Below are 141,566 nucleotides of genomic sequence, written 5' to 3' on the forward strand. Positions count from 1 at the left end.
ATTATACAAATATGAAATGTGATTACAGTTCTCATAAAAGTATGAGCATTGTTTATATTAAAAGCCCTCTTTCCAGCGGTCCTTGGCACTCAATGGGAGACGGAGTCATCGAATGTGAGTTTACAAAAGCTATAAATACGCGCCAACAGCCAGCTCCGTTTCAAGCGAGTGGCTGGGCCGGCCGCGGCGGCGCTTTTCCCCTGCCGGAGTGCTGCACTCCTATATAAGGTCACCTGCTTTCCACCCATTCCCCGCACAGGACTTGGGTGACCCCCCCCCCCCGCAAGGGGGCCCGTTCTCGGTCCCGGGTCTGTCGTGGCAGAACAAAACCGGAGCCCCGAGCGACCCTGGCCCGGGGCTCTACGGCAGAACCCGCCTCCAGCAGCTCCTCCGGGCGCCTGGACGGGCCGGAGCCCCGCAAACGGCCTCCCGCTGAGTCGCTCGCGGGCTCGTGCGTGGCGGGCGGCGCGGGCTCGCCTCACGGGGCCGGGCCGAGGGTGCTGGTCCGGGCGGCCCGCTCCCCTCCCCTCCCCTCCGGCTGGGCCGGGCCTGCCCTCCGCTCGGCCTCCCCGCCCCTCCCCTCTCGCTCCGCTCCGCCGCCTTCCTCGGGCGCTGCTTGTTGACGGCTCGGGCGGCGCGGCGCGAGGGGCTCGGCGGGGCTGCCGGAGCGGCGGCGGGAGGAGCGCCTGGCGACGAGGAGCGGCGGCGAGGCGGCCGGCGGGTGCCCGGCGCCATGGGGCCTGGGCGGTGGTCGGGGCCGGCGCTGACTCTGGCCCTGGCCTGGGCGCTGGCCGGCTGGGGCGCCTGGAGCCGGGCCGAGGGTGAGCGGGGCGAGGCGGGCGGGCGTTCGGCTGCCTGAGCGGCGTTGGGGTGACCTTGGCTCGGCCTTCGCTCCGCCTGGCCCACCTCGCAGGGAGGGCGGAGGGGCGCCGCGGGTGCCCGGTAGGCCTCGTGCGGGCTGGGGCTTCGAGGCCGCGGCCCCCGCCCCGTGTACAACTGCGGGGCTCCTGCGCGGCCAGGCCTGGCGCTTCCCCGGCCGGAGCGGTGCAGGCGGGCTGCGCTGGGGCCCCGCGGGGACTGTGCGGGCCTCGCCCGGCAGCCTTCCCGGTGTCCGTGGCGGGCGAGGGGGCGGGGCGCCTTCCGCGGGGCTCGCGTGTCCCCGGAGCGGGAGGGCCGCGGCTCGGGCTCGGCACGGAGCTGGGAAGGCCTCGCCACTGCCGGCCCGTCGGTCTTCCCGGTCAGCTAGGCTGCGGGGGGGCTGGCGCTGGCTGGCGCGGCCCTCGGAGGCTCGCGAGGGTCCGCTGGGGCCTTTGGGCGAGCGGCGCTTGTCTCCCGCGGCTTTCCCCGGGGGCTGAGCTGCCCGCGCCCCTTCTGGCGCTCCTCAGCGCTCGCGTCGCGTTTCCAGGTCAGAAGAAACGTGGGAAGGTGCGGCGGGACGGAGCTCCGTTCCTGGGCAGCAGCTCCGGTTGGCGGTCTTGGAGGGGGACAGGAGGGGAAGGGTTCGGAGGAAGGCGGCGGGGGGCCTGGAGAACGAGGCCTGGGCCGGAGGGAGGGGAGAGGAGGCGAGGCGAGGCGGGTGTGGGGAGATGCGCCTGGGCTCTTCCGATCGCCGCCAGGCTGTGGTGCAGAAGAGGGCTGAGGATGTTCTCTGCTGCTGCTTGCGAGGGCCGGGCCAGATCCCGCCGCTTCTCAAAGGAGAGAAGGTTTCAGGAGAATGCGGGGAGAAACTTCCCTCGCGGGTGATGGGGGAGCTGTCCCTCGCTGAAGGTCTTCGGAGACAGGAGCGAGCGGGTGGCCTCTGGCCCCTTGTAACAACAGGACTTTGTTTGGGATGGATCTCCCCCCTGTATTTATCGAAGACCTGTTGCCATTCATGGGGAAGGTGTGATTCTGGGGTGCCTGCAAATGGCAAACCCATGGATACAACCACATTTCCCTCATAATATCACAGTGTCGCGATTACAATGATGGGAATAAAAACAGGCTGGAGGCTGTATCACACGATCATGCCGTGAATAAATGAAATCGCAGTTCGCAAATCCATAGACAGAAAAGGCCTACCTGTCTATGCCCTGCCCTTTGACCCCAACAGGGACCCAGACATCATCTTCCTTGCCTCCATTTTATCATCACGTCCACAACCCAATGAGGAAGGTTAGGCTGAGAGACAGGATCTGGCCCAAGAACACTGTGGCAGAGCAGACGTCCCATATCCTCCTTTGACTGTCTAACCGTTACACCACACTGTCTTTCTGAATGAAAGAGTGGTATTGTGGAGACCTAAGTTCAAATCTCCACTCTGCCACAAAGCTCATTGGGTGCTCGTGGATCAGTCCCACTCTTCCTGCTTAGTCTCACAAGGTCCATAAAGTGGACAAGGGGGAAAAGCATGTGTGCCCTGTCCTGAGCTCCTTGGAGGAAGGGTAGGATAAAAATCTGGTAGGTATTAGGCCTGTATTATTGTGAGTATGAGCAGTAAAGGTCTGTTCTGTGGGCTAAAAGAACCATCTTCCGTCCCCAATCCCAACAGATACTTCAAGGTGGGGGTGGGGTGGGGGTATACACAGACATGCACTACTGAAATATCGCACCCACTGAACTGGAAGCAGACAGCATGAATGCAAAGCAGTGAGTTCCAAAAGCCTCTCCAAGTTGGGTACAGACTTCTCAGGAAAAAACAACTACCTAGGAAACAAAACGTGCGGCAGCTTCTTTCTCCCCTCTGCCTGCCTGCAGACCAGAGACTGGATATTTTTGATTGAGAAATTTCTCTTAAAATGCTAATCCTGCATTTCAAGTTCCAAGCACCAGAAATTTATATCCGTACAAGCAATAATAATTTATTTTAATCAAAAGAACCACAGCTTCAGTTACTGTTCCCTGTTCCCACAACTCATTTCCCATGAAAATTCCGCATGTCCAATTTTATCAGATTGCAAGGGTGATGTGGCACTTTGTCACCCTCTGCCTGGTGACAGTCTTTGAACTTACTTTTCTGTCTTTAGAAAGAAGATAGCTGTTCAGTTCTAAAGATGTGGAAGACAGATTTGCTGACCTCTGTGCAGCAGGAGGCTGTGCCCCATAGGTTGCTAATTCTGGAAAAATGCTTGTACAGTCTAGTAATGGTAGTAAGTTTATTTGATTGGTCATAAGCTGTTCACTCTATGAATTCTTGTTGTGTATTCAGCAAATGAGCTTGTTTCCTCTCTCCTGTGCTCATGTCATTTTGGTGAGCACAGAAGTCATGCCTGATCTTAGATTTTAGAGCAGTGACTTTTTTCCAGGATAATAGAAAACATCTCAAGGGGTATTAGCTTACTTCTCTTCTACTTGACTTCCCTCATCCAGCAGATATTTCTGCTGAGAAATCTTGATATCTTAAGAAGTGTTTAATTCCTAGAATACAGACCTCCTAAGGAGTTTGGAGAATGCCTTTTGGTTGTGGTGCCTGTTCTTCTTCCAATTTCTCTGTTTTAGTTTTTATTTTTAAAAAACTCATTGATATTAATCTGAGAAATTTATTTTACAGCCTCAAGTACTTCAAATCGTGTTCCTTGAGCTTTTGTGAGCTTAACTTATCAGAGCAGTTTTGACCTGCAGTCAGGCAGAAATGTGAGCTCTCACATGGTGGGAATCTTCATCCTCAGAGTGACTAGATTTTTTCAGAGAGAAAAGCTGGTGATCTGTGGATCCTCTCCCCACGTTCATAACTGGAATGAAACCCCTTTTTGGAATATTAATCAGGCTTTTAAACAATGTGTGGCTGCGGTCCTGTTGGTGGTGGGGATCCGCTCTGCACTGTAGACAATTCATAAGCTTGAGTCTGTTTATATCATACCAAGATTTTGTATTGAATGTTGGGAGCTTTTACTTGAGGATAAGCAGAAAAAACTACTAGTATCCGTTGCCAGACTTGGCTCTTGTTCCATAAATATTTCCACACTAAGGCTTTGAAATGGGTTCTGAGAGAGCCACCCCCCACCCCCCACACACATACTTCTGATTTGCTTGCTGTGCTGCCTCAGGTACTAAATGGAGGGTGTCAGCATGAGTGGTCAAGGTGATCAAGGTGGGAAGATCTCCGTGCACCAGCAGGATCTTGTGGTCAAAGAATGGAGCGGCACTCGTAGCATTTGGAGGTAGTCAGCGGCAGCGCCTGATGGCAGCTTTTTCTTAGCCTGTTGTAATTTCTGTGTTCCTCCCCTAGCAAATACTGGCTGTTCAGTGGAGACGTCTGCTTCACACAGGAGCTCTGGTTGTAAATGAGCCAAGTATAAACAAACACACCTCCTACTGTATCGTTAAAGCATTCCTTTTAAAATATCATTAAATATAAAGCCAGACAAATCCAATAAAACATTTCCATAAATTTTAAAGGGCTCATTGGTGAGAGGAGAACCTCTTGATAACAGCATCGTGCAAAGGAGTCTGGTCTGATCCAGAACTGAGCTCAAGCGGTTGTCACCCCAGATAAATTTGGATTGTGTTTTGTTAAGGCCTGGAGTGTGCAAATGACAAAAAATAACCTTTACAAACTATCAGGCAACAGTTTTCCTAAATGGGGAGCTGAAGGGTTTTTTTCTTATACCCCGTATGGTACAATCTTCGTAGAAAGACTTCAAGCAGGTTAGCTGATGGTCTGGAGGGTAAGACTGAGAGAAAACTTGTCCCGGCTTCCCTTGAATGAAATAAGTGGTGTGTGGTTCAGTTGGACAATATAGGTTGGCAAGCCAGCAGTCTGATGTGGCAGCTAAAAAGGCAAATGTGATTTGGAGCTGCGTCAACAAATCATGTGAAGTGCTGGTATCACTTTGCTATGCTGTGGTTGGACCTCATTTGGAGTACTCTGTTCAATTTCGGTCACTGCAGTTTAAGAAGGAAGGATGGTGGCAAACAGGAATGTGTCCAAAAGAGGGCTTCTTTCCTGTGTGCTGCAGGCAGGTTGGATCTGGGCTGCTCTGGAGTAAGACCGCCAGCTTGATTGGCCAACCTTGGGAGCATAGACTGTAGTCTGGAGCTGAAAGCAGAGGCTTGAGCAGGAGGCACCTAGTGGACCAGCTGACCCTGCAGTGCAGCCTTGCCAAGCCTCAGCCTAAATCGGCTGGGAGTTGACCTGGCTCAGCTGCACTGGCTGGCTGGCTGGTGTGGAGGCTCCAGAGACTGAGCTGTGCCCTGGCCAGGATCCGGAGGGACTACAGGCCAGGGCTTGCATCTTTGAAGCGGATGGCAAGGTCTCCCTGGCAGGACGGCCTCTGGTGCTGCTGGAGCGTGGTTGTCAGGTGCTGCTGCACCCTCCCTGGTCCTCCCTGGCCTTGACTCCTCGGGCTCTTCTTGGAGCCCTCTGAGTCAAAGTCACAGGGCTGGTCTGGGGGGGTTATGACAGCTACAAAGATGGTGAGGGGTCTGAAGACCAAGTCCTGTGAGGAAAGGCTGGATAGGAGGTGACTGAGAGGTGATATGATAGCCCTCTTCCAGTATTTGAAGAGCTGCCCCATGGAGGATGGAGCAGAATTGTTTTCTGTTGCCTCAGAGGTCGGACCAGAAACAATGGGTTAAAATTAAAGCAAAAGAGTTTTTAGGTAATCCTTAGGAAGAACTTCCTGACATTTAGAGTGGTTCCTCAGTGGAATGGGCTCCTGGTGGTCTCTCCTTTGGAAGTTTTAAAGCACCGACTAGATGGTCATCTGTCAGCCATGTGGATTCTGTGACTCAGTACGGATTAAGACAGATCATGAGAGGGAGGGCAGGAAAGGATGAGCCAGTACTCAGCTTTCGTGGTCCTTTCTTGTGTGTCCAGGGTAATACCAGTCACCACTTTGGGGTCAGGAAGGAATTTTCTTCCAGGTCAGATTGGCTGGGGACAGAGTAGGGGTCAGTGGCTGTGAATTTCCTGCATTGTTCAGGGGGCTGGATTAGATGGGCCTTGGGGTTCCTTCCAGCTCTCACAATTTTATGAAGTGAAAACTGTAAGAGTATTGGGGGGGGGGGATTCAATTAAAAAAAACAGAGACTGCCACAAAGCTGTGGCTTGCTCTTCTCTGGTTCTTTGGGTCCTGACATGTGAAATGCCAAAGGGCAGAATGAGTCATGAGGGTTTGTCGTCCCTATCGTTCAGTGTAAACACACTCTTGCCTTTGAGCATTGCCTCAGCCAGGTGGTTCTTTGAGTTTGCTCTGTGATCCCTCTCTGGTATTGATACTGAGCTAGCTTATGTAAGCAGCTGTTTCATCGTATTGGGTATTTCTGTAACTTCTTAGGGCCCTGAAGCTTTAACGGATCCTTCTTTTTCTTCTCATGTGACTTAGTACTTCGCGGAGCTGGCACGGTGCTGCTTTTCTCTGACATTGTCTGTGGTACAGAGGAAATGTTTTTTTACTTCTGTGCCACGTGAAGTTGATGGTCCAGATTCACTTTGTGGAACTAGCAGGCAAAAGAAGTGGTAGGGTGGCTGCCCTCTAGCCTTGAAGGGTGGAGGTTGGGGGAATGTGTGGAGCCAATTACATGGAATTCTTTTGCTCTGTACCTGCTCTCTGCCGACGGTTGAGAAATGTGTGAGTTTGACTTGGCCGTGCGTGCATGGTGCCACTCTGCAGTTGGGGCATTCAGGCCATTGCACTTCTGTGGTTTAGTGTTGTCATCTTTAAGAGGATGTGTGAGATGGAGCTTCTTGAATAGAGCCACAGAATTACTTTTGAAGACAGTGTCTATCTTAAGGGGTGAGTTGGACTGGAAGGGGCTGCTCCCAGCAAGCTGACAGCCTCTCCAGTCAAGAGCCACAGCAGAATAGGAGCCTTTCCCCAGGAACTGGGGACAGAGGGGACCGTTTGTTGGGTGCGTCAGCAAAGAGAGATCATCTGATCCTTTACCTTCTCGTGGACAGACTGGACACACACTATATTGATTTACTTTTCTTTGTTCATAGTTCTCTTTGTCACTGAGACTCAAGGGGTACTACTGGATAAACGCTCCCAACAAAGTGGCTTCTGCATGGATATTGAAATCCTCCAGGACTCATAGTCTAGGGCAGTGGTTCCCAAACTTTTTGGTACGGTGACCCACTTAAAAAACCCAGAGCATGCACAAATCAGTAAAACTTGCAAAAGCCTGGGACCTACTTTCACAGGCTTTGCAGTCCACTTTTGGGTGAAGACCCATAGGATGGGAAATGCTGGTCTAGGAGGCCCTGAAATCAGCTGTTTGATGGTGTCTCTTTAAAAAATGCAAAAAAAAAATTTAAGCACAAGGTTAGATTAGATGTAGCCCAACTGTCTTGACGAACTAATCCTTGAGGGAAATATACCACTTGAGATAATGCTTTGTTATCTAACCAGTGACCTGATTCTTCCAGTAATGTGTATACCAGTCAAGGTTTTTCCTTGGTCAGTTGCCTTCCCTGTGGCCAGCAATCTGACTGTTAAGAGCCCACAGTTACCACCTTCCGATTTTCTTAGAAAAGCTTTTTGGCCCCTTGGCCTAGATGTTGGCAGTGTTGGTATTTGTTCTGCTGAGCCTACTTTGCCAGCTGGGTCTTTGCATTGGCTTGTCTCTTTAGGTAAAGCCTGGACTGCTAAATGCATTGTTGTGCTTTCACTGAGCTGTTGGGGCCAGGCACCATAAAGTCCTCCCCATCTTTGTCCAAACCATGGGTCATTTTGTAGAAAAAGAGCTGGAGGAACTCATTAGCATAACTCATTAGCAATGGTTTACTCTTGGGATGTCTTTTAGTATTGCCTTTAAAGATACAAGATCTCTGAAGCATTTCTTTAAAGGTTGGGGGGGGGGATTCCTTGGATGATTTATGAGGCAGCCTGGACGTGGTGCCAGAAAAATCTTGTCGAGCAGCCATGTAGAGCAGCATTGCTAGGTTAATATTTTAATTAATAAGCAACTGGTCTCAATGCGTGATCATTCTAACCACTAAGGAAGGCATCTGTGCTGTGAACTCCCATAATATCCTGTAAGTCATGTGTGAAGAAATGCCCTCCATCCAAGAATTTACCCCAATATCTCAGTCTTTATGACTGCACTACCTTTTTGTGTTGAAAGACAACTGAAAACTGGCGTTAAGAAGTGGGGCCAAAGGACGGGCCTTGTGTTAATGGCGCTGGGCGAAGCAGGAGTATAATTTACCATCTCCCATCTTGCTAGAATGTCCCACCCCAAAGGAACAGAGATTGCTAAGAGCCAAATGGTTATAAAGTAATCTCTTTCTCATGGGACAGAAAGTGCTGAATTACCCTGCGGAGGTGAACTCTCAAAACAGAAGCTATAAATTCCCAGGATTTGAGTAAGAAGCTGTTTTATGCCTATCTTATGGCTTCTGACCAGGAAGGCACCAAGCCATGAAGGACTCAGCATTTACCTAGGGACTCCATCTGGCCTATATGGTGAGGGTCTATATGGAGAAGTCTCAACCATGAGAAGTAAGGTTATGCTGAACTGTAAACTACTGCAACTCCAAGTAAAGCTTGCCAGTCCTGTTGAAAAATCATTTAGGATAAGTACAGAGGAGAGAAAGAGGACTGCATGTTTTCACCTTTTCTTTGTTCCCTTGCTCAGCCTGAAATGCCTGAATTGACTATGTGCAGTCTTTCATTCATTTATTAAAGTGCATTATATTTTGAATGCTCTTAAGTGTGATTTCTGGCAATGCACCGGAAGGGGCAGTGGGTAAGCTGTCCATCCATGGAGTACAATAGCTCAAAAGAGTGAAGTTGCGAATGATTGCTCCCGTGCTAGCTGTAGGAGTGGCAAACAGATGGAGCCTCAAAATGGCAGTGCCAGGTACAGAGTGCTAGACCTGTGACTCCATTTAGCAGGAGATGCTCTCTTGAGTCTCCGGAAGGCGGCGGTTGTTACCCTGTTTGTTTTTGGCAATCTCGGGGAGTGAGGCAAAGTGGCTGAGTGGAAACATGGAACAACCGTGGGACTTTTTGCTTTCGTGGAGACCAACCCAAAGAAACAGGGAGGTCTTGCCAATCCATTCCTTCACAACATGTACTGAGGACGGAGCAGTACTTCCTGTGTTGCTCCTTTCAGGGCATCAAGCAACTCTGACTAGATTTGAAAGTTTAGGATAGTGGTAATACATTTGCTATGCTTTACATTGAGGAAGTGTATGCGCTTGTTTAAATTATTTTATTGCAATACCAAGTCATAGATCTCATTTTCGTTCATATTTTTGCCCCACATTTTGCAAACGGGCAGGCCAGAGGGTGGTATGGAAAGAATACCCCAGGCCCGGTGGGATCACGAGGGTGACTTTTGTCAGGGTGACATTTCACTTCTGCAGTAGTTTCTTTGCCTTTCAGAAAAGTTAAGAACAACAGAATATTTACAGTGCAGTCCTGTGCAGAATTATTCCAGTCAAAGACCATTGGAATGGAAAGTGATGGGAGCGACACACGGCCATTGGTCTGCAGTGGCTCCATTGAAACACATTACTGCATCACAAAGCTGCAAAGAGAACTTGGGGTGGACCCCGAGAGCCATGCTCTGGGGCCGGGATGATGGTCCACAGAGTAGAACGATGACCTCTCGGCCCTGGGAAGCTGTTCCAATGCCCGTCATCCCATCCCCAGCGCAAGAGTCCCAAGTCCATCTCTGCCTCTGCAAACAGAAAAAGGGACAGTAGTCTGGTCGTGCAGGGAGGAGCCCCAGAGATCCCAGGACGTTGCGCCATTCCCATCACCCCCCGGCATCAACCTGGTCCTTGTGCAGCAGTCTTCTGCTTGGCTTACTAGACACCAGCAGTGGTCTGTCGGAGAATGAAAGTCCTCCGTGGTACCCCCGCACACCAGACATATCAGGCAGACACCGGGCAACACTGCAAGTCCCAACCCACCTCTTGCAGTGAAATTGAAGAGGGGAAGTGGGAAGAGAAGCGAGTGGGGCTGGAGGTGCCACTCAAACTGCTCCTTTTGGCAATAGAGCAACACCAGGGCACAGAGGCACCAGGAGCATCTTTGGAGCCACCCCATCCTTCCCAGCCCAGAACCAGAGACCATTTACTGGGATGTGTGAAAGGGCAGCCCTACAGGGAAGTGGACTGGGAGCCCACAGTCATGCATGGACAAGCAAATAGACAGGGATGGAGTTGCTGTTCGACACAGACTTTATTAAACAGCCAAAATTGAACAGGATGTCTGGACATCTGCTGCCGGCGTCCCTTGCCCGGGAAGGAAGCCGAGCCTATTTGTGTGGCAGTTGGAGCCAAGAGATCCATTCCTCATGCTGCCTTCTCAGGAGCAGGTTGGAGATGTGAGCTGCCTGGGGAACTGTTCCTGGGGCTGGGCTCAGATGGCAGTCACGAAGGATCACGGGGGGCTAGAACAGACATGCTCCTTTGCCTCCCTGATGGGTTGTGGCCTGCCTAAGGTTTGAGTGTGGGTAGCTTATGATAACTTTGAAAGGGATGTCCGACCTGAGGGGGCCCTCTGGGCGCTGGCGCAGGGACTTGCGTCGAGTTCTGCTCACTGCTGGGCACTGGTGCAGGGCTGCAATGGAGCTGCACCACAGCTGGGCATGCTTGTAGGGGGGGGGGGTGGTTACACAGGTGTATGTGCAGGATACACTGGTGTAACCCTTAGTCCGCTTCCTGAGCACATTCAGCCCCCTCTCTCAGGATTGAGCTGTAAGTGTAAGGTAGAAGGCACTTGATGTGAGTTCATTAGAAGCTGAACATAGGAAGGAAGCCTTTCTCCCAATTGCATTGATTCTAGGAGCATGCCAAACTTGAGCTAAGCCGCAAGTTGTAGATGTTTCAGGGTTTGCACACTACAAAACTGGGCTGGTTTCACTGTGCCGAATGATTATAACCGCAAGCAACACCACGAAATTATTGTTTTGCACTGTGAATTGTTTACCTCAACTCACCATGAAAGTGATAGCCGTGATTATCTATACTGTTCTGAGTAAGCCCAGATTTGAGCTACTTTTACTTAGGGTTTGTTAACGCCCCGTGTTTGCTGGTGGGGGCTTTGATGTGTACTGGATGCCAAACTGAGTCACAAGCTGGTTCTTGGCATGAATAACGCATACACCCTTTGAGCGCAAAATGTCAGAGCAGAAATCTTGAGGTTTACCTCTGAACACTGAAGAAACTGTTCTGGGTGGTTTTGTTTAGGACAATTGACTGAGGGTTGAGTGTGGGTAGCTTATAATAACTTTGGAAGGGATGCTAATCTTGAACCCCTGATCGAAATGTCGTATCTTCTGCACGTGACCACATTACTGCATTTCACAAGCATGAGGTCAGTGCACTGGGCTCAAAAGGGCCTCACTCCAGTTAGACAAGCTCCATGTGGAAAGGCAAGTGAAAAACAAAGGGCATCCAGACTGTGGTGCCATGAGCCCCAAGAGAAGGGGGTGGTCTGTGTCCCCTCCCTTCCCCAATCGTGCAACAAAACCTATCCAAAAGCAGTGCTGACTCTGGGTCACAAGTCTGGTCTTCCGACGGGCTGATTCCAAGGGGCAAATGGAGAACAGATAGCACCCTCCCCCACCCACCCCTCAGCATCCTGGTCTAGAGGAGGAGAAAAGCTCAAAGGGTGTTGTTTTTGCATTCTGTGGACTTGTCCTTTGGACTCGGCTGCATAAAAAAAAAAGAACAAAGCCTGTGCTTTTGCAAACAGGACTAGCAGACAGCAGGCCACCTCACTGGCCGTGGTCAGTTGTGACACTCTGGTCAGTTGTTTCTGGTTGGAAGGGGAAGGAGTCTGTGCAGGTGGCAGCAGACAGAGCGCATCCCACACTCTGCATCCTTGGTCCCAAAGTGCCCGCAGCTGCACCGTATTCTCCATTGCTACTGTTTACATTTCTTCAGGCATGGTCCTGTCTGTAAGCTGTTTCCTAATTTTGTGGCCCCGTAAGTGTGTGTGTTTCCACCCTTCTTGAGTTAGTTGTCTGTTTTATGAAAGCTGTAAAAAATGCCATACACCCCAGAATTTCCGCTCAAAATTTAACTGTAATGGAGTCTACACTACAGGGTTAGTTGATACACCAGAGAAAAGACTAGCAGGACAAGTCATCCCCCAGCCTCAGAGCAATCAGCCAATGGATATGCAAATAGAGCTGGCCAGGAAAGACAGGGCGCACTAGCTAACACCCCAGGTAGAGTGTCACTCCCTGAGGGCCGGGGAGGGGCACAAAGATCTGGGAAGAGAAGCAGCTAGATGAGATTCCTTTCTTTTAGCCAGGAAGAAATGTGCTGATCTAAAGGGGAAAGTCTAATGTCTAACACAGAAGTTAGACATTCTCAAGGCATGAGAAAGATGGCCTCTTTTCTATTGGACTCTTAGGGGGAGCCTCTTCAAGCCACGAATGGGTTGACTTTTGTATCAAAAGCCATCTTGACCACATGTGGTCCAATTGGGAGAAGCGCAACTATGGAAACAGGTATTGGAACGTCTGTGAGCTCCTGTACCTCTAAGGAGGAAGTAACTCCACATTTGATATCTCTTAGGGACAAGTTTAGAATAGCGTTAGAAGCAGTGTGTTTGTGTTCATTTTTCTTTAAATCTTTGCTCAATTCTGCTGCAGAGAGGAATTTTGTTTGTACTTTATTCTGTTATTAAATGTTTATAATTTGAACATTGGTAGTCTAATTTCTATACCCACGCCACACCTGACTTTATCATGTATATACCAAAGCATATTAGGGGGAGGGAGCAGGTTGATCCCGTCTCCCCAAAGAGTGTGTGAGACAGTGTGATTATTTGTCCCTGCAGCACAGGGGCAGAGCCAGTAAGTGGCACCATATGGGCAGGTTGCCGAAATCCCAATCCTTCAGCCACTGATACTCTTAATTATTGCGTAGTGGCAGTATAAATACCATGGGGAGTAGATCCAGAGGAGTTAGCCGTGTTAGTCTGTAGTAGCAAAATCAAAAAGAGTCCAGTAGCACCTTTAAGACTAACCAATTTTATTTTATTGTAGCATAAGCTTTCGAGAATCAAGTTCTCTTCATCAGATGCCTGATCCGAACTGGATCAGGCATGCCTGATCCGAACTGTCATGGGGAGTAGGGGTCACAAGAGAGTAAGGGAGAGAAGAGAGTGGCCAGGTGGTGGTTTCGGATGACTGTGTAGCTTCCAAACTCCTGATGTGGAAGGGGCATGGGGTCTTGAGAGGGCCATGTTTCCCCACAAAGGCTAATGGATCTGGTGACCTTGGCCGCTTCCACTCCAGTTACTGGATCTGGGTAGGATGCTGTCGGAAAATGCAGTTGTTTCCTGCTTCCCCACAGCATCACGGAGCATTTGTGCATCTCCTGTGAAACCTCCTGGGGTTTGCTTGGCTTTCCCCCCAACCCCTCCTAAACCTGCTTTGCTCTGAAGGTTTGAGAAGGACTGCAGCGAAGCCTGGATGGCTGCCGTGCAGATGAGAAAGCTCAGATTTTCTTGGTCCTGCGCACGAGGCAGCCATTTTCCCCAGAGCGGCCATTTCCTCCACCACCCCTCAAGGGGGGCTTTTCTGTTTCTTTTGTTTTAATCATAAACTGAATATCATTATATTGATGTAAAATTATAACAATATGTGTAACCAGGGCTTTTTTTCCTGGGGAAAGAGGTGGTGGAACTCAGTGGGTTGCCCTCGGAGAAAATGGTCACATGGCTGGTGGCCCCGCCCCCTGATCTCCAAACAGAGGGGAGTTGAGAGCGGCGCGGAGGGCAATCTCAACTCCCCTCTGTCTGGAGATCAGGGGGCGGGGCCACCAGCCATGTGACCATTTTCAAGAGGTTCCGGAACTCCGTTCCCCCGCGTTCCCCCTGAAAAAAAGCCATGTGTGTAACAAGTTCTCAAAATTCTCAGCTGTCACTTAAAAAAAGTTTATAACACTTTCTCTTTGGAGATATAAGAGAAAGGGCATTTCGTTGCCCTAGTGGGTGCAAGGGGTAGGGAGACTGAGGTGGAAGGGCTGGGGCAAGGAAACTGTGGGTCTCCTGCCACACAGAATCCTCATTGCCTTTGTGCAGTGTTGACAACCACAGCAGCAGTGGGAAACTACACACGTGTGTCCCTGTGTAGGAAACACCCTCGTCAATTTACTCAGTGCTGTTGAACAGGTATCCTTTGTAGGATCTTGCCTGGAGTATCTGGGAGGGATTGCACAGGTTTTTCCTAAAATACAGCTCCCCTTCCTAAAGGGAAGCTCCAGTTGTAGGCTTTTTGCCTCCCCCCCCCCTCCAGCACTCAAACTGGGGGAGTGTGGTTGCTCTCCTAGCTAGCTTTCCTGACCTGTTCAGGCAGGCCATTTCATAAGGTGGGGGGCTGGAAGGCAAACCTTTTCTTGCCCACAGAACACCCCTAATCTTAAACACAGTAATGCACTTCCTAACATGGACACAGACTCTGGGACCTAAACAGCACATTCTCTAGGCCTAACAACACCAGCTGTGCCCTCTCGGGTCCATTCACTTGTTCATCTTCCAGCGCTATATCAAGTGTCAGCACTCTCTACATCAGACAAACAGGTCAGTCCTAATGCAAAAGAATAAATGGGCATAAATCAGACATTAAAAATCACAACACTCAAAAACCAGTGGGAAAACATTTGAATCTTCCAGGACACACTATTGCTCACCTCAAAGTGGCTGTCCTCAAACGAAGCTGCAAGGGTGGAATACAATGTGAGATTGCTGAATAATAATAACAACATTCGATTTATGTACCGCCCTTCAGGACAACTTTATGCCCACTCAGAGCGTCTTACAGAGTATGTTGTTGTTATCCCCACAACAATCACCCTGTGAGGTGGGTGCGGCTGAGAGAGCTCCAGAGAGCTGTGACTGACCCAAGGTCACCCAGCTGGCTTCAAGTGGAGGAGTGGGGAATCAAACCCGGCTCTCCAGATTAGAGTCCCGCGCTCTTAACCACTACACCAAACTGGATGAACCAGAGTTCATCCACAAGTTCAGAACAATGGACCCTCCCCCGCCCCAGGGAGGGGCTGAATAGAGGCATAGGATTCTTATCTCACTACAGATGCTAATTTCTGCTCTAATCGAGCTGCACTGGACCTTTGTATCCTGATTCCCTTTGCTTCACCCCTCCCACCTCCTGACTGGGATATAAATGCTCAGGGATCTCCTTATCTGAAGAAGGGAGCTTTTGACTTCTGAAAACATATACCTGAAATCTTGTTGGTCTCTTAAGGTGCTACTGGATTCAAATCCTAGCATTCCAACAGAAACTACCCAGTAGGGTCATACCCAGCAGAAGGTACACAGTAGTATAGTCTATCGACCCTATCCCTTTGCCAATGTATCTCTTTTGAAACCACTTCCTTATAGTACAGTGCTCCTTTCTGAGTAAAAAAGCCCTCTTGAATAATACTACCTTGACGCTGCTGATTGGGCCACCTGGGTCCACACCATGGTGACATCAGGACTATACTACTGTGGTGCACTTCAGATAGGGCTGCCCTCAGAGTCCTCTCAGAGGCTCCAGTTGGTGCAGAAGGCCACAGCTGGTTATTATCGGGATCTAGTTGGCGCATGCATATTACTCCCATCCTTCAGTCACTCCTTTGGCTACTCATCAGTTACCAGGCTCAGTTCAAGCTTTGGCTATCACATACAAAGCCCGTTATGGCATCGGTCCATCATGTGCGCGTGACTGCCTCTCTATGCTCCGCCGCATTAGCTTCACTCGTCTGAACAGGGCCTTCCGTAGATGCCACCTTGCAAATGGGCAAACTCAACGGCTGCCTATAGAGGCACGTTCTCTGTAGGGACCCTCACCTTAGGAAACGGCCTGCCTGAGGAGGTCAGGAAAGCTCCCACTCTCCTAGCTTTCTGCAAACTGCAAAACTGAAAATTGCATCTCTTTTTCTGGTGATAGTGGAATATACATCAATCACAGCCAGTGCTAAGTCCAATTGGACTTGCATGACATCTGCTACTTGGTTTTTCTGCCTCCTGCCTGTAAGTGAGTCTTGGGTGGTGGCAGTAGGTCACTGAATTAAGCCACACTTTTTTTTACAATTTATCCTTGAAAACTTGTGGTGGGGAGGGGTTGGATATCCTTGAAATTGTGGCTTGCTTGGCTGTTCTTTGGCAACCTCAAACCAACTGACCTCTCAATGTTTGAGAAGCTTCTTTCTTTCTGCAAGGTGCCAAACTGCTGCTGTGCCGGTGTGTGTGTGTGTTGCATAGTGTGATGTGAGGCAGGTGTGTCTGTTTACGTCTTCTGAATCCTGCTGCTCTGAATAAGGCCCACATCTCAATGAAGCCATCCGTTCTGAGTCTAAGCTGTATTACTTCATACTTGCTTGCATGACTTGTTAACAATTAAAAATATCCTGCCTGTAGGAACTAGGTGTTAAAGAGAAGGGTTAGCCTGACATGCTAGGTTTCTGTCAGCTTGGAATTCCTTGGTCTTGGAAGAGCATTCCATCATGGGATTTCCTGCCTGCAGTGGTACAGCCTAAATGATGCTTTAGTGCCATGGAGAGAATTAGGACTAAGAAGCAAGAGCTGAATTTCCTGAAAATTTTTTTCAGTGGCTGCAGGCATCCCTGAAGAACTGTTTTTCATGATGAAGGAGAGCAACATCATTTGGGTCATCAGCTCACCCCAGCTCTGTTTGAACACCTGGGGAGGTCTAGAGAGTCGTCACCCTGCCTTTGCATCTTCTTTTGTTCTATGATCATGAATCATGAGCTCTGCCTCCCTGAGTACTCTCTGTCTTGTCCACTGGCAAAACATCAGCGGGAACTGTGTTCATTGCTTTTAGCTGTCATCAGCCTTTTAAAAAAAAATTTACTGGTTCTGTAAGGAAACCTTTTCCTGGAGTAATCTTAGAAATGCCGTCCCCTGGACAGGATTTTCAAAAGCCCTCTCCCTAGATGGGGTTTTCAGATCAGTGGGTTGTTTGGTGGTTGGAGAATATGTATGTTTTTTGGCATTAAAATTAACTTAGATTTTTTTTTTAAAAACTCCTTTGTTTTTGTTTCTTTTCCAGTTTGTGACAGTGTGGACATCCGGAACAACATGACAAAGTTCAGCTTGCTTGAAAACTGTACTGTGATTGAGGGACACTTGCAGATCTTGCTAATGTTCAAAACCAAGGCTGCGGATTTCCGGGATCTCAGCTTCCCCAAGCTGACAATGATCACGGATTACTTGCTGCTCTTCCGGGTCTACGGCCTAGAGAGCTTAAAGAAGCTTTTCCCCAACCTGACTGTGATCCGAGGGACTCACCTCTTCTTCAACTATGCCTTAGTCATCTTTGAGATGGTTCACTTGAAGGAGATTGGCCTTTACAACCTGATGAACATCACCCGTGGTGCCGTAAGGATTGAGAAGAATGACGACCTCTGCTATTTGTCCACCATAGACTGGTCTCGGATTTTAGATTCTGCGGAAGACAACTACATTGTGTCCAACAAGGACGACAAGGAAGAGTGTGGAGATGTGTGCCCTGGAGTGGTGCAAGGGAAGAGCAGCTGCCCACCCACCGTCATCAACGGCATTTTCAATGCGCGCTGTTGGACCCATGAGCATTGCCAGAGAGGTAGGACTGTGCAACAAGATGTGCATCTTGTGAGGGCATGCTATCTGTTTCCTTGCCACATAGAGCCAAGCTACAAGTGACGCCAGACACAGGTTGGACACTTGTCAGCTTCCCTCAAGTTTTGATGGGAAATGTAGGCGTCCTGGTTTTACAGCTTGGCTCTCCATTACAGCTGCAAGACCAGGATGCCTACATTTCCCATCAAAACTTGAGGGAGGCTGACAAGTGTCCAACCTGTGTCAGGCGTCACTTGTGGCTTGGCTCATAGCTTCTCTGATGCTTAGTGCAGTAAAACCAACTCATGTAGTCTCCGTCCTTCTGTCTTTTGCCTAGCGCTACTTTGCATATCAAAGGAAGTGGAACCACCACTGCCCATCTGCTTTACTGGCAAAGTCCTTGCTGTGTGAATCTTCAGTGTAGCCTGTGCCAGCTTGGAGTGGCTTCAGTGGCACCTTTACGTATGACTGCTTTGGCTGCCTGTATTGACGCTGCCTCAGACTATTGGCCCGTCTGAGCCAATGGTTTAACTTCTCTGACTGGCATCAGTTCTCTGGCGGTCAGGGTTTTCTAACCTTGAGATGCCAGAGACTGAACCAGAAATGACCTACATGTGCTCTTCCAGCAGGACCTCAGCACTTCTGACAAGCGACTTCTGGGTCCAAGTCTCACTGAGTCAAATTTACATATTAATTCCAATTCAGCAGTTTCCCATTGGATTTTTGTTTTTGAAAGATTTCTGCTGAACTATGGTGACCTTTAAGTCCTTGATGGAATGTCTTGGTAGATTGAAGTGTTCTTCTACTGGTTTCTGGATGTTGCCATTTTTAATGTCAGATCTGTGTCCATTTATTCTTTTGCGCAGAGGTTGACTGGTTTGTCCAATGTACAGAGCAGATGGACATTGTTGGCACATGAGAGCATATATCATGTTGGAGGATGAGCAGCTGTAAGAGCCAGAGATAGTGTAGTTGATGCCTTTGGGTCCTGTAATCATATTTCCTGGGTAGATATGACGGCAGAGTTGGCATCTGGGCCTGTTGCAGGGCCTGGTACCTGTGCTGGTGATTCTGCTAGCCGATTCATGGTTGTGAGTGAGAAGTTGTTTAAGGTTGGGGGGCTGTCTGTAGGCAAGGAAAGGTCTTCCACCCAGGGCTTGTGAGAGAGAGGCATCGTTTTCCAGGATGGGTTGTAGATCACTGATGATAAGTTGGATGGGTTTGAGCTGGGAACTTATAGGTGACAACCAGTGGTGTTCTGTTGTTAGTTCCTTTAGGTTTGTCCTGGAGCAGGCTGTTTCTGGGTACTAGTCTGGCCCTGTCGATTTGTTTCCTCAGTTCATTTGGTGGGTACTGTAGCCCCAAAAATGCTTGTTGTAAATCTCTTTAAGTGGGAGTCCCGATCAAAAGCATTGGAGCAGATACGATTGTAATGTAAGGCTTCATACCCTCCATGCATCTGACGAAGAGAACTGTGGTTCTCAAAAGCTTATGCTACAGTAAAGTTGGCTAGTCTTAAAGGTGCTACTGGACTCTTTTCTATTTTGTTACTACAGACTAACACAGCTAACTCCTCTAGAAAAAAACAGAATAACTCCATCGTCGTACATCTTCTGAGCTCCTCACATGAAAGGCAGCATGTCAGTGGAGTGGGCATCTGGGTGAATCTGAACTTCTTGATCATGTTATGTGTTGGTCATCACTTTCTAGGAGGAATAAAGGTATCTGATGACTTACTGAACATCAGAGGCCTGGCTTCTGGCATGCCCATATGGCATCTTCCGCCATTTGTTATTTGACTCTGGCTCACCAAACCCAGAAATGCAGGAAGGGAGTAAAGTAGATTTGTCGGGAGATTCTTGCAGAGTTGGCACATGTGGTTGGGTTGTCTAGGGCCTATACCGGGACCCGTTCAAAACTGCTTCCTGGAGGCAGCCACACATAATGTTAAAGACTTCTTGGAAATGAAACTTAGTCAGCAGATCAGCAGCGTGAAGCTATGCGTGTGTGTGTGTGTGTTTAAGTTCAGAAATTGCTTTGTAATAGTGCGAGTTTGTCATGTAAACTTCCTTCACTGTGTCATCCACTTGACATCTCCCATGACAGAGTTTTGGGAATACTGGAAGAGGGCAAACATTCACTTGATTTTGATCTGCTCGGTAAACACCTTCTTGAGCTTCCTTGTAAGTCCTGTTTCTTTCTTTCTTTTTTGTTTTTGTTTTACAAGGTCAAAACTTTTGGAGTGGCACTGCTGAGCTGATATACAACTGGGGAAAGCTTAAGTTAACAAGCAGTTACGACTTTCTGTACCTATTCTGTATCTGCCAGCTTTTCAAAGGCCTCTCTCTGTGCCCCCTGGCTCTTCAGGGGTGCTGCCCCATGACCAGTGTAGGTAGATCAAGCACTACCAGTGGTTTCCTCCTTGGCCAAAAGGATTCTGTAACTTAACATTCTCCCCTTGGACAAAAGGAGCATCCAGCCAAGTATACCCTGCTGGTGGATACCATGTGCTGTGATGAAGCAAATGACTTCTTAAGATAAATCATTTTGTCCCCCCTGCCCATAAAAACCAAAGAGAAGCACTTGGTGAGTCATCTAGTTCTGGTACTACAGCTTGATAAGGGTTTGTAATAGTATTCTTCTACTCTGGTGGCTCCTGCCTTACAGAACAGCCTTCCCAAAGAGGTCTGGAACGCCCCCAAACTTACAGCTTTCTGCAAACTCTGTAAAACTGGATTATTCAGGAGGGCCTTCATACACAGTAGTAGGGCTGCACTCTAAGAAAATGTTCAAAGATATGTAGTATACCACTGTGTACTGCCTGTTGCTGCAAGTATGCTCCTACTAGATACTATCAACAGGGGCGGCGGGCCTATTGAGGCCAGGTAGGCGGTGGCCGCAAGTGCGGGGTGCCGGAGGGAGCGCCGGAGGAGGCGTGGCGCGCGGGAGTGTGCGCCACAAAGCACCAGCCTCCTATCCCTCCCACCCCGCGCCGCTGCCGCCGCCAGCACAAGCCCCCGGCCAGGCGCAGCCACCGCGGGCAGGCATCTGCAGCGGCGCAGGCAACTGAGCGGGAGAGCTCGGAGGCCGCCCGCCGCAGCAATCGGGCCGGCGGCGGCACGTTCGCTCCCATGATGACGTCACACGTGACGTCATCACGCAGGCTGGTGTGTGCGCGCCCGCACATGCGCAGCAGGGGCGCCCGGCCAGCTGGCCGGCCGCGAGCATGGTAAACCCTTGCACCGCCCCTGACTATCAATGTATGTCATATCAGCTTGTTTTTAATATTTCCAGCTTTGTATTGTATTTCTGCATGTTTCCAAATTACTTTTTCCTTTACCCTATTGTTTTTTTTCCTCCTCTTGGATACACACCTTAACATGGTGAGGAGGTTTGAGTGTGTCAGTGAAGCGGAGAGCAACATCATCAGGAGCACAGGCTTGGTCAAGAGCCTAAACTTCTGGAAGAGCCACTCAAGAGTTAAAGCTGAGACACCAGACTAAGATGCCCCCCCCCCCTTTCAGGAGTCAATGGTCACATCAGCAGAAGAGAATTGAATGTTCCAGTGGTGATGGGAGAGGAGGAATCTTTGAAGACTAGCTACTAGGCAGCAGCAGTAGTGGAAGGTGACACTGGCAGAGGATCTTTCACAGACAACGGCAGTGTCACTTCAACTAACCCTGGTTAGTACCGCACTGAAGAAGGCAATAGTAAACCACTTCTGTTAATCTCTGACCTTGAAAGCCCTATGATGAGACAATCCAAAATGAAAAAAGATATAGTGTTGGAAGACAGGACCCCCAGGCTGGACATTTTCAGTCAGAAACCCACAAAGTGTTTTACTGCAGTAATGACAAACTCCAAAGAAATGGTGTTGCTGTAGTAGTGAGGCAAGACATAGCACAAGCAGTCAAGAGCTACAACGCAAAGTCTGACCAAGTAATATCAATCAGACTTCAGGGAAGGCCTGTTAACATAACCATCATTCAAGTTTATGCTTTAACTACAGATGCTGAGGAGGAAGAAATCGAAAACTTTTATGCAAGTGTCCAAGAAGAAACTGATCATGCACCTAACCAAGATATTCTGATAATCATAGGTGACTGGAATGCAAAAATAGGAAACAAAGCAGAATCAAATGTAGTTGGAAAATTTGGACTAGGTTCATGAAATGAAGCAGGAGAGCGACTCATAGAATTTTGTGAAGTCAACAACCTATCTATTGCTAACACATGCTTCAGGCAACCCAAAAGACGATTGTATACGTGGAAATCACCGGGTGACCAATACAGGAACCAAATAGATTACATAATTGGAAGCAGAAGATGGAGAAGCTCTAACCTATCTGCTAAAACAAGACCAGGAGCTAATTGTGGTACAGATCATGAGTTGCTAATATCAAAAATTAAAATAAAGCTGAAGAAAAAAACTAACACAATCATAGTGCCAAAATACAATTTAAACAAAATTCCTGAAGAATTTAAAGACCATGTAAAGAACAGATTTGCAATACTAAGTTTAATTGATCGTGAGCCAGAAGAACTATGGGCAGAAACCAGAGATATTATTAAGGAAGAATGTACATATGGATCTTCAACAGGAAAGAAGAAACCTTAAGAATGAACAGAGCATGGTTTCCAGTTCTGAAAAACACCAGGCTAACAAAACACTCTATACCCGACAATAGCCCTGCAGAGAAGATTACCACATCAAGCACCAATCCATATGCAAAAGAACCTCCTCAGGATACAGTGAAGCCTCCCGCCATTAGCATTCCACACCCTGGGAAACTCTTACAGGATGACTCAGCTCAACCCCACCCCTCCTGAGTAGATATAAATGACCTGCCAACATCTTTTCCACACTGTGACACTGAGAGATCTCTGTCTTTTGGTGCTACACCTCCGAAGATGCCAGCCACAGCTGCTGGCGAAACGTCAGGAACTACAATGCCAAGACCACGGCAATACAGCCCGGAAAACCCACAACAACCATCGTTCTCCGGCCGTGAAAGCCTTCGACAATACAACAAGAGACTTATTCCAAAAGATCTGAGAAATCAAAGGGAAATTCAAGCCAGGGCTTGGGATGCTGTAAGATCAACACAGAGAAGTACAGTATCTAATTAGGACAAAATAAAGCAAGGATGGAAACAGTACACTGAAGAACTATACAAAAGAGATGGAAGGATCATAGATACCTTCAACAAAGAGTCTTTTGATGAAGAACCAGAAAACTTAGAAAGTGAAGTAAATGCTGCTCTCAAAGCAATTGGGAGAAACAAATCACCTGGAATAGATGGGATACCAACAGAGCTATTTCAAGCTACGGAAATGGAGTCCATCAAAATCTTAACAAGAATCTGTCAACAAACATGGAAAACAAAACAATGGCCCACGGACTGGAAATGCTCAGTCTACATACCAATTCCAAAAAGGAGGATGCCAAAGAGTGCAGCAACTATTGGACTATTGCGTTAACTTCCCATGCAAGAGATCACAATGCAAATTTACAATGGCCAATGGAACATACCAAGAAATTTCAGAAGAAAATCAGCCTGTGTTTTATAGATTACAGCAAAGCTTTTGACTGTGTGGATCATGAAAAGCTATGGAGACTGTTAAAAAAATGGCAGTGACGCAACATCTGATTGTTTTAATGTGCAACCTGTACTCTGGACAAGAGGCTACTGTCAAGACAGAATATGGGGAAACAATGGTTTCAAATTGACAAAGATGTCAGACAAGGATACATGTTATCTCCCTTCCTGTTCAACCTCTATGCAGAGTATATCATAAGGAAAGCTGGGTTAAATCTAGAAGAAGGTGGAGTGAAAATTGGTGGAAGGAAAATTAACAATTTGAGATATGCAGATGACACCACATTACTGGGAGAAAATAATAAAGACTTGAAACGACTAATGATGAAGATTAAAGGAGAAAGCGCCCAAGCAGGATTACATCTGAACATCAAGAAGACAAAAGTAATGACACTGAGGAATTACACAATTTTAAAGTTGACAATGAGGAAATTGAAATTGTTCACGATTTTCTATTCCTTACCTCAGTCATCAACCAAATGAGAGACTGCAATGAAGAAATCAGAAGAAGATTGAAAGTTGGAAGAGCAGCTGTGAGGGAGCTAGAAATGATCCTTAAAGATAAAGATGTCTCTCTGGGGACCAAGATCAAGATAATCCAAACGATGGTATTCCCTGTTAATATGTATGGATTTGAAAGCTGGACAATGAAGAAAGCTGACAGGAAGAAAATTGATTCATTTGAAATGTGGTGCTGGAGGAGAGTTTTGCGGATACCATGGACGGCCAAAAAGACAAATAAGTGGGTACTAAATGAAATCAAGACTGAATTCTCCCTAGAAGCTAAAATAACAAAACTGAAGCTATTGTACTTTGGTCACATCATGAGAAGACAAGATTCTCTGGAAAAGTCAATAATGCTAGGGGAAAGTAGAAGGCAGTAGGAAAAGAGGAAGACCTAAAACGAGATGGCTTGACTCAATAAAAGAAGCCACGTCCTCCATTTTGCAAGATCTGAGCTAGTCTGTTAATGACAGGATATTTTGGAAGTCTTTCATTCATAGGGTTGCCATAGGTTGGAGTCGACTTGACGGCACATAATACACACCCACATTGTATTGTTTATTGAATGTCGCAGTTATAGTCATATAGTCATAATTCACCTTGAGCCTCCACGAGAAAGGCAGACTATAAATTATGTCAAAAACTAAATAATTGGGTTAGCCTCCAGACACTTGGCACTCTGCAAAGAAGCCCCAGAACTCCTTTTCCTTTCCCCTGTCCTGAACGTACAATGCTGCCTTATTCTGAGTTAGATCCCTGTGCCCTCTAGCTCATTCTAGACCAGTGTGGCTGTCACTGGGTTTCTGGGGTCTCTGACGCAGAGAATGGTCTTCCTCAGCCTCTAGAATGATTTTAACTAGAGATAACAGCTGCTGAGAATTAAACCCGGGATCTGGCGCACGCAAAGTATGAGCTGCATCATTGAACCACAAACTTCCTAATGGTAAGGGCTGTTTAACAATGGATTGGCCCGACTCAAGAGGTGGTGTTCCCTCCTTCACTGGAGGTCTTCAAGCACAGACTAGATGGCCATCTGTCACAGGCCATCTGTTCTTTTGTATTAATGCAAGGTTGGAATAGATTTATTCATTTGTTTGTTTTATATAATCCACCTTTCTAACTGAGACTCAGGGTGGATTACAGGATATAAAACAGTGCAGCCATATAGCACAAGACACCTGATGAACAATGCAGTAGGACTAGGTTAAGAATTAATGCAAACAACAAACTATCTAAGAAAAAAGTACCCTATAAACAATAAAGAAAATGGATTACAAGATACATAACACTGTAGTAAAATCAAGACAGTACCTACAATCCTGTTGCATTATAAAGGTGCCCTCCCGGACTGTTGCATTCTGCTTCAGATCAGATACTTTAAAGAGTGCTTTCCTGAACATTTGTTTTGCACATTCTGTGGCGTGATGGAAGTGTGTAAGCTGAGGAGGTCACTCCTCAGGCAGGCTGTTCCGCAAGATGGGAGCCACCACTGAGAATCCACATTAATAGGCAGCTGCCAACCTTATCCTTTTGAAGGGTGGCACCTTTGCTCAGAAGAGTGAAGCGGTCACAGTGGAGCATAGCAGGAAAAGCAGTCCTGCAAGGATGTCAACCCAAAGCCATTCAGGGCTTTGCAGGCCCCTTCTTACTCTATGACAAGCTTGGCTTATTTATCAAACTCTCAGGTAAACAGCGATTTGCTGGGTCAGGATTGTATCCAGCTGCGCTATACAGAACATATTTTAATACTCCTCTTTCAGAGTTCACCTCCCTCTAGTGATGCTGATCTTTGTCAATTCCAGTAGACGAATGAGCCAGAGGCGGTGCTGCTTTTTACCTTGCATTTGAACATGAGAGGGTTTCTCTCAGACCTTGAGCAGGAGTCTAGTAGCACCTATAAGACTGACAAAATTTGTGGTAGGGTGACTCACAGCTCACTTCTTCAGATACAAAAGCTCATACCCTACCACAAATTTTGGTAGACTTACAGGTAGGTAAGGAAAAGGTAGTCCCCTGGGCAAGCACCGAGTCATTACTGACCCATGAGGGGATGTCACATCACGACATTTTCTTGGCAGACTTTTTGTTACGGGGTGGTTTGCCATGGCCTTCCCCAGTCATCTACACTTTACCCCCAGGAAACTGGGTACTCATTTTACCAACCTCAGAAGGATGGAAGGCTGAGTCAACCTTGAGACGGCTACCTGAACCCGGCTTCCTCCAGGATCGAACTCAGGTCCTGAGCAGAGCTTGGGCTGCAGTACTGCAGTTTTACCACTCTGCGCCACGGGGTTCTTGACCAGTCTTATAGGTGCTACTGGACTTTTGCTCTTTTCTTCTGCTACAGACAGACTAACACGGCAACCCATCTTGATCTAGCTCAGACCTTGGTCTTTTTTATTTCTTTCGTATAGTCTTTCTTCCTCTGCCCCTTAAAGCTTTCCGTGTTCTCAGACAGCTTGGCACCCTTGGTATCCTTGCTTGGTGTAAATTTTGTCTTGTTGGGTGTGAGAAGTTGGTGGGAAGTTTCAAACACCCTATGCTTGTAAACTTTGTAGTTGCTGGTTTTGCAAATGGGAACAGAGAAGAGAAAGAGGCTGAGAGAGGCAAGAGCAAATTGAGGTGCTGTGGAGTTTGCCCCCAAGGGTCTTCTCCTAGAAGTGTCCGAGCTCTAAGTGGAGCTTCCGTCCCTTGGGCCTTCTGGCAAAGTTTTCTCAACTGCTTCACAACTCTGTAAAAGTTTCTGCTTCTGCCAGGCTTTCGAAGGAGAAGCTAAGTTGGGGAAAAACAGTGACTAGTAAAGTTTACTGAGGTAAAAATATTACTTAGCAACAGTATGCTGTGATATTTTTAAAAAGGTCCTGGGAATTCCTGTAGACGCAAACTGGGTTTTATCTCAGATCAGTTCCCTTTTCCACCCAACTGGGTTTTATCTCAGGTCAGTTCCCTTTTCCACCCAACGGCTTCTCAGTATGGGAAAGGAGTCTTAAAGGTAGCTCTGAATTAGCTCGAGTATTCTCAAGGGTATGATATTTTTTAAAGCTTTTGAAATATGCACAAATATTTTCCATTGTTATTAATGGAGCGGAAAGGGCGTTATAGATGAAGTTGTCTTCCTATTCTCTCCCCCTTCCCCAGATTCTGTTACAATTTGTTCTCTCTCAGCCATTTAACCACAGTGGTCAAGCAGTGCCTCAAGATCTGTACCACATCACCAGGAAATCTGGGCTGAGACATACAGATTTGGGTGTCGTCAGCATATTGATAACGTCCAGTTCCAAAGCTATCAATGGTTTCTCCTGAGTGCTTTACAAGAGGTCAAATGCAAAGGGAGGGTAAGGTTGCATATTGCAGAACTCCACAGAACAAGTCCCATACTGATGACCGCTCATCTCCAATAGCAACTGTTTGAGGCCGGTCTGCAAGGAACGGTTTACACCAGTTCAAAGCCTATCCCTGCCACAAACCTTGACTTTAGGAAGGCTTTTGATAAGGGTCTACATAATATTCTTGTTGACAAGACGTGGTTTGGATGGTGCTACTGTTAGGTGGATTTGTAACTGGTTGACAGATCGTACCAAAGAGTGCTTGTAAATGCACTTCCTCATACTCATACTCTTGGAGAGGAGTGACAAGTCTCCAGGGTTATCAGTACCCCACTGGGGGTGAGGAATTCCTTGCTCCCACCCTCTGCCCCCCTTGCCACCGCTTACCTAGCTGGCAGGGGGGAAAGGCAGGGGAATGCAGCTCCTGGGGCATGCTCCCGGGTGGTGCAGCATGCTCCTGTGCATTGCAGTAGGCTGTTCTGGGCCCCAAAGAGACTGAATCGGGCCCATTTTGGGCTTAAATAGGCCCACTGTGAAGTGCAGGAGCTCTCCGGGCCCCTCTCAGCAGCGCTACGCACCACTCCATCTCAACTCCCCTCTGTCTGGAGATCAGGGGGCGGGGCCACCAGCCATGTGACCACTTTCAAGAGGTTCCGGAACTCCGTTCCACCACGTTCCAGCTGAAAAAAAGCCCTGGATCTCAGCCATTTTGAATGGTGACCCACAAATCCAAATTCACTTCCTATTGGGACCAACCCAGGACTGACTCGAGAGGTTGAGGCTGCATTGGGGTGGGTTTGAGGAGACGCAGGAAGATGGCAGATGTTGGCAAAGAGGTGGGTGGCAAGCAGCTTAGTGGAGTTCATCTCCCACCGTTGGTAGAGGGCAAGGAGGCACTGCAGGGGGCTGGGCAAGCGGTTGGGCTGCTGAAGGAGCAGCACGCATCTCTTTCTCTCCTCCTCTCACTTTTCCATGTGCTGAACAGGTCCCACGTATTCTCCAGCCTTCCCGCCCCCCTCTTCCGCCTACTATCATAAAGTTACTAGTTGCCAGACAGCTTTCCCCCCTCATTATTATCCAAAAAGGAAGCAAGAATGGGAGAAGATTGAGAAGGTAGAAGAAGAGAGAAGGGTTGCAAAGAGCAGGAGCCACCATTTGGAACAGCTGACCTGCAACCTACTTTCAGAGGTTTCGCAACTCAGTTTTGGTTCTCCCCCCGTAGGTTGGGAAACACTGCTCTGTCGTGCCTAGCATATTGATGCATCATAACTGTGAGGGTGCTTCCGAGGTCAGTAAAATGAGTACCCAGTTTCCTGGGGGTAAAGTGCAGATGACTGGGGAAGGCAATGGCAAACCACCTCGTAACAAAGTCTGCCAAGAAACTGTCGTGATGTGACGTCCCCCACCATGGGTCAGTAATGACTCGGTGCTTGCACAGGGGACTACCTTTAGCTTTTACCTAACTAAAGAGGATATGTAGTTTGACCCCATGAATCTGCCAAGGTTCCATCCTGGAACAGATTGACTGAACAGGTGCAAAGACAATTGCCCCAAAGAAAGAATTATTTTGAAAGATTCCCTGGAAAGGCAGGAGTGGCTTTCTCTGAAATGAAGTGATGAGGCTTCCTTGGATGCTACGGGACAGGAGTATTCCTCTTGTTCCAAAAGAAATGGAAGATGTCTCTTCTGTCTGGTTCACTGAAAAAATAGCATTGACCGTACATCAGACATTACACAAAAGAAGCTGGTGGGTGGTGGAAGCGTGTGTGTGTGCTTTTCTTTGCTCTCGGGATTATAAGATTTCCAGGTGCTTGCTGGTGGCAGGCAAACTCTTGGTGGTTTGCCCTTCTGTGATCAGTGGGAGGAGGCAGGCAGCCGGGCAAATGTCCACATTCTTACCCCTTGCGCCCCACGCGATGGCGTCACTTCTGGTTACACTGGAATCATCATGTGAGGGCCACTTCCATAAAATTGGCCCCCAACACTGTGTTCGGGGCTGCTTCTTAAAGAATCGGCCCTGGCATGATGCATGTGCGCCTGCCCTACGTGATGATGTCACTTCTTGAAGTGACATCATTGTAGGGGGTGGGAGCTCCCACCTCCCAGCAGTTGCCTGATAGACCTGGTCACCATAGGCATGAAGCAGTTTCTTGGGTGGTTTAATAACAATGAGAATGGGCCAGTCCTAACTACATCTTGGCTTGCAGTGTGATAAAGTTACACTTCCCAGAAAGTTTATTGTAAAGTGCCTCAATTTTAGAATATGATCGTCAGCTGCTTGGTATCAGGTCAGTTGCGTTCATAGCAACCTACTGTAGTGTAAAGCCAAAGTGGGGTAGTGGCTAGAGAATATGACTAGGTTCTGGGACACCCATGTTCAAATCCCCACGTTGCCACTGAAGCTTGTTGTGGAAGCTTGGGCCCCACAGCGCCTCAGCCTGATCTACCTCACAAGGTTGTTGTGAGGGTAAAATGGAGGAGAAGGGAGTGATGTAAGCTGCTTTGGGTCCGCACTGGGGAGAAAGGCAGAGTATTAATGAAGTAAAATTAAAGGAAGAAAAAAACCTTGATGGGGTGTTGACGTATTCTTGGCTTCTGGGTCTTGTGAGGCCGCACTTTCTTCCTTGCCTGTCTAAATGTTCTTCCCACTTTAGACAGAAAATGCTTGAGATGCTTCTTGACATTTGGTCTCTGAATTACCCTGAAATTCAGGGAATAAATGCTGCTCTTTGCTGATTTTCAGAATTTCTGAATGAGTTGTAGAGTTAGCCCAAACCAAAAAATAACAGGGGTTCCCTCTCTCTCCCCTCGCCTTCTGTACAAACAACGGGAATTTCCTGGGAGCAGTGTAAGGGGACTTGAATCCATTTTCAGAAATACTATAACAGAATCAATAACAAATTGCCAAAATTCCAACGGTTCTGAAACATTTGTGGTTACTTTCATACGCTGTTGCAATTATATTGCGAAAGACTTGTCTCTCTGGACTGTGTTTTCAGAGAACATAGAGTAGCGTTGTAGGTTGCACAGTGGGAGGCCTTGGAGCTCTCTAAGAATGTTGCTTGCTTTGCCTGACGTGTCGTAGATGAAGTGTGTTACTCACATGTAGGAGATCTCTCTTAGCAGATGTCTCGGATCTTCACCTGGCAGTGAAAGTCACCTCCGGATTTCCAGTATTTGAAACAAAAGTTCTTATTAATGACTTGTCATTTTCGCATTTTTGTCTGCTGCCAGTTCAGCCAAATGGATCCTGCCCTCCTCCAACTTAAGGATGACCTGAGGAAGAGCTGTAAAATTTCTAGAAATTTGAAGCCATGGAAATTCTTGGGGGTGTGTGTGAAATATATGCAATACTTTCTAATGATACCTAAACATATTTTACTTCTTTTATTTTACTTTATTTATATCTTGCCTTGCAATGGGGATGCAAAGTGGCCTACATCCTCCTCCTCTCCTTCATTTCCCCCCTCACAACAACCCTGCGAGGTAGGTTAGGCTAAGAGTATGTGACGAGCCCAATGTCATCCAGCAAGCTTTCATGGCAGAGCAGGGAATCATACCTGGGCCTCCCAGGTCCTTGTCTGTCATTCTAGCTACTATATCACGTTGGTTTTAAAAGCATAAAATGTATAACTTATAATTCAGTTGGTATAATAACACTGTACTCTTTGGCGTAATTTTGGAATATAGAAGTATAATCGCTTTCATTTTCTACAAGCAAAACTCTGAAGATGCCCAATACTTGAGACAGCTGCAAACTGCTGCAGCCAAAGTGAGGCAGGAATTACTGTTGAGTGTTACAGATCAGGTTCCCAATGTGGTGCCTGTGCCCACAACACTTTTCTTGGTGCCTACCAAGTGTTTTTAGAAAGGGGTTGGGACCAGTTGGGGTTTTGTCCAGCAGTGCTTCTGATTGGCTATGCAGCTTAAAATAACTTTGTTTCAGGGGCAGCTGCTACCACAGTGTTTCGTTTTTCCCCACTCCTCTTTCCCAGATTATTTTTTAAATTACCCCCTTTCTTCCCTTCACTCTGTGTGTGTTCCACCTCCTGTGGTATGTTTTTTCGTTGTGCCCACCATCCTGGGTCAGAATTCCTAAGGTGCTCATAGGCTCAAAAAGGTTGGGGACCCCTGCTGTGGATTGCCCTGCACAAAAATCTGCATACTGTAGATTTTCAGTGTTATTGACTTATTTACATTATTTATAGTCCATCTTCCTCACTGAGACTCAGGGCAGATCAGACAGTGTGCATTAGTACAGCCAGTTTCAAAGACATTTCAATAAACAATAGAATAGGGCATATCAATGCAAATTTGCAAAGATTTAAAACCAGCAGAAATGCAATACAGAGTTGAAATGCTGAAACACAGCACAAGCAATTCTAAGACTGATTCATTAAACAACATAGCGTTACCTAGTAGGATCACACCCAAGCAACAGATAGCACACAGTAACAGAGCTAAGTCTGTGGTCCCTGTCCCTCTGTTGATGCTTCCCTCTGAAGTCACTTACTTACAGTACAGCCATCCTATCAGAGTAAAAAAAACCCCTCTTGAATAATTCAGTTTAGCATCATTTGCAGAAAGCCTGTAAAGGGGGAGGGGTTTCCTGACCACTTCAGGTATGCTATTCCATAAGGAGGGGCCCACCACGGAGCATGCACATATACGGGCAACTGTTGATTTCATCCATGTGCAGGGTGGTACCCATAGGAGACCCTGTTCAGGTGAGCAAAGCGGCCATGGTGGAACATAGAGAGAGGTGGTCCTATAGATGTACCAGACCAAGGGCATGAAGAGTTTTGTACGTTGAATTGAGCCTGGTAACTGATAGTGAAGTTACTGCAGAATAGGACTAATATTCATTCTTCATCTAGTTCTCGATCATAATTAAGCTGCAGCATTCTGCACCAACTGGAGTCTCTGAGTTTGATTAGGAGACCTATGCACAATGCATTAAAGTAGTCAAGTCTCGATGTTACCATGGCATGATGAATCCAGGTGTCCATGTTGGCTGTGTTGAGGTAAGATCACATAAATGAGCCAGTTTGGTTAAGTGGTTAAGAGTAGCGGGACTCTAATCTGGAGAACCAGATTTGATTTCCCCCTTCCTCCGTTTGAAGCCAGCTGGGTGACCTTGGGCCAGTCACAGCTCTGTCAGAGCTCTCTCAACCCCACCCACCTCGCAGGGGATAATAATGACATACTTTGTAAACCGCTCTGAATGGGTGTTAAGCTGTCCTGAAGGGCGGTATGTAAATTGAATGTTGTTGTTGTTGTTGTTCCAGTTCCAGTTCCAGTTCCAGTTCCAGGTTAAGCTCAGGTTGTAGAAAGCATTTTTTGCAGCTGGCTCAACCTGCTTTTCTAGCAGTAGCCCTGGATCCAGTATAGTCGCAAGACTCTTAACTAAGTCTGCAAGGATCAGACAAACTCCATTGAAAGAGTAGAGTTTAGTGTCTTTCAAGGTGTCTGGCCGTAATGAGCATCACTTCTGTCTTGTCTGGGTTCAGTTTCGTTTGCTTTCAGCCATTTCACCACAGCTGTCAGGCAGCACCCCAAGGTTTCTACTGCATCCTATAGCAATTTGGATAATGAGAGATAGAATAGAGTGTCATCTGCATATTGATGGCATCCAGTTCCATAGCTACAAATGAATTCTCTTAAAGGCTTCAAGTAGAGGTTGACTAACACAGGAGATAAGACTGAGCTCTGTGGAACTCTGCAAGATAATTCCCGCTGTGGAGATAGTTGATCTCTGACAGCAACCCTTTGAGTCCACTCCAGGGCACATCCTTTGACACCCACCTCTGCCTCCAAATGCCTCAACAGGATGGCATGGTCTACTGCGTCAAAGGTTGCAGGTAGATCCAGGAGGACCAATAATGAAGCATGGCCTTTGTCCATATTGACGCTGAGAAAGGAGTATTAAAGCTACTAGAGCTGTCTCCTTCCCAAGGCCTGGCCCAAATCCAGACTGAAGAGGGTCCGAAGCACAGAGTTATAGAAGAAGACCTGGAGTTGGTCCACTACAGCTCTCCCAATGTCTTTGCCTAAAAGGGGCAGATTAGAGACTGAGTGATAATTGGCCACGTCATTTTTGCCTACGGATGGGTTTTTAATTAGCAGATGGATAACTGCCTACTTGAGCGGCCGAGAGAAGGTGCCTTGAGTTAGTGACTGATTTGCAATAGACCTCAGGGGCTCATTTATGTGATCCTTGATTTTAACAGCCAAGATGGTCAATGATTCCCCAAATTTTCCTTTGGAAAACCTTTTTAAAAATCCTTGGCAGTGGTGGGGGGAGGGGGGAGGAATTCCCCCTCCGGATTCCCCCCTCCCCTTTCCCCCCCTGTACCACTCTGCCTGCTTGGTGACTGTCATTTCAGACAGGTTCCGGATCGGTTCTGGGTTTTGGAGCGTCTGTGTTCACAGTAAGCCCTTTCCTCCAGGACTGCTCGCTTACAAGCCAGCTGCACCAAAGGGAGAGCCCTGCCTCTGCTTTTACAACCACCCTGTGCTTGACCCTCTTTGCAGAACTTACACTTAAGTTGTCTTCCGCTTGTGTAACATCAGAAGATCCTGAGCATCTTTCTCCAACTTACTTTTTCTGCCCTTGTGAGTGGTTCTTGGGCTGTCTGCAAACCTTCACACTCTGCTTCAATTTGAGAGACTGCTTCTGCTCCGACCGGGTTCCAAGATCAGCTTTTCTGGTTTGGGTTGGAATTTGAGCAGCTGAGTTATTTCTGATGCAAATGTAACAGTAAGTCATAATTTGTGATCACCGCGAACCCATCTGCATGTTCGGGAGGGTCTCACATATCATGTTGAGTTTTGAAGCAGAGAAAAGAAGCAACTTGTCTGTTAAAAATCTCAGAAATGTGACGCAAGCAATCCCTCCCTTGGCTCAGGATAAGAGCGCTTCCGATGTGGCACTGCACAGGGATCCTCCCCAGAGAGCAAAGAGCAAGTGTGGGGTGGGGGTGGGGGGGCTGCTGCTTGGAAGTGCTGGACTTAACAGTGCAATCCTAAGCAGAGATTCAGTGGGCTTAGAATGGAGTGACTCTGTTGAGGATTGCGCTGTTAAGTGAGCTGCCCTGGTTTGGTCTTGAACGTTCATGTCGGACTCCCAGATCCTTTAGTCCCCTGTGTGGAAGTATGTGCACACTTCAGAGTCATCCCTGAGAAACGCACACCTGCAAAGTTGGTTACGTTGTTTCCAGATTGCATTTCCCAACTCCCAGTTCAGAATGTTATTTTATAAATAACAATATCATATTCAGTGCTGAGAGCCTGCTTAGAAATCCATGAGAAGCAGGTTTGCTGCTGCTTAGTCAATGTGAAACATTTTCTACGCAGAAACTTTTGAGCCAGGTGAGATAAGCTGGTTCAGGTGAGGAACAGGAGATAAACGTCTGAAGCAGCGGACATGAACTCAGCACACATGTGCAGAGGACTCTGCGAGGCTTTTGTTTTGTTTCTTGAATCTGCTTTCCTTGAAGAAGGAGCCAGAAGCTAGTTTAGTTGGCTGTAGTCATGTTGTGAACTGGTAAACAGACATTCGTAAACAGATCTGAGTCCCGTTGCGGCTGTTTCTTCATTAGCAAATCAGCCCAGCTGCCCTTGACTTCTGGATTCTCTGTTGTCCTCTTTCTGGAGCTTCAGCTGAAATGTCCTTTCCTTTCTTCGCACCCTTCAGCCCTACTCTGTCCCAGATGGCTTGTATGACAGTTATCCTGGGTCTAGGATTTGAGCCAATTCTTGCCTAACTCATCACATTCCTTTTGGTGCACATTACTTTCCTTCATCGCAGCCATCTTAGTCTCCTGCTAGCTTGAACCTCTACCCCACACAGTGCCTCTGTGCTGGTTTTTTGTGACACATATTTGGAATTTCTGAAATATATCAAGCCTATCTGACCGTTCCATGTTGCTGCCTGATTCTGATGATTACGAGTATTTTCCTGCTAGATGACTAGCAGATGCCGTGCAACAAAGCTAAGCCTAGATAGGGGCAGAAGGGGGAAGGTCTTCCTTTGTTCAGCTGTTGGACAGTTCAGTTAAATAATTTTCATTGTTTCAATAGCTCAAAGGAAGCGAGAGAGATACCTCTGGGGAAACTTTGCATACCTTTTTTTTTTGAGTATTCAGAATGCAGAGTGTGAAACTGTGGAAGAATGAAGGGGTATTGGGGGGCTCTTGGAATGCCCGTACCTGTGGGGAAGGGACAGGGATGTCCCAGGGGCTTCCAGATCTCTGCTTCTCTCGGAACAGACCAGGGAGCATTTCAGCAAGGCGTGGAGCACCCAGCATGCGTCTTGTGCTCTGATGGCATTCCCTCTTGTGTTCTTCCTGCAATCACTGTTTGCATGAGTGGTGGGTGGTCAGCACGATTCATCTCAGGTGATGGGGACACACCTGGTGAATTGCCCACTTTGCCTACTCCCTCCCTCTCTTCTCCTAGGGACCTCAGTTAGTTGTGACATCCCAGTGTGGGCATCTGGACTATAACTGGGGCATTGCTGTGGAAACCAGTTTGAGTTTATTGAGGCATAATGTAAGGAGAGGAGGGAGCATATTTATTTATTTATTTATTTTTCATTTATAGTCCGCCTTTCTCACTGAGACTCAAGGCGGATTACACAGTATGAGATTAGTTCAATCAGTATCAAGTACATTTCAATACTGTATCAAGGACATTTCACAAACAATGCCATAGGGTAAATAGATACAAGTTAAAAGACATAGTATTAGCAAGAATCCAATACAGAGCAGAAAAAATACTGAAGCAGAACATAATTCCAGGACTAACATTAGACAACATGGAGCAGAGGAGTACATACTTAAAGCAGCAGATAATATGTAAGACAGTACAGTGATGAAGTCTGTGGTCCCTAACTCATTAGCGAAGCATCTGAGATCCCATCCCTATAATACAGCCCTCCCATTTGAGTAAAAAGCCTTTTTAAATAGTGATTAACTTGGTTCATATCCTCACAAGCTGCAGTTTGTTCATCACTTCTGAATTGAATCACAGTGCCCCCCCCCCCCGGTAAAAGCAGTACAACAACACTGGGAAAAGTCAGCTTCTCCAAACACCTTTAGAGTGACATGGTTGTGATGGAGGAGAACCCAAGCAGGTGAGAATCTTTCTCACCGACTAGGAGACATATCCAGACAACCCCTCTGATATCTAAACCTGCAGTTAGCAGATACTCTCCATAATGACAACTATAGACTTGTTTTGTATTACAGCTATTTTGAGAGTTGCCACCCAAGCAAGCTCTTGGCAACTTTGGTTCTTTGCCACCTTGCTTGAAGGCAGAGACACCTGGAGAGGTAAAGGGTGTGTGCGTGTGCATATTCTGGTATGGAAGTGTTGGTTATGGAACAACCTTCTGTACTTTGAATCTCTCCTGTATGTATGAGTGGTGTTGATCTTTATTAACTAAACTGCAGGAGAAAGACAATGATGGTTTGTGCTTGTACAACAAAGCCAGGATAGGCTTTGGAAGCCAGTGGCAACATCACGTTGAAGGAGAAGGTTACAGTTAGATCTGTGACTTTCCTACCGCATATGGGGGGCCTGAGCGGTTCCTTTTGTTTTGCTTCCAGCTGGACGCCTCAGATGTCAAGACATTTTCTCAGTTGTTCTCTTGAGGGACAGCTCTGTCTGTTGCTACCAAGGAAGGGCTTGAAGCACTTGTGTATGAATTGAAATGGCTGTGATAGAAGGAGCTGCAGGCTGCAGTTCTTATGCCTTTCTAAAGTCAGGAGAGCAACTTTAGATGCTTAAGAAGCAGAGTGTCACCCTAAGGTATATGTGCAGGGCTTTTCAAAAGCAAGGATGCCCAGACTCAAGGATTGTGGGTGCCGCTGCTCCTTACACTGAAATATGCTATTAACGTAAGAGGTGCCACGGTGGATCAGACTAGTGGTGTTACCAGAACTGCTCTTTATTATAATGGGGAATTAGCTATAGCAGTCTGTAACTAAATATTAAGCGCGGATCATAACCTATGTTTACGGAGGTCCCGATCCCAGACACTCTAGTGAAAAAGAGGCAGACAACGAATAAGTTCCAAACACGTGTATTGAGTGTAGCGTAAGCCTAGCTTGCACAATCATACAAGGAACACACAAGGTCTAAGAAATACAGAGTAGGAAATACAGAGACATTCGCATTAGCGGGTTCCCAACGGTGGTAAGGGAAATACTCACAATCCTGGAGCGAAGCAGAGACACGGCAGCGAGGGTGGCCCAATGCCAGCACTGGGACCACAGACGGACAGCAAGGAGGTCTGGATAGGGAATGGCCGAGGCACCGAGTGGTCTGGGAGACCAGCTTAAATACCCCAAAACGTACCCTGGGGCTGGTGCTGTACTTGGTGGTTCTCACAGTTTAAAACAAAGGGTCTAATGGGCTACTGAATGGCTTAGATGGGCCACTTTGGTAATCAGATTGTGATAAGTGACACCTCAGGAAGAGGGGACAAAAGAGGGAGGGGGAAATCCAAGTGGGCTGAATGGATGTTCCAGCGGACAGGGCTTGTCCTGATGTCATCAGCTTCTGGAATGCGGAGGTTTCTTTGAGATGCATTCTCTAAGTGCTTGGGATGGTCAGCACTTAGCTCTTCTCCGGGGCGGCTCCTAAGATATGCAGAGCGGGGCGAGGGGCTCTCGCTGCGGACGTGGTGTGCCCGCTTCGCCGAAATGGCTTCTCAAAGCAGTCTTCTTCCCAGGGTCTTCTTGCTGCCTGAGAACATGGATGCCGGCTGGGCATAGCTGGGGCTGGATAGCAGGCTGCCCGGTAGCGAGGGCAAGCTCGGCGACCGGCTCGCGGGAGGCTCCAGGCGGGAACTGACCAGGGAGCGCCTAGCCAGGCTCGCTGGAGGTTTCCCCGGCTGGCGCCCGGCTGCTAGCAGCGGCTTGGGCCCATATGAGGCAGGCTTCCATGGAGGCAGGGGAGCAACACTTTAAAACACAGTCCAAAGCAGGGAACAGGCACGGTCCGTGGCAGATGGCAAGGCAGGCACGGGGCACACTTGTAAGAAAGTCCAAACACACACTGGGAAATCCAGATACAGGTCAGGGCAGGGTTGCCCAGAAAGAGAGTCCTTTTGTGCAGTTATCCAAACATGGAGTCAGTAAACTACACAGTCTATTGTAGCAGCAAGGCAATTGACACGCAGGCAGGAAACTGACACGTGTACCAGAACACACACGTGCAGAGCAGTCTTTGGTGTAGCAGTAAAACAGCAACGCAGGAAACTCTAGCACAGTTCATGGCAGGCCTTAAAGCAGGGGAGGGGGCCTACTTGGCAACAGTGGTCCATCTAGTCCAGGTTTCACAAAGTGGCCTGCAAGTTGCCCTGGAAAGAGAGCCAACAAACTGAGCATAAGGGCCTGGCATTTAGAGGTGGACTGCTCCTGGATGTGGAGGATCCTGTGAGTCACCATGGCTGGTAGCCATGGACGGACCTCTCCTCCATGAATCTGTTTATTCCCCTTTTAAAACCATCTAGGCTTATGGCCGTCGCTACGTAGCAGTGAATTCCACATTTTAATTACTTGTTGAGTGAAGGACTTCCTTTTGTCTGTTTTGGAATTTGTGTGTCCCCTAAAGCTAGTATTATGGGACAGAAAAAGTTCATCCTGTCCAGCATATACCTGGCTCAGTTCTCTTTTTTCTTAAACTGAAAAGTCCCAGACTCCTTTGCCTTTCCGTAGTCCAGCCCTTTAATCATCTCAGAAACTCAGAGCTGGAAGGGACCCCAAGGCTCATCTGGTCTAACCACCTGCACAATACAGGAAATTTCGTAGCTATCTCCTCCCCCAGTGACTCTTGCTCTATGACCAGAGGAAGGCAAAAACCCCTCCAGGATACCCAGCCAGTCTGACTTGGAGGAAAATTCCTTCCTGACCCCAAAGTGGCCATTGGTAGTACCCTGGTCATGTAAGAAAAGACCACAGGAGCCTAGTACCAGCTTATCCCTGCTTCCCTCTCTCGATCTGCATACATTCATATTGCTGTCACCTGGCCATCTAACCTCTTCTTAAATACCTCCAAGGAAGGAGAACCAACCACCCCCTGAGGAAGCCTGTTCCACTGAGGAACCGCTCTAACTGTCAGGAAGTTCTTCCTAATGTTTAGCCCAAAACTCTTTTGCTTTAATTTTAATCCGTTGTTTCTGGATCGACCCTCTGGGACGACAGGAAACAACTCCGCTCCATCCTGTGTGTGACAGCCGTTCAAATACTTGGGCTATCACATCACCTCTCAGTGGCCTCCTCTCCAGCCTAAATATACCCAGCTCTTTCCTCATAGGACTTGGTCTTCAGGTACCCCACCATTTTTGTTCCCCTCCTTGGGACATGTTCCAGCTTGTCAGCGTCTTCCTTAAACTGTGGTGTCCCAAACTGAACACAGTACTCCAAGTGAGGTCTAACCAGAGCAGAGCAAAGCGATACCATCACTTTGTTTTCTTTTTCCAAATCCAACAAAAGTTTTTTCTTGGGTGGGGGGATTGTTGGTCATGCCTGCTGAGATTTTTGGCTCTGGAATCCTGTAACACCTTCCCAGTTCTTCTTTCAGAAGTAGTCATGTCTGCACCAAGAATTTCCAAATTTTATTTATTTACTGCATTGATACCCTGTTTTTCTCCCTAGTGGAGACCGAGAGTGGCTTACATCATTCTCCATTCCCCCATTTTACACTCACAACAGCCCTGTGAGGTAAGCTAGACTGAGAGTGTGTGACTGGCCCAAGATCACTCAGAGAGCTTCCATGGCAGAATGGGGATTCAGACGTGTGTCTCCCAAATCCTAGTCTGACACTAGCTCTCTTTATCATTATTCTTTCACCCGTTCCCTTCCCAATCTTTTTTAAACAAGATTTTTTGTTTTATGGTGTGCCAGAGTGCCCCTCCCTGCTCATGTTCTGATATTTTTGATTCCAGGAACACTGCCAGTCTTTATGAGAAACTTTGTGGACGTTTCCTTCCATTTTGTCAAACAAAGCATACAACACACACAATGGTAGCAGCAATGACTGAAGACACTTCCTTAATAGTGCCTTTAGGAAATAAGGAATAATAAATAGTATCTGGCATAGAAAATTACAAGGGATATGCTATTGTTACCACCAGGGCTTTTTTTCAGCAGGAACTTGGGGGAATGGAGTTCTGGAACCTCTTGAAAATGGTCACATGGCTGGTGGCCCCGCCCCCTGATCTCCAGACAGAGGGGAGTTGAGATTGCCCTCTGTCTGGAGAGCAGGGGGCGGGGCCACCAGCCATGTGACCATTTTCTCCGAGGGCAACCCACTGAGTTCCGCCACCTCTTTTCCCAGAAAAAAGCCCTGGTTACCACTGAATTTCACTAGAAGCTTAATTGCCTGGTTTGGTGGGGTGGTTGGGAGAATTGGTATTGCTGAAAGAATCCAGGTAAATGCTCTCACTTTAAGGCCTAGAATCTATCCAGAATGTGTGGGATTTTTCCCCCTTTGCTCTTTCTCTGGATGCTCTTCCGTGTGCTCTCATGACTGTCTAAAACTGCTCCTGCTGTCTCCTGCCCTGATGCTTTTAGCATGTGTTTTGCATCAGCCACCCAACACTTCCAGTATGCCCACATTTACATTGGAACAACATCAACAACAACAAAGATGTGGGTCCACTAGTAAACCTGTATTACAAACATGAAAACAAGAATACATACGAAAATATCATATATTCTAACAATCTTGTATACTGACATAAGTCATTATACAACCAGAACCATTAACAAATTTCATTCACTTTATACCTCACCCTGACCTGGATAGCCCAGGTGAACCTGATCTCATCAGATCTCAGAAGCTAAGCAGGGTCAGCCTTGGTTAGTAAGCGGATGGGAGACCTCCTACGAAGACCAGGGTTGCAGAGGCAGGCAATGGCAAACCACCTCTGTTAGTCTCTTGCCATGAAAACCTCACCAGGGGTCACTGTTAGTCAGTTATGACTTGAGGGCACTCTCCACCATCATTTATACCCCACTTTTCTCCCAAATGGGATGCAAAGCACCTCACATTGTCCTCCTCTCATCCATGGTCTCCACAACAACCCTGTGGGGGGTAGGTTAGGCTGAGTGTGTGTGACTGGCTCAAGGTCACCCACTAAGATTCCATGGCAGAGTGGGGATTTGAACCCGGGTCTCCCAGATCATGGTTAGGCCAACCCTATCACTGCACCATGATGATTCTTACATAACAGATTACAAAATGATAGTAAGTACACATCCTGATACAAGAAACATAGATCTGAAGAAAAATTCAAAACGTGTCTTCAGCTTGGGGAACTAATAATATGTGGCTGTGTGGTTACTGTATAGGGATTTGTACTTGACTTTTGTAATTTGATATATACATTTGTTAATGACTATTATTATTGAGAGCCAGTATGGTGTAGTGGTTAGAGTGTCAGAGCTGGATTGGCAAAAAAAGTAAAAAGTCCAGTAGCACCTTTAAGACTAACCAACTTTATTGAGGCATAAGCTTTCAAGAACCACCACTCTCTTCATCAGATGCATCTGACGAAGAGAGCTGTGGTTCCTGAAAGCTTATGCTACAATAAAGCTTCATCTGATGAAGAGAGCTGTGGTTCTCGAAAGCTTATGCCTCAATAAAGTTGGTTAATCTTAAAGGTGCTCCTGGACTTTTTACTATTTTGCAACTACAGACGAACACAGCTAACTTCTCTGGACTTGGATCTGGATCCAGATCTTCAGTTTGCCATGGAAGCTCCTTGGCATCCGCATGGCTCTTTTTTGTTTTCACGTTTATTATACATACTTATATTGGAGCGGCCGTGTTTGCTGGAGGAGAGTGCCTTGGCAAACCAGGAGTGGGGACCGAGTACAAGTGAGCAGCGTCTGCTTTAGTGGAAAGCTAGTGAGCGCGGGGGGGGGGGGGGGCTATGGCAGGCAGCCAGGTGCCATGATGCATCTTCAAGTTGCCATGGTGATGTGACACTCGGATTTGGTGGCCCCTGAATTAATCTGCCGTGATGCTGATAATATGCTATGGAAGAGTTCACAGTGTTTTCAGTGTTAATGTTTAGCTCAGGATTAAGGTACATTGCTAGCCCCGTGATTTGAGGAGACTTTCTGTGCAGATGAGGCTTTTATTTCTTTACTAAAAAAATCTGTACTTTCTATTTTCAGCTATCATTTTCAGCTACCTGTCAAATGGCAAAAAGTTAACTACCTCTTCTAGCTCTCTATCTGTTTAGTGTTCTCTCAGTTTTACTTGTATAACATTTCACAGATATGCCAGATGAGAACAATATTACGTGCTAAGAATAGTGCATATTACATGCTAAATTATCAATGATGAATTTTAGGTTAAAGCAGTAAAAGAAGTTTAGGCTTGATAAGAAAGTAAGCATAACATATATTTCAATTTCCCCTCACATTTCTGGGAAGTGGATTTCATCATGATCTTAAAATTTCCAGGAATTTTACACTGAGTAGCCCCATCTTAACTCTTGCCGCATTAGCAGTATAGGAAAACCAGTGCCACGAGTCAGCATCCAAAAGCCTATCTGCAGCTGTTTCCGAGAGTCTGCAGCACTGCAGATGTGTGATGTGTGTGTCCTGACATTACAGTTGTGAGTGACAGGGGCTGCAGCCAATCAACAGGCTCTTTCCACTGCCACTGCCAACCTCACTAGTGTGGGTGGGGAGTGTCAGCGTGGCCCTGCCTCACCAGCCCAAGGCAAATAGCTCTTAAAGAGCCAGGGACCCAGCCTGCCAGCCCCCACATGTATCATAGAAAAGCAGTAGTCAAGCAGGCCTCTCATGGGCTCCAAAACACTTCAGCCCATGAAGAAGCATTCATTGTAAAGATGCCCCCCATCGGCCAGGTGAGGGTGCCCTGGTCCCTCCAGTGCAGTGCAGGCCTGGGGTCAGAACCAGCAGGGCTTGGATCCACACCCCAGTAACCTCCTCACTGTGTAGGTCAAGCTCCATACCTGTCTGTGACGGCATCCAGTAGTCCCTGCTGCCAGAGCTCGATCTATGCACAAGCTAAGTAGGAACTCTGATTACGAAGGGCCTCAAATGGCAAAATTTTTTACTGAATTACCATTTTTATAACTGGGCCTGCAGGTGTCCCCAACTTTGCCCCTATCTACACCAGTGTTTCTCCAATGCTGTGTCCGTGCAGCTTGCCATTGGTGTAATGCCAGGATATGCCAGTTTAATACTTCATCCTAAGCACATTTGGACCAGGGCTTAGAATTGTGCTGTAATTGGCTGTTGTATCTTCAATCCCTTTTCTGATAATCTCCAACGTGGAGTTTGCCTCTTCCACTGCCCCTGCACAGAGTCAATATTTCATTGAGCTGTCCACTGAAACCCCAAGATCTCTTTCCTTCTCACTCTCAGCCAGTTCTGCATATATTTGAAGTTAGGATTTTTTGCTCCAGTGTGCATCGCTTTACACTTGTCTGTATTGAACTTCATTTGATGCATTGTTGCCTACTCGTCCAGTTTGGAGAGAGAATTCTGGAGCTTTTCACAGTCCATTTGGGTGGGTGGGGTTTTCCATGGAGATTTTACATTAAGATTTTTCCACTTTGGTTTTCACCATCTTGAATAATTTGGTATCATTTGCAAACTACACTGTGTGCCCAAAATTCCAAATCATTCATGAACAAATTAGGCAGTACTGGGCCCAACAGTGATCCTTGTGGGACCCTCCAATGCAAGAATTGTCCACCTATTCCTTTTCTCTGTTTTCTGTTTTCTAACCAATTTTTAATCTATTAGAGGACCTGTCCTTGTATCTCACAACTGCTAAGTTTACTTGGGAGACTTTGATGTGTTACCCAAAAGGACCACCCGTGTCAGGGTATGCCACTGTGAGCATCCCCTCATGTGGAGGATTTTGAACCCAAATTCTAGGGGATCTTTAAGTCTGTTGTATGCATCGTTCCATGCCAACCTCAGTATTCCTTCAGAGGAGAAATAAGTGTGAAGAGAGGAGGACACACATTTTTAAACTGAGATTCTTAAACTTTATGATCCTAACCAAGATGCAGAGTAGCAAAAAAAATAATGTGCTAGGCAGTTAAGTAATAAACCACAGTAGCAATTTACTTGTGGCTGTCCAATAAAACAATTTGCTTTGCAAAATCCCAGGGCTCATTTTGAGGGGGAACGCGCTGGAACGCAGTTCCGGCAGTTCCCCCAATAGGTCACATGTCAGGTGGCCCCGCCTACCTGACTCTCGGCCATTTTGGGCCTGTTTCGTCCTGGATTGGGGCTGAAACGGCCAAGATCGGGCCTCTGACGGGTGGTGGATCACTCTCTTGTTAAGCAGCGGCCCAGTCCTGACCATTTAGGGCCCCTTTTGCCATTTTGGACACAATTTTGTCCCCGAATGGCCAGGATTGGGCCCAAAGCAGCCGGGATAGGTGGTCAGGGGTGTATGGAATATGCAAATCAGTTATGCTAATGACACATTTCTGGAGATGGCAAGGGGCGTGGCATATGCTAATGAGCTAAGCTAATGAGTTCCTCCAGCTCTTTTCCTACAAAATGACCCCTGTAAAATCCTAATGTCCAATTACTTTAAAGCTAGTGCCCAATTACAGTTACTTTAACCCCAAAATGTATTACTTCCTCCTGCCTGTTCAAAAGAAATAACCCAAACAGGGAGCAGGGCAAATATGTATGCAACCATGTTAATGGCTGGAGGGAGAGGGAGTTTGGAGAAGTGACTCCGTGGCTGGTCTCCTGCTCCTGATATATTTGAAAAAACACTTATTGTTTGCGCTAAAGTTGAGTACAATCCGTTGTTCAAATGCTCTTAGCTCACATTACTGTCAACAAACATTTGTTTTGCTGTAGCCTGAGCTTCTTTCGGTTCACCTTGTTTGGGCAAGTGCTTCCTTTGCCTTCTTTTTTCAAGCTGCCCAATGGGGAAATCTAGACACCACCTTCACAAATGGTGTTGGAAATGGCCCTGGATCGTCCCTCTCTGCGTATGCTTCAGTCCTGATTGCAACCTCTCATTTCCTCAGTGCTCTGTGTATGGTAAACATGAGGCATTTTCTTTCTTTGTTGCCTCTAGCTTAAGAAACAGTTGAGCTGAATTGCTTCTTTCGCAAAGCTGTTTTGAAAAAGCAAGGCCTTTATCAATAACTGATCACAGGACAACTTCCCTATGAAGTAAAGGGTGACGGCAGTACGAAAAGTTTGTATATGAGATAAGAGGGCAGCACCAATTAGGCAGTATTTATGTCCAAAAGAACGTGCATGTTGATTTAAATTGAAAGCACTCCCTGCTTCAGCCTCAATCACCTGCTGCCCCGAGAAGCTTGCCGCTCTTGCCCAGGCAGTAGGGACTGAGTGTTGACTTTGGTCTGCCTTCTGCAGGAATTCTGAGCCTGCTGAAGTGACCAGAGAAATTCAGCACAAACATCCCGCGGTGCGTTCAGACAGCGGTTTGTGTTCCATTGTGTCCAGGATTCGGTCTTCAGTGCCGGTTTGCAGTAGGTACCAGTTGCTGGTTAGCCAGAGTCTGGAGTGCCTCAAGATGACACGGGTTTTCTTATAGGGTGGGAAAGAGCTGCCAGCTTGAGGGGGGTTGTGTCTGCCACCTTCCCAGCCCTTTCTCACGTGCCCCATCCCTGTTCCGAGCAGCTGCCTATGTTCTAATGGCTGCTGCATGTTCCAGGGCGCTAGTGGACCAGGCCTCCTCTTCCTTCCCTGCCTATTCGTGGGGGGGTTCGTGTTGTAGGTGCTGTTACAGTGGCAAAATTTTTTTGCGGGGGGTGGATATTTTGGAGAAAATTGAAGCATATAATCTTTTATCAACACATTTTCTGCTTTAACAACATCAAATGAATCTAATCACGTAGGATATGAAATTGTGATCTTTGCAGTGTGTGTGAAATATAAAAGTAAAAGAACCTTACAGTACACTCCTAAGTCCTGAGCCCAAAATGCTCCAGATGTGCTGGTGCAGCACCTTCCAGAGGGGGAAACAGCAAACAAGGAGAAAGCTGCAAGAGGCGGTAACAAGTGAGATCCTCCACCAATTTTTACCAGGTCCCCTCCCTGAGAAAACTAATGAGACGGTGTTTGAGGGGAAACTCAAACACAACAAGAGGAAAATATAAAAATCACAGGCATACAAGAGTCCTAGGAAAGATGGGGAATAGTTGTAGGATTTGCGTAATAGTTACCTGTCGGAGGAGTAGCAAGGTCTGCAGAGGAAGGGAGGCTCAGACGGCCAGCGTGCCCACCCTTTCCCACCCTATAAGGAACTCTGAGGGCACGGCACTTGGATCCAGGTGCGTGTGCACACTTTGGCTGGGGCAAAGCCAGAGTACTTACGGGGCAAAATGGGCAATAATTGACCCCCTCAGTTTTGTCTAGGGATGGTTTTATAAGCGGCGGGCGGATGAGTGCCCAGAATTCGTGACTGATTTATGATAGACAGCAAGGGCTCTTTTATTGGTCTTTACAAGATTTTAGCAACCAGGGTGAGCAAGGGTCCAGTGCACAAGTTGTGGTTTTCACAGATCTTGTCAATATCGATCACTGTAACTAGGTCAAAATGATTCCGAAGCAGACCAACCAGTGTGTTAAGCATTTCTTCTGCCTTGCCTATATTTTAAAATTTGTAACCTTGACAACACTGAACTATCCAAGAGTGTACAGTCATAATACACATTATATAACATTGGGAAAATGGGTAGGGAGTATGGGTTCCCCCCCACCCCAAATCTCTGCTGTGTTCCCAAGAGTGGGGTCAGGTGTGCTGTTATTCCTTTTCTGCTGATGTGACTGGCTCCATACCTGAAAAAAGAGGAAGCTGCTTTTATTTGGTCTTACCCAGGGCTTTATTTCTGGGAAAAGAGGTGGTGGAACTCAGTGGGTTGCCCTCGGAGAAAATGGTCACATGGCTGGTGGCCCCGCCCCCTGATCTCCAGGCAGAGGGGAGTTTAGACTGCCCTCCGCGCAATCTCAACTCCCCTCTGTCTGGAGGTCAGGGGGCGGGGGCCACCAGCCATGTGACCGTTTTCGAGAGGTTCTGGAACTCCGTTCCACCGCGTTCCCACTGAAAAAAAGCCCTGGAATTACCAAATATATTTGGGGGGGGGGGGGGGTGGCGGCTCAACATACATTTGCAGGAAGGGGGCTGTGAAAGATTTGAAAATGTCTGTCCTGGAACTCAGTAGGTTCCTGGATGGGAAAGTCTAACAGGGAAGAGAAACCAGTTGTTGGGAGAAGAGTGCTCTCTGGTCTGAAACAGTGGAGGATCTGGTGATCAGAGGCATTCCCTGACGTGGAGGGGCTCTGTGCGGCTCTTTGCTTCTCCTGTTTTTGAGCTGTTGGCACAGTGTAAAGAATGCAGCGTGGGTTTCACACAGAGATGTGGTGTGCTGCCTACTTGTGTGTGTGTACTGTGGCTCGGGGCGCTGGTGCTTCCATCTAGGTAAGAGCAGGAACCTGGACAGCCAGGGAAAAAGTGGAGCTTGTATTCCCTCAGAACCAAATTCTGCCATTTCTTGTGTTTAAGAGTGTGTACCCATGTATCCCCTGGCAACTGATACACACATGGATATTGGCCAAAGCGAACTGTTTTGAGCTGTTCCAATACTTTAAAGTCGGGTTTGGGTTTTTTTTTAATTACCACGCTGCAGTCACGTCTCACATAAGTGTGTTCCTAAATGCAACGTGGCTTTTTTTCCATTCGAAGAAAATAAAGTACGAAATCTTTTCTTGGTGATTTTATTAACCAAAAAGTACACACAGTTACAGCCTAGCCTTTGCCCTCCTTGTTTGTGGGGAAGGAGTTAAGTGTTTGTTTGTTTTGCACAGAGGCAGAAGAATCTGTTGAATGGCTCTCTGCATCACGCAGCAAAGGCATTGGCTAAGGGCGAGGGCGGTTCTCTTGTCAGAAGCATTTCCTGGCCTGGATTTTGAAGGATCTGGAGCCTTTTGATTTTTTCCAGTCTCGTTTGCAGACCAAACATGACAAATGTTCTAGAATTGTGCGATTACTTCTCTTCTGGCTGCATGGGCTTCTAAATCAAGTACAAGCACACACCTTGGCTTTTTAGCAGCAGTTGCAAAAAATCTTTGGGTGAACTACCATGAGCCTACACTGAAAGGGTTATGCAACTAGTGGAAGAACTCTAAGGACAAAGTTGATGTTCTTAATGAGCTGTTGCTTAAGTTTTTAAATTTTTATTTTATCTGCACATAAGCTTCTATGAAAGATTTCCAAATATCAAAGTAAGTCCATACACAGTGGTCATCTGTATGCCATACGTTCAAATATAGATACGTTTGTAAGGTTCTTAATCAATTGAATTATGGAAGATGGGCTTTTATCTCTCCAGTGTTGTGATATAACTCTTTTGATTACAGTAAGGGAATGGAGAGTCCGTTTTCATTGACCATTGGTTAGCTTCCAAGAACCAGGCATACAGTTTAAAAGTACAAAAGCATTCTCAAAAATCAGTCAGTATTCTAACACAAAGTTAATGTTTGTTTGTTTGTTTATAGTCTGCCTTTCTCACAAAGGTCGATAGGGTGTAAGTCTATATGATCAGCAGCTGGGGCGTTCAGTAAACAACAGAATGGGATATGGATTGCAGAAATTTGAAAAGAAGCATAAAGCCAAATACAGAGATGAAACATTGCTGAAACAAATCACAATTAATTTGACATGACATGATGTGAAAACTACCCAGTGGGAACATATCTACATCAACAGAGAGTGCCCAGTAGTATAGTCTACAGCCCCTGTTCCTTTACCAAAGCATCTCTCTGTCATTTTTACTGCCTGAGTGAAGAAGCCCTCCTGAATCATTTAGTTCGCATAGTTTGTGGAAAGCCAGGAGAGGCGGAGCTTTCCTAGCCTCTTCAGACAGGCTATTCCATAAGGGGGGAGCTACTACAAAGAATGTTACATGTACGGGCAGCTGTAGATCACCAAGATGGGAGATCTCCTTCTTTTCCTCTGGTTCTGTCAGGTGGGCTAGTAGGAGATCCTCTGTTTCTGCAAAAAACGTGCATTTGCTCCATTACAATCATGGATCTTCTGCCTCTCTGCATTTATTTATTTGTTATTTATAATCTGCTTTTCTCAATGAGATTCAAGGCAGAATACAAAGTAAAATTCAATACAATCAACTCCTGGGACATTCAATCAACAATAATAATAACTGCACTTATACCGCTCTTCTAGACAGATTAGTGCCCCCTCTGAGCGGTGAAGAGAGACAGTGTTGTTATTATCCCCACAATACAGCTGGGGAACTGGGGCTGAGAGGAGGGGCTTACCCCAGGCCACCTACTGAGCTCTTGGCAGTAGTGAGAGTCGAACTAGCAGAGTGCTGATTCACAACCACTTAACTTTGAAAATGATAGGGTATAAATTGAAAACAAGTAGATGCTATATTGAACAAAACATACACCATTTGACATGACATAATAAATTACAGCAACAGATAGTATGCAGTAGTAAAGTCTACAGTCCTGATGGCTGTACCAACACATCTCTCTGAACTATTTCCATACAGTACAATCTGGTCACCTGTGTATGAAAGTCTTCCTGAATAATTTGATTTTGCACAGTTTGCAGAGAGCCAGGAGGGTGGGTGCTTTCCCGACCACCCCAGGCAGGCCATTCCATAAGGTGGGGGCCACTACAGAGAATGCGTGCGTGTGAGCAGTTGTTGCTTCTGCCACCTGCAGAAGGCCCTGTTCAGAGGAGCAAAACTGCCATGGCAGAGCATAGGGGGGGTGGGGAGGTGGTTGCACAGATATGAGGGACCAAGGCTGTGAAGGGCTTTGAATGTGATAGCAAAGACCTTGGATTAAGCCCAAGTGAAGCCGATGGAGTGACTGCAGACTGGGAGCAATACGCCTGCTTCGCCTCACTCCCGATAATAATTGAGCTGTGGCATTCTGCGCCAACTGGAATCTCTGAGTTGACTTTGAGGGGAGAACTATGTAAGGTGCCTTACAGTAGTCAAGTCTCAGTGTTACCTTGCCTTGGATCCAGGTGGCCAGATCAGCCGTGTCAAGGTAAGAGGGCCATCTTCTGGACTATACTGAGTTTGTGGAAGGCATTTTTTTGCATCTTGCTTTTCTAGCAGCAGTGCTGGATCCAGTGTAACCCCTAGGCTCTTAACTGAGTCCGCAAGAGTCAGATGAACTCCACTGAAAGTGAGAAGTTCATGTCTTTCAAAGTCTTCCATCTTGTCTCAGATTTGTTTGCTTTCGGGCAGTTGGCAGCAGTTGTCAAGCAGTGACTTAGTACCTATGCTTCATCACCAGGGGATTTGTACAGGGAGATACAGAGCTGAGTATCACCTGCATATTGTTGACACCCAGTTCCATAGCTGCAAATGATTTCTCCTGAAGGCTTTACATAGAGATTGAATAATATGGGGAATAAGATTGCACCCTGTGGAACTCCACAAGATAACTCGCAACTTGAAGATAGCTATTCTCCAGCCTTTTGAGTCTGCTCCGTGAGGGACAGTTTAAACCAGTCCGAGATACATCCCCTGGTACCTCCTCCTGCCTCCAAACACTTCAACAGGTGGTTCAGTCTGCTGTGTCAAAGGCTGCAGGTAGATCCAGGAGAAGCAACACAGAAGCAAGGTCTTGGCTGGCTGCATCCTTTTTGTCTCGGGATCATTTTTAAGTAGTGGGCAGATAACCACTTTGGCTATCTGGCTGAGGGAAGGTGCCTTGAGTTAATGACTGACTTATGATAGACATCAAGGACTCATTTATGCAGTGTTTACCCTAAACCAAGATGGGCAAGAATCCAGTGCATAAGGAGGTGCCTTCACTGTGTGAGTCATGGCTTCTTCAACACACATATGAAAACACCTGAGTCGGTGTTCACACGAGCTGCATGTGAACACACACTCAGGTGTTCACACTTCCAGTATGCGTTGATCCTCTCGAAATGTCCTGTTCTTCGTTCGTCTGGCTCCTCGTATGTTGCTTTGGAGGCTCTCTCCCCCCCCCCCCCTCAGCTTCCTGGAGCGCAGTTTTGGTGGGGGGTTATGAGAGAACCCAAAAACATGGGTAGAAGCACTGTGTATTCCCTCGGTCGGTGTTCAGCACACATTTTACAAGTGTGGCCACCCTTAAGGCTTTTTCCTCTCCTAAGCACTTGTTGTGACATTACATTTTTAGAAGTGGACTTTGTGGTTTAAAGTGGCTTTGTGCAGATTCAAAAAATGCTCTTTTCCAGGGCTTTTTTTTCTGGGAAAAGAGGTGGCGGGACTCAGTGGGTTGCCCTCGGAGAAAATGGTCACATGGCTGGTGGCCCTGCCCCCTGATCTCCAGACAGAGGGGAGTTTAGATTGCCCTCCGTGCTGCTGAGCGGCGTGGAGGGCAATCTAAACTCCCCTCTGTCTGGAGATCAGGAGGCGGGGCCACCAGCCATGTGACCATTTTCAAGAGGTTCTGGAACTCCATTACACTGCGTTCCAGCTGAAAAAAAGCCCTGCTCTTTCCTATGGAAGCAGCTGCAAAGACAAGTACTTGCTGAAGGTGACCCAGTGCAGTCTGTTGCTGTGTGAGAATTTGGAATCTCTGATCTGATCCCAAACCTAACCCGCTTCACAGCCCTATGCTGGCACGCTGGTCAGCGCACATGCCTTCCAGTCAAGCTCTTCTGCAAACCTGCTTCTGTCCCTGTGACCCAAGCGGGGACTTCCTTTAGGCTCCTGAACACCCTCCTAGCTTCTGAGCATTGTTTCCATTCTGGGATGGGACTTGCTTTGCTTTGCCTTCTTCCAAGGTACGATTCAACTAAATACTTGAGACATGGCTTCAGTATCCTTCTTGATCATGCCGATTAGTAGTAGCTTCCCCCAGCTGCTTTATGTCCTTTAGGGAATATTTGAAGTTCTTCAGTAATAATTGTGGCAAATTGACAAATTACCTCCAAGGCGGAGAAACCTTGTTTGGCTGGCTTTTCCACCAAATCTTTTTTCTGCAGGTCTTGGCAGAAAATCTTTATAAGGGGGTGGTAGAATGAATGAGATGTGGCAATTGGTTGATTTTCTTCTGTTTGGCTATTTGAAACATCTTAACTTCATAATATGTCCTGCTATTATGAGGCTCCTGCTCAAGCTTTTCTCTTGTGCCCCTGCAGGATTTGTGTGTTTGTGCCTGCAAGTGTGTGCAAGTTGGGAGCTTCTGCTACTTTCTTGGTTCCATTCCAGTAATGATTCTGTCTGCGTTACTCTGACTCAGAGGCTCACACAGATCTTTGGATTGGGCCCCCTGTTTTCTCCACAAGTTGTACAGAGGATGTTGCTAACCAGTAGTAGGTTAAACTGGCCCAGCCTCGCTGGTTTCAAGCCAGAGCTGGATAAATGTGCAAAGGGCACTGTGTGTCGCGCTCCTTTGTGCTTTGAGGAGTGCCTCCACTACCCTGGCTTCTGCTCAGCTTCTCAGCATAGTAGCCCACGGTTCCGTCGCTTGCTTCTCCTCTTTATCTCTGACATCATGGGGAGCAGTTACTCTGCCATTTTGTATTTAACCATAGTGTTTTGTCTAATTCCACCACACTCACAGCAAATTCCTAGAAAAGAGAGAGGTGGGCCATCTCCCGACTTAAAAGTCAGCTTGATTTTTATGCATAGATCTGCATGATGAGGTTGGCAGAATCTGAAAAGGTGGCCAGCTTACGAGTTAGATGTAATTGAAAGAAGGCGCTTCAGGCAACGGGGCTGACTGGTTTTTATCCATCGACAGGGCCAAAGCAGTTACATAACTAGTTCAAAATGCTGAGTTGCTGCCCACCGATAAGGGGGGGGGGGCGTGGCTGTTGGGCCCTCTACATTCAGAGCCTATGACTAACTGGGGTATATGCCACAGTTGATTGTGATGTCTGAATGCAGCCAAAGGTGTGTGCGTGTGTCCATATGTGCATGTGTGCGTGCATGCATGTGCTGATTTTCCACTCCTGCTGTAGACCTGCTCCTCCTTCTCCCCTTTCCTTATAGCAGTATGGGGGTGATGCTGGGCTGCATCAGGAGAGAGAAGTAAAAAAGTTGCGATCTGCTGACAGAAATCTTGTCAAGAGAACAGAAGGGGGAAATCCCCAGGGAGACAATCATAAACAACCAAATTGTCCTAAAGTATATTATTATTACAAATAGTTAGTGCACAGTGTGACAGTAATAATCATTCTATACATAAATCAATACATAGAGTTTATCATTCTGTTCTCAGTCTTTCCTAGATCAGAACCAAAGAAGTATTTTTATTGGCTTTCTTTATGGAATTTGAATAATTATTGTACATTGTAGACATCAATTGATTATTTTTATAGATATTGGCCAGGAAGAAGAGTATCGAAACGAGCAGATCAAGCCGGCAAGCTCGTGGCCTCATAGCAGTTGGCTTCTTGTTCACTGCTGTTACTCTGCCTTTGAGGAGCTGGAGGGTTCCCTGTGGTGTTCCTCCTGCTCCTGATCAAAGGAAAGACTGGGACAGGACTTTAAATTCTTACTGCCTTTTTGTCCAGGGCTGCAATTCTGCCTTGTAAATGCCGGAGGATTCACCGTGGCGTTCTTCGGTTCTGATCTAGGAAAGACTGAAAACAGAATTATAAACTCTTATGTATTGATTTATGAATAAAATGATTATTTACTTTCACACTGTGCACTAACTATTTGTAATAATAATATAAATAGAACAATTTGGTTGTTTATGATTGTCTTCCTGGGGATTTCCCCCTTCTATTCTCTTGGTCTTTACACAGAGACTACCCCCCCCCTTTTTTTTTGTTCTGTTGTTGCTTTGGACAGAAATCTTATCAGCAGATATTTCTGTTGGATCCAGATTCGAGTGTGCTCGTAGGAACAGTCCCACCAAATGAGAATCTTCAAGCAGATGAAACAATGCTGGCTTAATTGGAAGGGCCTGCCTAGAAATTTAAAAATGTTGCCAGCCATCATCTTCCAAGATGTACATTCTTGGCCTCAGCAGGGGGGGGGGAGGTGCTCAAGTGCTGGTCAAGATGATACATCTGATTGACATACAGTAAAGAGTCCAGTCGATTCAGAGGATTTTGAAGATTAAACTTCAGCTGAAAGCAGAGACTTTTCTGTTGGGAGTAATGGACAGCCAGTTGGGAAAAAAGTTTTAGAACACCGTTTTTATACTTTATTGCAGCAGCAAGAGTACTTTATGCACAAAAGTGGAAAACTACAACATTGCCTACAGTGGAGGAATGGTTGACAAAAGTTTTGGAGTTTGCGTTAATGCATTACTTAGAGAAAGGACATTAGTTAACTTCTTGACTGAATGGAAACCGTTAATAGACTTTTTGTATGAAATGGATAACAAGGATTTGATGACATCTGGATTTATGGATTAAGAAACAGGAACAATAGAAAAAAAGGGGGTTTGTGACTAACTTAGAATAAGTGGGACCCTAGAAATGATATATACTTGCTGCGGAGAAAATCGGAACTCAACTTCTAGTGTAATTTAGGGGGGGGGGGGGCGTTCTTTTTTCTTTTCCTCTTAATTTTATAGATATATGTATTATGTTTAGAATTGTGTTTTTTTCTTGTTCTCTATGTTTGTTGTTTATTGTGTTGTGGTGTGTAGTTTATAGTTTAAATAAAGAAAATTTTAATACAAAAAAAGAGAGTCCAGTAGCACCTTTAAGACTAACCAACATTATCTGACGATGCATCTGACAAAGAGAGCTGTAGTTCTCGAAAGCTTATGCTACAAATGAGTTGGTTAGTCTTAAAGGTGCTACTGGACTCTTTACTATTTTGCAACTACAGACTAACACAGCTAACTCCTCTGGATCTCTGATTGACATACTGACACGGATATGGATCAAACGCTATCTAAGCCCTCTGGCTGTCCTTCCACCTGAGCTGCTGACTCAGGACCACGGTGCTTGCTTGCTGGGTGAGCGAGTAGCCCGGACTCCCCAGCTCTACTGGCTGGAACGGGCACAAAGCAGATGGGCTGGTGAATTGCCTCTGGCCAGAACATGACGCTCTCCTTGGCCTGGTGGGAGAAGAGGGGAGGAGAGTGCGTGCAGCACTTGGCAGAGTGGCAGGGCCAGGCTTTACTTACTTGCTTACTTACTTACTTGCTTTCTTATTATGTCATTTATAGTCCGCCTTTCTCACTGAGACTCAAAGCGGATTACATAGTGTGAGATTAGTACAATCAGTATCAAGACATTTCCATACAGTGTCAAGGACATTTCCACAACGTCATAGGATTTTGCAAAGATACAGCATTAGCAAGGACCCAACACAAGAGTGGAAGAATTGCTGGAACAGAATATAATCAGTTCTAGGGCTGACATTAGATAACATGAAGCACAGGTAGTGCATAGGAACAAGTAATATGCAAGGCAACATAGTGGTGAAGTCTATGGCCCTTAACTCATTAGCGAAGCATCTGCGACCCCCTCCCTACAATACTTTCCTTCTATCTGAATAAAAAGCCTTTTTGAATAATTTGGTTTTGCATTGTTTGTGGAAAGCCAGGAGCATGGGGGCTCTCCTGACCTCCTCAGGCAGGCTGTTCCACAGCGTAGCAGCCACCACAAAGAAAGCCCATGTACGGGCTGCTGTTGATTTCACCCATGTGCAGGCTGGCACCTGCAAGAGACCCTGTACTTAAGGGGTAGTTTGCAGTGCTTCAGGTTATATTCTGGGCTTAACTAGGTTGCCTGTTTTGTTTTATTGTATTCACTTTTTTATTCTCTGTTTTATTTTATTCACTTGCTTAAAATATTTATAGTTGGCCTTTCTCCCAAGCAGCTGGGCCCTAACAGAAGGAAACCAAACCACCTAGCATCAAAAAAGAGAGAAAATCAGATAACTAAAAAAAAACCAACCCAGCAAACAGTCATAAAACCCTGCCCCCAAGGTAATGCAGGCAAGTGACACCAAAAACCCTCTTAAAAAGTTCTGACTTAACAGCCCCTACAAAAATACAAAAAGGATGTACTTCGTCTTAATTCATCTGGGAGATTGTCCCACAGGGCTGGATCATTCACTGAGAGAGCCTGTAATCAAGCAGTATTTATTTATTTATACCCTAATTTTCTCTCTGGTGAAGACCTAGAAGTGACTTTACCGTATCATCCCCCTCCCAATCCATTTTATCCTCACAAGAACTCTCTGAGGGAGGTTAGCCGGAGAGGGAGTGACGGGTCCAAGGTCACTCAGCAAGCTTCCATGGCAGAGCAGGGGTTCTGCTCTGGGTCTCTCACACCCTGGTCCAACACAACACCACAGCGACCCAGTAGGGATTGGAACAACTAGCAGACGTTGTTCAGAGCCTGTGAGGGAGAGGAGAGCAGGTGTTCGGCTGCGGGAATGTCAGCAGCTGAGGTGTGGGCTGGTGCGCTTCTCTCCCCTCCTTAGTTATGATGTGAAAATGACAGAACTGTGTGCCTACAGTGATCCCTTTTGCTGGTCTCATTAGCTGACTTGCTGTATACTTCCAGACTGGCGCAGTGGCTTTCCCAAGGTTGAGGCCACATCAGAAAATAAAAGTTGTATTTGTGCCCAGGTCTTGGAATAAAGGTACAGCCCTCACAGAGAGAGACTTTGCCCCCAGGCGAGGAAAGTAAACAGGGAGACGCCATTGGGAGCTGGAGTGGAAGCCTGAGCCAAAGGCCCCCCAAGGGGAAGTGGCTGGCTAACCCGCTGCCTCAGGGAAAGCAGGCAAAGTTCCTGCTGGTGGACTCTCCCTGGGAAGTTCTTGGATCCGGGGGGGGGGATACTGTGATTTCCAGATGCTGCATGCAGGGCATTGTTAGAACATGAACAAAAGGTGCTGATGCTAAAAGCTTGGTTGATTTCAGATAGCAGAAGGGTACAGGAAGAGGGCGGGTGTTTTTGGCTGCCCTCAGTCCAGGAACCTTTAGAAGGGGTTCCTCTGCTCTCTTGGGCAGTGTAACCATGTCCCTTACAGATCACATGAGGATCATAAATGTATTTATTTACTTAATTTATATCTTGCCTTTCTCCCCAGAGGGGACCTTAAGCATCTTGCGTTGTTTTGTCCTCCATGTAATCCTCGCAAGAACCCTGTGAGGGAGTTAGGCTGAGTGGGTGTGACTGGTCCAGCAAGCTTCTGTGGCAGAGTTGGGATTCGAACCGGGATCCTCGCATCCTAATCGGACGCTCCCCACCCTGGCTGCCTTGACTCATTTCACTGTGAGAGCAATGAGCTGGCCAAGTTTCCAAGAGTGCCTTTTCCCATGACATTTTCTTGTGTACAGGTTCTCTTCTCTTCTATATTCAGGTCTGGTTGCCCCCATCCCCGCTACTGTATCCTCCTGGCTTAACTACTTTCACTTGGTCTGAATGGAGCTGCCCATAAAGTCATCTCTGAAACTTCGTGCAAAATGTAGCAGACCTTTTAAATGAAGTAAAAAGATACTGACCCATCATCCCACCTGTTCTGAAATGATTCAGTTAGTTGCCTCTTGGTTTCCTGGCTCAGTAGAAGGTGCTGCTCTTAAAATTTTCAAGCCCTTCCCAGCATGAGGGCCGCAGTCCCTGCATACTAGTCCCAGTCCACCTAACAGCTCCTGCTCTGTCTGCCTTCCTTCAAGACTGTTTCAGGTGGGTGGTCATAGTAGAACAGCAGGATTTGAGTCCAGTGGCACCTTAGAGACCAACTAGATTTTCAGGTTGTGAACTTTTGTGAGTCAAAACCTGCCTTCATCAGATACCTGAAGAATATCTGAAGAAGGGAGCTCTGAAGAGCAAAGTACAGGGACCAGTGCCACCACTGCTAGACATGTGCTAGACCAGTGCCACCATGCATACATACATACATACAGGGCTTTTTTTCAAGGGGAACGCAGTGGAACGGAATTCCGGCACCTCTTGAAAATACTCAGCAATAGTGCTTGAAAATAATATTATTTCAAAGAATCTTCCTCATTTCCCTCTTGAGAGTTCCGCCACCTCTTTTCCCAGCAAAAAAACCCTGCATACATACATATATTCATCCTACCATATCTATCCATCCTACCAGGAAGGGGAGGAGGCAAATGCCAGGTGAACTCTGGACTAAGTTGAGGATAGAATACATCTCTCTCTTTCTTTTGCTAGACACTTTCTCCTACACTATAGCCCCAACCTTCAGGAACAGCTGAGCACCAGAGGCCAGGAGGACAGCTTTTGTTCTGGCCTCAAGAAAAGCTTATGTTAGTTTTGCTCTGGTTTAGAGATATCCAAGGATTTTGAAGCCTTGAATAACAAAGCTGAAATTTTTCCACCATTAAGCTGAATTATTCCACCATTGTCTGACAACCAGTTACTTCCAATGGGACAACGAATTCTATGAACAGATGGATGGGGTGGCCATGGGAAGCCCACTCAGCCCAGTTATAGCAAACTTCTACATGGAACATTTTGAAAAAACAGGTCTAGAATCAGCACCCCACAAACCTAGTGTATGGTTCTGGTTTGTGGATGATACATTTATCATTTGGAGCCATGGGGAGGAAGAATTGATGGGGTTTTTGAATCATCTCAACAACATCCACCTGAACATACAATTCACAATGGAGAAAGAAATCGAGGGAAAACTCCCATTCCTGGATACCTTGGTCATCCTCAAAGCAAACTTTCAGTTAGGTCACAAGGTCTACAGGAAACCAACTCACACTGATCGGTACTTACACAAAAACTCCAATCACCACCCCCAACAGAAAAGAGGCATAATGAAAACATTAGTGGATCGCGCAAGACGGATATGTGAGCCGCACTTTCTCAATGAGGAAATTAACCATCTAAACCACGCACTTCAGGCAAATGGCTACTCCAGAAATGAAATCCGAAGAGCAATCAAACCCAGGATGAATCAAACAACCAAGGAAAAACAGTCTCCTACAGGAAAAGTGTTTTTGCCATATATCAAAGGAATTACTGATCAGATGGGAAAGCTTATGAAAAAGCATAACCTTCAAGCAGTATTCAGACCCACCCGAAAAATACAACAGATGCTACGATCAGCAAAAGACAGTAGAGACCCCCTCACCTCTGCAGGAGTATACCGTATACCCTGCAGCTGTGGACAAGTTTACATCGGGACCACAAAGCGTAGCATCCAGACAAGAATAAAAGAACATGAAAGACACTGCAGACTTGGACAACCTGAAAAATCAGCAGTGGCTGAACATAGCCTAACTCAAACAGGGCACAGTATCTTATTCCAGGACACCAAAATACTGGACAACACTTCCAACTACTTTGTCAGACTGCACAGGGAAGCCATTGAAATTCACAAGCATAAGCAGGAAAGAAGAAACCTTAAGAATGAACAGAGCGTGGTTTCCAGTTCTGAAAAACACCAGGCTAACAAAACACTCTACACCCGACAATAGCCCTGCAGAGAAGATTAGCACATCAAGCACCAATCCATATGCAAAAGAACCTCCTCAGGATACAGTGAAGCCTCCCGCCATTAGCATTCCACACCCTGGGAAACTCTTACAGGATGACTCAGCTCAACCCCACCCCTCCTGAGTAGATACAAATGACCTGCCAACATCTTTTCCACACTGTGACACTGAGAGATCTCTGCCTTTTGGTGCTACACCTCTGAAGATGCCAGCCACAGCTGCTGGCGAAACGTCAGGAACTACAATGCCAAGACCACGGCAATACAGCCCGGAAAACCCACAACAACTATCGTTCTCTGGCCGTGAAAGCCTTCGACAATACACTTATTTTACTGCTTTAACAATTAAAGTTTGCATCATTTGTAATGTAGCACTTTCGAGCATAATTGCAAAATTTAAAAGTCTCAATGCAAGAGCAATTGCAAACAGACACCTTCTAAGTCCATTGAAGTCATTATCTCAGAAAGGTGTGAGTCTGCTTTGGATTTCTCTGCTCATTTTTCATAAGCGAAATTGCACTTATAGCATGAACTGCAAACTGCTGCACCCTTTGCCCCCTCGGAACATCTACCATAGTTTTTGCCCTCCAGGCTGGTTTTGCAGTAAAGAAAAAAAGCGTTTCAACAAACAGCCTCAAATAGTTACAGCAGAGCTAGTTAGCAGCATATTCGGACACTGACTTGAACTTTTAACAAGGAGCTATCATCATGCACAGTATTGCAAATGAATTGTGGACAAAATGAGTCATGGTTCTTGTGGGTTTTCCGGGCTGTATGGCCGTGGTCTTGGCATTGTAGTTCCTGACGTTTCGCCAGCAGCTGCGGCTGGCATCTTCAGAGGTATAGCACCGAAAGACAGAGATCTCTCAGTGTCACAGTGGGTGACGTGCCTGTCTAAATAATAAATGTATACTTAAAAATACACTGAATATGTCGACAGGACGCACAGGAAGGGTCATTTTTTAATACTGCAGTCTTGCATGAAAACCTTCATACTACACATTCAGTGTTAGTAAAACCTTGTCTTAAACAGCATTTCACTCATTCCACTAGAGACAGTCTCTCACAGGAGTTCTGTTTGGTGCTCCCCAAACTTTCCAAACCTTCCATCAGAAGAACTAAAGAGAAGTCTGGGGCGGGGGTGGGTTGACAAGTGATATTTCTGAATTTCTCCAGCCCTTCCCATCTCCAGGCAGGCTTCCTACTGATTTATTTGAAAGCAAAGAGTTTTATCTGCCACAGAACTCTTGGGCTGCGGAGGCTTTTCTGATCTGGGCGGACGATGATGGGCATTGGGGTTGTTTGATTCACTGCTTTGTCAGGTGCTTTACATGAGCTTCCAGAGCCCACTTTTCAGGGAGGAAAGGTGGGATATTTTAAATTAATTAATATAGTGCTGCTTACGCCCAATGCAGAACATGTTTGGTAAACCCTCTGGGTACGTACCTACAGGGCTTTTTTCCAGCTGGAATGTGGTGGAGCGGAGTTCCGGAACTTCTTGAAAATGGTCACGTGGCTGGTGGCCCCGCCCCCTGATCTCCAGACAGAGGGGAGTTGAGATCGCCCTCTCCACTCCCCTCTGTCTGGAGATCAGGGGGCGGGGCCACCAGCCATGTGACCATTTTATCCGAGGGCAACCCACTGAGTTCCACCACCTCTTTCCCCAGAAAAAAAGCCCCGCATACATAGGATTGCCCAAAGAATGATCGTAATGTGGATTAAAACTGGAGCAGCTCCTCACGCATTCATGCTTCTGTGTGGATCAGATGAGGTGACGTTGCATCTGTTCCTAGGGCTGGGCCGGGGGGAGTCCAGCTTCTGGGTTCAAAGGTGGGGCAAGGGCAACAGGTTCGAGCACTCCGCCCTCCTTACTACTGCCTTTGTTTCCCCAGTGTGTCCCACCGCATGCAAGTCACAGGGCTGCACCCTGGATGACAAGTGTTGCCACTCAGAGTGCCTGGGCAACTGCCTGGAGCCCAACAATCCGGGGAAGTGTGTTGCTTGCCGGAACCTCAACCTGGAGGGCAAGTGCGTGGAGACGTGCCCTTCCGGCTACTATCGCTACAAAGGCTGGCGCTGCGTGACTTTCGACTTTTGCCAAGATCTGCACAACAAGTGTAAGATTGCCCGCCAGTCTGGGTGCCACGTCATCCACAACGGCGAATGTGTTCCTGATTGCCCCTCGGGGTACACCATGAACTCCAGCAAGTGAGTTATTTCTCATTGGTTGGCAGTCTGTATGTCAGTTCAATGCTTCTTTTCTCCATCAGCCCTATAGAATATTCTCAGAGGCAGCATCTACCAGGGACTCAGTTGCCTGTTACAGTTGGGGTAGCCTCTAGCAGCAAGAATAGGCCAAAGGGATGTTCTATGGAGAAAAGCTTGCCTTTTGGGACAGAGGTGTACACGACACATCAGAAGTAGGATCAGGAGTGGGGGAGAATGGGAAAACGGTAAAGGACATTGCTCAGAAATCTTTCCTTTAGAATGGAGGCGGAAAAGATAGTGTTTTAACACTGTGTTCTCAGGCCCATAGAATGTGTTCTGATAATGAAAGCTACTTTAAATCAAAGTAGCAAATAACACGTTTTATAGATCAGTGAAAATTCTGACTGTGTTCCAGGCTGGGCACTAGAGGGCGTTCCATCCCAACTGGAAATGTGAAGAGCCCAGCCAGGGTGGCCAGCACTGCCGGAACGTCAACTCATCTCAAAGAAAGGCCACCTTGTGTAAAACCAGGGCTTTTTTTCAGCTGGAACGCGGTGGAACGGAGTTCCGGAACCTCTTGAAAATGGGCACATGGCTGGTGGCCCCACCCCCTGATCTCCAGACAGAGGGGAGTTGAGATCGCCCGCATGGCCCTCAATCTCAACTCCCCTCTGTCTGGAGATCAGGGGGCGGGGCCACCAGCCATGTGACCATTTTCTCTGCGCGCAACCCACTGAGTTCCACCACCTCTTTTCCCAGAAAAAAGCCCATTGTAAGGACAGAAATGGGAAACGCTTCCAATGCTCACTGGTGTATCCGGTGCACTCTATGAAAGCAGGGGCTCCACATAACACGCTCCAGTTTAGATGAGGCTCAGGCGCCTCCTGGATCCTCCTGCTTGGGTGGAAGGTCTCCTGAAAATTTTAGCTGGCATTCTCAAGCATTTATTTTTTAGGATAATTGATCTGTACTAAATCTTTACACCACAGCTAACAGAAACTACGCTTGCAGTTACTTTTTAATAAAAAGTATAAAGAAAAAAGGACTGCTCTGATGTTCTTATGACAGTGGGCATTGTCTCCTTCTCTGCCTCCTCATCCTGGCACATGCCAGCCTTGCCAACCCTGCTTCATTGTTTGTTAACATCAGAAGCAGTTCTCCAAAAAAAAGCAGATAATTGTTAATTCAGTTGTTTATCAGAGGGAGTTGTAGTGAATTGTATTTTCTTTGAACTTTGGTGGCTTGCTGTCCCACTGGTCCACTTGTTGGTTGCCTAATTGTATCAGAGCTTCTTGGCTCTTGAGCCTGCTGTCTGTTGTTTTGCCCTTCAGAGCAAACCAGCAGCTTCCAGAATTGGGGTTCTGCTCGGCTTGTGTGCCCACATCTGTCCATGTGGCTGGCAAGCTTGCCTGTCCACCAGGAAGCCCCCTAGGGATATATCCTCAGTTCCTGATATCAGTATGGAAGGAGAGGACAAGTGCTTCTCGTGGCCACGTTTAGTAAGGCTGTGAGCTGCTTGTTGGTCTAGAAATCGCTCTGCAGCAGTTCAGAAGTGGAAAGAACCCATAACGCAGTTTGAGAGAAGAGAGGGGTCACATTCCTGACTCCTCCTCCCTGTCAGAGGCAAAAGGGAAGAATTGCTGACTCCCTCCCCCCACTCCAGTTGTTGTGCAGGTCCCCCTTCCCTTGTCATTGAGTGATTCCGCACACGTAGGATAATGCACTTTCAGTGCACTTTATCAATCGTTTGAGGTGGATTTTTTTGTTCCGCACACAAAAAAATCCGTTCCAGCTGATCTATAAAGAGGACTGGAAGTGCATTATCCAGCGTGTGCGGAATCACTCATGGTGAGAATGATGAGATGTGTCCTTTGTTCCCTGTTGTCATAGGAAAGCTGTGGTGGAGGGCAGGGTTGAGATGGGTACAGGAGGCACTTGCTGAGTGCCTAAACCTTCCCCCCCCCCCCGCCCCTCCATGTTTTCCAGCCTTCACTGCACTCCCTGTGCAGGGCCCTGTCCCAAAGTTTGTGACTTCACCAATCCGAAGATGGTTGACTCTGTGACTGCCGCACAGGAGCTACGAGGCTGTACTGTTGTAAATGGGAGCCTGGTCATCAATATCCGTGGAGGAAGTGAGTGTTGCCGTGTCCCATTTGTATGGCTGCCCAGGGGGATTGGCAGCAAAGGGTGAAAGAGGGTGCCTGATTTGGGGGAAGGGATACTAGGGCCTGGCCTGGGCATACCTGGGTTAGGGGCCCCTGAAGCTAGTTGCAAAGAAAGGGGATTAATTATTCTCAGTTTGACATCAAGTCAAATTAGTGGTGGGTTCAAATTAGAATGCTGGGTTCAAGTTGGGGGAACTTGGGACAGAATCTTTTGGCTCTCCCTGGTACCTGGATCCGTTTCTCGTGTTCTGCCTCCTCAGGCAACATCGCAGCAGAGCTGGAATCCAACCTGGGTTTGATAGAAGAAATCACTGGCTACTTGAAAATCCGTCGCTCCTACGCCCTGGTCTCCCTCTCCTTTTTCCGCAAACTCCATCTGATTAGAGGGCATACTTTAGAAGCTGGGTGAGTTTGCCTTGAGGGATACCTTCATTTAACCTGACCTTTGCAGAGGAGTCTGAGAATACTAGAAAAAGACCTGTCACTTCTATAAAGCTTCATCTTTCTAAGCAGGGCCAGTACAGAGGAAAACCTCTGGGGAGGCGGGGGGGGGGGGGGAAGTAGGGTCAAAGAGCTTGTTTCCCTTTGCAACTAAACTTGGGTCTCTTGCCTGCTGGGTTTTTTTGCTGGAAGCCTGGGGCACTAACTAGCCAGTCGACTGTGCTCCAGAAATGGACAGCTGCCATCCCTTCCCTGCTTCTGTTTTATAGGACATTTGTCTGGGTCCAGAGCAGAGTAGTTGAAAATTGACCGTCTTTTCTTGCAGGAACTATTCCTTCTATGCCTTGGACAACCAGAATCTCCGTCGGCTCTGGGACTGGAGCAAGCACAACCTCACAATTGCCCAGGGGAAGCTCTTCTTCCATTACAATCCCAAATTGTGCCTCTCGGAGATCCACAAGATGGAGGAGATCTCTGGGACAAAGGGGCGGCAGGAGAAGAATGACATCGGCCTCAAGACAAATGGCGACCAGGCTTCTTGTAAGGGCTTTGTGGCTTGAATGCAAGAAGGGGCTCAGAGGGGGCAAGAAAAGCAGGCCAGCAGAACGCTCACAAGAGGCAGCCGGCTGAGCTTAACTGCTGCAGAGGGCAAGGCGCTCTGTTCAAGCTCAGGGGCATTCCTTGGAACTTGTACGTCCTCGGGCAGGACCTAATTGGGGCAGGTGCTGATTCTGCAATAATAGTCCGAATTATGATATTCTTAATAGAGCTGCCACCTAGTTGTAAAAACCATATTCAGTCTTACAAGTTTTACGCATCTTGGATTAGCTCAAATGGGATGCCAGGGAAACCCTTCACCCCAAAGAGCTTTGTGTTGCAGCAGGCATCATCTTGGAAGAGGCGTGCTCCCTTCTGTCTTGGGATGGCGTGCTTCTTCCAAGATAAGCCTCCTGTGCTGGGTGCAGAATCTGTCTGCCGTCTCAGCCCTAAGAGGTGGGGTCAAGGATCGGCAGGCCTGGCCTTGTGTCTGTGTGTTTTGTTTTGAAGCAGCGAAGAGAAGGGCTGGCGGTGCTGTCCTGCTCTTCGCATGTGTTGCATTGCTTTTGTTTTCTGAGCGTAGCCAAGCCAAGCCATTAAGTTGGAAACATCCTGTTTGTGTTGATCCTTGTTCGTTCAGTTCAGCAAAAGCAAACCCATTCCTCTCTTTCACCCAGGGCCGGTTTGGCTTGCTACCTTGCCGTTTGGCCACTTTTCGTTCTCTAAAGAAAGTAGGACATGCCATACACAAGGATATGTACACTTCTCTCCTCGCCACCCCACTAAGAAATTCAACTGAAATCCAATCCTTTGAAATGTCCTCTGCTTTAGGTTTCCATCACCCATCGCTCTTGGTGGACTCCTGGGCCGCTGTCCGTTTGTCCGTGTGCTCTCCTGTGGCCTCCTTTGCAGAGCCTGCCCTGACGAGTGGTGGGATGAGGAGGGGCCGTTCCAGATCTTCCCCTCCCCCACCCATTTGCTACTGCTGCTGCTCTACCATTTCCTTCCTTCCCAGGAGCTCGCATAGCTCCATCTCTGAGTCCTACAGGTTATAAGGCTGGCCTTTCCTGACCCCAGAGAGGCAGTTGTCTTCCTTGTGCGGCTGCGTCCTCTGTGTGTGTGCTAATACAAATCTTGTGTCCCCTTCTGCAGGCGAGAACGAGGTGCTGAAATTTTCCTATATAAAAACAGACAGCGACAAGATTGTGCTAAAGTGGGAGCCCTACTGGCCACAAGACTACCGTGATCTCCTTGGATTCATGCTTTTCTATAAGGAAGCGTGAGTAAATTGAATCCTTGTGGAGGTTAGAACTTCCAGACATCTTGGTAATGTGGCTGAGAAGATGGGGGCTGAAGAGGGGCCCACATTGCCATAATTCCCCACTCCCAGGAAGCCACATAGTTGAAGTCTTCCTGAGAGAATGTGGGCACGGGCGGCCTGCCGAAGGGTGCCGTCAGGGGGAAGAGAAGTGGCAAATAAGTTGAGCAACATGTAATCTGTTGCGGGGAGGGCAGCCCTGTAGGTCAGCAGCTAGTCTGACCTGGGAAAAAGAGCCCTTCTCCTCTCCACATCTCTGGACATCGCAGATTTCACCCAGAGCGTAGTGAGGGTAGCAGCCATTCCCCTCTCAAATCACTAGGACGTGTTCAGATGCATGTTGCCTTTTTTGCACTAATGTTCCTTCCTCATTCTCTTGCTTCTGGGGCCAGTCCCTTTCGGAACGTGACGGAGTTTGATGGCCAGGATGTCTGTGGCTCCAACAGCTGGACGGTGGTGGACGTTGATCCTCCTCCACGGTCTGTGCAGCCAGGGTGGCTGCTGCGGAACCTGAAGCCCTGGACTCAGTACGCCATCTTTGTGAAGACGTTGGTCACCTATTCTGATGAGCGCAAGACCTACGGGGCCAAGAGCGAAATCATCTACATTCAGACCAACGCCTCCAGTGAGCCTTGATGCCTGGGATGAGGTGTAGCATGAGAAGAGACCTTCCAGGGTCAAAGGATGCTTAGCCTTTATATGCACAAATGCCAGAGGGTATTTGTTAGGTCTGCTACCAGGGTGGATAAAAATCAATGATTTTTTTTAAAAAATCAAAAAAATCGGATTTTTTTAATTTAAATCGGATTTTTTTTATTTAAATCGGATTTTTTAAATTTAAATTGGATTTTTTTAAATAAAATGCTTTTTGAGGAAAATATATTACCATCCAATATATTACCATCCATATTACCATCCAATATATTACCATCCGTATTACCATCATGAAATAAAGATTAGTTTTTAATTATGTAGAATAAGGCTGTATATGTTTAATTTTTTTGGTAAATAAATTCCATTAATCCATTAACAATGTCATGCTCTTCCAGAGGTTTTTGTAAGATTATTGGGCAGTTTCTCTGCCTACAAGATATTATCACAGATGTATTGTCGAAGGCTTTCACGGCCGGAGAACGATGGTTGTTGTGGGTTTTCCGGGCTGTATTGCCGTGGTCTTGGCATTGTAGTTCCTGACGTTTCGCCAGCAGCTGTGGCTGGCATCTTCAGAGGTGTAGCACCAAAAGACAGAGATCTCTCAGTGTCACAGTGTGGAAAAGATGACCTGCTAACATCTTTTCCACTCTGTGACACTGAGAGATCTCTGTCTTTTGGTGCTACACCTCTGAAGATGCCAGCCACAGCTGCTGGCGAAACATCAGGAACTACAATGCCAAGACCACGGCAATACAGCCCGGAAAACCCACAACAACCATTATCACAGATGCTTGGTTTTGCAGTTCTCAAAACTGAATTTGTGTCAGCTCAGCAGAGATCACATGCCTCTTCTTCACAGCAAAAATGTTATAACATGAACAGAGTTGAGAAAAAGACCTTAATCCTATTGTTCTACAAACCTATGAAGACAGAATCAACCCCTCCAGTGCTAAGTTTCAGGAAGTTCAGTGAATAGAAACAATATTTTTCTGATTGTTTGGAGTGGAATAGATCTGCACAAGAAGAAACTAAGTGTGAGGAGGGAGGGGCAAGCAGTACAAAATGACAGTGAAACTTTTTGAGCACAATACTGCACAAGTCTTTGGATCTTTTGTGTGTATGACCTGAGGTTTATCACATTCTTTCCTTGGAGGAAAAAACCTATAATGGCAGCAGGCCGTAAAAGAGACCCAGTTTGGGAATACTTTAATGAAGTTCCTTTACCTATCGGTAAGGCAGGCATCTACTTGCATATTAAAGTTATACCAGCAAGAATTAGTCTTTATGTAGAAAACTATGATTTAAATCAAGCCTTAATGACTAGTGATTTAAATCGTGGTGATTTAAATCAGTTTGATTTAAATCAAATCCACCCTGTCTGCTACCACAACAGCATTAGTCTGTTGAAGCAAAAACGAGCAGGCTTACCGTGGCAGAAGCTTTCGTGAATTATTGCCTGCTCTCTTTGATTTATGACCACCCTTGGAAGCTATAGTACAGCAGTATTAAAAGGGTCTGAAGGATGGTTCTGTGTAGGACTCAAATGTTGTCAAGGGAGTCCATAGGATTGCAAAGTCTCCCTTATTTGGGTGCATGCATCTGTAATGGACGAGGCATGACAGGGCCTGGGGCTTTTTTTCAGGGGGAACACGGGGGAACGGAGTTCTGGAACCTCTTGAAAATGGTCACATGGCTGGTGGCCCCGCCCCCTGATCTCCAGACAGAGGGGAGTTTAGATTGCCCTCCGTGCCACCAAGCGGCGCGGAGGGCAGTCTAAACTCCCCTCTGTCTGGAGATCAGGGGGCGGGGCCACCAGCCATGTGACCATTTTCTCCAAGGGCAACCCACTGAGTTCCACCACCTCTTTCCCCAGAAAAAAAGCCCTGAATGGGCCTAATGTAAGCATGCCGCCAAATTTCTTGATGAATTCTAATTCAGAGGTTTCCATGCTGAATTCTCCTCTCTGGAGTTTTTTAGCTGAAGAACAGTGTGTCCAGGAAGACTGGCATGTTCTCCCGCTTATTTCTGAATAGCACCGTTTTTGCTCCCAGGTGTGTGTGTATCCGTTCACGTTTGGGCACAGAGACTGTTTTACCCTCTTAGCGGAAGGACACTGTGGGCAGGCAGTGGTGTCTGTTATGGTGACGCTGGTGAGGGTGATGCCATGCTCATCTTCCCTCTCCAGTGCCTTCCGTCCCGCTGGACCCGTTCTCTGTTTCCAACTCTTCATCACAGATCACCCTGAAGTGGAAGCCGCCCTCCGAGCCTAATGGGAACATCACGCACTACAGGGTATCCTGGGAGCAGCAAGCGGAGGACGATGAGCTTTACAAGCTGGATTACTGTTTAAAGGGTAAGAGGCTCCGGCCCCTCTCCACTGTCCATATGGCAACCTGTTCATTGCTTGTCCAGCCCTGTGCTCTGCTGCGACTTGTCTGACTTCGCTGCTGTTTTAATGGCCTCTCCAGAGTGGGGGGGGGGAGGGAGGTCTACCTGAGATGGCCCTTCCCCTTTAGAGGCTAAAACCAGGGGCTGGCATGGGAGATGGGGGTGTGGCTTATCTGCAGCTGTGTCCCCAGCCCAGGGCCCTGGTATCCCTCCCTGCATAGATTTGTCTGGCACAATCTTTGGCTTTTAGGTGCCAGGCAGAGTCTTGGTTCTCCACTCGGGCTTTTACAGACTAATTTTTTTTAATGAGTTGTTATGGCTTTATTATTTGGGGAGTGGAGGTACACCATTGCTAGTGGAATGTACCTGCAGCATCCAAACTCATGTTTGGTGGAAGAGCAGAGTAGAAATTCTTTAACAACCCCCTGCCCCTCCAAATCAGTAAACAATATGACCTTGCTAGGCCAGAAAAGCTTTGGGCTGTTTTCACACTGCTTACCAGCCCCAGAACATTGCGCTGAGCTCTCAGGACGACAGCGAAATCGCGCCAGGAAGACGCTATTGTTCTGGGAGCTCAGCGCGATGTTCTGTGGCCGGTAAGCAGTGTGAAAACGGCCTTGGTTTCTTGGACCATGGACTATGCTTTTGGGATGAAGCACTTCTGTCGGGAGATGGTTTGCACCTCACGAGGGTAGGAAAAAAGTGTTTGGTTAGAGTCTAGCAAATCTGATAAGGAGGGCTTTAAACTAAATTCTGTGGGGGAGGTAAACAAACCCCACCCAAAGCTAGTATGATCAATGGATAAGAACAAATAAACCACGGATTCCAGTGTCTCTACACTAATGCATAAAGTATGGGAAACAAACAGGAGGAACTTGAAGTCTTAATACTGAAAGGGAACTATGACTTAGTAGACATTACTGAAACTTGGTGGGATGAGACACACAATCGGAATATTAGGATTCAGGGGGTGCAACTTGTTTAAAAGGAACAGACAAATAAGAAAGCGGGGAGGAGCAGGGCTTTTTTCTGGGAAAAGAGGTGGTGGAACTTAGTGATGGAACTCAGGACTGCACAATGATGTCACTTTGGGTCAGCTGGAACAAGGGGGTGTTTTTTAAAGTTTAAATCGCCCTCGGCGAAAATGGTCCCTGATCTCCAAACAGAGGGGAGTTTAGATTGCCCTCCGCGCTGCTGATCGGGGATAGTAGGGCCACCGGCCATGTGACCGTTTTCAAGAGGTTCCGGAACTCGTGTTCCTGCAGCTCTTGTGAAGTGCGTTTGTGGTTGCCCAGGTGGAGATTGCCCTGCTCCTCACAGTGGGAACGAACTGTGCTCCCTTGGGGCCAGACCAGCTCCTTTGCCGAGCTGCTTTTCAAGCCCATTCACTTTCTGCCCCCCTTGCAGGCTTGAAGCTGCCCTCCCGGACCTGGTCTCCCCCACTGGAATCAGAAGATGTCCAGAGGAACAACCACAGCAGGAACGAGGAGTTCACCGGTCAGTGTTGCACCTGCCCCAAAACCGACTCTCAAATCCAGAAGGAGGTGGAGGAGACTGCCTTCCGGAAGACCTTTGAGAATTACCTCCACAATGAAGTGTTTGTTTCGAGGTAAGACTCTGGGGGGTGGCATTGCACAGGGGGACAGGGGGCCCCACCCACCTCACAGGGTGTTTTGTTGCGGGGATTTTAATAGTATTCTTTGTAAACCACTCTTAAGTGGGCGTTAATTTGTTCTGAAGGGCGGTATATAAATTGAATGTTGTTGTTGTTATTGTTGCTATTATTATAACATACTTTGTAAACCGCTCTGAGTGGGTGTTAAGTTGTCCTGAAGGGCAGTATATAAATCAAATGTTATTCAGTAAAGCATGTAATGGGTATATACATCCAAATTTGCAAAGATTTAAAAAACCCACCCTAACCCAATACAGAGGTGAAGAAATGCTGATATAGAACATAAGCAGTTCCATGACTATCGAACACTATCGAAATCGAACTCTAAACTCCCCTCTGTCTGGAGATCAGGGGGCGGGGCCACCAGCCATGTGACCATTTTCAAGAGGTTCTGGAACTCCGTTCCACCGCGTTCCTGCTGAAAAAAAGCCCTGTACATGACACTGTTTTAGACACTGTAACAATTAAAACTAAAATAAATCTTTGTAATTTTAACATGTGATTGTTTGGTAGATAAAATGATTGGCCCCCAAAATTATTATCCAATAAAAATTCTAGAAGGTTTCTAATTTCTAGAAGGTTAAAAAGGCCAAGTTACTTCCAATTAAGAGAGCAATAAATCTACAATTTCTTCAGCTACTTTAATTGTCAGTAAATTAAGGTAGTGCTGTGTTTTCATCCTGACCAGCTGGACAACTTACATGGAGGTTAATAAATTACGTAGAAACACACATGTTTAGTATGAATAGCTGTGATTTAAAGCAAGCATACACAACACCACCATTCACTCTTCTCATGTGCTGTTCTGTAGGCCAACCAGGAAACGGAGAGATCTCGGCAGTATTGCCAACAGCACTGTGGTGGCACCAACCATCCCTCCTGCAGCGAATGTTTCCATGGCTACCTCTGAAGGTCCCCAGGAGTCGCGGCCCTTTGAGAAGTTGGTTTCAAGGGAGTTCTTGGTGATTTCAAACCTGCGACACTTCACAGCCTACCGGATTGAAATCCAGGCCTGTAACCGCAGGGCCCCCAAAGAATGCAGCGTGGCAGTTTACGTCAGTGCCAGAACCATGCCTGAAGGTGAGCAGTGCCCGTCTCCTTGACCAGCGGTGGGCACTGGCAGATCGGGACCAGAGCTCAGACCGTTCTGAAAGTGGTTTGCTTGACTGTGTTTGGTTACTAGCAAAAGCAGATGACATTGTTGGGCCTGTGAGCCACGAGCTGATCGAGAAGAACAGCGTCCTCCTGAGGTGGCAGGAACCCAAAGTGCCCAACGGGCTGATTCTGCTGTACGAAGTGCATTATGGGCAACCCGGTGACACGGAGGTAAGTACCGCTTTGTTCCCCCTCCCCCCTCATTGTCTTGTTTCTAAGCAGTGAGGCGGTTGCTGGACGGCCTGTGTTTTGACGTAACAGCTGTGGGGAAGATACTAGCATGCTAATCCATGGGAACAGGGCCGGAGAGAGAAAGCGTCTTCCTTTCTGGGAAGGCCTGTGTGTGCTTGGTGTACATGGAGTCTGCACCGCTGGGCCATATTTGTCGTCCTCCTTGCGATGAGTTGCAGCTCTGCCACCTTGCGCTCTGCTGACTGCTGCCCATTCCTCCCTCGTGGGCCATATGGTGACGGGAGCTGGCCACTTGGGCACACGAGGGCGTTGAGAGCAAACGCGCCCTTCCTGTCGTCCTCCCGTCCCTTACCCCCTGCAGGAGCATCACCACTGCATATCTCGGAAGCAGTTTTCCAACGACCAGGGATGTAGGCTGCGGGGGTTGCAACCTGGCAACTACAGCGTGCGCATTCGGGCCACCTCACTGGCAGGCAATGGCTCCTGGACAGAGCCTGCCTACTTCTATGTTCCTGATTATTGTAAGTTAACAAACTTCTGGGAGCCATTTCTGTATTAATTCAAAAGCGAGGGGGGAATTACTCCCCACCCCCCATGCTCAACCCCCAGAGGAATCCCTGGCTTCAGAGTACATCTTGGCTACATTTACCTTCAAGGCCCTGGCAGGCAGGAAAGTACAGGCCTGCCATTCTCAGCGGAACCACAAATGCCAAAGAAAACAACCATGAAGAGCTTACTAAAGGTGTAAAGAACAACACTATTTTATAACAAAACTGTATATAATGAAAAGTGTCACAACAGATTTTATAAGAATACTATATACTTTTGATGATACAAAGTTTTGTTATAAAATAGTGTAGTTCTTTATATATTTAGTAAGCTTTTCAGAGTTTTCTTTGCATTTGTGGTTTGCTTTCCATGAGTTTCTCATTCTCACTGGAACCATCAGGCAGGCTGTGACGGGGGGCGCTTTGGGGTCAGGCATAACCTCGCATTCCCTCTTTCTTACCCCCCCTCTAGTGAACACTCCGACTAACCTTGTGGGGGTGATCGTTCCCATCATTTTCACTTGCTTCTTCATCGGTGTTATTGGAGGAATCTATATCTTCGTTAAAAAGAGGTGGGTGGCTCATTGTCAACCCCAAGAGTGAAGGCGGCTCTAAGGAGGTGGTTCCCCTGGGCTGCATTGAACTTTTGACGGTGGGTGTAGGGGACAGTCTGGCTCTCTGGCATTGGGAGAAAAATCTTCCTTTCTTGAGTCAGCTTTTGGGGGCCTTCTGCATTTCTTTAGCGCGTATTTTCCACCATCATGAGGATTAGAAAATTCTGAACAGTTGTGTTTGAAAGCTGTGCTCTGCAACCTGAAACCAGTCGGTGAGAAATGTCTCCTTGCGTTTTGTTTCTCTCTGTCCCTTCTAGGCAAACAGAAGGACCGACAGGGCCACTCTATGCATCCTCCAATCCAGAGTACCTCAGTGCCAGCGATGGTAAGGAACGGGATTTTCTTATTCCTGGGTTGCTTCCATCCAAGGATGATTCTCCGTGTAGCGGTCATTGCAGAGACATTTGCAGGGGCAACAGTGCTTCCACCTGTCAGGTTTCCCTGCACTTTCCTTGCTTCCCTGCTCTTCTGCCAGCAGAGGGCGTTCTTCTGGTTTTTTCTTTAAAAAAAGCTAGATGACTGTTGCGCAATAACATCACCATCGGAACCTCTGCTTTCATTTTTTAAGAAAAGAAGGCAGCGTGGCTTTCCAGGGGAGGACCAGAGGAGCTGTGCACCCAGCAGAGCAAGCCCTCAGCTTTGGTTCAGAAGGAAGCACGGATCTGGCTTGATGTCAGCCTTGTTCCAGCCAGGCTGGGGTCCTGACTGCCAAGCCGCATCCTACAGCTCCTTCCAGGGAGGTGGTTTTCTGGAGCCTGCTTTCCCCCATCCCTTCCTCCCTGTTTGCAGTTTATGTCCCTGACGAGTGGGAAGTCCCCCGGGAGAAGATCGCTCTCCTGCAGGAGCTGGGCCAAGGATCCTTTGGCATGGTGTATGAGGGAGTGGCCAAGGACATCGTCAAGGGTGAGGCGGAGACCCGGGTGGCGGTGAAAACTGTGAACGAGTCGGCCAGCCTGCGGGAGCGCATCGAGTTCCTGAACGAGGCGTCCGTGATGAAAGGCTTCAGATGCCACCATGTGGTGAGGGGCGCCGCTTCGCCTTGGCTTGAGAGCAGGAGCAGGGCCCTCCACGTTTGGCGTGGAAGGCGACACTGAGGGCATTAGCCCAGTGCTTCGCCTGTGCCTCCTCCCCGTGCGCTGGGATGCACTCCCCTGGGAGATTCACCCGGCTCTGCTTTGCCAAAACAGTTTGGATTGGGACATGAAAATGACTTATAATAATAATAATCACCACTGCATATCGGCTTTTTTCAGGGAAAAGAGGTGGTGGAACTCAGAGCGGAACTACAAGTGACAAAAGGCACAGATTGGACACTTGTCAGCTTCCCTCAAGTTTTGATGGGAAATGTAGGCATCCTAGTCTTGCAGCTTGGCTCTCCGACTGCTGTCCAATGGACTTTTCAACTGTCACTTGTCCAACATGCCGCCAAGCTGCCTACATTTCCCATCAAAACTTGAGGGAAGCTGACAAGTGTCCAACCTGTGCCTTTTGTCACTTGTGGTTCCGCTCCCAGTGGGTTGCCCTCAGAGAAAATGGTCACATGGCTGGTGGCCCCGCCCCCTGATCTCCAGACAGAGGGGAGTTGAGATTGCCCTCCGCACTGGAGATCAGGGGGCGGGGCCACCAGCCATGTGACCATTTTCAAGAGGTTCCAGAATTCCGTTCCACCACGTTCCAGCTGAAAAAAAGCCCTGCTGCTTATATACTGCTCTTCTAGACATGTCAGTGCCCCACTCAGAATGGTGAACAAAGTCGGTGTTGCCCCACAATACAGCTGGGGGACTGGGCTGAGAGGAGGGGCTCACCCAAGGCCACCTGCAGAGCTCATGGTAAAAGTGGGATTCAAACCAGCAGAGTGCTGAGTCACAGCTCAACTACTTAACCACTATGCTGAAGAGAGCCCTGATAGAAAGTTATTTGGTCTCTGCCTCCTGCGCCATCTCTAGCTTGTGTCTGCCGTAGAAGTCTTGTCCAGTGATGAGTCTTCATGGCAGGAGTTGCAAAGAAAAGTGGTAGGCTTCGGCTCCTTTGGTGCCTTGAAATCAGATTCACCCCTCACCCGCTGCCTCAACCATCTTTATTTTCTTAGGTTTGCCTCCTTGGGGTGGTGTCCAAAGGGCAGCCCACTCTGGTTGTCATGGAGCTCATGGCCCACGGCGACCTGAAAAGCTACCTGAGATCCTTGCGTCTGGATGCTGAGGTAATCACTTGGGGGGTGACGGGGGCACCTAGGGGCAGCGGAGAAGGTGGGCCTTTGTAGGCATGGCCCTCTATTTGTGCCACTTAAAGCTTTTTACCGGGCTTGCCAGAACAACCCTGGCCGTCCACCGCCTACTCTTCGGGAGATGATCCAGATGGCAGCAGAGATCGCAGATGGCATGGCTTACCTGAACGCCAAGAAGTTTGTCCACAGGGACCTGGCAGCCCGGAACTGCATGGTCGCAGAAGATTTCACAGTCAAAATTGGAGGTACGCAGGCCCATAGCCAGAACTTGTTGTTGGGTGCCAGTGAACACAGTGGGAGGGCAGCCCGTCATGTGTCTGTACAGGACTGCTATGCTTATTTTTCAAAACAATTCAGTAAGTCAAATGGTGATACACACAGCCAGAAAATGTTGCGGGGGGCGGGGGGAATGAGTACAGAGGTGGGCAGCCCATCATTATTTATTTACTTTATTTATAGTCTGCCTTTCACACTGAGACTCAAGGCAGGCTATGGTATAAAACTTTGTAATCAAATAGCATGGGAGTTCTGTTCACTTGGATCAACCTGTTAATTTGCACACAACAATGCAACAAGGCTAAGATTGCCAAAATTAGAAAAGTGTTTTAAAAAGTATCAGATTACACCATATGGAATGGCCTGCCGGAAGAGTCCAGATTGCGCCTTAGGGAATAGAATAGCCTGCCTGAAGACGTCCGGAAAGCTCCCATTCCCTGAGAGTTCTGCAAACTATGCAAAACTGAATTATTCAAAAGGTTTGTTTTTTTTAACATAGGATGTGCCGTAAAGAAATGGCTCAGAGAGATGCATTGGTAAAAGGATAGGGACTGTAGACTATACTTCTTAGTACTGTCTGTTGCTGTAAGTGTGGTCCGACTGGATAGGTTCTGCATCATTTAATACATCTTGGCAATTTGCTTATGCTTTGTTTCAGCATTGCTTCAGTTCTGTATCAGATTTCTGTCTGTTTTCAATTTTCTGCAGTCATTACACTATTGCATTGTTTATTGAATGTCCCAGCCATTGATCATTAACTTACACTGTGCAATTCCACCTTGAGTCTCAATGAGAAAGGCAGCCTATAAATGATATCAATATAATAAAATTAAACTGTCAAGCTACGCATAAAATGGAATGACAAATCAGAAAACAATGCAGTAAGAGCATGATAGGGCATATAATAGATAGATAATACATAGCATGCATAATGACATACAGTCGTGTTCTCTATAGCCCCATTACTTTTATAAAAGTACCCTCTCACTGTTTTACCCAGTTTGTAGAGACATGTAGGAGCCTTTTTTCCAGTTATTGGGGAAAATACAACCTTCCTTTTCTCTCAGCCCCATCCAAAGGGCTGGGACTGCCTTGGCAGCCAGGCCATGGTGTGGCCACAGTGCTGCTCATCTGCTTCCAGCAGACATTGTCGAGCGAGTGAGCAGCACCAGCGGTGGACACCAGAAAGTAGTGGTGTGCAGCCATTCCAGGAGGCAGCCAGGCAGTCATTCCACTGACATCCCCGCCCCAGTCAGCCAGTGGTCTCTGCGGCTGCCTGATAGCCAGGGGGAGGGGCGAAGGACGGCATAGCCAATGGTCGGGCCACAATTCCCAGGGGCCAGAGCACAACATGGGCCCAGCCCACCGCCCTGCCTAGAGGCAGGAAACCACGCCACGGTCCCACCTACAGGGCCTGCCTCAGCGCTGTCAGGGGGAGCCCGGGCAGACACAGCCAGGGAAGACTGTGGGGAGGCAGAAGGTGTCCCTCGAAAGTTGCACTGGGGGGCAGAGGGATGCCGTTCACCCAGCCAGATGCTGGTCAGGCAGGGAGCCAGCCCGAGTAGCACAACGGGCCCAGTCCCAGCATCTGTGCTCGGTGGGAGCCGGGGCTTGGGCAGGGAGCGTGGGGAAGGCTAGCGGACCCAGCGATGGTCTAACCTGCAGGCAGTGGTGCACCTGGCCTGCTCTGTGGCCTGGCAGGCCAGTTCCATAGGGGCAAATGGGGGGGGCCAGTTCAGGCCCACCTTCACAGCCTGGCTATTGATTGTGGGGGGCCTGGGGGGGCCCATTGGATGTGGGGGGAGCAACAGCTGGCCAGCAATATGCAGAGACTGACTGGGGTGATGGCGCTGCATCAGCTCCTTGCAAGGGGAACGCAGGTGTGGACCCCCCCTCCCCCCGTTCAATGTCCAGCCACAAGCCCAACCCTGTGCCCCAGTGGCAGCTTCCCAGGCCTTCTGGCGAGGGATGGGTGGGTTGGGCTACAGCTGGGGAGGGGGACCCTACGATTCCCTGGCTGCAGCAATGCAGCCCCCTAGCCACAAACACCCCCCAATATCCCTCTACCTAGATTGTCAGACACCAGCAGCTCCACCGTCAGACAGTGGGGGCCCTGGCCGACCCACCCCGACCAGCCACCAGCCCTCTTCCTGCTGCAGGGTTTTAAAATCAGGGCTCTCCAACCATACTAACTCCTAATTCTCCGGTGGTCCTATGAGTGGGGCAGCCCATACTTTTTGACTGCCCCACTTCTGGACCACCAAGGAAGGAAGCTTCACGGTAAGTCAATGCAAGTCTTCCATTCTGTTCTAGTCACTTACAGAGGGAGTTTCAGGTGGGTAGCCATGTTGGTCTGCAGTTGAAAAGCAAGGTCTGGGTCCAACAGGACCTTAAAGACCAACTAGATTTCCGAGATATATGCTTGGAAAATGTATGACAGGATTCACCCCTTTCTACCCCGGCTCTTTCCTTTTCCCTTTACAAAGACAATTGAGGGAGTGTGACAAATTTTTGAAGGGGCACTGCCCCTTTTTGCCCCACCAGAGCTGCGGGCCTGAAAGTATGGCCACCTTCCTGGGAACGGGGTGGGGACTCCATGCTAGGGAGGCCCCAGTGGGGGCTGTGTGGGCAGGATTGGTGCTGGGATGAGTAGGACCAAAGATTAAGGAAAACTCTGCTGGTCTTGGTCTCCCCCCGCCCCTCCCTTGTCTAAATGTAAAGTTAATGGACCCCCCCCCTGACTTTCAGTCAGAGCTAATCTTCATCCCCCGTTTGACTGCTTGAGGGTGTCGCTGCATCTTCCATGAGCTCAAGCTTGCCTTCTTTGCCCTCAGACTTCGGCATGACTAGGGACATCTACGAGACAGACTACTACCGCAAAGGGGGGAAGGGCCTCCTGCCGGTGCGGTGGATGGCCCCGGAGTCCTTGAAGGATGGAGTCTTCACTTCCTACTCAGACGTGTGGTAAGTGGGGCTCCACCCTATGGAGATGACTGGTGGTAGTGAAGAGTGACCTCTTTGCCCCGTGTAGGGTATAACGGCACCAGAGGAGAGCTTGGGGTGTGATATGTGGGTCCCTGGTTCTCACTCTGTCCCTTCCATAGGTCTTTTGGGGTTGTCCTCTGGGAGATAAGCAGTTTGGCGGAGCAACCTTACCAAGGCCTCTCCAATGAGCAAGTCCTGAAGTTTGTCATGGATGGAGGATGCCTAGAGAGGCCAGAAAACTGTGCGGAGCGGCTGTAAGTCTCGGGGCTTTTCATAGAGGGGCAGAGAACTGGCTTCTAAATTCCATGGGGGGGCAGCTGAAAGAATAAGGTGGGGTCTCATTCTTCCCATCTGTGCTCGAGGATGAGTTCCTCCTGGCCTCTTCCCCCCTCCAGTGAGAGAAGCTGGCCTGCAAAAATGAAACTGGGGAGGGTTTTGCACCGATGTGGAGGCAATTTAACCTGGTATAGGGGAAAAAAGAACTGCAGATCAGGCGAAAACTTTGCCTTCTAGTTTAAAACTGTGGGAATTGGGGAGGGTAGGCAGGAAGCAAGGCTAGTCTGACACCCAGAGGCTGACCTGGCTGTGTGTGTGTGTCTGTTCCAGCCACAGCCTCATGCAGATGTGCTGGCAGTACAACCCCAAGATGCGTCCTTCCTTCGTTGAGATCATTGAGATGCTGAAGGACGACCTTCACCCGGCCTTCCAGGAGGTCTCCTTTTTCTACAGTGAAGAGAACAAGCCCCCTGAGACAGAAGAGTTTGAGATGGACTTTGAGAACATGGAGAGCATTCCTCTTGACCCGGCCTCCTACTCGCAGCACGACGAGGTCTCAGGGCGGGACAGCATGCCCTCTATGGGGCTCAAAGGGAACTATGAGGAACACATACCTTACACTCACATGAACGGGGGCAAGAAGAACGGACGCATCCTCCGCTCAAGCCCTTCCTAATACCGGTGGCTTCTCTCTCGCTTACTCTGGCTTTCCTTCCTCCACCAAACTCAGGACTTGCACTGTTGCTGCCACCATCAGAGAGACACACAGACTTGCTTACTGTTCAGATTTTTAATCACCAAAAATTATGATGATTGGGTGCGGGACGGCAAGCAGGGAGAGAGAGAGTCTGGTTGTGTTTCTTTGTGTTGACTAGCGGTCAATGGACACGTCTGTGAAACACAACCCCCCCCTGCCGTGGCTGCTGATCCCCTCTGGCTTTGAGGTTGGAACTTGCTTCACACAATGATGCTGGAAAGAAGGAAGAGCCTCTGGCTGCCTTCATCCCTAGCAGGTGGGGATTTGGGGTTCTTCACAAAGCATTCCCAGCAAAACCGAGAGCCTTTTCTTCCGTCTGTCTCTTCAGCTTCAGAAAGGCTGAAGGATCTGCAGTGTGTGCCAGATGGGAACTTGCCATTTCCCCTCTTGGAGTTGACAAAGTGCTGCTATTTTCCCTCTAGTAGGGTTAACCTCTGTGGTTAGGGATGTTTGCACACACATGAGTATATGTGGCTGTGAGTGGCTGAAGTACGTGTGCATGCAAGAGAACTACACACACTTGCATGCATGTGAGGCAGAGGTGGATAATGGAGATGGGTCTTTTGTACCTAAATGTTGTCTCTAACCAAAGAGGTGGAATTGCTGTCCTCTTTGCTCCGCTCTCTTCTCTCTCCCCACCTTCAGCATGAATGAATTCAGGAGAGTTTATTTTTACACTGAAGAACTCAGGAGAAGGGACTTTCTTTCCTCCTCTTCCCTGCATTCAGCAGACGAGGCAGCCAAAGCAGAGGACAAATGATTTAGGATTTTGCCAGCACTTGCCCCCCCCCCAAGCTCAGTAAGGCCACAGGAGCTAGAGCAGTCTCTTCCCCCCAGCTACCTTGTCCTTTCTGTCCCCAAGCCCTTGAGCTACATCTGGGCAGCGTTAAGTGTATAAATTAATGATTTTGACATATTTAAGCCTTCTCTGTATACCTCCTATAACTTATTGATGCCTGATCTCTTGTTGGCTTCTCTAGAGGGGAAGGTGCTTGCTGGCGTGCATTGCTTGGCCTTGGGGAGCCCCCCAGTCTCTGAGCTGACTTGGCCACCCAGCCCATGGGCATCCATCTGCAGTTTAGTGACTTTTAAGTTCTTTTTAAGCTTAGCGGTGCAAAACTGTCCAAGGTCTCTCTCTGCTCGCGAACACAGTCCAGGGCCGTTTCCAGACGGCTTACCTGCCTCCAGAACGTTGCACCATCTTGCGGGGAAAACGCGAAAACGTCGCGCAAAACTCGCGCGAGAAAACGCGATATTTCGCGTTTTCCCCGCAAGATGGTGCAACGTTCCAGAGGCAGGTAAGCCATCTGGAAATGGCCCAGGTCGCCCCAACCCAAGTAGGACCTCAAGGTACCCCCCCCTCTTTGCTATTCAAAGAGCGAATAACTCTGGACATGGGGGGGGTGGCTTTCTATTTAGCTATTGTGGTGAATAATTGTCTTGGGTACAGCCGTCTAGGCATGAATAATTCAGTTTTTCTAAAGGCAGACAGAGGAAAATGGTAAGCTTTTACTCAGCTTTGGGAAACCAAGCCTTGCTTGGAATCCGCCGTGGCTGGAGTGTGTGTAAATCCGGAGCTGGGATTGTGTGAGTCCCTTTCCCTGTGCAGGCTGCTTTTCTTGCTCTTTCATCCGCTGGAGGGTTCTTCTCTCCAAGTGGTACATTTTAATTTTCTGTTTCCAGGCAATGCTTTTCTCCCCACAGCTTCTTTGGAATGACTGTGCAAAAGAGTGCGCTTCGTCCCTTTTCTTTCCAATCTCCCCAGGCCACGTTTCCGTTGCTCTGTGACATAAAGGGGTTCATCTACTTTTCCAGGTGGGAAATGGCATTGCCAAATTGCTTTTTTCCTTTCTGTTTTCTAAATCAGCTCATAAAAACTTGTTTCCGTATAATGTGAATCACTTTGTGATGAAAAAGTGGGGGAGGGAGGAAACCCCAGGACTTTTCAAGCTGCATAACGTGAATGGATTGAAACAGGGCTTTTTTTCAGCCGGAACGCATTGGAACAGAGTTCTGGAACCTCTTGAAGATGGTCACATGGCTGGTGGCCCCGCCCCCTGATCTCCAGACAGAGGGGAGTTGAGATTGCCCTCCGCGCCGCCAAGCAGCGTGGAGGGCAATCTCAACTCCCCTCTGTCTGGAGATCAGGGGGCGGGGCCACCAGCCATGTGACCATTTTCTCTGAGGGCAACCCACTGAGTTCCACCACCTCTTTTCCCAGAAAAAAAGCCCTGGATTTGAACAAAGTCAAATCAATGTGGCGGGGTGGGGGACAAAAGAGGAGCTGTCATATTCCCCAGAATTCTAGGGGTGTGGGCTTCACCCTGGAAAGCTCTGTGTGCAAACTTTAAATGTTTCATCAGAACCTTGCAGCACAAGCGCAGCCTGGCCACAGCAGGTGACCACTTTGTCGCGCGGCTCCATCCTTTCACAGCTGGTCAGGCGGCCTGCTCCCAAGAGCTGGGTTCTACTCCCCCGTCCAACAATGAGAAGCCTAAAGCAGTTTCTGGTCTCCTAGAAGCAAAGGCGTTTCGCCGTGCGCCCCACCAATGTGAATCATGCTACTGATGCCGTCGCTTGTGTCGAGTTTCATTTTTGGTTTTATGAATGTTATCTTAAAACCATCGGGCAAGATCTGAACTATGGAATGTCTCGAACATGAGGAAACGTGTTCCTCGTGAAGGTGGGGCTCGCTTCCCCTGTAGGCAAGCAGGGCTTTATTTTGAGAGGGGAGATAGGTGCAGAGGAGCCCCAGCCACAGCAGCCTTCTTGGTGGGCCCCCGCCAAGGGTCCCGTGCATCTTCTGTGTCCTCCTGGGGACTCTGAGCGCGTGCAGATGGTCCAGGAACACAGAGAGTTGTTTCTTTTTTCCAAAAATGCCTCTCCTTTAGTTTCAAAAGATCAACATGTGCCATGGGAGGAGGGGCTAAAACAGAAAATCTCCACTTGATTTATTTTTTCAGTGCTTTCATATACAAGCCAAACAGTGAAGTGTATCTTTGGATATAAAGTGAAACTTTTTTTTTTTTGCTGTGTGTAAAATATTGAATGATTAAACTGTTTATACTAAAAATTCTGAATAAATTAATCCAGGAGTATCTCTGACTTGGAGGCCTGCCTCCGTTATGTCTGTTGACTGTTCATTTCCTCACAGTACCAAAAGTCAGGGCAGGATCCACATAACTTTCAGCAAAAGGGAGTGTAAATGCAACCCCCTTTCCCAGTTGCTCTTTGATCGCTGGACAGGCACAAGGAGGCTTGGGGGTATCCTGGGTGCTGTTGACACCCCCCCACCCCCGAAAGGAGAGGCTGAGACTGGCTGCGAGTCCCTGGTGACTCACCTTCCTCGATGTTCTGGCCAATGTTGTGGCCAGAAACCTGTGCTGGCTTTCTCAGCTCATCATCGTTGGAGTTTTGCTGCTAGCAGGGGGCCCATTTCTCCTTCAAGTGGCTGTCGAGATGCATGTGGATTTATTTATTTTACTTATTTATTTCAGATTTGTATTCCGCCCTCCTCGCAAGCAGGCTCAGGGTGGATAACAACATATTAAAAATACAATTTAAAAAATTCATGTACATTAAAAACAGCACATTTAAAACAGGATGGTGGACAGCCTTCACAGGGAGGGTTAACACTCCTTTTTCCAGGCCGGCAGAGGCCCAGCCTCAGCCATATGCCTGGTGGAACAACTCTATCTTGCAGGCCTGGCAAAAAGATAGTAGGTCCTGCCGGGCCCTGATTTCAGCAGACAGAGCGTTCCACCAGGTGGGAGCCAGGACCGAAAAGGCCCTGGCTCTAGTCGAGGTTAGGCTGGCCTCCTTGGGGCCAGGGACCACCAACAGCTGTTTGTCCCCTGATCAGAGTGTCCTCTGGGGAAAAACCTTCCAAATTGAATAGGCTGATCCCACAGATCTAATCTGCTTAGCAGTGGCACTTTCCGTGGACACAAAGGGTCCTTCCTTCAGAGAAAAGCTTCTTCCAGGGAATGACAGCACTACTGGCAGCAGAAAGTTCCACAGGATCCAACCCAAAACCTTGGCTGCCTCTCACAAGGACGTGGGAGCAACCTCAAAATAGCCCTAGACTATCTCTCTTAAGTTCAGGTGTCCTGCGAAGTACCAAAAGAAGAGGCAGTGATTTTCCAGGGAAGCAGGTTAAATGTATTGAACAGTGTAGTTGAGCTTCCTTTGCTGGGGGGAGTCTGGCAGGCAGCCAGTAGCTTACAGGGTTTCAGGCAGCTTGGGAGAGTCTGCAAGATCCGCAAAGGAGGGCACAAGGTACATATACTGGACAGAGTGAGAATGTTTTGTTGTGGGGCGGGCATGGCAGTCAGGACTAGCAGGGGCCAGAGGGAAGGCTCAGTCTTGAGAATAAGGACACTGATTTTACTCGCCATCCCAAGGAGTACATCGGCCTGCTTTTGCCGCTGAAGCCATCCAATTGCCCCAAGCACTGCACCAGACGCAGCAGTGCTGGTGGAGTCTCCCCTGAGCCAGCTTTAACTGCTTACTTCCACCCAGGCAGCTGGGCCATACCTTCGGCTCTCCCCACCAAAGGCTTGGAGAAGCCTGCTGGCCCAGGCTGCAGCATTACTCTGCCTTTCTGGGAGCTATTTCTTTGGCACTCATCTGAGCCAGGGCTTTGCGTGATTTATTTATTTATTGGTTTCATTTATAGTCTGTCTTGGTTGTTGAGACTCAAGGCACATTGCAGAGGCGTAAAGCAAAACGATACAAAAAACATACAACAAACGGAGCGACAAAACTGGATTACAAAATTGGAGAGCGATTAAATAAAAACATCAAACAAACAAATGCAGTATTTTTGACAACTGCCTAATTTTTTCATGAGCATTAAAACTGCAACTCTGTTTTCTTTTACTATCATTTAATTCCCTTTGTAAAGGGAAATAACCAGCACCTTGAACCGAACCTGGAGAACTATTTGGTAACCAATGGAGCAACTACCGAATAGGTACAACATGCGTGCTCTTCCTTGCTCCCAACAGTCATTGAACTGTGGCGTTCGTTCTGTATCGAAACGGAGGTCTTCCTCTGTGATTTTTAAGCAGACGTTCCAGGGGCTGGTGGGCCCTTCTGCAGACTTGGCAGCTCTTCTATCAGTGCACTGTGGCCCCTCCTGGAGTAGCAGGGAGGAGGAGGCTGGCCTAGAGACTTTCTGGGACTCGCTACTGTTGGACAAATTAGGGCCTCGCGCTGTGTAAGGCAAAGCAAGATCCTCCAATAGTTGGTTATAATTCCAGAGGGGCCACCAGGCCAGTCTGTTGTATCACAAGTAAACTAGCAGCACCTCACCTGCTAGTGAACTACCAACATGTTATCCCACCATATACTTTTGGGGACTACAGCTCATGTTTCACTCTGCACTTCACAGTCCCTTGGCTCTGCTGTTTATTTTCATCCTGATAGGGTTGCCAGCTCCAGGTTGGGAAATTTCTGCAGATTTGGGGAGTGGAGCCTGGAGACGCCGGGGTTTGGGGAGAGGAGGGCCCTCAGCAGAGTATAATACTGTGTTCGTCCTCCAAAGCAGCCCTTTTCTCCAGGGGAAAGGATCTCTGTGGTCTGGAGATCAGCCGTAATTCCAGGAGATCTCCAGCCACAACCTGGAGGCTGGCAACCCTGCTCCTATATGAAAGCTGGAATGAAATCTTGCTGGACATGAAGGTGGTCCTGCTTATATTGAAGAGGAGGTGTGGTTTTTCTGTACAGGCTGGGAGAGGCTGTCTGCAGTTGGCACGCGGAAGCAGGATGGAAAGGAAGTGTGTAGGAGGGTTATGGGCATCTGTCCAGTCCTTACAGATTTGCCTTCCTTGGGTTTTTGTCCAAAGATCACCAGGCTATCCAGAAACAACTACTAGTCTGATACAATTCAACCCCCACCCCACCCCACACAAGTAAACATTTTGGCAACGTACTTCCCACAAGGTGCTCCTGCGCATAAACTTTCTGTTCATGCCCAGAAACACAAGCATGGCAGAGCGCTTTGGCGGAAAGGGAGAGGCCTGTTTGCAGCTCTTCAGCTCCAAAGAACAGTCTGAGCCTCTCTATCCAGAAGAGAAGCAGCCCTTTCCGAACAGGCACTTGGCACCGAGCCCATTCTTGGCACTTTTGCTGTGCCTCCCTCCCCTGCACTAGACATGGGACACCTTTGGCTGCCTGAAAGGAAAAGCAGCCAGCCAGGCAGAAGCCACTTTAGTATTGCTTTTTGTAGTGCCTGACTGCGGGCCGTTTTCACAATGCTTACTGGCCACGGAACATCATGCCGAGCTCTTCGGCGTGATGGCAGCGTCTTCCTGGCACAATTTCGCGTGAGAATTCTTGCGCGAAATCGTGCCAGGAAGATGTTGCCGTTCTGGGAGCTCGGTGTGATGTTGTGGCCGGTAAGCAGTGTGAAAACGGCCAACGTCTCTGCTCTTCTCAAGGCCAGTATGGAATAATCTTGCTGGAATCTGGCCATCAGTTCCTTTTTATCATTTCTTTAACTCATTTCCAAAAACACAAAAGTTCAGGGCTGCATCCACCTGGCCAAAATTCTCCATTTCCCCATCATCACTGCTGCAAACAGAGGTACAGAAAACAGTCTCCATGTAGGATTTAGGGTTACCAGCCTCCAGGTGATAGCTGGAGGTCTCCCGGAATTACAACTGATCTCCAGGTGACAGAGATCAGTTCCCCTGGAGAAAATGGTTGCTTTGGAAGATGGACTCTATGGCATTACACCTTGCTGAAGTCCCTCTCCTCCCAAACCCCACCCTCTCCGGGTTCCCACCTCACATCTCCAGGAATTTCCCAACCTGGAGCTGGCCACCCTAATGCAAGTTCTGTGCATACTTTCCTCTGCAAGTCACAATTTCCCCTCCATTTTTTCCTCCACCTCACCATTGGAGAGCTTTTTCAGTCTTTAAAAGTAAATTTGTAACTAGTTACAGTCTACTGTAACAATCTACTTGTTCTAATTTCATTACAAAAAGGAAAAGTCAGTCTATTTAGCCTTGGCCTTGTAGAGTTACAAGGGAAAAGATTTATCAGTAATTAAAAGAGCTAGATTTCTTTCAATGAAAGCTGGGAATTCAGAGGAATTAGTGTACTGTGGCAAAAGATTGTTATGAGGGTCCAATGTTGGAGCAATCTAGCTTTCACTGACGATTTTTAAAGCCTGGAAAAGAGCCCTCCAGTGGCATGAGGTTTGGTGCAATACAAAAGGTGCCCGTGTGGGTGGGGCCATCCCTATGATGGGCAAAGGTGATTCAAGGGGTATCGTGTCAAAGCAGAGGAGAGCCTGGAAAGTGCATGATTTGGATGGGGGCATTGTGTGGGTGTCGCCCCCCCCATGTTAGCAAATCATATCCCCCCCCTCCCAAGGTGTTGGCTTGCCAAGTGCATGTGTGGCTGTCCTGTCATAAACTACATGAATCCAGCAATAATGGGGGTGGGGGGGCTGAACTGGGAGATGCGCAGATGCACATTGGTCTGGAGAAGAGGGGGGCTGGCCCGCTGCTGGCCTGGCGTGTGGCAGTGCAGGTGCTGAAGCAGCTGATCCGGTCTGGACAGCCCTCCTCCCCGGCTCCCCTCCATCAGCTGATGCCTCTCGGCTGCCTCCTCCACTCCCTCTCCCAACTAGAGCCCCAGAGGAGCTGAGTGGCTCTCCCGGCACTTGGCTCCTGGACGGCTCCCATGGCCGACTCTCTCCTCAACCACTCCTGGCCGTCCTTCTCAAGGCGATGGATGAAGAGATGGTCCTTCAAGCGAGGTAATGTCCCCCAGGGCCTCAGCTGGGAGGGGGCTGGGCTGGGCTGGGCTGGGAGGGCAGCCCCCTCGGATGGAGGACTGAGGCGGCCCTGCTATGCACTGGAGCAGGTGGCCGAGAAGGAGACCAAGCCAGCAGAAAGGTTTAGCTCTCCACTTCCTTCCCTTGGGCTTTTCCGAAGCAGCAGCCACCTTGACTCCCCAAAAGGCTAGCTTGTGCCTAGCAGAGGAGAAGAGGGCTCTCTTCTGTTGCTGTCGGGCTGAGGTGCACCTTGGCCATGGCTGCCTTGACCTTGGGGGACAGGCCGCCCTGGAAGGTTTTTTGGGGGGAGTCCTCAGTGGGGGCTTCAGTGCCCTCCTTTCGGGGCACCTTGAGAGCTTCCTCAGTGGCACAGGCATGAAGGGCACCTTCCCCCTTCCCCTGATGTTAAGTTCCTAAAAACAGAGCCCTGGGGATCCCACCCACCCCTAAGACTTGGCAAGGGCAGAAAGGGGGGCTTTTTGCTCATCGCTGGCATAACCCCCCCCACACACACACACACCTGATCCCACTTGGGTGCCTTTCTGTCTCCTTCTGTCCATCTGAGGAGCCCCTGTAAGGCCGTGGTGAATAGGTGCCCTCTGTTCATGATCAGGAGCCTTTCTCACATCCTCTCAGGAGGAGACTGGGCCCACTTCTGGGCCTGATCCAAGCAGTTTGGAAGGTCTGTCTGCCAAGAAACGCTGGTCATGTACATGCGGAATGTGCCGCTGGGTCTGCTGGCCCCTGACATCTGCGGAGCAGCCGTTTGATCAGAGATCAGCAGCCTCTTGGCAGGAAACTTGTGTGGCTTCTCCCTGGTTGTGCTTATTGTGTTTCTTCCTAGGTCCACAGAGGGTGTAGGGCAGGGATGGGGGACCCGTCCTAACCCTCCGTGCTACTTAAAGACGCCTGCAGAGGATAAGAGAGAAAAGGGACGGATTCCCAGCTTGTTTGCTTCAAACTTTCCTATGCCGCTCCCCCTGCCAGGGCCTGTCATTCATGGCAGCTTCCAGCATCACAAGGACAGGACAGGCTCCGAGGAGAGAAGCCCTGGCTCCCCCATGCCCAGGTTCCCTGCCTGGGAAATGAGGCCATCCCTCTTGGGGCTGCAGGCATCGCCTTTTATGGTCCCTGCCTGAGAGTGTGCTGGGCAACCGCAATCGAGAATCTGCTTCCTGCCACTCAGCACCAGCCGTGCACTCTGGGGACTCTCCGGGGGCTACTTTCTGCCCCGGCAAGGGCTTAGGGAGTGACGTGGGCCCTAGTGGGGGGCTGCACATGGAACACTGTGGGGTCTCTCATTCCTCAGTTCTCCCATCACACCACCTGACTCCCCTTTGCCTTGCAGCCAATGCTGCAGGCTGTCTGAAGCACTCTCCAGTTGGGGGGGGGTCTTTGGTCATGCAACCCCCCTGCCCGGTCAGGATCTTCGGGGCCTCCTTGGTGTCCAGCTGTGCAGGAGCTCACTTCTGTGTCCCAGATGGGCAAGGAGGTGTGCAGCACGAGTGGGTCAGTGTGGAGCATGAGGGAGGGTGCGCGGACTTCTTTGGCCTCTGCCCTCCATCTGTCTTCCGGGCCTTGGTCACTCTTCAGCGTGAAAACCAAAGCAGGGGGCCGGGTCACCAGCCTTGGGATATTCCTTCCAAGACTGAACCCAGGAGGAGCCTCTTGTCTGCAAAGTGGTTTGCAGTCTGTATACTGTCCGCCTTACGAGACAGAGGGGCATGCCCAAGACCAAGCAGTGTGTCTGTGGCAAAGATAGGCATGACTCCATGCTTTCCCCAGTTCAGCATGTCTGCGTGTCCCGAATGCAGAAAGGGGCTCTTAGGTGTCCTGCTCCCACGTCAGTGACATGGCAGGTTCAGATAGCAGAACTAAATGGAGTCCATTGTCTTCTTAGTGTGTGGTGGAAGGAGGAGGGAGCTACAGCATTTCATCCAGAGGGGAGTGTGAAGCACCGATGCCACAGACTCTGAAACCTGCCTCATCAGTGGCCCCGCCCTTCGTATGCTGCTTTCAAGATGGGCCTTTTCTCTGTTGCTGCTGCGGCAACAGGCAGAGCACGGGCGCGGGGTGGGGGTGGCGGCTTCCACATGGCAGTTGCCCCATAGTTTTCCTATGTATCAAAAGGGCCATTGCATTGAAATCGCAGGAGGTCATAATCCCTCTCTATACTGCCTTGGTCAGGCCTAGGGTTGCCAGTTCCAAGTTGGGAAATTCCTGGAGATCTGGGGGGTGAAACCTGGAGAAAGTGGGGTTTGGGGAGGGAAAAGACCTTGGCATGGCATGATTCCACAGAGTCCACCCTCCAAAGTAGCCATTTTCTCCAGGTGAATTGATCTCTGTGGCCGGGACACCAGTTGTAATTCCGGGAGATCTCCAGCCACTACCTGGAGGCAGGCAGCCCTAGTCAGGCCGCACTCGGAGTACTGTGTGCAGTTCTGGAGGCCTCACTTCAAAAAGGATGTGGACAAAATTGAGAGGGTGCAGAAGAGAGCAAGGAGAATGATCAGGGGTCTGGAGACTGAGCCCTACGAGGAAAGGCTGAGGGCCTTGAGAATGTTTAGTTTGGAGGAGATTGAGGGGGGACATGATTGTTCTCTTTAAGTATTTGAAAGGCAGAGGAGGGCAAGGAGCTGTTCCAGTTGGCAGCAGAGGGTAGGACCCGAAGCAATGGGCTTAAATTACATGCAGAAAGGTACCGGCTGGATATTAGGAAAACCTTTTTCACGGTCAGAGGAGTTCAAAGGTGGACTCAGCTGCCTATGGAGGTGGTGAGCTCCCCTTCACTGGCAGTTTTCAAGAAGAGGCTGGATGAATATTTGTCAGGGATGCTTTAGGCTAATCCTGCACTGGGCAGGGGGTTGGACTAGATGGTCTGTATGGCCCCTTCCAACGCTGTGATTCCTGTCTGGTCCCCTGGCAGCAGCCATCCCACCCCCTCCATGCCACCAGGATGTGTGTGTATCAGGTTCTCTGAATGCCCAGCTTACATTTTTTTAAAAAAGTAAGTCGCTAGCCCCTTTTGTTGCAGAAATATGTGTTTCTCCTTATATCTCTGCAAAGAAAGGGGCTAGAGACTTGTTTTTTTTAAAAAAACAAACACTGGGGATTCAAAAAGCCTGTTTGTTGCATGGATTTGAAAGAAAACCTGATAAGCCTCCCCAGTGGCAGGGCAAAGAGATGGCTGCTGTGTCCACAGGATGAAGAAAATACAGACTTTCCTACCCACATGGCAGCAATCCAGGATTTGCTATGAGTTCCCCCCAAAACTTTGTATCAAAGCCAGTTTGAGAAACCCCAGGAGATCCATGAATGCACCAGGGTGCTGTGGGGACGCAGGAAAAGCACAGGCACGCTTCCTAACAGCGTCATACCCAGAGCCAATAACCTGTGGGGAAATGGCCTGCACAACAGAGGAGGAAGCCAGAAAATATGGCAAAGCCGTGTCTGGGAGGCCGACCTGCCTCTCCATCACCAGCCCCAAGGGAGGCTGTAGGGCTGTTTATTCAAATGTGCAAACCTGGCCTGAGGAGAGCCAGTTGCCCATGCAAAATGTTGCTGATTTCTTGGCTACCAGGGAGGGCCCTGAGGGCAAGCGAGGCCAAGAGGGCACGAAGCCAGCAAATGTCCCAGCTCTGGGGCCTCTGGGAGGCCACAGTGAAAACAAGTGTATGTTGTGTGGTTGGAGGGTGTTTTTTTCCTGCCTTAGAGGATCAGACTGAAGCCTCCCAGGACGTCTCTACTGTGGCCCTTCTTCCTTGCGGGGCCAGAGGAGGCAAAGTCCCTCTCCTCTCATGCCTTGCCTTGCCACCAATTGCTCAGAAGCCAGAAGTCTCGGCCTCTTCTCCCCCTGCACTGATTTGTGCTTCTCTGTGGTCTTACCTGGGAATGATTTTGGCACCACCCATCAGCCCAGACAAGCAAGGAGCTTGGAGTGGGAAGGGGGGGCAGCGTTCTCCTCCCCGGAGGCCCATGCATTGCCTAAAATGGTCTCTCTGGCTGGGCCTGACAGCCCCCGGACTCTGTCTGGCTGTAGCGGCCCCTCCGGCACCTAGCCTGTGCTGCAGCTGTGGGGCCTGATTTATCGATGTTGAGCTCCGTGTGCCTGAGGAGAGGAAGAGGCATTGGGAGATAAATATCAGGATGGTGGGTGGGCCTGCAGCACTTTGGGCAGCTCAGCCTCTGCAGTGTTGTGCTTCAACTGCATCCCAAAAGCACAGAACTGAGCCCTCATCTGTAAGTTACCCTGGCAACATCCCTCTTGCCACACTTTGCCAAGCTACACAATGTGCCCGATGAGTGCCGGGTCACAGGTGTGCAACTAGACTTGCAGTCAGACGTCCACTGGGAGAACTCACATTTAAAGCTGTGCATGTTTGGTTGGCACTGTGAGAGGAAGAAGGAGCTTCTGGTTTTCCTCCCAACCAGCTTTTGCCAGAGGAAGGGGAGGCTAGTTGCCAAATCCTGATGTACACTCCTCCCCACAAGCTTCCTAGATGGGCTGCTAGAAAGGAAGCAACTAGGTTACAAGTTCCTCTATTGGGCTAGGTAACTAAGATAAGCTTTGCAAGACCTTAGCCATGCAAATCACCTTGCAAGACCTGAGCTGCTCAATAACAGATGAGGATGCTCAGCGACAATGTCTGAGCATATACTTACGGTTTCTTTTTGAAGCAATCACAGCCTGGGTGTTTTTAGTTTGCCCTTATTGCAAGTCAAGGTGCAGGGCGTGATGTGGAGCTCTCAGGGGCCCAGTACATGTGGCCTGCTTGGGTGTGCTTGCTTCTTCCAGCTCACATCTACTTTGGGCGCTCTTCTGGCGTCGCTCTTGCTTTTCTCACCAACAGGGTCAGAGTGCAAGCCGGCCACACGAGGGTTTACCAGCAGCACTGGTGCTGTTCCTGCCTCAGGCTGCAGCAGCCCAGATGGTCCGTCTCCATCCTTGATTGCTGAAGATGAAGTATTCTTTGGCAGCATGGCCGAGGAAAGGGTAGGTGAGCGCCAGTGGAGGGCCCTGGTGGTGGCTGGCCTGCAGGGACCTCTGAAGAATTCTAGACTGCAGGAGCGGGAGGAGGCTTACTTGAGCGGCAGTTATCCAGCTGGGGAGAAGGCTGGCTCCCAGGTTAGTTTTGTGTGTGGAGGAATCTTTGGCTGGATAAGCAGTCCCTCCAGTGAGTTTCCAGCTGCCTCCTAGAGCAGTCCAACTCAGATGCCCCAGGCTAGGGTGTGCCTGTGGGAAGCCTTGGGTGGGGGGAAGCTTGACTCGGCTGTGTGTGCCACTGGAGGTCCTTCACCCATCCGGTTGACAGCGTGGAAGGCAATCTCAACTCCCCTCTGTCTGGAGATCAGGGGGCGGAGCCACCAGCCGTGTGACCATTTTCAAGAGGTTCCGGAACTCCGTTCCCCCGCATTCCCGGTGAAAAAAAGCCCTGGGCCTCAATGGGGTATGATGCCAGAGAGTTCACCCTTCAGAGCAGCCTTTTTCTCCAGGGGAACTGGTCTCTGTCGCCTGGAGATCAGTTGTAATTCCGGGAGACCTTCAGCCACCCCCTGGAGGCTGGTAACCCTAAGCTACAGAGTTCAGTTCCGCCAGAGGCAATGGAGGTGGGGCAGGCCCGTCTCCCCCTCCCTGCCCCAACGGGGTTGCTTGCCAGAAATCTCTAACCTGTTCCTTCTTTGGCAGGAGGAGGCCTCTTCTCCAGAAGCAGACCCCTGTCTGGCCAACCCCCACAGCAGCATGGAGGATCTCCTCTCCCTGGACTCCGCTCTCCAGGGCTCAGAGTATTACCGGGATCTCGGACTCACAGGGCCCGTGGAGGCTGCCCACATGGCTTCTGCGATGGAGCTGCCACCAGAACGGACGTCGCCTGTGGCTCCCAGCTGTGGGTCATTGAGTGAAAGCCCCACAGGCTGGCTGGAGATGCCACCTGCTGTCCCCAGCCCCACTCTGGGCTTGGAGAAGGCTTGCCACTACCTCGACGAGGCCTGTGCTTGTTCATGCAGCACCAGGCACCAGAGTGGCTTTGCCCAAGAGGGACCGGAGTGGCAGGAGGGGAAGGACTCTTTTCTGGCCCTGCTCAGACCCCCTCCCACCTCACGAAGGCACAGCTGGGAAAGCCCCGTGTCTCCAATGGAGGCCCAGCGCAGGTGAGTCTGGCAGGGGGTGGGGGGCAGAAAATGGACCCTGCTGGTGTTTGTCGGGATCCCAGATCCTCTTGCAGGAGAGAACTGAGGCCTGGGATGGCTTCCGCTACCAGGCTAGAAGGCTAGAACAGGAGTCACAGGTGGGAGGGCTGGTGAGTTTCCAAAGGGCCAGGCAGGGGGTCGAGGGGATTCTAAGAAGCAGCAACGCGTGTTCCATGGAGGCCTGGGAGAGAAGTGTGGGCCCCGTTCCTTTAATGCCTGCAGGCTATTCAGCTCCGGCAGCACCAGCGATATGGGTTTTGCTGCTTGGCCAGGAAAGGGGCTTTTTTTAACAGTGCCCTCCTTATATGGTGTCCTGGAGAGAGAGGGGGTGGGTGGGAAATCTCTATGCCTGTCTAGGATCCTGGAAGGTTTTTGTTTAAACGGGGCAGGAGCCGAGATCCTCTGGAGGCTCTGCAGTCGCTCTCTATGCAGCCAAGACCTGTGCCTTTCTGGCTGCTTCTCTCCGTTTTATTATCTGGTGTGTCCCACAAAGGCCAAGTCTGAAATTGTGTGTGTGTGTGGGGGGGGGGGGTGCGTGTGCATTATCTGGCTCTACAAAGCTGCCTTCCAGGGCTTCAGTCCACTGGTTCATCTGGCTCAGTCAACTCTACAGGGTCTCCAGAAGAGAAAGACTTCTCCCAATTAAGACCCTTTAACTGTAGATGCTGGGAATTGAATTCGGGGCCTTCGACAGGCTACGCACTTGCTCTGCCACTGAGCTATGGCCTGTCTCCTAAAGAGGAATTCTCAGTGGCTGCTTCATGTTGGATTTCACTTCCTCCAGAAAAACTCTCTTGCTTGTATCCCAGTTCAAAAAGACAACAAACCAAGATACCAAATGTAACTCGCTTTCTGGCATAAGGTCTGCCGCCTAGCAAAAATAATTTAGCTTTGTAACAGCAGTTACCCTCCTTAGAATGGACACGTTACCATCAGCGGTCATGGAGGGCAGATATGCAAAACAACCGCTCGAGAAAAGAGTATGTATATGCGGGGCTGGAAAGATAGAAACTAGGGGACACGTACTCTTCGAGTGTGATCTTTATCAAAATATTAGGGCAATCATAACTCCAATTTGTAACCAGTTCCCAGGTAGAAATGATAGATTCTATCTAGATAAGCTTTTAGCCGATAAGGACCATGAAATTACATTAAAGGTGGCAAATTTTGCTGTGCAAGCCATACGGATTAGGAAGTATTTTACAGGGGGAAATATTTAAATATTTTATAATGTTAAGGATTTAAATATTTAATAATCTGGTCTTGGGCACTCAGGTTTCAAGGTTTTAAATATTTAAGAATCTGTACCCTGAAATTTTAGTGAATAGATTTGTAAATAATATGACTTACCTTGACTGTAGGTTGTATGCTATTATTGGGTGGTCTATGACCGTAATAAAGAAGACATTTAGCTTTGCAACAGCCAAAGAAACCCTGGTTCCTTGTGCTCAGACTACTTAATATGTTTGCATATGGTCATTGTGTATGACTGAACTGGATTCCAAAATCCAGAGTTTTAAGAATCTGGAGGGGGATAAGAAGAGGGGAACTGATGCCTCACTCTTCTGGTACTAATTAGACATGGGCACGAACAAAAAAAAATTAACAAACTAGCGGATCGTGGTTCAGTGCAGACCACGATTCCGAATTCCCGAAACGCAACGAACATCTCCCGTTGCCGAACCGGATTGTGGTTCGTGGAGGCCAAAGTGGCAAGCAAGAGCTCTGTCCCACTCCACTGCTCGCAGAAAGTGAAACCCAGCCTGGGAGACCATGGCTATTTATAAGCATGGATCCCAATCAGCAACACAGGAGGTCTGTGTTTGGCCGTCAGAGCTGCCAATCAGGGCTTGCAGGGATGAGATTGGAGTGCCCATGGCTACAGAACACCCCCTTCCCCCTCCCTCCCCTGGGTGTCTTCTCCCAACTTGTAACTGCTTTGCAGCTCCGTGGTTGGAAGGAAGCCCTGCCTTGCAATGCTTTGATCTATGGCTGCTTTGATCCACCCCACCCCCAGGTTAAGCTTGGACGCCTCTGAGCTTGAGAGGGAGGACAAGGCGAAGAGCCCCCTGCATTCATCCCAGCACTTGCCCTGGGCAGGGCTGGCAGCTTGGACAGGCAGTTCAGTGATCCAAGTGGAGCTTGAGCCATTGTGCCTGGACCTTGGCTTTGGACTGGAGCCTGATGATGTGGTGAGTCCAGGATGAGTGGATCCAACCAAGCATGCTGCCTCGTGGATGGGGGCAGTGGGGGCTTCCTGTTCTCAGCATGGCAACCCCCCTTCAGACCTCAATGGGCCACAGCACCCAGTCTGGGGTGTGTGGCTTGGCCGTGGTGCTCCACAACATGAACGTCTAGCACATGATGGCCTCCAGCACCATTTGAGGCTCTGGGGCATTACAGAATGGACAAAGCAGCCAGCCATGTGGGTGCAGTGGGGCAAAGCAACTGTTCCAAGAGAAGGGAAAGGGCTGCAGGGGAACAATGTAGGGCTTCTGTTTGGAGCAGTTGCATGTAAGCTTGAACCACTGGTCTAAAAGATTTGGTGGGCCAAATAGGGGAGGACCCTCTTTGCCACTCTCCTAGAGGAGATTTCCCTCTTGAGTGAGAGAGAATTGAGCTGCCCTCCAGGCTGTGTCAGGGTCAAGCTAGACATGAAGACCCAGCCCTGGTTCCTTGCAGCCACACAGCCGTTTGGGGAATGGCTGTTAAAAAATAAAAGCCCAAATGGCCTCAGAATCCCTTTTGGGGGAGAGGAGGCGCTCCTCTCTCCCCTTTCAAGCCATTTCCCCTGTAAAAATAGCATGAGAGGGAGTTTTCTCCAAGTTTTTTTCCTGCTCCACATGATATATTCAAAACCGGGGAGGGGGAACTCCCCCCCCCGTGCTGTTGTAGGGGGAACCCAGCCCCAACTCTTTAAAAACCTGCATGTCTAGCTTGACTCTCAGAAGACCTAGGGAGGTGGTGAGCTCCCCTTCACTGGCAGTTTTCAAGAAGAGACTGGATGAATATTTCTCAGGGATGCTTTAGGCTGATCCTGCACTGGGCAGGGGGTTGGACTAGATGGTCTGTATGGCCCCTTCCAACTCTATGGTTCTATGATTCTATGACCATAAAGAGGAGGATGCTGAAGCCACTCCCTTCCTCTCCCTTCTTCTTTCAGAACTTTGGCAGCAGTGGGAAGCAGCTGAGGGCCACATCTGTCCCGTCGCCCTGGGACACTGCTCTCTCTCCCCAAATCTGCCCAAGCCCAGCGGCCTTGCTCCCAGTCACTGTCGGTTGGTATACCTTTGGGGGTGAGGGATGGATCCGTCTGCAGGCACTACGGCTGCCTTGCTGGGGAAAGCGGTGTCTAGCTTTGGCCTGCTGTGCTCTACTCTGAGGCCCACAGACAAAAGGGTGCTGGTTTCTCTATGGCAGGGCTGGGACATGGTTGCCAACTCTGGACCCAGAGAAAGAAGGGTCTTGTTAAGCTGCACAGTAAAACAGGTCGTGATGAGAGAATTTCTTCTTTGGTGTGCTTCTGAAGGGCGTATTAAATCCCCTCTTTGGGCCTGGACTTGGCAATCTTACACACAGGATTAGCAATGCTACATTTCTAGATATTTTGAAGCCACTGCAAAAACACATTTCCACCCATGTAAAGAACTGGACTTTTGGTAAACAATTTAAATGCATGCAATACTTTCTTATCAAACCAAAATGTGCTTTATGAACTTGAAGGGCATTGGGCGGCATTTGGATATATAAATGCAGGGCTTTTTTTCAGCCGGACCACAGTGGAACGGAGTTCCGGAACCTCTTGAAAATGGTCACATGGCTGGTGGCCCCGCCCCCTGATCTCCAGACAGAGGGGAGTTGAGATTGCCCGCATGGCGGGCAATCTCAACTCCCCTCTGTCTGGAGATCAGGGGGCGGGGCCACCAGCCATGTGACCATTTTCTCCGAGGGCAACCCACTGAGTTCCACCAGCTCTTTCCCCAGAAAAAAAGCCCTGTATCAATGCATACTGTTTGGTACAGTGATGGCATTGAACAGTACGGTCATTGTTTCGATACAATGAACTACACATTTCCATTGTAAAGTTCCTCTTTGCAGCAAGCACACCTTCTTAGCCTCTGCCTGAAGCAAAACGAACAGACAGAAGCGCAGTGGGGGCCCAGGCAGCTTATGTTCCTGTGGATCTGGGCCTCCACCCCAGTGTCTGTTCCTTGGGAAAGAGAAAAGTCATCTTGTACTCTGCGTAGTGCCAGAAATGGCAATGTCTCTGTATAAATACTGGCACATATGCCCTGCATCAAAGGTGGTACCACCAGCCTCAGTGCCCTTGGGTACCAAATGAGCTCTTCAATTTTGGCAGCTGAGGGGAGGAATTGTAAATGGAAACTTTGCATGTTGCAATGAACAAGGACAGCTTCACTCAACGACAGCTCTGCTGGTATTTGGCATCTATTAAACAAGAGCGGCTGGAACTTCTCTTTTCATGGGTTCTATGGGGCTTAGGAAGCAACTTTCACACAATTTTAAGAAATAACTTTTTTTCTTTTAAACTTTTTAACAATTAATAAAATACAACTTAAAAAAAAATTAACTCTTAACTGCAACCATACAAAAAACTCCAAATCAACAATGTCCTTGAAAAGGCAAACAGTTCAACATTTAAGAAGTGATGAGTCCTCTCTCATCCATTCGAAGCAACTGTACCCAGGCTTCTGTCTTGTTGGGGAATTACAGCCCTGCAAAAATAATACAATCTCAGTAACACCAACCAAACACAATACACAAACACCACTTTAAATCATATTTTACATACAACATTTGATTACCTTATTCAAGGTGATAAGAGCTTATAATTTATTAAGCTCCCCAGCAAACAGCCTCCTCCTCAGCAGCCTGCCTCTAGCTTCTGACGCCACCCCACTGGGCCCACGCCACCCTAAAGTAGTCATTAACCTCACAGGGGTTACATGGGCGCTAGTTTTCAGAGAGAGAGGCAGAGTGCACATGCACAGAAAGTAAGTATTCCTCCCTGTATGGCAATCAAGGGCAGGTGATAACCATCCACCAGGCGACTTAGGAGAGGGGAACTCTCCAAGCAAGACTTCCTGGTGCCTGACAGCCTTCTCTCCTCCCTAATGTGTTGTTCTTCTGGATTTCAGGGATTTTGCCGCCTGCACTGGAGATCATTGAGAAGGAGCACATGGCCCCAGAGCAAGCGTAGGTACTGGGGCAAATGATGGTGGGGGCGGCTGCCAGCAGTAGTTGGGCTTGTAAATAGCCCTGCAAGGTGTCCCCTGAAAAGGTGTTGCTCGGAATTAGCACTTCTGTTGAGCTGGCTTCACTGGGTGGTGAGACCAGAATGACCCAGCACTCTGAAGCGATTCAGTTAGAGCAGGCTGCGGTGGGACCGGGGGAGTGGGAAAGCCCAGAAGCCTGCACTGTACGTCAGACCTGCACGTATACACAAAAGTCCGAGAGAGCAAAATGGCTGGGAGAACAAGCATTTGTAAACCTGGTGCCAAATTGTAAAACGCTGAGTGTCAGGCAAGGAAGCTTTTGCATTAGCAGGTTGCCAAATGGAAAGGAGTAGGCCCCATCTTGGATTGTAGGGTTGCCAGCTCCAAGTTGGGAAAATCCTGGAGATCTGAGGGGTGAAACCTGGAGAAACCAGGAGAAAGTGGGGTTTGGGGAGGGAAAGGACCTTGGCATGGCATAATTCCGTAGAGTCCACCCCCCAAAGTAGCCATTTTCTCCAGGTGAACTGATCTCTGTGTCCTGGAGACCAGTTGTAATTTCAGGAGTTCTCCAACCACTACCTGGAGGTGGCAACCCTATTTGTGGCTCTTCTCACTCTGGGGAGAAGGACATGGAGCAAAGCATCAGAATAGGATCTCAACTGAGGCCCATTGCTTTAGATCTGTGGCTGGTCTTTAGATACTTGTACGTCTAAAGTGTGTTAATTGTGTTTCATTTCCTCCCCCCCCCCTTTTAAAAAATGTCCACAAGCTGCCGTTTGTGCTGAACACTGTGTGGGCAGATTTTTAATTTTAAATACATTTTGCCTTGTGCCACTGGAAAGGGATGGAGGGATGCATCAAGGTTTTCCATGCAGAGTGGGATATGAGGCTTGACGGGAAAGCTGGTGGGGGAGGTGTTCTGTCTCGCTAGCGGCCTCAGTTCCTGCCTCAAAGCCCTCCCCCCCCTCAGTTCTAGAGAGTGTCTCTCTCATTCTTTCTCCCTACAGGCTGATGGTTCAGCAGGTGCTGGCAGAACTAAAGCAACACCACAGGTATGTAAGTATGTATGGGGAAAAGCTCCTGTCACTGGAAGGCTGGGGGGTGTAGAAGCCTCCAGGCATGTGCCCACCTGTTTGTCTGGATCTGGGGCTCAGATGTGGGTGGGTGTGGGTGCATGCGCAGAGGACCTGGAGTGGAGACAAGGGCGGTTCCGAGACTGGAAGGGGAACACACATGAACAGATGGAGCTGCCTTATTGAGGATCAGACCCTTGGCAAAATAGTCTAGTCTTGTCTACTCAGCCTGGCAGCAATTCCTAGGCAGAGGCCTTTCACATCACCTCCTACCTGGCCTGTTTACCTGGAAATGTTGGGGATTGAACCCGGAAACTTCATCTTCTGTATGCTAGCAGATGCTCTGTCACTGAGCCATGGCCAATTAAATGGCATAATTTAATGACACAAACTATGCTGGGCTGCAACAAATGAATGGAGGAATGGCTATAAATTGGGCTATGAGCTACTCTGTGCCCCTAAGAAGTGGTTATAGGAAGCTAGAATCGCCTGGACAGAGCAGAAAGCTGACAATCTGGGTCCGAATTGGCCCTGGCAGGCAAAGACTGGCCAGCAGAAAACAGACACAGACACTGTGGACAGATTACATTAAAGGGAAGGGGTTTCTTAAGCACAATACATAAATCTGGATATAAAATAACACCAAAGCAATAAACTCTTCAAGCTAAGCCAAGGCAATGCATGACTCATAAATTGCCTAAAACAGGGACAGTGGAAAAACAAACAAAATTCCAACTCATTTCAGACAAAGCAACTAAAAAACAGATAAAGTCATAAAGTCAAAAAAAGAAATGTCTAAACAAAACATAATACATAAATGAAAAAGCAACATAACAGGAGACAATAAAAAGAAGCCATAAAGACAAAGAGCAATGAGACATCCAACAACCTCTCCCCCACCTCCAGCCCCATCCAGCTGAAAGCAAAGCCCTGGCTCCCTTCTCTCCCTTCTTTACTCCAAAGCAGTTTGCATAGCTACCCTTGGGAGCACTGACCCCAAAAGTTCATACCCTGGAAATCTAGCTGGTCTTTAAGGTGCTCCTGGACCCGAATCTTGCTCTTCTACTACTGACCAACATGGCTTCTCAGCTGAAACATAACTTCAAATTCCAGAAGAAAATAGATAAATACAGGGCTTTTTTTCAGCTGGAACGTGGTGGAACAGAGTTCCGGCACCTCTTGAAAATGGTCACATGGTTGGTGGCCCCACCCCCTGATCTCCAGGCAGAGGGGAGTTGAGATTGCCACAGCGCAGAGGGTGATCTAAGCTCCCCTCTGTCTGGAGATCAAGGGGCGGGGCCACCAGCCATGTGACCATTTTTGCCAAGGGCAATTTAAACTTTAAAAAACTCCCCCTTTGTTCCAGCTGACTCAAAGTGATGCCATTGTGCGGTCCTGAGTTCCACCACTGAGTTCCACCACGTCTTTTCCCAGATTCAAGTCTTCTAAAGCTTAAGAGAAATATCTATGCGCACACCTCAGTATGAAATGTGAACCCTCTGACCCCCACCCCCGCCAAAGAGGTTTCTTGCATTACACAGGCAGCTTTGTTGGGAGGGGAGGCTGTGAGTGGGGCTCAGTGCTAGAAGAGTCTGGGTCTTGGTGCTGTGAATGGTCAGGCTGACTCACAGGGGCCAGACCAGCTGGAAACAGCCCCATTTTGGCTCATGGATGTGTGTGTTTTCCCTTCCTCCCCCACGCCCCTCTTGCTGCAGGAACGAGGAGGCCACTGGGAAGAGTGACAAAGCTGAGAGGGCCACCAAGGTGAAGCGACGTCTCAGCTCCTTGCGCAGCCGAGTCACCGGCTCTTGGCAGAAGGAGAAGGTGAGGTGGAGGCTGGGTGGGTCAGAGGGAGAGGCATCCTGGGTGCTGAGGTTGTGTGTGGTGGAGGGAACGGGCTCCCTGCCACTGGAGCTCGGCCTAGCCAGAGGTACTGGCACTCATCTGGTGGTTTCAGTATGGGGAATGTGCGTCTGTGTTCGTGCTCTGCTTTGCAGTGCTTTCTTGCCAGTTAGGGCCCTGATCTTGTGGAACTTTTTCTCTTCCCTTTCAGGGTAAGGACAAAGACTGGGAGAAGGAGGCAAAGGAGCAGAGGCAGGCAATGCATGGGCATGATTGGCACAGGCACGGAGGGGGGGGGCTTCTGCTAGTGGCACCTGCTTCTGCTCTTTGGGTCAGGATCCTGGCAAGCAAAAAGGGGCTGAGTGCTTGAGTGAGTAGTCTCCCCCCCCCCCCCGGCAGCCTTCCTGAAGCTTCCTGTGCCTACCTGCTGGCTTGGCCTACTTCCCTTCCACGCATTGGCCTTTAGCTTGCCTGCTCCACCCTCAGCCTGTTGCGTGGCTCCTGAGTCTTACAGCTGCACCAGACTTTCAGCCATTCTAAATGTAGGCAAAGCTTCACTGTCGAAAAGTAAACCACAACCACACAATACCGTTTATTAGAACCAATCAACATGACACAAAACTCTTCCCCAGAGGAAAGAAGTGCAGGTGGTAGTGGGGTAGGGAGAAAGCATAGGACTTCAGACATGACTGTAGAACGTTTTTCTTGCTAGCTGTGCTCAGTGCAGGTGGGCAAGTAGATATACAGTGGTGCTTCTGATCATCAGAGTCTGATGCCCTGTTGTACTCTTGAGTTCTTCTGAGTAAGGAAAAAAGGGTACCTCCACTGGAATTAAAGGACTGTAGACTTTTTTTATCTTTCTGACACTGAGAGAGTCACAGGTCCCTTGTAGGGCTAGAGCATAAGAATTATTTGAGGGCCATTTTAATGGTTTTGGAGATGAATTTAAGGTGCTGCAGGTGCATCAAATAAAGCTAAATTGGGTAGTTTTACTTCTTGCTGTGGATAAATTCCCGTATGCAGTCTCTAGCTAGTTTATTCTCTTCCCATTGACATGTTCCTCTCAGCTGAAGTCAGGTACTTCCGAAGTAGACAAAAGTTGTTTACAGCCATGTTAGTCCAAAATCAAAATCAATCCGTAACCCATGTAGTGCCTTTTAATAAAAACAAACAAAATGACATTAAACAGCATGCAATCTTTTGAGTTTTCCAGAACTCTTCCTCAGGCAGGATGTTACAAAATAAAAAAGGCATGTTTCAAGTCATGAATCCACTCTGGGCTGGTTGACTCTAACAGCCTGTTTTTGAATGGCAGAGTGTGTCCCATCATTTGTGAAATGACTTCCCTGCTGGCCAAAGGCTTGCTAGGTTGCCTTGATAGGGAGGAAATGCCTGTAGGCAATGTGATGGGGAAGCAGCAAAAAAGGGACATTGTGATACAGAGATGTGTGTGTGTGTGTGTAAGTTGCTGTTTTTTTATCTGAAAGCAAAAGTTACTAACAAATGAGAGCAAAACTGTGGGCAACTTGGAAGGCTCAATGTAAATCTGTTGGACTGAAACAGATGGTATGGGGGTGGGTGGGTGAAAACTGCCCAGGAAGAAGGATTATCTCTGAATGTCTAGTATATGGACACCCTCCCCTAATTTTTAACTGATTTTAACCTTATTTTAAATTAACAATTTATAGTAACTTGTTCATAGCCAATTACCATAAGAACCCAACATTGCATCAAGGACTTCTATGGGCTGGATATTGGCCCATTTCTTGCCCTTCTTCAGCCAAGTTTATTTGACTTTTCATGATCTGGCTCCAGTTTCTATCTTGACAGTATCCCTGGCAGGGAGGTTAGGGTTAGAAAGGGGGAGCCATTCCCCCAAAAGAACTTCAGTGGGATCTGAGCCTGCGAAGAGGCCAGCCCCCCCCCCCCCCCCCCAGTATTTTGGTGAGGAGACCTGCCTGCCGAGGGTGCAGTGCTGACAGCAAGGGTAACTTCTACCTCTTGTGGAAATTCTGCCCTGCCATCTGTACAAGGCTCTTCTTTCTTAATTCAAAAGCCCAGGTCCAAGGGCACAGTGTGCAAGGGTTGCTCACACTGCCTGTGTCTGGTTCTGGTTCCCACATGCAGCCCTGCCTCAGTCTCTCAAGCGATAGCAGCAGTGCTTTATAAATAAATTCCCTGCAACTAGAAAACCAGCTGAGCAGGAAGAAATATTCTGCCCCCTTGTCCCTGTGCCATTAAATGTGGCTCAATGGGCCAGCAGCCCCTCACTTGGCTACTGCGAAGTGTTTTCAGTGTTGTTTTCTAATTCTGTAATCCACCTTGACTCAGTGAGAAAGCAGGATGATAAAATAAACAACCTGCAACTCTTGAGTGTGAAGCTGCTTTACCTCAGCTTACTCAGTACCAGTTTAGGGACAAAGAATTTTCTGCACAATTCACTAGTACGTGGCTAATATGTGTGGGAGGTTAACAAGATACTTTTAACCAGTTTCTTTAAAATGAATCACACAATCACACAGACACACAATACTTAGTTTATTACTAAAACAGTTTTTAACAACCAAAGTGAATGCACTGATTAATACAGAACTTTCTTCTCAGACATTTAGACTAAGTATATATCCTATGCTGTTACCTGGCAGGCCTTCCACACTCTCTCCCAAGGTTTGAAAGCGGCTCCCTGTCTGGTTTCATGGCTACCTACTGAACCCTTCCTGTGCCTGAGAGTCAATGTTGCATGGTGTAGTGGTTAAAGTGTCAGACTAGAATCTGGGAAACCAAAGTTCAAATGCCAGCTATGTTACAGAAGGTTGCTGGGTGACTTTGGGTCAGTCACAAATCTCAATGTAACCTACTTCACAGGGTTTGTTGTGAGGATAAAATGGAGGTGCAGAGAACAAAGTGAGTCACTTTAGGGTCCCATTGAGGGGGAAAGTGGGGTATAAAGGAAGTAAATAAATAACTCTTAGATTCCCATATAAAGTTAAAGAAACAGTTATCTACTGTAAATATGCATCTGAAACAACTGCATTTATGCATGGATGGGACAGAGTATAGATCCAACTCTTCCCCCCACCCTACTAGATTCATTTTCTGGTTATATAGATCCAGAGGAGTTAGCCGTGTTAGTATGTAGTAGAAAAATAGAAAAGAGCATGGACTCTTTTCTATTTTCTGGTTAATCGCACCAATAACCCTGTAATAAGCAATACTCAAAAGGAACAGTAGAGGGGTTGAAGTTGGTCAGAGGCTACAAAACAGGGACCATGGCCTGAGGTTAAATGGGGACAAAGGCATGGCAGGTTTGCCAACCTCCAGGTGGGGCCTGGGGAATCTCCTGGAATTGCAGCTGATCTCCCGACTACAGAGAGCAGCTCCTCTGGAGAAAGTGGCTGCTCTGGAGGGTGACCTCCGTGGCGTTGTATCCTGCTGAGGCGCCTCTCTGCCCCAAACCCTGCCCTCTCCAGGCTCCATCCTCCAAATGTCCAGGAATTTCCAGGCTGGAGTTGGCAACCTTAGCACAACCGCACTGATTTTTAGCGCCGTTAACTCGTTCTTTATATTAGTATACATACAATTAATTTTACTTTATGCCGTACTATTATACCGAGGATTCTTTTTATATTTTTCATTTTCACTTTTATCTTTTATTTTAAATTTGAAGCGTTTCTTCTTCCGTCTCCGCATCCAAACATTCCCTTATGTTGAAGGCTTGGGCTCGGCTGTTTAAAAAAAAATCTATTTTTCAATTTTAAAAGAATAATAATAGAAACAATTAACATTGAAATGGTTTCATGTGAACTATTTTTAAAAGATGGGACGATGCCTCTAAAAAGCATATTTTTAAAAAAATGTCAACTGTCCCCTTCCCCGTCCCACACGGTTGCTAGGAGCAACCAAGCAAGCACCTCAGCTGCCTGGGCGACGGCGAAAAGCAGTGACATCCCGCGAGAGCTCAGGTTCTCGCGAGAAGAGAGAGGCCTTGCCGCGAGGGCTAGGGAGCTCTCGCGGCTTGGGCGGGCGGAAGGTAAGAACCCTCGCAGGAGCGACTCTTGGCGGACGCTCGCGAGACCGTAAAAAACTGTAGGCGGGGCAAGGAGGCGGGTCCTCCAGTCGCTGAGCTCCTCCTCGCTAGAGCTCTCGCGGTGTTTGCTTCCTTCGCGCTTATACGGAGCGGTGCGCTCGCGCGAGAGTTTCGGCCCCCGGGGGCGGGGCTCGGGGCCGTGGCTGGGCCGAGCCGGGCTTCCGGGGGCGGGGAGGCGCCGGCGACAGAGACTCGGTCCTGCAGGCCCGGCCGAGGGCTCCGGCGAGTGGCCGCGACGCGGAAGGTAAGTGGCGGCCCCGCCTCGTCTCTCCCTCCCCGCAGGCCGCGTCCGACCCCGAGCGCCGCTCCCTCAGCACTGGGGGCCCCAGAGGCGGGGCACGGGCTGCCCTTCCTGGCTTGGCTCGTGCAGTGGAGCAGGAGGGCGCCTGCAGTCCCCTACCGCCCGGGGGAGAAAGGGGGCCATGCAAAAACTGAGGCACCGAGGGGCGTCGTCCTGCTTGTAGATCCAGAGGAGTTAGCCGTGTTAATCTGTAGTTGCAAAATAGTAAAGGGTTCAGTAGCACCTTTAAGACTAACCAACTTTATGCATGCATCTGACGAAGAGAGCTGTGGTTCTCGAAAGCTTTATGCTACCATAAAGTTGCACCTGACGAAGAGAGCTGTGGCTCTCGAAAGCTTATGCTACAATAAAGTTGGTTACTCTTAAAGGTGCTACTGGACTCTTTACTGTCCTGCTTGTGGCTTCGCTAAGCGCAAGACTGAAGCTTGGTTCGTTCGTTTCCTCCTGTTATCTCTTGCCTAGGCGGCACTCCGTACCTTCTTCTTTCTTCCATGTTATTCTCACGGCAGTCCTGTGACGCAGGCTGGCTTGGCCCGGGGTCCCCCAGCAAGGCTTCCGGCTGGGATCTTCCAGGCCAGTACGCTGGCTACCGTGGTTTCCCAGGACTAGAGACCCAGTGCAACCTTTGTCGTTCTACAGATAGTAGAGCTGGGGCTCGAGGAGGAGGCCTGTCCTGGGAGGGAATGCTCTCCCCCTGAGGGAGCTGGGTCGTTGCTTGAGACAGTCCTGGTCTACAGTCAGACGTTCCCAGCACGTGCACCTTTGATCAGCTTTGGTTGATATGCCAGCTGTACCCCTCCTCCAAAAGCATGAGTTGGCCTTCGTGATCCACGCACTGATGAGATCCAGGCTAGATTGCTTTAATGTGTGGTGCTGCCTTTGAAAACTGCAGTAGCTCCTCTTGGAGACATAACACAGGGGTCAAGTCAATCCTCTGATTAAAGTAGCGTGTGTGTTGTCCACTCTGAATGTGGTCTGGTGACTACAGTGAGAGACTGGACCTGGAAGAAGCGGGTTTGAATCTCTGCCGTGGAAACTCTGGGTGACCTTTGTAGCAGTAGAAAAGAGCAAGAGTCCAGTAGCACCTGTAAGACTAACAAAATTTGTGGAAGGGTATGAGCTTGAGTCACAGCTCACTTTTTCAGATACCTGTCAAACACAACTCAGCTAATCTACCTCACAGGTTTGTTGTGAGGATAGACTGGAGGAGAGGAAAACAACGTAAAATCTTTGGGTCCCTGTGGGGGGAGAAAGGTGGGATATAAACTAAATAAATACAATAAATAAAGATCTACAGTGGCTACCTTTTAATTCCAGGTCCATTTCAAAGTACGAATGGTTTGTGGAAGGACCCATCCCCCTGTCCTGTCTAGCCCGCCAGTTAAGATCCTCCTTCCAAGCCCTGCTCTCTGTGCCCCCCTGCAGAGGTGGGTGGGTGATGACCAGAGGCAAGTTCTTTTCAGTGCAGGCGCCTTGACTGTCCCCTGGCACCACTGTTCTCTGTTTCAGTGGACAAGCAAAAGCATTTCTTTTTGTTCAGGCTTTGAATTCAGGGGCTGTTTTTTGAGCATCAGTTTTATAGTGTGTTGTTGTCACCTGAAAACTGAGTGTCATTTTAAACTCCTCATTGCTGGGTCCTAATTAGCAACCTGCCATAGCATGACTGATCAGCAACAGTGAGGCTCAGTGGCCTCTGAGCAGTTAGGCAAGCTGAAGTGACAGTCTTTGATTGCTGATTAAGTGTTTTTGTTTAGGGCTTAGAATTACCACTCTAGGTGAGGGTGAGCAGGCCAGTTGGTTGATATTTTTATGGACTAGTAACTTTTGCGGTGTTGTCTGAGGAGATCTCAGCTGGATCAGACCAGAAAAGGACTTTGATTCCAGCATCTATTGTCCACCTCTGGCCACCAGATGCTGCAAAGGGAAGCTCTCAAGGCGGGGAGGAAACCATCGTTCTCCAGCAGCTGACATGAAAGGATCATGACTTCTGAATGCAGAACTTTTAGCTGCCAGGACTAATAACTGTTGATAAACCTCCAGATAGTGGCCACCGCTGCATTCTTTTTCCTCTTCTTTCTTTGCAATTTTATCAACTTATCTCATGTTTCCTCCCACACACACACAACCAGGAAGCTCCCAGGTTCTTTAGCCTTTTTTTGTTTCAAAGGTGGATAGACTGGTTTTCAGCATCTTTCCTTTTTGAGATGGGGTGGGCAGAACTACACTATAGTGAATTTGGCTGCACCTTCCATATAATGAAAACTGTCCCATTTATTTAGGAGTGGGTAAGGTGAGATTGGTTCTGAAGACTTGTTTGTAAGGCTATATTTCAGTGATAGTTTGAGTATCCTTGGTGGACTGACCACGGTCGGTCCATCTAGGCCAGATCATGAGGCCAGCTTCATGCGTCTAGGAAGGTCATGTGCACAGCATGTGAAGGTACCAACGATCCCCTGGTACTTGCCCCAGGCATTGGATGCTCACAGGTAGACTTCCTTGAAGCATGAGAGTTCCATTTATCTGTCATTGCTAATCCTTGATGTTAGACTTCTTTCTCTGTCAGGCTTTCATTTCTGCAAGGCCTCAATGTTCCTGAACCTTAATATAAACCAAAAAGCCCAGTGCCAACTTATTTACTTCGTGTATTGGCCATTTTTCCCCCTGAGACTAGAGGCAGATTACAGGACTTTAAAAACAATGCAATAAAGACCAATATAATATATCCAGTGAATTGGATTACACAAGTAGGAGCAATGAAATAAAGACAGTATAATACAGCCAGTAAACATGCAGTATGAAGGAGAAGAGAAAAATTTAATTTATTCAGTTTATAGTCCGCCCTCCCCACACCTGTGGGCTCAGGGCGGATCACAACAAAACTTAAAAACACACGACACAATTAATCAACATTACCATTAAAAACATAAATAGTACATATCATTCATTTAAAAATATACTACATCTATATAAGTATAAAAACAGAGCATAGCAGCACATTAGGCGCTCACCTTTCACCATCTATAGAGCATTTTTCAGCAGAATATGTGAGAGATGCGAGGTGACATTGAACGGGAGGGCATATAGTTTAACCCCCCCCTAGGGGGGGCACCGCCTGGCATCAACCATATGCCTGGCGGGACAGCTCCGTCTTGCAGGCCTGGCGAAATACTAACAGGTCCTGCTGGGCCCTGGTCTTGTAAGAGCATTCCACCAGGCTGGGGCCAGGGCCGAGAAAGCCCTGGCCCTGGTCAATGCCAGGCGGGCCTCCCTAGGGCCAGGGATCTTTAATAGATGTTTATGTATTTTTCATAGGCAATTTTGCCTTTATAAAAGTGCCCCCTTGCCCAGCTCTGTTGTACTGCATCCCTCTTCTCTTCATAAAAATGCTCTCCTAAACAAGTTCCTTTTTTGCACATTCTGTGGAGTCATAGATGGGCATTTCGCCAGGTGGGAACCTCAACAGGAAAACAGGTCCCTTATTGTCTGCCCCAGGAAAGCAGAAAATCTGATTTGGTGTAAAAGAAGCAGTGTGGTGAGAACAGCTGTGAGAAGGATCCCTGTGGGACTCAGTGAAGGAAGTTGCATGCCCCACATAAGCAGAGAGACAGGCAGAAAAATTTCCAGTGCTTCCCCCCCCCCCCTGACTCTTAACTCAAGTTGTATGTTCACCTGACTGGCTTTGCAAGTCAAATAAACCTCATAGCTAAAGTTCTTACATTACATGCATCCTCTCAGCGTGGTGAAAGGGCTATTCCAATTATCAGTCTGAAAGAGAAGGAACAAATAATGCAAGTCAGGAGTTGCCTTGGCAGAAAAGTAGTTGAGTGGACTTCTTTTGAAGATAAGTGAGCTGCATGTCAGGTAGTTCTCTGGGTGTGTTTCAATAGTTTACAGTTCTGTCAAATTACAAGCTATATTGTGTCTAAATTTTAGATTGTAGTAAACAATTTCTGCATAAAGCTCTTGCTTTTTCCTAATCAAATTTTTCGGTTCAAATATTTGTGGCTACTTTTAGTCTGTCTTTCTCATTGGCAGTCAAGGCAGATTACAAGTATAGTAAGTAACCAGTCGATCATCAAATGAATTATGGGCTACACAGTTCTGAGGGGCTAGCCACAGTTGTAGCAGTGCTGGTCCATTCCCTGTGGGCATTCCACAGGGGGAAACAGCAGCACATGGCCCTTTTTAAGGCACAGGTGACATAGCAAACATAATGGGATCCATAGGAACCCTGGCAACATGCTCCGTTCAGGCAACAGCAGCAAATGAGGGCCCTGTGAGTGACACACTCAGGCACAGCCAGGCACCAGCCACTGATCTGGCCACTGCCCCTTAATGCCACTCCCCCCCATCCCCCATGGAATGCCAGCAAACAGGAATGGAAGAGCTATCAACTGCAAAATCCCCACTGAGGCATGGGGGGGGGCAAGTGGCCCCCCCTCCCCAGCCAGTAGTGGACAAGCACCCATGGGCGGCAGACATGATGCCCCCCCCTTCTCCAGCAAGCAACTGATGGGTAGCAAAAGTTCTGCCCTGAGCCACACACATCTAGCTAGTCTCGTTCAGTCAAAAGCAGACGGACAGAGACAGTGTAGATCACCCCAGACTATACTGAACTGTAAATCACAAAGGTAGGTCTGATTAACTGGGTTGCCAGCTCCCTCTGTCCAGTATGGCCCCTGTGCCTTTGTGAGCTGTTTCCGGGGGACGTGGGGAGCAAAGAACCCTTTTGTTTTTAGCATCTCTTGCTAGCCTAAGCTCATACTGAGTTTTAGCTTTTCTAACATTCTCCCCACAAGCACTGACTATTTATTTATATTCATCCTTGGTTATAAGGCCCTCTTTCCATTTCCTAAATGAGTCTTTTTTTTGTGTCTCAACTCTTTCTAAAGCTGTTTATGGGTCCACCTTGGCCTCTTTAGGCTCCTCCCATTTTTCTTTCTCATAGGAATTGTTTGTGATTGTGCCTTCAGTATTTTACCTTTAAGGAACTCCCACTCCTCTTGAACTCCCTTCTCCTTAAGTATTTCTGACCATGGTATTCTACTCAGCATAACTTTCAGGTTGTTAAAATTTACTTTCCTGAAGTCCAACCTATATGTCTGACTACGTACGGCATTTCCCTTCCCCAAGACTGTCATTTCCAAAATTACATGGTCACTGCTACTCAGGGTGCCCACTAGTTTCACCTTATCAACCAGTTCTTCCCTGTTGGTGAGAATCAGGTCCCAGATAGCAGAACCCCTTGTTTCCATCTCCACTTTCTGAAAAAATGAAGTTGTCAGCAAGACAAGTCAGGAATTTATTTGACCTTTCATTTTTAGCAGTTAGACTTCCAACAGATATCCAGGTAATTGAAATCTCCCATGACCACTTTGTCCCGTCTCTTTGAGAAGTTCGTAATTTGTTCTAAGAGTGTCTCATCCCAGTCCTCTACCAGGCTTGGTAGTCTATAGCAGACCCCCACCATAATATCACTATTATTTCTTACTCCTTTTATTTTTACCCAGAGACTCTCAACTGAACTTCCATGCTCAGATACATGTATTTCCTCAGAAGTATTTATCTCCTGTACATGTAATGCTACTCCTCCCCCCTTCCTTATTTGTCTATCTCTTTTAAACAAGTTATATCCTTCGGTCTTAGTATTCCAATTGTGAGTGTCATTCCACCTGTTTCAGTAATGCCTATTATATTGTAGTCCCCTTCCTATATTAAGAATTGAAGTTCCTCCTGCTTGTTTCCCATATCAGTATAGAGACATTGGAATTCATGAGCTGTATGTCCTGAGTTTTTTGATTCCGTACTTACCTGCAAGTTAATGTTTCCTAGCATGTGTTCCACTCCCTGCAAATCTTCTGTGTTCTCATCTCGTTACAGGTTTTGAATTTTTGTCTCTCTCCCCTATAGGATTTAGTTTAAAGCTCTCCTTACCAGGTTTGCAAGGCTCTTACCAAACACGTCTTTTTCTACCCTCGTGAGGTGCAAACCATAGAAGTGCAAACTATCTCTCGATAGACGTGCATAAGCCATGGTCCAAAAACCCAAACCTTTCCTGATGACACCATCTATGTAGCCAGTCATGTATTTGCAGTATTCTTCTTTCCCTTCCTAAACCACAACCTTCGACAGGAAGAACTGACGAAAACACAACCTGTACTCCCTGGTCCTTAACCTTTTTACCCAGAACTACATAGTCTCTTTTAATGTGTTCTTTGCTGTGCCGGTTCCCACATGAATCAGCAAGAAAGGATAATAATCTGTGGGCTTGATGAGTCTTCCTACACTTACTGTCACATCCTGGATACGTGACATGGTAAACAGCATTCCTCTCAAGACAACAAGTCAGTTCAGCACGCTTGACCCTCTACCCCTCTCAGCAGGGAATTCCCAAATTACCAGCACACACCTTCTCCTATATTGGAGAGCAGAAGTTTGAGTCCTCTCATCCAGTGGAACCTTTCTTCAAGGCTCGAGGAGGCTGGGGAGTAGTCCTTGATCCAGTGATCCTGGAACTGATTGCTTAGCATCAGAGGCTTAGGATATCTCCTGATTTTCATGCTCCCATGGGTTACATTCTTCCATGCGCCTGCTTCCTGTATTGGGTGCTCCTTCAAATGCTGAGATATCTTTTCCTCCTCCTCTGAATCTTGAGATACCTTTCCCTCCCCCAGTTGTTGCCCTCTCAGGAGTGCTTCATGCATTCTGTCCATGAACTCTTCACCTTCCCTTACAAAATGGAGTGTGGACAAGCATGCCTCAAGTCCCTGTATCTTCTCCTTCAGTAGGGCTGCCAACTTGCACTTGCTGCAAATGTAATTGCTGTTACCCTCAGGTAAGAATACAAGTATGCCACAGACTTTGCATGTCACTGCATGCATGTCATTGTCTCAGCTCTCATGCTACTGCAATCCATTGCAGAAGTGGATTTTTATTTTTATTGTACATTGTACTTCCCTAATAACTCCCCTGCCAAACTGCCTCACAAGACCACTTGTAAAAGGTTTGCAGAAAGAAAAAAAAAAGCTTAACACCTATAGTATGTAAGAGCTACTCAGCTTCTAACAGGGCCCCCAAGCTAAGAGCCTCTGGTGAGGAGGAGCCCAGTACCATTCTAGGTTCACCCAGGAGAGGGTGGGGCCAGCAGTCAGCCCCAGCAAAACGGACCCTCTCAGATTAGCAACAATCACCTTTCTGCAATTAGCACTCCAGCAGCTAATTTCCTGCTCTGCTCACTCTCATTTGTTTGAAAAGCGAGAACTTTATTTTAATTTTCTTTACATTCCCAAAGTTGTTTATACATTGAAACTGTGGCATAAGCTGTCAGAGAGAATGCAGAAAGAGAAGAACTCAGCAGATGCACAAGAAATAGGTGACGCTCCTGAAGGCTGGGGAAAGATGCCTTGCCTGGAGCAGCGTTTGGAAGGGACTGCCGTGTGGCTTGCCTGAGCCTCTTCTGCAGATGTTCTTTTTGGTGTTGCTTTCAGTGTGTGAGGGAGGAGTATGTCTGCAGACTTCACGTTGGTGTTTAGCCTCCCAACAACCTCCGCTTCCCTTAGCTTAATGGCTACTGGGCAGGGGATGCATTCTTAAAATGTGTTCATGCCCCCATCCCTTATTCTCTCTATTCTCTCTTCTTTACTCCAGAATTTTTGGAAGAACCGATGTGAAAATAGCAGGGGAATTTCTAACAGATGAATGACTCTGCACCCAGTTAGAGTTCCGGTCTACTCGGTCCATAAGATTAATTGTTTTAAACTAGGCAGCTTCAGAGGAACTCAAAACAAGTCTGATAGATAAGGCCCTTTCCTCAAACCCTCTCAGTACAAAATATTTTTATATGGGTTCTAAACTCCTTTCCAGGTATGCACACAATTTTTAACCTATATTAAGAGAAGCGTTAACTCTTATTCAAACAAGTTATCAAAAATAGATACAGATACAACTTAATTCTATTAATAATGAAATTGTGCATGCAATAAAAATAAGATCTTTAACATTTCTCCAATGTCTGAATCTCAAGTGATTTAAAAGAATCAGATTTTAAATAGAAATCTGTGAAGTAATTTATAATATATAAAATATGCACAAAAATACAAAATCTCACCTCTTTCTGATAATTCCTTCACCAAAATCTTGGCTAGCTATTATGTGACAGCTGTCTATAATCAGTGACAATCATTTATTTGGTTATGTCATTTATAGTCCACCTTTCTCACTGAGACTCAAGGTGTGTGGTTAGTACAGTCAATTTCAAGGATATTTCAATAAACAATATAATATGGTATATAAATGCAAATTTACAAAGTCATAACATCAGCAGAAGTCCAATACTGAGTTGAAGAAATGCTGAAACAGCATAAGCAATTTGAAGACCGACATTAAACTGCAGGGAACTAAAGCAACAGATATAGTAGTATTGTGGTCCCTATCTTGTTAGTGAAGTATCTCTTTGGGACCTTATAGTAAGTACAGCCCCTCTTTCTGAGTAAAAAAGCCCTTTTGAACAATTCAGTTTTGCATTGTTTATGGAAAGCCAGGAGAGTAGGGGCTTTTCTGAATTCATCAGGTGAGGAAATCGTTATCTTCAGGTAAATCAATGTGATCTTTAACAGGTGATCATACTATAAAACTCTGGTTCTTAGTCTAGCTGAATCTTCCTATTTTTCATCATGTGATGATTTTGATGGGCTTTCTGAAGCTGTGACATCGTGCACACTTGCACTGAGATTGCCTTTTTATAAAGCTTTGAAGTTGCTTAAAGCTGGTTTGAAGAAATTATATTTAGCCATTTCTGGTAACTAAAAAACTGTATCTTCTCTTCTACTGCTACTTTTAATTGATTGTCAGAGAGAGAAAAGAATCCTTTTCTTTAACCTCCTGTGAACTAGAAAAGGGTCATAAAAAGTGCCACGAGAACGCTTGCTGGGCAAACCAAATATATGCGACAGATTCTGCAGGTGGTAAGTCAGTGTAAGTCACCTGCTTACAACGTTGTTGAGCAGATTCACTCTGTGCTTGGTGTACATGCAGGCCTCGCCCCATCTTCCAAACCCCCTTGCTGGCCCTCCCATCCACTTCTGGGACATGGCCTGGATGTTTTGGTTCCCACAGCAGAACCAGTAGCCGGCCAGGTGAACCATGCTGGGGAAAGGGATCTAAAAGAGAAAGGCCAGGGATTGCAGGAAGCTGGAGGTTCTTGGCTGTGGCACTGCCTTCTTGCATGGGGAAAGGCACCACCGCTAATGGAAGCAAAGTTCAGCCTTCCACCTTCCAAGGGCAACTGTGCGAGCTAGGCCAGCTGCAAACCAGAGAGCGGGGTCACTCAGGTTCTGAACTTCGTGCCTGCTAGCTGTCCTTCTAGGTTGCTATTGTAATTCTGTTCTCTTCTGGCAGACACCTCGCCTGCTATAGAGTTCTATCCCAGCATTGCCCCTTATTCTCCCTCCCTTACTAGTTTTCTCCATGCATGGATGTTTTTCTCCTTTGGATGCCTTCAGCCACAGGATCTGGAGTGGCACCACCTGGAAGCCGACTTGCTGTTCATAGGACTGTTTCCCCTGTTAGTGGCGATGCTCACTAAGCAGAGTCTTCTTTGGCTGCAATAGTTGAAGAGCTCCCAGCATTCCCAAAGAGTGCTTGGTGCTGGGAAAGCAAGTTTGTTTGAGTTTTGCAAGGTTCTGCACACGTCTCTGTGTTAAAAGCATGCATGGATGGGATTTGGAGTTGTCAGCTGACTGGCTCCCAGAGGCTCTGAATATCTCTTGCAATGAGGTGATGTCTGTGGCTGAAGTTCCTGGTCTCTTATTCCTCATGGCGCTGAATACTGGGAATAGCTAGTTTGGATCATCATGCATTTTATCTTGGGAAATGAGTTGAAAGGGAAAGGTACCTTTTTTCCTTTAGAAAGCTGCTTCACGTAGAGTCTGTCCCATGCTGAATGTTGCTTGTTCTTACTGGCAGCAATACTCCCAACTCTTCGGCAACATCTGAGAGTATTTATTGGGAGAGGCTGGGGATGTGTGCAGAAGAGATGTGGCTGCAGTTGAGCTGTGGCTCCTCCCTGGCGGTTGGTCAGGGAAATCTTTCGAAGTTGGTAGGATGCCAGCATCAAGGGGATGGGTGCTGGGTTCTCCTTCTACAAACAAACTGCTCACTCTCCATTTGGAGTAGGTTGGATCAAGGTGCGGCTTTTCTGACAGTCATTGCTTGAGGCGTGGCACAAGCCTTGTGTACTGGTGGTAATTCCAGTGATGGACAGTGGATTTGAATTGGCATAAGAGCAGCTCCTCTGGCTCCATCCTCCTCTTCCCTATAGCTGACAACCAGAAAGACCCACAGGGAGGGCACAACCTTGGTTCTTGCTCCCTAGCCATTGTTTTCAGGGGTGCCCTGCCCCTGAAAACGGGGATTCATGGCTATTGATGGACCCTGCTGCTTGCCTCCTCCTCCTCCTCTTCTTCCTCCTCCTCCATGAATTTGTCTCATCTATTTTAAGCCCATCTAAGCTACTGGCCACTGCGATATGCTGGTGCAGTTAGTCCTACCCATTAATTACATGTTATGTGAGGGACTTCTTTTTGTCAATTCTGAATCTACTGCCCATCAGCTTAATTGGGTGGCCCCAGTGGTGTGACTTTTCTGGAAATATATGAATCCAGAAATGTTCCTGAAAACTTTCTTGTACTCGTAATAGCGTGTGATCTATCTGAGCATATTTATTTTGGCCTACAGTTAGTACAAATTTTAAAAGTAGTACATTTTAATTTTATGTTCCAATACCAACAAATATTTGAGTTGAAATACTGGATTAGGAAAAAGGAAAATCAAGTGTGGCTTAAATGTTATATTCTGACCATTACCTTTATTGGGATAATACTTTTAGACATTGAAAGAAAACGTGGTTGTCCACTCATCTGTTCCAGCTCAGTTGAGCTCTCTTCCACATAGAAGGGTCAGTGGGTCATCTCAGTTTCACAGAAAATACTTTCAGATGGGTAATCTTGTTGGTCTGTAGTAGAAGCGCAAGATTCGAGTCCAACAGCTCCTTAAAGACCAACTAGATTTCCAAGATGTGAGCTTTGTCAGATACATTTGGAAGTGTTAATTATGTAGGGATTTATTCAGCCGGAAGCAGGGAAGGGATATTTAAATATGGATGTACAGTATAATAATACTGTTAAATATTTGTTAATAATAATATTTGATATATATATAACGTTTTTCAGGACAACTTAATGCCTTCTCAGAGCTGTTTACAAAGAGTTGGGGGTGTGAAAAGCAGATAATCAGCATCTGTAGTGAGAGAAGAATTCAGTGTTCCTATTAAGCCCTGGGGCCGTTGTTACACCTTCCACTCTTCCTTAAATACTACTCCCACTTCTTGCTAGATAAAACCCTACATATTTCCACTTCTAAATGTATTTGAAGAAGGGAAAGCTCATACTCTGGAAATCTAGTTGGCCTTAAAGGTGCTGCCGACCCCAATCTTGTTCAGTTTCATTGCTGCACTCTGTGGAAAATAGTGCTTGCTGGTACCATATCAAACTGGTGAATACAGCAGCCCTTTCTCCATATGTGGAAAGATACAGAAATAACAATTTAAAGTTTGGTTTTGATCTAACATAAATAACGTGGTGGTGGTGGTGGCGGCGAGTACCCTCAAGTCGGAGTTGACTTATGGCAACCCCTGGTAGGGTTTTTATGACGAGACTAACAGAGGTAATTTGTCATTGCCTGCCTCTGCAGCTCTGGTCTTCATTGGAGGTCTCCTATCCAATTACTGACCAACTGAGTCAGTTTGGTGTAGTGGTTAAGAGCACGAGACTCTAATCCAGGGGTGTGCAAGGCCAGGTCGATTCGGGTCAATTTGGGAAAAATTCGAGAATACCATAATCAATTCGGAAAAAATTTGGGAATACCATAATTCCGAAGCGGCAAGCCGCTTTGGAATTATGGTATTTTACTCGCTTCGGTATGCTCCGTAAATATTCGTAGCATTCTGAAGGGACTCCCCCCCCCACCTCCTACTCCCCCAGGGGCAACCCTTCCACCCCCCACCCACTTACCTTGCGCTGGGGGAGGAGGGTAAACTGAGCGACAGCCACGTCGTTGTTGCTTGGTGGCCGCGTCGCTCAGTGGCGGCCGCGTCGTCACTCGGCAGCCACGGTGGTGGCGGCGGCGGCGGTGGCAGCCTGGAGCCAGCTGGCTCTTCTGCCACCGCACCACCTCCTGCTGCACCGCGTCCTCTGCCCTTCCATGACCCCGCAGGTGGTGGGGAGGGCCGGAGCCACCACCGACCGCGGGACCAAGGTAAGTGGGGGGGGGGGGCTGTTTGGATGGTGTTTAAAGGGCCCCGCCACTGCTTGCAAGAAGTGCTCTGAAGCTTTCCGAGGCATTTCGAATGCTTCGGAAATCCCAAATCTTTACGGATCGGGTCTGATTCAGGAATTTTTCCCGAATTGGATTTCTGAACCGCACACCTCTACTCTACTCTGGAGAGCCGGGTTTGATTCCCCACTCCTCCCCTTGAAGCCAGCTGGGTGACCTTGGGCTAGTCACAGTTCTCTGGAGCTCTCTCAGCCCCACCCACCTCACAGGGTGCTTTGTTGTGGGAATAATAATGACATACTTTGTAAACCTCTCTGAGTGGGCATTAAGTTATCCTGAAGGGCGGTATATAAATAGTATGTTGTTATTATTATTAAGGCTGACCCTGCTTAGCGTTGGAGATCTGATGAGATCAAGCTCACCTGGGCTATCCAGGTCACGGCAAAATGAATAGCTGTTCAAATGAATTCATAATTTTATTTTTAAATTTGGATTGTATGTGGTTTTAGCAACATCCACTTACTGACAAATCAGCAAAAACATATATTTTCATGCAATTCCCAGGAATAATGACCTGAAAACCATTAATTATACCTTTGAAACTTCCAAGCTTGCTTGATATTGTACTGGGAATGGCATCCATTTGCAGGGATATTAATTTTATGAAACAATGAATTTTTAGAAATGGAAAATTGACATGGAAATACAAAGCACTTGAAAATGTTCAATTTTGGAAAAATTTCTGCCCTGTCCCTCTGGGTACCCCTGCCACTAGCATTTTCAGAAAGGGAGAAAATGTTCTCTTCACTTTGTATGCACAGTTTTATAAATGTGTCTCATGTTCTCCCTTAGTAATTTTTTAAGCTCCAAATGCTTTGCTTCTTTCCTGAATCCACAAGGGAGTTAGGGTGGCACGAGCAGCTGTGTTAGCCTCAGATTTGTAAATCTCTTCTGGTTGTCCATGGCAAGTGGAGTTCTCTTCCAAGCCACCGGGCCAGGATGCCTCAGAGAGTGGCTGTGTTGAGCCACAAATCTCTGACCTTGGGGGTGCTTGTGGGTGGCTGTGCTAGGCAGATTGCTCTCTCTTATTTTGCAGCATGGCCTGGGTTTTTCTGTGCTGCAAGATAGGTTACCTCCACACACACAACACTTTTTACTGCAGCCACCCTATGTCTCATGCTTGTTCCAGTGCTGGTGGGTGGGAGAAGCTTCCCTGAGAATGAATGCCCCAGATCCTAGGAACAGAGTCCGTGACTCTTTCAGCAGCTAGTTCAGCCTGTTCGCTTCAAGGACACAGTGTGCAGAAGGAAGCTTCACCATTCGCTTGGCTCTATTTTGTGTGAATTATGGAACCCGGTTAAGTCCTTATGTCCTGGAAACAGCTTTGCTGCAGGAGGGGGGGTGTCAGCCAGGAAGGAGGGCCTGCAGTGCTGAATAGCTACCTGGATTCTCACCCTGCCCCCTCTCCTGGTCTATGCATGGAGCATAGAAGTTTGGCTGGGCAGATGATGCTCTCTGTTGTGTGTGTTAAAGGAATGTGGCTAAGAGTTGTGGTGTTGTAGTGTTGCTGGTGGTGGAGGGGGAATTCTGGGCAGTGTTGAGAGGGATTGACTGTCATCATAAGTGCCCCTGTAAGAGGATGCCTTTTGCACTGATACTTTTATTGTGGTTGGAAGGAGAGAGCATGAGACCAATAGTAATCATACTTGGTACTTTCCCAAAGTTGTTCTCTTTGACCCTCACAACAACCCTGTAGGTAGGCAGGTATGAAATCTCTCCTTGAAACCTGCCTTTCCTCTGAAGCCTCCACTCCCCAGTGGAAATGAAGCCATAGGGCTGCTGATCCCTCCTCGGCCATCCCTGCCTCCTCCTCCCTCAGTCTTTCTGCTTTCAGATCTTAGATGGTGCTTTGCTTGGGGTGCCATGCAAGTTGTCAGTGGTACTCTGGAGCTAAGAGAGAATACTCTTTCCCCTCTTGCCACCAGGAGAGGACTGAGGGCCGCCTTGCCTCATTGGCTGGGCTGAGGTCTGGATTGGAGGCTTCCCGGCTTGTGCTCCACTTGAAGGACTGGTATGAAGGGGGTGTCCCAGTCCCTGAAAGGCTCCTGCCACCCCAGCCCTCTTGCAATGCATGCCAAAGGCCTGAATTGAATTGTAGCTGCCAAGTGCAGGGTCTTCCTCCTCTGGGGTGGTTGTGTGTTGTGCATTTCTTGTTGCCAGACACAATAGGCCTCCCTGCAGTGGATGTGCTGACGGCCTCCTGAGGTGGGCCCGACCCACCACTAGAGCAGCCACATGCATGTGTGAAGAGAGAGTGTGGCCGAAACAGTCCCTGTGTCTGTACTGACCTAACCTCCCCTCCGTTTTTTCAGACAGCACTGCAAATGTCCACAGGACCGGCAGAAGCCCCCCGGCTGAATGCAGCAGTGCCAGGCCCAAGGTAGGCCCACCCACCCACCCCCCACCCCTTCCCCAGTGTTTGTGCTCTGGGCTCCAAAGCTTCTCATTCATAAAAATCTTACCTGCCCTTGCGTATTTCAAGTTTGGTTATTTTGTGAGCTGAATTACAAAGCAGCTCCTTGGGGGCCACCTCCCTAACAGTGATTGTGGGCTCTGCTTTTCTTGAGGTGTTTCAAGGGCTCTGTCTTGAATATGGTCAGCCTGATGGCTGAGGAAGGTGAGTTTGGAAGCAGAGGGCAACAGGCAATTTCGGTCAGTTTCCTGGTGTGGCAAGGAGACTGCCCCTGCTTGGCACCCTCCAAAGCAGAGTCCAGGATGGGTCTTGGTTTCAGCTGAGGGATCCAGTGTATTTTGGTACTCTGGAGTCTCTGTCAGTCAGATGTCAACCAGGAAAAAAACTGTGTGTTTTCCCTTCTTTTGTAGCGAAAGGATTTGCAGCCCCAGCCCCCAGGCTCGCCCCAGAAGTGGCCCCAGAGCTCCTCTCCAGGTTTGTGGTCATGTTCAGATTTTTGGCTTGCTGCTCTGCTGCTCCCTGGGCCTTTGCTTCAGCCCTCACATTCGTGTTCTGCTCTTCCAAGCAGCTCGGGGCAGCAGCCCTGGTTCTGCCCCCTGTGTTATCCTCACAGCTGTCCTGTGAGGTAGGGGAGAGTATGATATGCACAAGATTCATGGCTGGATGGGGATTTGAACCTAGGCTTCCCTGGTTCTAGTCTGCCACTTTGTCCACTACCCTGCACTGTTTAATTTTATGATCAGTGGTTTTGAAGGCTGGACAAAGGCTCCACTTGCTTCTCTAGAGAACAGTCTAGAAAATTTCCCCGTGTGAGTGTGTGTGTGTGTGTGTGTGTGTATGAGTGATTTTTTTCTGTGTCCTTTCTTGCTGTGTCAACTAAAAAAAAAAAAAATCACAATTTAGGTAAGAATCAATAAGCTTGTTTTTCATTGATTGATTGCTTTGCAGTTGTGAAATGGAAAAAGTATTCACATTGAGTTTCGTTCCTGTAGGCAGCAGATTTTATAAAAGGGCTGGTGTTTTCAGCTTTTTGCTTGAATTATTTTTTTATTTGATTTGATTTATACCCCACGCTCCCCACAAATGGGCTCAAGGCGGCTAACAACATTCATAAAACTCAGTGAATTAATCACAAAACCATAAAATCAATAATAATCTTTAAAAAGTCATTAAAATACTCCAGGTGCAGGCTTTTATTTAAATCCTATAGCTTAAAGCAGATGGGGAAGGGCATTTCTAATGCGAGGGGGGGGGGGCAGAAACCCCTTTCCAGCATCATGGCCTTGACCCACAGTGGCCCTTTTTTTTCAACTACTGGGGTCCGAAGAAAGATCCCCTGCATCTTGTGAGGTTTTGGCCCTCAAATTCAACCCCCGGCAATTTCTAAAGGATTAGAATGATAGAAAAAGTTATTTTAAAGTATTTACAGCCTGCTTATCCTGAAAAGGCTCAATATAAACCTGCTGCCTGGTTTTGTTGCTGTAAAGGTACATCAGCCTGGACTTGATTCAACAGGCATGTCTTTTGTCTTGGCATGATTAGAGTTTGACTACACCAAAAAGATGCAAGACCTACATTCAAAACAAATGAACCATATTGTGTGTGCATTTGTGTGCGCATTCTCCGTTTGGAGAAGGTGGCTTAGAAGAAAAGCCAAGGGCAAGTCAATGCAGGGAAAATTGGGGAAAGCAGCCAAGGGGGAGGACGAGAGGCGTGCCCTTGGGTGGCCAGTTTTCTTATTGTGGGTGTCGGGCCTATCTTTGGTGAGCAGGACATGGTTGTTTGGTGCTCTGGCTTAGAAGTCATCTCTGGACCTGCATTTCCTGGTGGTACTTCTGGAAACCAAGGAACTTCTTTCATTCACTGGAAATCCTGTGCTAGTGACTGTGGACTGTGATGTGATGAAAATAGCACTTCGCGTTTGCCTTCCAGGGTCCACCTGCTCTGCGGAGCAGAGAAAGTGTGTGGTCTGTGCTGCACAAGGTTCCAGTTGACACTGGGCAGGTCAAGTGATGGCGCTGTGGGAGGGGCAGATGAAAGGGGGCTGGCCTACTTCCAAAATGGTTGGAGAGGTGGCTTTGGAGGGATCCTGTTGGCTGGAGCATCTCAAGAACCAGTCTAGTGCGACAGGGGGAAGGGCAGTGGCTCAGCAGTCAAGCCTCCACTGGGCCTGCAGATCGCCCCAAGTTTGATCCCAAGCAGACTCTCCGGAGAAAAGGACCAGGTTGAAGGTGATGCAAAAGGCTCGGAGCGGAGAGCTGCTCTGCCAGTCAGAGCAGACAGTACTGGCTTTGACAGATCACTAGTCTGGCTCAGGATCAGGCCGCTTCTGGTGTTCGTGTGGTGTTGATGCAGACTGGCTGGGAGTTTAGAGCCGCACCAAACTGGCTGTGCTGGCAGGCTGCGCATCCCTTTTGGAGACTGGGTTTGTGCCATTTGCTGTGCAGGGGGAGGGGGGGTGCCTTTGCTACTAGAAGAGGCAGATTGAGACAGTGTCTGATTTTTTAATTTCTCTCTCTCTCTCGTGCTGGGATGATGGTGGGGAGGGTTGGCTGGGTTTAAAACCACCTGTGTCTCCTCGATAGAGGAGGCTGAGGCTTGGGCGACTAAAAAAAGAAAACATGGGAAGTGGAGTGGGAGCAGCGTTTGCTCTGTGCCTCTGCAGTATCCAGTCTGGTCTGCAATGAGAGGCGAGGCGAGTGGCGGTCGATATGAACTCACAGCAGTAGGTAGACAGTGCGAATTGAACGGAGCAGCTGCTTTCTCTGCTCTTACAGCCAGCCAGTGGGGAGGGGTTCCAGATCCACTGCCAGGGCCTCTGCTGGCGGACTGGCCTGTAGCAAGGCACCTTTACCTTGGTGCTGTAAGGGAAATAAGAGAGCCAGTTCCAAGCAGCTGTTCTCTCTTTGCTGAAGGCTTCCCAGACTCACAGCAACAAGCTGAGGAAGCTCTCCGAAAGAATGCGGCTCAGTGTTCTCTGAGCAGGGGCTCATAGCAGCTGGGCTCTGTAGCATCCATCGCCAAAGCCGGCTGGGTTGGCATATGTGCTTCAGTTTCTGCTTGGCTGCCAGATGCAGCTGCTTGAGCAAGCATGACCTGCTGGCAGGTGACCAGGTGCTTCTGTGGGCTTCTGGCATTTCTGATGGGTTGGCAGCTGCTGGCTAGCCTGGCAGGCATTGGCTTTTCCCTGCCCTCGAAGGGAGGGCCGGCCTGTGGAGCTCTCGGCCCCATGCTCTTTCTTGATGGGGCTGCTTTACACTCCTCCCCTTTCCCTCCCGTCTTGATTTTTTCCTGCCCAGTTGGGCTTCCGAACTGAACAGAAGCCCATCTGAGGCTGGGCTGGCTGGACAGAGTTGAAGTTCAGGCAGAATTAAGCCTCCCTCCCTTGCACCTTATTGTGAGTGTTCCTTATTCCTGTCATTTGAATCTCACCCTTCCTCCAAGAGCCTCAGGGGAACATACATCACTCTTCCCTTTCCCCTCTCCCCCCACCCCGACAGTCCTGTGATGCAGGCTGGACTGACAGGATGTATCCATCAATATGCAGATGATACCCAGCTCTGTGTCTCATTATCCAAATCCCCTGGTGATGCAGTAGAGGTCCCGAGTCGCTGCTTGTCAGCTGTTGTAAACTGGCTTAAAAGCAAACAAATTGAAATTGAACCCAGACAAGATGGAAGTGATGCTGATTGAGAAAGCAGAGATCTTGAAGGACATTGTGCCTCTGATCTTTGATGGGATTTAGTTGACCCTGGTTGTGACTCAGTTAAGAGCCTTGGGGTAATACTAGCCCAGCGCGGTTGCCAGAGAAGCAAGTAAGTGCAGCTGCAAACAAGCCCCCCTCCCTTGACATAGCTCATCCGGCCACCTGGATTCATGACACAGGCTAGACTACTACAGCCTACATAGGCCTTCTCTCAAAGCCAACTTGGAGACTCCAGCTGGTGCAGAATGCTGCAGCTCGTTTACTCTCGGGAGTTAGATGGAGCATGCGTATCACTCCCATTCTGCGGTCTCTCCATTGGCTTCCCCTCACTTACCAGGCACGATTCAAGTTCATGGCTATCACATTCAAAGCTCTTCATGGCCTCGGCCCCTCAGATCTGTGGGACTGCCTCTCCCCCTATGTTCTGCCACGGCAGCTTCACTCATCTGAACAGGGCCTTCTGCAGATACCCTCTTGCACTTGGGCAAAACCAACAGCTGCCCACACATGCTTTCTCTATGGTAGCCCCCACCTTATGGGATGGCCTGCCTGAGAAGGTCAGGAGAGCCCCCACCCTCCTGGCTTTCTGCAGACTATGCAAAACTGAATCATTCAGGAGGGCTTTCTTCCCAGATTACAGGACTGTGTCATAAGAAATAGCTCCGAGAGATGCATTGGTACAGATGGGGAGTAAATGCTATGCTACCGGTACTGTCTGCTGATGCCGATAGGCGCCTAGTAGGGAGTTTCTGTGCTGCTAAACATGCCATGGAAGTTAGTTACGCTTTGTTTCTCTGTCCTCGGCGTTATGCTTGTTCAAAATTTTTTGCTGCCCTTCCCTATTGTATCTGTTTTCTTGAGTGTCCTAACTGTTCTTCACTATTATACTTTGCTCAATAAATGTCCTGGCAGTTGTATTTTCACTTGCACTGTGTAATCTGCCTTGGATGTCGGTGAGCAATAAATAATAATTGAGTTGTTTTCCGCTGCCCCAGAAGGTCGGAACAGAACCAACAGGCTGAAATTAAATAAAAATAGTTTTCGGCTAAACATTAGGAAGAACTTCCTGACAGTTAGAGCGGTCCCTCAGTGGGACCTCAGGAGGTGGGCTTCCTCGGGAGGTGGCGGGCTCTCCTTCTTTGGAGGTTTTTAAGCAGAGGCTAGATGGCCATCTGATAGTAACGCTTATTCTGTGAACCTGGGCAGTTCATGAGAGGGAGGGCACAAAGGGTTACATCAGTGCTTAGTTCTCATGGCCCTTCTTACATGCCCGGGGTAAGGCCAATCACCTCCTTGGGATCAGGTAGCAATTTTTCCCAGGCCAGATTGGCTAGGGATCCTGACTGTATTTTGCCATCTTCTGGGCATGGAGTAAGGGTCACTGGGTGTGGGGCAGGGGGGGCGGGAGGGAGGAGGTATTTGTAAATGTCCTGCATTGTGCAGGAGGTTGGACTAGATGACCCTGGAGGTCCCTTCCAACCCTATGATTCTAATAATAATAACAACGCCTACTACTGCTACTTCCTGGGCTTCTTGAGCATGGATTTGAACCCAGGTCTCCCCCAGAAAGTACAATTGCACCCTGGAAGTTCCAGCATTTGGTTTTGAGGTAGGGGAAACCATTCCTTGCACTTAGTGAGATTTACCGTGTAGAGGCCTGATCCAGGGAGCATTAACATTTGAGGCCCGTGGGGACAGCAGTTGGGCTTACTGTACTGTTTCTCTTGGCTCATGGTTGATGTGATAAAGAAATCCAAATGGATCCTCTTGCCGCTGGATGGGCTGCAGGGCAACTGAGAGCCCTCTCTAGGACTTGGAAGGGAACAGAGCTGGGTGGGGAAAGGTGGCTGAGGTATGTACCTGCTTGGCAGCAGCCCATTTTGTAAGCCTTCTTCATCGCTCTGTAGTGGCTTATCCTAGCCATCAGTCTCTCCTAGCTGGAGAATCTGCCCGTGTTTCATAGGGTGTTTGCCCTCCTCTGCCACTCCGGATGGATCTGGAGGCAGCTAGAGAGTCATTGTGGGCACGGGCGCAGGCAATCTCTGTCCTCCAAGGAGCCCAGCCACATCAAGGCAAAAGAGAGCAGGGATGCAAGGCATGCCCAAAGAAAAAGAGTTGTACAACCACACAAAATCCAAAAACAAGAACAAAATCCATGGCGTTCCTTTTATTAGGACCAACCAAATTGCCACAAAACATTGTGAAAACGTTTTTACTGGGATTATTAACAAGGCAGTGTGCAAGATCAGACCTTAGCATCATGACCTGAAAAATCTTCTTTCTACCCTTCCATCTTTTAAAATTGCATGATATCCAGCCTGACGTGGATTTGCCAGTCCGGCAGCTTCTATAGTGGTTTGCACACAGGCCTAATAAAAGATATTACATGGACTTCATGCCCAAAGAGGACTCTGGGCCCCTCTGGCTGCCATGCCTGTGTGGCCAAGGACCAGAACTTGTGCAGGGGGCTAGGTAGATAAGAGCCGGCTTCTTCCTCAGTGGTCACCCAAGGCAGGCCCTGTTTATGTTTCTCTCCCATGTGCTGTTGACTCTTGGTGAGGGGGGAATAAAGGCACTTGGGTGGGGGAAGGGGACCAGACTGTAGTGTCCCTGAGGGTGGGTGACAGGGGAGAGGGGGCTCGTGTGGAACTTCCTGTCCTCCAGTGAAATGCCACCCCAGCTGCTGTGAGCCAGAGGCCCTGCTTGGCATGCTGAAGGCTTGTGGTTCAACCAGTTACTCAGGGAGTAGGTATGGAGGGAGATTCTGTTTGGCCTGAGGCTATGGAGAGCTGCTGCCAGTCAAAGGAGCCGTCTCAGAGTGAGTTTATCCGTATCTCCTTGCTCCCCATCTTCCCCCAAGGAGCTCAGTTCTTCCCCTCCCGCCTTTATCTGCACAACAGGCTTGTGGGGGTAGCTTTGGCTGAGGCAGAGAAGACGTGTGTGTGACTGGCTCAGAGGCACCCATTGAGCTTTGTGATTTACTGGGGGGTTGAACCCAAGTCCCCCAGTCCTAATATGTCACTGGATTCACCGGACCTTGTGGTGGCCTAGATGTTCCTCTGGGATTCTGTTTTGAACAGGGGGACTAAATAGCAGTGGTGCAGCTGGAGACGTCTCTTCCGTGTGCTTGCCTCCTTTTTTGGTGCTCCTCTGGAGAGCCAGAATTGCATAGGGGCTGAGAGTGGGAAGGCCTTCATTGAAATCTCACTTCTGTCATGAACTTGTGGTATTCATGCTGTCTCAGCATTGACTGTAATACAATTAACCTACCTGGTGTAAGGACTACACAACACTCTGGGCCATCCACAGCAGAGTTACACCCTTCTAAGTCCACTGAACTCTGCTTAGGAAGGTATTGAGCGTATCTGAAGGGCTCTGAACGGTCAAAAGCCCTGTTCAGGTGGAAGCTGGAATGGATCATGTGATTCACGGCGGTGGCACTCCTGTCCTGATGTCTCTTGTTTTCAGTGTGGCTGAGTTGCTTTTCTCTCTGCTGCTTTGGGCCGTTGGAGCTGCTCCTTTATGGGGCAGCCAGGACAGCCTTGCAGATACCACAGGCCTCAAATGCTTAGGAAGCTCACAGAGAAGGAATAGTCTGAGTGTTTGTGAGGCTGTTCCTGTACCTCAGTCATGGAGCAGTAGGAACTGGTGTTTGGGAGAAGCCTTCCAGGTGTAGATTCCGTTCCCCCGCCATACTTGGCTGGTAGTTGTTGGTATTTTTTCATTTGTATGGAAGAGTATAAATAATTTTGCTTCCCCTCTCTTTTTTCTTCTTCTTTTTTTTTTTTTTTTGCTAAAGAAGATATTTTGCAATTTCCAGAAGAGACAGGCACAGTAGGGACTAATTTCCTGCCCTTCAGTCCTGCTGGTTTAGCCAATACGGCATGCTGAAGTGACAGGTTTGCATTGTGAGACATTTCTAGAAGGATCTCAAGGTGGTATAAAGTCCCTGAGCTCTCTGCTGTAGGCTGGCAGTTCGTGAGCATGGGCACCACACACTCCAAGAGCAGCACTGATGCCCCGGGCCCCTCGGAGCTGCTGTTCTGCGGCTCTTTTTCCAACAAGTGGAACGAGAGCGTCTTCTTGGAGAATGAGCTCCTGACTGCCAGGATCTTGTCCATCCTCCACCTGCGCTCTGAGGACCGAGGGCTGAGAGTGGGGAGTCTGCAGTTTGCTCCTCGGTTTCTGAGCACCAACTCTGTGTTTGCTTCCACAGTTCCTCCTTCCAAGGAGCATCCTCGAAGCACCCTCTTGGGCTTGGATGGCACTACCAGCCTGCCCCAGAATCTCGGCATGACTGTTGTGCCAAGGGGAAGCTCACCAACTCCTCTGAGTGCCATCACCGGGGCTACTGGGAAGGCTGGGTGAGTAGGCACTGCCGAGACTTAGCTGGCTGCTTGCTGTGAGGGAGGCGAGTCTCTCCCTAGTAAGAAGGGGCCCTGCCTGGAGAGTAAAGTGTGAAGACTGGGCTGCTTAGGGCCCTCTAGAAAGAAGCACGCGTCCCCTTTGGGGTGTGTGGGGTATCAATGGAGCACTTTTTGTTGGCTTGCTTGAGCCTTCCTCTGGAGGAAATGAGCTGCACGTTGAGTCGTGGCACTTTTGATCCAAACTTGCAAGATAATTTTTCTGTGATTGTACCATGTACCTGATTCTGTGGTTTTGACTCCAGCATCTCAGATGCTTCTGAGATAAGTAAAGGGGCTGTTCTGGGGACGTCTTTCCTCTGAACGCTTTTGTGTCCTGTTCACTTCTAGTAGAGAAGCTGTTCCCCCCCGCCTTCCATCCCCACCCCAAGAAGTTGACGAACAAGTGTGGTTTTGAAATTGAAATGAGAGCTACCCACTCGGTCCATTACAGAGAATTTGAATTAGCAGGCGACTTTGTCGTGCTGGGTGAGAACAGGGACTCAAAGAGTGCCTAGCTGAGTCTCTATAAGAGAACCCCCCCCCCAACAGTTTGAGCACAAGGGACGCATGGAGGCATCTCTTCTCTGAGGCGCATTTCTGGGTGTAGTATTTGCCAATCCACCATATAACTTAGATCATTTTCTTAAATATTTGTAAATGCTTTACTTGTTTATAGTAAGCTACGCTGAGCAGGTCTGTGGAAGTAGTGCATAGGTTTATTACACCAGTTTGGTGTAGTGGTTAAGAGTGCGGGACTCTAGTCTGGAGAGCCGGGATTGATTCCTCCCTCCTCCACTTGAAGCCAGCTGGGTGACCTTGGGCTAGTCACAGCTCTCTGGAGCTCTCTCAGCCCCACCCACCTCACAGGGTGTTTTGTTGTGGGGATAATAATGACATACGTTGTATACCGCTCTGAGTGGGCATTAAGTTGTCCTGAAGGGCAGTATATAAATCGAATGATGTTGTTATTATTATTTCAAGTTTGAACACCAGCCATAAAAGTCGCCCCCCCCACACACCCCCAACATCACAGCAGTTAATAAGTAGGCACAGATGCCAAGCAGTCATAAGGAGACTACAAGCATAAGTTCCCAAAGGCCCGTGCATTGGGCATTTCCCCCTGCTTTCTCCCCTGCTCTTTTAGAAAGCCCTGTGTCATGTCAGTTGGCTTGCTCGGATATTCCCCCAGCTGTTTAAGCACAAGGAAGGGACCTGCTCCAGCCTGTGAGGCTGACTTTCTGCAGAAGAAGATCCATTTACAGCTCTTTTCTGCATCTTCTCTGGCTCTCTCACACCAGCCCGAACTGCATGGAGCACTCTGAGATGTTGCCACTGGGCTAATAGGTGGCTTTGTTCCTGTTCTTGCTGTCCATTCACTTATGCCTCCCATTTTTATCTTCTTTCTCCAAGGAGCTCAGGGTGTGGTACATGCATGAGGTTAAACTGTTTCCCCTTACAATAGCCCTGTGAGGTAGGCTAAACACTTGGCCCAGGATCATCCAGTGAGCACCATGGCCTGAGCTGGGATTCAGACTCTTTAATTGCCGCACTATGATGTACTTGGTAACTGGGAGCGTTGCTGGATCAGACTAGTGAGAGTCCTCTAGCCCAGCATCCCATCCCAACCAGTTTCCATGAAGGGCCAGACAAACATGGCGTAGAGGCCACAGCCTTCCCCTGGTGTTGCCCCCCTGGTGCCGGGTTTCAGAGGTTCACTGTGTTTGAATGTGACCTCCCCTCCATGACTCTGTCTAGCCTCCCTTTAAAACCGTCTGTACTCGAGGCCAGTTGTGACCTGCCTGTGTTTTCCTTTGGATATTTAGACAAATCGGTGGAGAGATGGATGAGGTGGATTTTGGAGTCCTGAAATTTAAACCAGCCTCCGAGGATGTTGTGTCTATTGCTCCTTCAACGACAGAGTCTGTGTTTGTGGAAGGTAATAGCCTTCAGAGCAACCTCCTGTACTCTTCACTTCAGATGCATTATTAACTTACCCTTTAGGTTAATAGAGGAAAAATGAGAGTATATTCTCTGGGGGGGGGGCGTTAATCTGCTAATTCAAGGGCCTGGGTGGAGAGAAGCGGTGATGGCGCCTCTCAGAGGCCCTGGCCTGAGGAGCTGCAGGGGAGCATCCTTGGCCGAAGCTGTCTGTAGAGATCAGACTGCTGGGAAGGGCTGCTGTGAGCATCATGTGTGGGCAGCACTTGAGAAATGCTGACTGTTGTTCTTGTTCTTTCGAGATGCTTACTTTGCCTCCTTGTGGCATGAGCTGGAGACGGATGCCCGTGAGTTCGAGGCTCAGTCGTGGAGCCTGGCAGTTGAGCAGTCTTATGCCAAGCAGCAGAAGCGGGAGGTCCTCAAGCGGCAGGATGTCATCTATGGTAGGGTATTGAGGGCACCTTCTGAGCCTCCTTCTGGGGCATGAGTTGCAGGGGGAGCCTGGCGCATGGCTGCTTTAGCTACCGATTTATGACTGGAGGCTCAGTTTGGGAGACAAGGCACCTGGCATTGAAACAGCACTCTGTCATAGGATGCAGCTGTGGGGAAAAAGGGGTTTTGTAATGTAGGTTTGGGGCGAGACCTGTCTGAGGGCTGCCACTTCCCTTCTAGAACTGATGCAGACAGAAATGCACCATGTTCGGACCCTCAAGATTATGCTGAAAGTCTACTCACGAGCCATGAGAGAGGAGCTGCAGTTCAGCAGTGTCGTCCTCCACCGCCTCTTCCCCTGTGTGGACGAACTGCTGGATCTCCACTGGGCATTCCTTTCCCAGCTGAAGGAGCGTCGGAAGGAGGCCCTGGAAGAAGGCAGTGAGCGCAACTATGTCATCCAGAGAATTGGGGACCTCTTGGTGCAGCAGGTGGGGGCTGGTGGAGATCTTGCCCTTTGGGTAGGTTATGGGGGCGGGGGAGAAGTAGGGCTTTCCTCTTGGCTTGGCAAAAATGCCTTGAGTAAAGGAAGAGAAGAGGGCCTCAGCAAGCAAGTGATTGTCCTGGGAAGGAATCAACAAGCTGTAGAAGGTGTTGCTGTTCAGTGGCAGAACCCGTCCTTTCCTCCATCCTCCCTCTGGCCAGGTTCTGCTGTGCACCTTCAGTCTCACACTAATAGCATTCTGTCTTCTGCTTCTGGGCTCAGTTTTCAGGTGAAACAGGTGAAAAAATGAGGGAGAAGTATGGGATCTTCTGCAGCAGCCATGGTGAGGCGGTGAATTACTATAAAGAGCTGATGCAGCAAAGCAAGAAATTCCAAAACTTGATCAAGGTACAGGAAGTATCTTATTTTGCATTTGTCTTCGGGGTTTTCTACCTATTTAGGGGGAAGGGGTCACTTCTGGCCTCATGCTGCTTTGGTTTATCCCCTGATTTCTGCATGCATTTTTTTTCCTTTAGTTTTTACTTAAGAGGTTGGGGGGGGGGGGTTCCCCCAAGGCTTTTCCCAGTTCTTTTGAGACCACTTTTACCCTAGTCTTTTTTTGAACACAATTTGGAGTTGCTTTTGCTCTTCATGAGTAATATTTCTTTCAGCTTTATTTGTCCCGTCCACTCATGTCCAACCCAGTTTTTGAGGATCGGACGTTCATTATTGTAGGAGCCCTTTCCTCCTGGTTTTGTTTTCAATTTTTTAAAAAATTGTCCTTTGTTCTGGGTTGGCCAAAGCAGGGTGCTCCAGTTTGGACCAGCAGGGTGGGCTTAGGAATGGGCGACAGAGCTGCTCTCCTTTTAAGGCCTCTCCATGTTAAGACAGGCGTGTGTTCATTTTCAGTCTTTTAAAAAAGCATTCAGCCTTCATATCTACGTTGATAACAGCATGCACAAAAAATAAAGGGGGTGTGCGTGTGTGCTGTGATGTCACTGATGGCGACAGAACTCGCGTGAAAATCCTGATTAATTTTTTTGAAAAAGAAAATAAATTGACTCCAAAACTAAAAATGCAAAGGGGGGCTGACTTGCAGAAGAACCATACACAAACAGACTCTAGTGCTTGTGGACCAACTGCTAAGAAAATCATAAATAAATGGAGCCTGCGGGAAAGCTGGGGCTGGGCAGGCGGTGGGGAGCAGTCACTGTGCTGCAGCTGACTTGCCCAGGGACCGCTTTTCTCCTGGCGGCAGGCCACTGACTTCCAGATACTGATGACAAATTTCTATCAGGCCCTCCCTGCGGGCTTCTGGAAAACATGATGCTGGGCTGAATGGACACACCCAGCAGTGCTTTTATGGGGTTGGGGTGGGCGCCTCTTAGCTCAGGGCCTAGGAAAGGTGCTTCTCCTGGTCAGTGCCTAGTACAAGAGAAAGGGATCTGAAGTGCCAGAGGGTCAGAGCTTTCGAAAAGACCTCTATTTGGTTTTCTGTGACCAGCTTAAGAGAGTGAAGGAGAAGAGAATCAGTATACATTTGCTGAGTGAGGAAAGTGAGATTTTCCAGGATCCCCGCCCCCTATACACACCGCAAGGTGGCTGTGAAGAAAGTTCTGTTTTTGTGGCTCTCAGGCAGAGTATGTCTGAGGACCAGAGGCTGGGACTAGAGATGGGCACAAACCAGGAAAATGGCGATTTGTGGCTTGTGAAAAGTGACGAACCACAAAACACCATGAATTTGCCCGACCAGTTCGCATACCAGTTCGTTTGGTTATGGTTCGTTACTTCCGGGGGCCGGCAGCAGCCGCAGCACTTTTCTAGCTGTTTGCATTTGCATACAGCAAGAAAAGTTTCAAACTTCCTGCCCCTCTGCTTTTTTCAGCTGAGGGAAGGAGGAGTAGGGACCTCCTCCTCCCCTTTCCCTCAGCTGAAAAAAGCAGCAGGGCATTTGAAAGCAGCAACACTTTTCTTGTCACGCAAGAAAAGTGTTGCTGCTTTCAAACACTGTCAGCTTTTTTCAGCTGATGAGGGATCCCCTTCTCATCAGCTGAAAAGCAGCTGGTGTTTGAAAGCAGCAATTTTCTTGCCATTTGCAAACTGCAGGAAAGTTTATTGTGGTTCGTCAGAAATGGGCTCTGACGAACCACTGGTTCATGAACCGCAAACTGGCTTGGTTTGTGACGAACTTTGGTTCGTGTTTTGGTTTGTGCCCCTCTCTAGTTGGGACTTTCACTGAGGGATGGTCATCAACTTTCTCCTCTCATTCTTGAGCAAGTGATGAAGGAAAGCTAACAGTGCTCACTGCTGCAAGTAAGCCTCCCCTTTTGTGTGTCTGCCTTTTGTTTCCTAGAAAATCAGCAATTCTTCCATTGTCAGGAGACTCGGGGTCCAGGAGTGCAACCTCCTTGTCACACAGCGCATCATGAAATACCCTGTCTTGGTGGAGCGAATCATTCAAAACACAGAAGGTGCGAGGCTGCCTACTGGGCTGCTGTCAGTCCCTCCTCAAAGGGCATGGGTTAGCTCAGACTGCCTCCTTCCTTAACCCAGTAGGTAGCCTTTTCTGCCAGGGGCTCACAAAAAGAATTTAATTGGAGAGTGTGGCTTGGACCTGCTGGTTCTGTTCCAGATTAATTTTTCTGCTTCTGAAGTATGAAATTTCCCTTTTGCTGAACTCCTTGGCTCCTCTCTGCAGCTGGCACAAAAGAGTATGAGGACTTGACCCAAGCACTACAGTTGATCAAGGAGGTCATCACAGCTGTCGACACCAAAGTGAATGAGTGTGAGAAGGCACAGCGCCTCCGGGAGGTAGTCAGCAAGATGGAGCTCAAGTCTTCGGGGAAGTTCAAAAATGGGCTGGTCTTCCGGAAGGAGGACATGCTCCAGCGGTACCTCCTGACTGATGGGATGCTGTCCTGGAAAGCTGCCTCCGGGCGCCTGAAAGGTAGGCACCAGGCTTCTTTTGCCTTCGTCCACCACCTTCTTCTTCTAGAGATTCCACCAAAGTACTGGAGGCAGTTGCACAATGGCCAGCGGGGATGGGCCCAGTCTCAGAGAACACTCCATGCAGTCTGGAGTGAGAGCTCTGGGCAGATAATGACTCATCCCTCTGCAGGCTCCTAAGGACTGGCTCGTGTAATCCAGCAACCTCCAGGCCACTTTACACTTTTAGGAAGTGTGTCATGCTAACCTTGTAGCACACTCCTTCCCCCCAGTTCCTTGGAAAATGTAAACCTGGCAGGATTTCATTCCTCCTGGGCTGCATTTGAGCAAGAAGCTTTTGCTCATCCTGCTCTGGTGGCGCTCCCCCGGTTTCCCCAAGGTCTCAGGCAGAGAGAACCCTCACCTGCCCCTCAAGAGCTGTTGCCTTTCCCAACAGCTGCTGCTCAAGATGCTGGGGGACTGAAGCATGAACAAAGCAGGTGCTTGGCCACAGAGCCACAGCTGCTCCCTAAGGATTCTGCTGTGTTGCCCTGGCTCTTCCTCTGCAGGGTACCAGAGTGTACCTTTAATCTGCAGGCTGGTGCCACCAGAAAGAAAGATTGGGTATTTGTGCCTGCTGTGTTGTGCTGCGTGATGGTTCTGATGTCCCACCTTTTAAAAAAAAACCTGACAGAGGAACAGTACAGAAGGGCAGGAGTTGCCTTAGGAATTTTGTCCACTTGAAATCAGCATCTCCTTTGCAACTTAAAGAAAAATATGTCCAGTGTTGGGAATTCGGGGCCTTTGCTAGTTTTTTTAGGTAAGATGCAAAGCACATTAACATTTAAACACTCCAGGCAAGGGGGAATGGCTGTCAGGGAAGGAATAATTTTTAATAACTTGTGCCGGTAAAACATCTGGAGCACCAAACTGTTTAGAGCATGGGGGGGGTGTCTGATGGCTGCTCTGACATGCAGGCCCTGGCAGGTTGTCTTTTAGGAGGGGATACAAAAGGGACACCAGCATGCAGCTTATTATTTGGACAAGTGCTACGGCACCCACACGGCATCTGAAGCCCTGAGAGGCTGCCCTGGTCATCCATTGACTATTTCTCCCCCTCTGCAGATATTCTGGCTGTTTTACTGACAGATGTTCTTCTGCTCTTACAAGAGAAGGACCAGAAATACATGTTTGCATCTGTGGTGCGTATCTGTGGGCAGAGGTTATGCCCAAAGTTCCCTAGAAGGTGTGAGAGCACAGGAGCAATGGCGTGGTTGCAGAATTCAGTTTTTCTGTAGTTGGTGAACCCTCGTGGCTGAGAGGCTCTGCTCAGGATCAGGAGAGCCCTGATTGGTTTGAATTCCACCTCTGCCATAAACCCATTAGGAGATCTTGGGCAGCCCCACCCCCAGCAACGCATCTTCAGTATGGGGGCAGTGATCAACGTCTGCCCTGCAGAGTTGATGAGAGGCTGTTTAAAGTCCTGTGCATTATGATGAGGGCCTTTGCTGTCCAGGGGTGTGCTAGAGAGGCAGGAGCCTGACCCCAGAGCTTCTTGCTTTGCAGGATTCCAAGCCACCAGTGATCTCCTTGCAGAAGCTGATAGTTCGTGAGGTGGCCAATGAGGAGAGAGCCATGTTCTTGATCAGTGCCTCCATGCAAGGACCTGAGATGTATGAAATTCACACCAACTCCAAGGAAGACAGGAATTCTTGGATGGCACAGATACGGCGGGCAGTGGAGAAGTGCGTGTGCTGGGCCCCCCCCCCCGGGCTTTCTGCTTGAGCCTTGTCACTTGCTGCTGGCCTTGAGTGGAGCAGCCTGAGCACAGCGGGGCTTGCTCTGCTTCCCGGTGCAGAAGAGGGAGGGGAGATGCAGCCTGGCAGGGCCGGAGTTAGTGACCGGGTCCTTTTGGTGCGTTCCTCTGCAGCTGTCCTGATGAAGAGGAGAGGATGCTTGCTGACCCTGAGGAGGAGAGGAAGCAAGCTGAAGCAAGGGCTGCTAAGCTGAAGGAATTCCATGGTGAGGAGGGCGTTTGGCTGGGAGCACTGTGCCCCTCCTCCCGAGACCCAAAGGCCAGAGCTTTTGGGCAGCTGTTTCTCAAGCCTCTGGCAGCCACTTCCAGTGGGGCCATCCCCATCATGCTGGGACATGTGGCCCTGCTAGGAAAAGAGAGCCCCCTGTCTTGATCCTGCTCAGTGCCCGCCCCCCCCCCTGACTACTCCTGCTTTGGCCCCTGACTCTAGACCGCTTGAGGGTGAAAGACGACCTGATCATGCAGAGTCTGAATGAGAAGCAGCAGATATACTTGGAGATGGCGGAGATCAATGGCTTCGAGGATGCCGCCCAAGCCTCCAGCCCCATCTGCAGGACAGAGTCCCCTGAAGACCTGCAGGGGGAGCTCCTCGTCAGGCAGGCAGTGAGCGAAGGTAGGGGGGCTCCTGAGGCATCGGCAGGAGGGAGAGGGGCAGCAACTGGAATGAAGCTGCTTGGGAACTTCCTGAGAGATGGGCTGGGTCCTTTGGCTGTGCTCCCAGAAGATGGAGAATCTGGAGTTCACACAATCTTGTAGAGAGCTTAGGCTGTGGTCAAGCCCAGCTTTTTTTTTTTAAATGGAAATTGGTTGATGCACTGTGTAAAATTTCAGAAATCATAAAAATGGGAAGGGGAAAAAGATGCCCAGGCTTCAGGGCTTTTGTTCCCTGTGAAGCTCCCTCCCCCGTGTTGCCGTTAACTGTAGACTAAAATTAGGCAAAATTAGCTTTGTATTGTCGAAGGCTTTCACGGCCGGAGAACCCACAACAACCAAAATTAGCTTTATTTTCATCATAACTGATTTGGGTCACAGAATAAAGTTTTTGTACCAGAGGACTGACCCCTGAATTCAGACAGCAGTGCTTGGACTGGGTTTCTGAAAACAGCCCGGACACCCAGTGGCCAGTCAGACAAGACTTTCCTTCACCACTTTGGTACAAGACGTAAGAAGATTGGTTGAATCAACACCCTCCCCCCAAAGGTGGCTGCTTGCAGACCCCTAAACTTGGTAGACCCCCTTCACCCCCCCCCCCGCAGGGGCTTGATTCAGTTTTGGGAGTCTGCTGTAATTGCTGGGCTGGGAGGGGGGGGGGTTCATTCAACCCAGCTGCTTAAGCCATGTTCTTCTGTTGGTCACTGTTGGTGTGTGTGTGTCCTCCTCTTCTCTCCCCCTCCCACCAATGGGCCTTCCTGCCTTCTAGTGGAGAGCATCCAGACCTTGATCTTTGCGCAGTTGGGGAGCATGGCCTCTCGTCCTGAGGACGGCAGTGCATCGGGAGTGCTGAGGCGAGCAGAGACCTTTGGGGGCTATGACAGCACCACAGCTGGGCTAGCCAAAAGTAAGAGTAAGGCCAAGAATGGTGGAAACGGAGAGCACAGCTCCGACAAAATGGAACTTGGCCACTAATAGGAAAGAAGCCTTTCCTTATTGGGCTGATGGGCTCTAATTCTTCCCATCCAGCATCTTGAGCTTCTTACATATCCACTCGTGTGGATGGAGAATTGTGGTCCCTCTGCCCAGGGCTAAGTCATCCTGGGCCGGTGTTTGGTCCTCATGAGCTGAGGGGTGGGCTCATCTGGTCCCGGGGGCAGCAGCTCCTGAGCTTCCTTGGGCCCTGCCAGTGTTGGGACTGGCTCCCTCTTCTGAGTGGCTTTTCCCTCCTCCTCGATGGCCAGCGGTGCTGAAGAGTGACCTCTTCTCATCCTACCTGGCAGGGAGTGAGTAATTGGGGAGGGTTTCCTCTGTGCATTGGTGAGTCATTTTCCTCCCCTCCGCCCCCCACCCCCTAGCTGGCAGTTTCAAGAAGAAGGTGTGTGGTGGAGACCAGTGGGCACGGGAGCGCCGAGGCCTCTGGGCCAATCCTGATGTGCTGCGCCAGGAGCTTCCTTCAGCCGTCAATGAAGAATCATGCTTGGTAATTTCCCAAATTTTGCTTCCTGGGACCTAGTAGATGGAGATTCTGGGGATTGGAGCTGCAGTCTTCTAGCAGGAACTCTGACACTGAGCCACAACCCCTCCCCTTCAAGGGAGCAGTCAGGAGAAGGGTGGGCACCAGAAATGTCCTGCAGCATCACACTCATGCTCTTAAGCATAGCTTGGCCTCCATAAGGACTAGCAACTTGATTTTGTTTGTCAGTGAAAGCTGGGATTCTGCACCTACTGCCACAGCCCATGTTTAGGTAGGACCGCAGCATACACCCCGCTCTGCTCTTTCAACAAGAAAGGGAGGTGGTTGTGATTGGAACTTGGAAAGAAGCAGCTCCTGGGAAGAAGAACCCTTCTTGCTAAGGCTGGCCCTTAGGAGGGGGAGGTTGACTGGCAGCAGGTCCCAGCAGAGGCCAAGGGAACTCCTGCACTGAGTGTGGCATACGGGGTTCGCTGCCTGTAGCTTCCATGGCTTTAAAGCAGAGCGAGGGAGCAGCATGCATAGTGGGGGGAGGAGTTGAGCCCCAGAGCGTTGCAAGCAAAGCCCTGGCTCTCCTACCAGCGGGCTTCCTTGTTGCTTTTCTGCAGAGCGACCTCTCAAGATTGGAATACAGCAGCCAACCTCAGCCGGTCTTGGAGTCAGAGGTACTAACCCAGATTGCTGCAGGGAGGGGAGGGGGGCTGGTGGTCAGGATCCAAAGAACCACAAGGCCTGGTGAGAGAGGGACCGTTCGGCAGATGGAAAAGGAGAAATCGGGCAGGGCTGTCTGGTCCCTAACCTGTCGAATGGGCCCAGTGCAGGAAGTATTTGTAATGAGCGGTGTTGACTGTCCATCTCACAGTGAAAGGGTCTGGGAAGGGGGGGAAGCGAGCCACTCTCAGCTGGTTGGAGGCTTGCACCAGGGCATGAGGAGGCCCCAAGAAGCAGGAAGCTCCTCCAGGCTTCCGTGTTTTTTTCCCCCTTATGTGTCTGCTCACAGGTGGGGATCCCCTTGAAATGGGGGGGGGAGGCCCCTGAAAGCCTGCTCTCCTGGCCCTGTCCTTTCTGAGACGTGGGCACCCTCTCATCTGTGACTGACATCCCACCTAACCCTTGCCCTGTCTTTCTTAACAGCTTGTTCAAAGGATACAAGCGCTCTTGAGGTTGCTTCTCAGCCTGCAGGTAAGCCGCCATCTTCCCCAGCTGTCAGCTTCCACGGTTTGTATGACACTGCAGCATTCTGATGCTTTTTGGAAAGGACTGCAGTGGGGGGAGGGGCCACGGGCGCGGTCTGGAAGGACAAATGTGAGCAGCTGGGTTGTAAGGCCAGGAAAGAGACCGGACCCTCTATAGCCCTCTTGGGAGGTTTTATATGGGAATGTTCCAATGTGCTGGAGGTTTTCTCTGCAGCCATAGAGACTAAAAATGTTAGAGAAGTGCATACGCGCGAAGTATCTAGGTCTGCATGTATTCAGGTGTGATTAGAATGCTAATTTGAGGGAGGGTTCCCTGCTCCAGAAAAGCAAGTGCTGGGAACCCTTTGAGGCAACCCACTCCAGCAGAATCTCTCCCTTGGGCATTTTCTCAGCCAGGGACTCTCTCTTCCTCCTCCCCTCTCCCCACCCGCCCCCAAGGCTGTGATGGCGCAACAAGACAGCTACATGGAACTGCAGCAGAGCAGCATCCTGGACCGCGAGAAGCAGTTCCGCCTGCAATCAACACGGGGGAGTCTGCTACTGGAGCAGGAGAGGCAGCGCAACTTTGAGAAGCAGCGGGAGGAGCTCGCTCACGTGCAGAAGCTGCAGAGCCAGCTGAAGACGGAGCGCCTGCGCTGGGAGCGCGACCGTGACCACCAGCGGCGGGAGATGGAGACAGCTGAGGCCCAACGGCAGGAGCGGGAGGAGGTGATGCGGCAGCTGCAGAGCCGCCTGGGCCAGGAGAGGGAGGAACTGGAGCGGCAGCGGGAAGCCTACCAGCACGACCTGGAGAGGCTGCGGGAGGCCCAGCGGGCCGTTGAGAAGGAGCGGGAGCGCCTGGAGCAGCTGCGCAAGCTGAAGAAGCCGCCGCCACCCGTGGGACCGGGCACCTTTGCTCCCGAAATGGGCCCAGTGAGTCCACACGCTGGAGGGGAAAGGCCCTGGCCTCACACCAGTGTCCTGAACCCTTCCTCCCCCCCCCCCCATTTACCTCTGGATGTTCTTCCTGTCACACTTACTCTAGAGGCAGGGCCAAGCAGCTTCCGAATACACTCATGCTCCCTCTCACTCCAGAAAGGGAAGCCCAGCTGTGCTGCTGACCCTCCAGCCAGCAGAGGGATGGTCATGCTGCCTCAAATGCAGTGGAAAGCCACAGAATGTCACAAAACTGAAAAACTGGACAGGAGAAAGTTAACAGGCTGTGTTGGAATAGAAAAGGGTTCCAAATAGCCTCCTGGAGCCATACCCTGCCTTGGATGGAGGCTGTCTAGTGAGCCAATGGTCTGGGGCCACAAGCTAGCAGGCTTTGTGAGGCCTACCTGGGCTGGCAGTGTTTTCCACAGGTCCTTGTGCCAAGTCAGGTCCAGCTAGGTCTGTCTCTGTTCTGACCGGATGTGGCTCTCTCAGTCCCGGGCATAGAA

General features: G+C 48.5%; 2 protein-coding genes across 3 annotated transcripts in view; both read left to right on the forward strand.

The window, feature by feature from the left end:
• The first annotated feature begins 586 nt into the window (after positions 1-586).
• LOC129330829 (insulin receptor-like) lies at positions 587-81,851 on the forward strand. Of its 2 annotated transcripts, XM_054981039.1 has the most exons (21): positions 587-821; positions 16,966-17,517; positions 61,276-61,591; positions 63,578-63,723; positions 64,017-64,161; positions 64,523-64,737; positions 65,887-66,013; positions 66,445-66,677; positions 68,892-69,059; positions 70,502-70,703; positions 71,581-71,849; positions 71,953-72,095; positions 72,478-72,637; positions 73,137-73,236; positions 73,536-73,603; positions 74,068-74,297; positions 75,368-75,478; positions 75,588-75,747; positions 78,613-78,742; positions 78,883-79,017; positions 79,370-81,851. In XM_054981039.1, exons 1-21 carry the CDS (start codon positions 734-736, stop codon positions 79,713-79,715), a joined length of 4,044 nt encoding a protein of 1,347 aa, XP_054837014.1. In that variant the 5' UTR covers positions 587-733; the 3' UTR covers positions 79,716-81,851. The 2 variants fall into 2 exon arrangements, with proteins under 2 accessions (XP_054837014.1, XP_054837015.1); XM_054981040.1 differs by lacking the exon at positions 16,966-17,517 and having other exon boundaries at positions 79,370-81,850.
• Positions 81,852-129,042: 47,191 nt separating this feature from the next.
• The window catches only part of ARHGEF18 (Rho/Rac guanine nucleotide exchange factor 18), a 15,318-nt gene continuing 2,794 nt past the window's right edge, over positions 129,043-141,566 (forward strand). The window contains exons 1-16 of the mRNA XM_054980505.1: positions 129,043-129,187; positions 131,053-131,165; positions 131,470-131,610; positions 131,840-132,090; positions 132,366-132,491; positions 134,437-134,554; positions 134,782-135,030; positions 136,134-136,210; positions 136,575-136,753; positions 136,939-137,030; positions 137,255-137,437; positions 138,245-138,382; positions 138,834-138,958; positions 139,558-139,614; positions 140,084-140,131; positions 140,584-141,057. Coding sequence (XP_054836480.1) covers positions 129,117-129,187; positions 131,053-131,165; positions 131,470-131,610; positions 131,840-132,090; positions 132,366-132,491; positions 134,437-134,554; positions 134,782-135,030; positions 136,134-136,210; positions 136,575-136,753; positions 136,939-137,030; positions 137,255-137,437; positions 138,245-138,382; positions 138,834-138,958; positions 139,558-139,614; positions 140,084-140,131; positions 140,584-141,057 — 2,442 coding nt within the window. The 5' untranslated portion in view covers positions 129,043-129,116. The remainder of the gene's footprint in view (positions 129,188-131,052; positions 131,166-131,469; positions 131,611-131,839; positions 132,091-132,365; positions 132,492-134,436; positions 134,555-134,781; positions 135,031-136,133; positions 136,211-136,574; positions 136,754-136,938; positions 137,031-137,254; positions 137,438-138,244; positions 138,383-138,833; positions 138,959-139,557; positions 139,615-140,083; positions 140,132-140,583; positions 141,058-141,566) is intronic.

The sequence above is a fragment of the Eublepharis macularius genome, chromosome 5 (genome assembly GCF_028583425.1).
Source record: "Eublepharis macularius isolate TG4126 chromosome 5, MPM_Emac_v1.0, whole genome shotgun sequence".
NCBI lineage: Eukaryota > Metazoa > Chordata > Lepidosauria > Squamata > Eublepharidae > Eublepharis > Eublepharis macularius.

Excerpts from the sequence above, each read along its gene's own strand:
- LOC129330829 (XM_054981039.1), top strand. The coding sequence starts at position 734 with ATGGGGCCTGGGCGGTGGTCGGGGCCGGCGCTGACTCTGGCCCTGGCC. Across the intron at positions 17,518-61,275 it reads CCATGAGCATTGCCAGAGAG|TGTGTCCCACCGCATGCAAG; the intron begins GTAGGACTGTGC and ends TTGTTTCCCCAG. Across the intron at positions 73,237-73,535 it reads TATATCTTCGTTAAAAAGAG|GCAAACAGAAGGACCGACAG; the intron begins GTGGGTGGCTCA and ends TGTCCCTTCTAG.